General features: G+C 45.3%; 1 protein-coding gene and 1 non-coding gene across 4 annotated transcripts; both read left to right on the top strand.

Annotated features, from left to right (window-relative positions):
- The first annotated feature begins 46,459 nt into the window (after nucleotides 1-46,459).
- On the top strand, nucleotides 46,460-142,460 carry SCN5A (sodium voltage-gated channel alpha subunit 5). Of its 3 annotated transcripts, XM_053600844.1 has the most exons (28): nucleotides 46,460-46,629; nucleotides 63,356-63,680; nucleotides 66,065-66,183; nucleotides 73,279-73,368; nucleotides 74,707-74,835; nucleotides 81,691-81,782; nucleotides 85,414-85,644; nucleotides 87,166-87,229; nucleotides 88,386-88,527; nucleotides 89,018-89,215; nucleotides 90,453-90,632; nucleotides 91,271-91,642; nucleotides 95,361-95,493; nucleotides 96,422-96,660; nucleotides 105,102-105,275; nucleotides 106,537-106,893; nucleotides 111,055-111,495; nucleotides 112,888-113,049; nucleotides 115,716-115,836; nucleotides 116,602-116,756; nucleotides 124,122-124,295; nucleotides 128,061-128,183; nucleotides 128,423-128,704; nucleotides 131,307-131,360; nucleotides 131,983-132,124; nucleotides 132,758-132,858; nucleotides 134,037-134,307; nucleotides 138,938-142,460. In XM_053600844.1, exons 2-28 carry the CDS (start codon nucleotides 63,408-63,410, stop codon nucleotides 140,176-140,178), a joined length of 6,060 nt encoding a protein of 2,019 aa, XP_053456819.1. In that variant the 5' UTR covers nucleotides 46,460-46,629; nucleotides 63,356-63,407; the 3' UTR covers nucleotides 140,179-142,460. The 3 variants fall into 3 exon arrangements, with proteins under 3 accessions (XP_053456819.1, XP_053456817.1, XP_053456818.1); XM_053600842.1 differs by lacking the exons at nucleotides 46,460-46,629; nucleotides 63,356-63,680; nucleotides 66,065-66,183; nucleotides 81,691-81,782 and adding an exon at nucleotides 81,459-81,550 and having other exon boundaries at nucleotides 73,284-73,368; XM_053600843.1 differs by lacking the exons at nucleotides 46,460-46,629; nucleotides 63,356-63,680; nucleotides 66,065-66,183; nucleotides 74,707-74,835; nucleotides 81,691-81,782 and adding an exon at nucleotides 81,459-81,550 and having other exon boundaries at nucleotides 73,301-73,368; nucleotides 131,983-132,120; nucleotides 132,754-132,858.
- LOC128592881 (U6 spliceosomal RNA) lies at nucleotides 130,876-130,982 on the top strand. Its single transcript, XR_008382093.1, has one exon. It is a non-coding gene; the product is annotated as a U6 spliceosomal RNA (small nuclear RNA).
- Nucleotides 142,461-144,179: the final 1,719 nt, after the last annotated feature.

Here is a 144,179-nt window from a genome sequence, read left to right as displayed (position 1 = left end):
TGGATCAAAGAATGACCCAGATGAAGAATCTATTCATTTTAACCAAGCAACCTGTTCATTAATCCCCTGCAACCGAGTCTCTGTAATACCCATCATATTTATCTTTATATAATAAGGATGCATAGTAAGGTGCAAAATTTTCCCTGTTCATCCAGTGGGTAATCTAGAGCAATTCCATTATCTAGTACAACTTTAGCAAGAGAATTTAAACTAGTCAGTTCTACAACCATAGTGTTTACACTACAATCTGCTATGGAGCCTATTACAAGAGATAAATTTCGGATCACTCCCTCATTTATATTTGTTCCAAACCATAGAAAAAGGGACCTAACAAATGATGCCCATCCAGAAGGATGAAGGCTTCCTGGCAATGATCTCTTTACCCTATGATGTAGGTTAATAGGAGCACACCATTGTTCTATTTCTGACTGATTTTGGAGCAACAAATGTACCCTTAAAATTCCTAGCACACTTTAGCCTTTTATATTCCATCCATCAAGGCATAAGTTTGCCCATGTAGAAGGTTGTGTATAAAATCCTCTAACAATAAAGTAATACCACATGGGCTCACACAAGGCCCCTTTTCTAGTTGTATTGTTCATAAAGGCATAAACTTAGAAAAATTAAGAAAGGAAAAAAATTCATGATGACACAGATTTCTTGATCTGTGATCTTAGGAAAACTGTACAGATCTAAGATGCTATCTGCTTCACGGGAAAAATTTCTCTGGTTAGATTTACCTTAACGTCTCCAAAGGGTTGACATTTCCAAGAGTATAGAGGGGCCCTATTGAGTTGTGAGATTATAAGACTAAAGGTTCAAGATCCTAAGGTTTTGTTATAGTGTGGGTGACAAAAGTAGTCTTTCTCTGATGTTGTTTCCAGAAGACCAAATATCTGGGTTTTAGATTGTGAAAGGTTTGATTGACCTTGTGCTGGATCATGAAAACCTTCCTTTACTTGATGAAAATACACTTTGCCATGATTCATTAAAGCCTTAAAGCATTTACTCATATAAAAATGTAGGAGAACAGGTGATTAATGAGGTTCTCCATAAGTGTTCAAATCTCCTATCAGTTAGGAAAACTGTACTTGAAGTTTTCATTGTATTCCCAGAATTGTGAACTTCTGGCAGTTTATAACAGTCACCCTGCCAGTCAAATTTAATATAATTTGTATCATTTTATCTCTTCAATAATGAGTTACAGAATGCAAAGCTTTTAATAATGGAAAGTTAAAGGACTCAGGAATGAGCATGGTTAGCTTGGTTAGACATCCAAGCTAACCATGAGTCTGCATTTAACATTGGAATTATAATCTTAAATATCAAATTTGTTCCTCAAGTTTAGGTACATAATGCTGTATATTAAATGGGTTGTCATAGATAATTTGAGTTGAACCATGGAGTTAATTCAAATAGCTTATCTCCACAATTTCAGAAAGGTGGAGCAAGATGGCGGCTGAGTAACAGCTTCCCTGCAACAGGGCATGGTAAGTCTGGGGAGATAAGACTCCAGGCATCTCTGGCTGGTGGGATCTGCCTATAATCATCCCTTTCAGGATACAGGGAGTCAGCAAGGGACTTCTGGACCCCAAGAGGAGGACAAAAACAGTGGAAAACTGGCAAGGGGTTGCGTGTGTTCGATATACCTAATCCCACTGGCAGCTGTAAGTATAAGCAACAGTGAGACTGCAAACCAGAAAGGCACTGTGAACTGTTTTGGTGTTTTTGGACTTGGCACTCAGTTGAACTGCCGTGGGGAGAGCTTGAGCAGGAGTGCAGAGAACTTTGGGCATTGTCTAGGGCCCCAGACTGAGCCGCTGAGCCGGAAGGAGCCAATAGTGTTCAGCTGTGGGTCACAGGGAGCCATTGTGAAAGAACTGCCCTGGCAAGCTCCACCCTCAGGGTCATAGAGCAAGGATTGGGTGGGAGCTAGTAACCTAGTGACTGAGCAGCCTAAAGGTGAGAACTGAGCTGCATTACAGCCTTAACCCTCAGGGCAGAGTGAGACGGTTTTGGCACACTGGAGCCCTGGGTAGAGTGCTGTGACATCACAGCTCATAGCAACCTCAAACTCCTGGGCGTGGCACCACTCAGAACTCCATAAGAGCTGCGCCATGACCGCCTACCCACGACTTGCGCCTGCCGTGCCTCTGCATGCCCTGACCAGAAACTGCAGGAGTCATGCAACCCTGCATCCTCTCTCCTGTACCCTCCCGGCCTCCACACCAGCCCGCTCATCTGGCCAGGGACTCTGGTAGCCTCATGCCCCCCGGAGCCCTGCCTGCCTCTGCACAGAGACCTCTTCTCCTGACCAGAGACTGCTGGAGCCTTGGGCACTCTGTGCCAAAGTCACTGGGTGCCAGACCCTCCCAGAACCATGTGCACAACCTCCCACTCTATTGCTGGATCCAGGTGTGTCACACTCCGGAGCTGCTTCCACAACCAGAACTCCCTGGCTGGGTCAGCCCCAGAGAAACTACACAGGCTCATTCCCTACAAAGATCCAACAAAAATGGAGTGATCCCGCTGGGTTCTAATCTTGGAGAGACACCTCTCCAACTCTGAGGACAGACAGAGGCAACGATGAAAAACAATCATGAGGCAAAATCAACAGAAAAACTCTGGCAATATGAATTATCAGAGTAGATCAACTCCCCCAAGGATCAATGGAGCAGACACAGCACAAGATCTTATGCACAAACAAATAGCTGAGATGTCAAAATAGAATTCAGAATCTGGATAGCAAATAAGATTGAATTAGAATTCCAAGCAGTAACCCAAAAGATATCTCAAGAATTCAACAAATTCAAAGATGAAATGACCAAAGATTTTGACATATTGAGACAAGAAGTTGCACGCCTCAAAGATCTGAGAAACACAGTAGAATCCCTCAGTAACAGAATGGAGCAAGCAGAAGAAAGGATTTCTGACATTGAAGACAAAGCTTTTAAATGCTCTCAAACTCTCAAAGAGGAAGAGAAATGGAGGGCAAAAACAGATCACTCTCTCAGAGAGCACTGGGATAATTCAAAGAAAATCAATATTCATCTTATAGGGATCCCCGAAAGCAACAAAGTAGCTTTACAAGGCACAGAGTCTCTTCTCCATGAGATTATGAAGGAGAACTTTCCAGACATACCAAGAGATTCTGAAATTCAGATAACAGACAATTTCAGAACTCCAGCACGACTCAACCCAAATAAGACATCACCCAGACACATCATAATCAATTTCACTAAAGTTAATATGAAGGACAAAATTCTGAAAGCAGCCAGATGAAAGAAAACCATCACCTATAAGGGCAAGAATATTAGAATAACTACAGATCTCTCTGTTGAAACCTTTCAAGCTAGAAGAGGATGGTCATCGACTTTTAATCCTAAAACAAAATAACTTTCAACCCAGGATCTTCTTCCCAGCTAAACTGAGATTCATTTATGACGAAGAAATTAAATACTTCAATGATATTCACATGTTGAAGAAATTTTCTGTAACTTAACAAGATCTCCGGGATATTCTCAGACCTATCCTCCATAAAGACCAGCATAATCCTCCACCACAAAAGTAAACCCACCCAGAAATTTTTGATAAATTCCAACTTCTACAGTCGCAAAAGGATTAAAAATGTTCACCAGACTCTGGAAAGGCTTAACAATACTCTCAATTAATGTGAATGGTTTAAATTGTCCTCTAAAGAGGCATAGGTTGGTGGACTGGATACAAAAACTCAAGCCAGATATCTGCTGCATACAAGAATCACATCTTACATTAAAAGACAAATTTAGACTCAAGGTGAAGGGATGGTCATCTATACTCCAGGCAAATGGAAAGCAAAAAAAAAAGCAGGCGTTGCAATCCTATTCACAGACGCAATAGGCTTTAAACCAACGGAAATAAGGAAGGATAAGGATGGACACTACATATTTGTTAAAGGTAATACTCAATATGATGAGATTTCAATTATTAATATTTATGCACCCAACGAGAATGCACCTCAGTTTATAACAGAAACTCTAACAGACATGAGCAACTTGATTTCCTCCAGTTTGATAGTAGTTGGAGATTTTTTTTTAATTTTTTTTTATTGTTGCAGTTTGGCTGGGGTTGGGTTTGAACTCACCACCCTCAGTATATGGGGCCAGCACCCTACTCACTGAGCCACAGGCACCACCTAGTAGTTGGAGAGTTTAACACCCCTTTAGCAGTCCTGGATAGATCCTCCAAAAAGAAGCTAAGCAAAGAAATTATAGATTTAAACTTAACCATTCAACATCTGGACGTAACAGACATCTACAGAACATTTCATCCCAACAAAATTGAATACGCATTCTTTTCATCAGCCCATGGAACATACTCCAAAATCGACCACATCCAAGGCACGAATCTAACCTCAGAATATTTTAAAAAATAGAAATTATTCTTTGCATCTTCTCAGACCATCATGGAATAAAAGTTGAACTCAATAACAACAGGAACCTGCATACCCCTTACAAAAGCATGGAAGCTAAACAACCTTATGCTGAAGGATAGATGGGTTATAGATGAGATTGATAAGGAAATCACCAAATTTTTAGAACAAAGCAACAATCAACACACAAATTACCAGAACCTCTGGGATACTGCAAAGGCAATCCTAAGAGGGAAATTTATACCACTGCAAGCCTTCCTCAAGAAAACAGAAAGAGAGGAAGTGAATAACTTAATGGGACATCTCAAGCAACTAAAGAAGGAAGAACACTCCAACCCCAAACTCAGCAGAAGAAATGAAATAACCAAAATCAAAGCAGAATTAAATGAAATTGAAAACAAAAGAATTATACAACAGATCAATAAATCCAAAAGTTGGTTTTTTGAAAAGATAAATAAAATAGATAAACCTTTGGTCAATCTAACCAGGAAAAAAAGAGTAAAATCTCTAATTTCATAAGTCAGAAATGGTAATGATGAAATAAAAACATACCCCTCAGAAATTCAAAAAATCCTTAATGAATACTACAAGAAACTCTACTCTCAGAAATATGAAAATCTGAAAGAAATTGACCAATACCTGGAAGTACACCACCTACCAAGACTTAGCCAGAATGAAGTGGAAATGTTGAACAAGCCTATATTGAGTTCTGAAATAGCATCAACTATACAAAATCTCCCTAAAAAGAAAAGCCCAGGACCAGATGGCTTTACATCAGAATTCTACCAAACCTTTAAAGAAGAGCTAGTACCTATATTACTAAACCTCTTCCAAAATATAGAAAAAGAAGGAATATTACCCAACACATTCTATGAAGCAAACATCACCTTCATCCCCAAACCAGGGAAAGACCCAACAAGAAAAGAAAATTATACACCAATATCACTAATGAATATTGATGCAAAAATACTCAAGAAGATCCTAACAAACAGAATCCAACAACACATCAAAAAAATTATACACCACAACCAACTGGAATTTATCCCAGGGTCTCAAGCTGGTTCAATATACATAAATCTATAAATGTAATTCAGCACATAAACAAACTAAAAAATAAAGACTATATGATTCTTTCAATTGATGCAGAAAAAGCTTTTGATAATATCCAGCATCCCTTCATGATCAGAACACTTTAAAAAATTGGTATAGAAGGGACATTTCTTAAACTAATAGAGTCCATCTACAGCAAACCCACAGCCAATATCATATTGAATGGAGTTAAATTGAAATTATTTCCACTTAGGTCAGAAATCAGGCAAGGTTGTCCATTGTCTCCATTGCTTTTTAACATTGTAATAGAAGTTTTAGCCATTGTAATTAGGGAAGAAAAGGCAATCAGGTGTATCCACATAGGGTCAGAAGAGATCAAACTTTCCCTCTTGACAGATGATATGATTGTATATCTGGAAAACCCTAGGGATTCTACTGCAAAACTTTTATAAGCGATCAAGGAATACAGCAATGTCTCAGGCTACAAAATCAACACCCATATATCTGTAGTTTATATATACCAACAATAACCAAGCCAAAAAAACAGTCAAGGACTCTATTCTTTTCACAGTAATGCCAAAGTAGATGAAATATTTGGGAGTATACCTAACAAAGGACGTGAAAGATCTCTACAAAGAGAACTATGAAACTTCAAGAAAAGAAATAGCTGAAGATGTTAACAAATGGAAAAACATACCATGCTCATGCCTGGGAAGAATCAACATTGTTAAAATGTCTATACTACCCAAAGCAATATATAATTTTAATGCAATTCCTATTAAAGCTCCATTGTCATATTTTAAAGATCTTGAAAAACTAATACTTCATTTTATATGGAATCAGAAAAAACTTCGAATAGCAAAAACATTACTCAGCAATAAAAACACAGCAGGAGGAATCACTCTACCAAACCTGAGACTGTACTATAAATCAGTAGTGATCAAAACAGCATAGTATTGGCACAAAAACAGACAAGTAGATGTCTGGAACAGAATAGAGAACCAAGAGATGAATCCAGCTACTTACCATTATTTGATCTTTGACAAGCCAATTAAAAACATTCAGTGGGGAAAAGATTCCCTATTTAACAAATGGTGCTGGGTGAACTGGCTGGCAAGCTGTAGAAGACTGAAACTGGACCCATACCTTTCACCATTAACTAAGATAGACTCTCACTGGATTAAAGATTTAAAAGTAAGACATGAAACTATAAAAATACTAGAAGAAAGTGCAGGGAAAACTCTTGAAGGAATTGGCCTGGGTGAATATTTTATGAGGAGGACTCCCCAGGCAATTGAAGCAGTATCAAACATACACTACTGGGACCTGATCAAACTAAAAAGTTTCTGCACAGCCAAGAACATAGTAAGTAAAGCAAGCAGACAGCCCTCAGAATGGCAGAAAATATTTGCAGGTTATACCTCTGATATAGGTCTAATAATAAGAATCCACAGAGAACTCAAACATATTAGCAAGAAAATAACACGTGACCTCATCTCAGGGTGGGCAAGGGACTTGAAGAGAAACTTCTCTAAAGAAGACAGACACATGATCTACAAACACATGAAAAAAAGCTCATCATCCTTAATCATCAGAGAAATGCAAATCAGAACTACTTTGAGATATCACCTAACCCCAGTAAGAGCAGCCCACATAACAAAATCCCAAAACCAGACATGTTGGCGTGGATGTGGAGAAAAGGGCACACTCACTTCTACACTGCTGGTGGGAATGCACACTAATACATTCCTTCTGGAAGGATGTTTGGAGAATACTTAAAGACCTAAAAATAGACCTGCCATTCGATCCTATAATTCCTTTACTAGGTTTCTACCCAGAAGACCAAAAATCACAATATAACAAAGACATCTGTACCAGAATGTTTATTGCAGCCCAATTCATAATTGCTAAGTCATGGAAGAAGCCCAAGTGCCCATCGACCCACAAATGGACTAGCAAATTGTGGTATATGTATACCATGGAATATTATGCAGCCTTAAAGAAAGATGGAGACTTTACCTCTTTCATGTTTACATGGATGGAGCTGGAACATATTCTTCTTAGCAAAGTATCTCAGGAACGGAAGAAAAAGTATCCAATGTACTCAGCCCCACTATGAAACTAAATTATAGCTTTCACATGAAGGCTATAACCCAACTATAGCACAAGACTATGAGGAAAGAGCCAAGGAAGGGCAAAGGAGAGGGGAGGGGAGGGGGGAGGGAGGGTAATGGGTGGGGCCACATCTATGGTGCATCTTAGAATGGGTACAGGTGAAATTTACTAAATGCAGAAAACAAATGTCTACATACAATAACTAAGAAAGGCTACATTGAACAGTTTGATGAGAATAATTTCAGATTGTATATGAAACCAGCACACTGTACCCCTTGATTGCACTAATGTACACAGCTATGATTTAACAATAAAAAAGAAAGAAAGAAAGAAAGAAAACAATTTCAATACTGGCTGATTTAACATTAAAATCTGACAAAGTTAACAAATGGAAAATAGATTCTTCTCATGGCTGGGAAGAATCAACATTGTTAAAACGTCCACACTACCCAAAGCAATATATAATTTTAATGCAATCCCTATTAAAGCTCCACTCTCATACTTTAAAAATCTTGAAAAAATAATACTTTGTTTTATATGGAATCAGAAAAAACCTCGAGTAGCCAAGACATTACTCAGAAATAAAAACAAAGCAGGATGAATCAGTCTACCAGACCTGAGACTGTACTATAAAAAAACAGTGATCAAAACAGCATGGTATTGGAACAAAAACAGACAAGTAGATGTATGGAACAGAATAAAGAACCAAGAGATGAATCCAGCTACTTACCGTTATTTGATCTTTGACAAGCCAATTAAAAACATTCAATGGGGAAAAGGTTCCCTATTTAACAAATGGTGCTGGGTGAACTGGCTGGCAACCTGTAGAAGACTGAAACTGGACCCATACCTTTCACCATTAACTAAGATAGACTCTCACTGGATTAAAGATTTAAAAGTAAGACATGAAACTATAAAAATACTAGAAGAGAGTGCAGGGAAAACCCTTGAAGAAATCAGTCTGGGTGAGTATTTTATGAGGAGGACCCCCGGGGCAATTGAAGCAGCTTCAAAAGTATACTACTGGAACCTGATCAAACTAAAAAGCTACTGCACAGCCAAGAACACAGTAAGTAAAGCAAGAAGACAGCCCTCAGAATGGGAGAAGATATTTGCAGGTTATGTCTCCCACAAAGGTTTAATAACCGGAATCCACAGAGAACTCAAACGTATAAGCAAGAAAGGAACAAGTGATCCCATCGCAGGCTGGGCAAGAGACTTGAAGAGAAAATTCTCTGAAGAAGACAGGCACACGGCCTACAGACATATGAAAAATGCTCATCATTTTTAATCATCAGAGAAATGCAAATCAGAACTACTTTGAGATATCATTTAACTCCAGTAAGATTAGCCCATATCACAAAATTCCAAGACCAGAGATGTTGGTGTGGATGTGGAGAAAAAGGAACACTTCTACACTGCTGGTGGGAATGCAAATTAATACATTCCTTTTGGAAAGATCTTTGGAGAACACTTAGAGATCTAAAAATAGATCTGCCATTTGATCCTATAATTCCTCTACTAGGCATATACCCAGAAGACCAAAAATCACATCATAACAAAGATATTTGTACCAGAATGTTTATTGCAGCCCTATTCATAATTGCTAAGTCATGGAAAAAGCCCAAGTGCCCATCGATCCACAAATGGATTAATAAATTGTGGTATATGTACACCAAGGAATATTATGCAGCCTTAAAGAAAGATGGAGACTTTACCTCTTTCGTCTTTACATGGATGGAGCTGCAACATATTCTTCTTAGTAAAGTATCTCAAGAATGGAAGAAAAAGTATCCAATGTACTGAGCCCTACTATGAAACTAATTTATGGCTTTCACATGAAGGCTATAACCCAGTTATAACCTAAGAATAGGGGGAAAGGGGAGAGGGAGTGGAGGGAGAGGGAAGTATGGGAGGAGGGAGGGTGATTGGTGGGACTACACCTGTGGTGCATCTTACAAGGGTATATGTGAAACTTAGTAAATGTAGAATATAAATGTCTTAACACAATAACAAAGAAAATACCAGGAAGGCTACGTTAACCAGTGTGATGAAAATGTGTCAAACAGTCTATAAAACCAGTGTATGGTGCCCCATGATTGCACTAATGTACACAGCTATGATTTAACAATAAAAATAAATAAAAATAAAAATAAAATCTGACAAAGTATTTCCTTGGCATTCTGTTAATTTTTTTTCCAGCTTGAGTTACTAGCTTTATAAATCAGTTAGTCATTAGAATTCTAGAAATTCTATCCAGTCCAATTGATACAATTCTAAAGTTATCAGAAACCTATATTCAAGAGTGCTTCTCAGGGTTTTTTCTATCCTTTCAATGAATCTTCTTGAATACACCAATTTTAGAATTACAATTGCTTGCAAAGAGAATTCAGAGAAAGCAATTAACAATGGAAACAAATGGTCATGATTAAAAACAAAATTGACAAGAATATTTAGTTATTTTTTGACAGTAATTTAGTATAAGAACCACAATTATGACTTATAACATATATAAAGACATTAGAATTTTAGGAACATCATACAATTTGGAATATATGTTAATAATATATCTATAAAAATATAACTTGAAGAAGGTTAAATGCTGTTTCTTATTTAACAGTGCTTCCCATATAATTTAAAATATCAAATATACTCATTTATTATCTCTCTTTTAAATGTGCAGGGGCACTTTGGAACATCCCAAAGTTAGGTTTTGGTCAAAAAGACAATTTTAGAATTTGAAATTTGATTTGGGTAAGCCTATCAAATACATCAAAAGTTTAAAACAATCAAAATAGGATCACAGGTCACTAAAAGAATAGTTATTTGTTTAGCCAAAGTGATAACTAAAATGTTTTAAAAAGCAAAAACCACCACCTCCGGCATACAGGGCTGGCACCTTACTCCTTTGAGCCACAGGCACCGCCCTCAAATTTTACTTTTGTATTAATGTATTATCAATACTAAAGCTAAATTTAATAAACCTCAAAAACAAATCCATCCCATTTTAGTCAGTTTTCAAGCACATGAGATTTCTGAAAACCTTTTATAAGTTCTTACAAATTTTTTTCTTTTTTTTTTTATTAAATCATAGCTGTGTACATTTTTATGATCATAGGGCATCATTCACTAGCTTCACAGACCGTTTGACACACTTTCGTCACACTGGTTAACATAGCCTTCCTGGCATTCATTCTCTCAGTTACTGTGCCAAGAACAAATTTTTTTCTATCTTCTCCCTTCCCCAACTTTTTATATCCATTTAGTTTTATTTATATCATTTTCCCCCTTCATTTTGAAACAAACTTTAAATAACTAAACAAATCACTTTTTCTTAAATAAAAACCACATCATCGTGTCTCTTTTTACAATTTTCATCACCAAAACACACCTTACTTTCTTTATACGCTTTGTACATAATATTGTTTCCCTTATATCTAATAATTTTTATTAAATATATTAACCACTCTGTATATAATACTATTTCTCCTATATCTAATAGTTTTAATTATACTTATTAACTACAATTTTAATTCCTAGTAACCTTAGCTTCTGGTGAAAAACATAGGAAGTGAGTAGATTTGCACTGTTTTTTGGTCAGTATTTATAGATTCATAAACATTTCATAATCTTTTAGAAACATGTTTTAATTTTTTATTAATTAACAAATATAAATATGTTTAACTTTTCTATACCATGTAAAAATAAGATTCCAAACTATATGAACTTAAACATATGTTTGATAATTAATTTTTAGTACTTCAACTTACTTAGAAATGACTCAGACCTTATACGATTATCTATCACTTAATTTAACATAACATGACTTTAATATTTTAGATTACTGAAAAGAATTTTGAAACTAAGATGCTAATATCTTCACCAATCATCCTGGGTTCCTCGTACCCACATGACACCTAGGATGGCTACAAAGGGCGGAGCCTATCTGAATCCTAAATGTGCATAACCAGGTATAGAGCTCAGGACAGAAGACAGAGCTGAAGATTATACCTGGAAGACATGACCCTTCTTAGCATGCCCCCAGGAGGTACAGCTAGATCAGGAATAATGGGACCCTATTGGACTTGTCTCTGCTGATAGCTGAAGTTCTGAGGACATACATTTATCCCCAGGCTTCACCATGTCCACCTCCAGGCCCCAAAATCCAGAAGCTTAAAGCCAAAGAAAAGCTCATAGGAAAATATGTACAAGATTTGACAAAGCCCAGCAGACAGCCCTTACAGCTTTAGCTCACAGACAGCCCTCACAGTTTTAGCTCAAAATATTTTGGTGAATACCAAAAATATTATAGGAGCAGCAGTTTTACGCCCTTAGAACATGTAGCAAAGGTGGCATAAACCTGTCTGACCAGTAGACCCAGGCAAAAATGTCTGAATTGTATTTCATACTGACAAAATTCTAGACAATTCCCTATTTTATTATACCAACAATTTTAAAACTAGCTATATTTACCAAATATTGTCTAGATCACAAAGAAATATCAAATATACATAATACATGCAGACATATAGACACACAAACAGAAACATATCTTACAGTATTCATTGAGATTTTTCATTTGCCAGTTTGCAAATGGTTTTTCTTTTCCCTATTAAGGCTATCAGCCTTCTAACTACCTATTGCATTGCCTTAAGCAATTATTAGGTAGGCAACCCTAAATTTGCACTTCTAAGGGTCTGACTCTTAAGTAAAACAGGTAGAAAATCTCAAAAGCATAGAGATGAGACTTTAGTTGTTCAAACCAAAGGATGGTGTATGTAAAGGCCCAGTTAAGACAAGGTGACAAGGAAAAGTACCTTAAACAAAGATGAGACTTGTTATATAAATTTAAACCAATACTAAGAGTTTCTACGGACTCAGTCCTCCCTCTCTTCCTGGAGCACAGGCAGACATTCTAACAAATGCAGATTTTCTTCATAGATATAAATTTCTTTTACAAAAAGGTTTCATAACAGTCAGCTAAGTACCAGAGAATTGTATTCTACAGACTGATTTAGTCCAATAGGCAGTGTTGTTAACTTAGCTTCTGTTTCTTAGATAAAATTACTAAGTTCAAGGAGGAGCCCATTAAGGAATAAGTCTAAGAAAGCATTCTCAATGCCTGGACCCATCATGGATATCTCTGATGAAGAAGCAAGCCTACTTTACCTGAGGGTCTACCTTTTATGAACACTTTGTCCAGTTCTATTTTATCCTTTGGGGAAGAATAGTAACTAAAGACAAAAAAGATTTAATTCTTCTTATCCATTAGTTCCTAAAACTTTCTATTTGCCTTTTATAAAGAGTCTTCTTAAAGAGTCAATAATAATATTGAAAATTGCTTTTGAGACAGGATCTTGCTCTGTCACCCAGGCTATCAGAGTGTAGCAGAGCTATCATAGCTCAAGTAAACTTGAACCCTTGGGTTTAAGCAATCCTTCTGACTGAGCCTCTTAAGTAGCTGGGAATACATTCATATACCACCATGCCCACATAATTCTTTTTTCTTATTTTTTATAAAGTGGGATCTTGCTATGTTGCTCAGGCTGGTCTTTAACTCCTATCCTCAAGTGATCCTCCTACTTCAGCCTTCCAAGATGATGGGATTATACCACACCTGGCTGGAATATTTTTAGAAGCTCCTGCATATCAACAGGTGTCCCTGGATTAGCTTAATTTGGGAGACCTTCCTAATTTGGAAGATTCTTAAATATACTTCTTAGAGTACATTATTCTTCATTTGAAATGTTCCACCAGAATTTTATCTTTAGTGGAGGAAGATGTATTGAAAGATACATCAGAGGCATGCTGTCCCCACTTCTGCTCCTGATCTACCACTGTTCACTTTCGCCAAGGAATAAGCTGGTCAGGAAGCTACACCATAGTCATGGCTTTTAATACTGGAAAAATACCTATGAGGAGAGAGTCACCAAATCAGAATTACCCCCACCAGCCACAATATAATGTCCCTAGAGAAGGTGTACTGACTTATCAGAGGCCCAAAGGAAAAGAATCTCAAAGTGAAAGGACCAGTTCAGATACCTACCAAGACTTTAAGAATCATTATAAGAAAAACTCCTTGTGGTGAAGGTTCTAAGATTTAGAAATTCACAAGCAACTCATTAACTTGTACAGTCTTTCTGAGATTGTTAAGCATATTGCTTCCAATAGTATTGAGCCAGGTTATGGTTGAAGTCACCATTGTAGATACATAAGTCAACTTTTAATAAATTGATTACCAGTTGTTAAATAAATAAATAGTCTTTGGTAAGATTTTGCCATTTTTGTAAGCATTTGCTTCTTCTGCGGCCTAACACTTAACACATGTAGTAGGTGTAGCCAGAAGGTGGAGTACTCAGTTCTTCAGAAGTTAAGAAGTTAAGAAGAACTGAGTACTCCACCTTCTGGCTACACCTATGTAGGCATTTATGTTTAAATCTAGCTTTGGTTCTCAGATTCCCTTGATCATCTTAGCCTATGATTTTTTTTTCCTACCTAAATGTTACTGAAAGCTTGGTACTTGTCCCCAAGGCCAAATCAATGAGAATGAAGAATGAAGACAAGCTCGTCCTTGAGGGACAAGGAAAGAGAAATTTATTAATTTGCTGACAAATGAGGAGGGTGTCAGAATAGCATCTCAAAGACCATCCTCCTGCTTTCAAACAGAAAAACAGAGGTTTTCAAAGGGGAGGTTTTGGCAGTTCAGCTTGGGCCTCCGTGACCAGTGTCACATGTCGGGCTATCGTTGCTTAACCATGATCTGTGGTTTCAATCTTGAATTACTGAGACCTTGTTTCCAGAGACAATGATCTTGTGACCCTTGCTTAAACAATTCTGTTGGGCCATCATCTGTGGATTAAGATATTAGAATACAAACAGCAAAGAATATTTTTGTGCCCCTTTGATCATTGGGCTTGTAAAAGAATGCAAGTTTTTAATTCCCCAGAAGGTAAGGGTTTTAAAGAGACAAATCATGAAACATGTCAGGGACGTTTCTCAGACCTTTACCTCTATTTATAAGCACAGAAGAAAAAGAAACAAGCAGATAGAAGACAAAAATCCCTGTAAATTTCCAAAAGCCAGAGTTTGCACTCTCTATGGTATTGCCATTTACTGCCCATTTGTGCCTGACCCACATGCAAGGCCTCCAACTATATACAATCCAGTTTATTGTCAGATCCAATCTGATCCTGGACAATCCAGTTTCTATTGCAACTTCCAAACCGAGTTCGGATCAAAAATTCCCTTAAACAAACTCAAATAGCTAAAAACACAAATGGGTGCGCTTTGGAATCCAAGTGAGAACTCATCCACAATTCTCAGTCACTATGAGAGAATGATGAAGACAATAGGTCTGTTGGATACCTCTCTTAGTTACTAGGTGTTCCTGCTGGTCACTAGGATCACTTTGCATCCCACTTTGACACCATTTGCTAAAAGGAAAACTTAAGACATGTTAAACTGAATAAGATTAATTGAGCGAAGAACAATTCATGAATTGGACAGCCTCCAGAACCAAAATAGATGCAAAGCAAATCCTTGAATAATTTTATAAAAAACTTTTATTCTGAGATAATAATAGATTCACATGCAGTTGTAAAAATAATTCAGAGAAATCTCAAGTAAACTTTATCCAGTTGCCTTCAGTGGAAACCTATTTCCTAGTTATAGCATAATATCAAAGTTGGGCAATCACACTGAAAACAATCCACCGACCTTATTAAGAATCTACCAGTTCTTTCATGTACCCATTTATGTATATATGCCAGTGTGTATAATTTCTTCTGTGGAGTTTATCTCATGTAGAGTCACATTACTACTGCAGTAAAGATACAGAATGGTTCCATCACAAAGAGCCCTTATACTATCCTTCTATAGCAGTGGTTCTCAACCTTCCTGATGCTGTGACCCTTTAATACAGTTCCTCATGTTGTGGTGAGCTCCAATCATAAAATTGCAATGAAAATAATTTTATGGTTGGGGGTCATCACAACATGAGGAATTGTATTAAAGGGTCACAGCATTAGGAAGGCTGAGAACCACTGTTCTACAGACACAGTTACCTCCCTTCCTACTCCACTCCTAACCTCTAACGAACACTAACCTATTCTCCATTTCCATAATTTTGCTTTCTCAAAAATGTTATATAAATAGAATCATATAGTATGTAAGATTTGAGATTGGCTTTTTTTCACTCAGCATAATTTCTTTAGGATCCCTCTAAATTGTTGAAAGTATCAATAGTTCATTCTTTTTTTTTTATTTATTTTTTTATTGTTGGGGATTCATTGAGGGTACAATAAGCCAGGTTACACTGATTGCAATTGTTAGGCAAAGTCCCTCTTGCAATCATGTCTTGCCCCATAAAGTGTGACAAACACCAAGAGTTCATTCTTTTTTATTTGCTGAATGATATTCTTCAGTAGAGATGTATCATAGTTTGTTTAACCATTTAACCACTGAAGAACAATTGTGTTGTTTTGAGTCTTTATTTTTTATTTATTTTTTCTTCTTTATTAAATCATAAGTGTACATTTATGCATTTATGGGGTACAGTGTACTGATCTGATATACAATGTGAAATGCTTACATCAAACTGATTAACACATCCATACTTCACTTACTTATTTGTTGTGGTAAGACAATTATAGTATTTTCTTAATAGTTTTGAAATGTACCATTGCATTATGCACATTAGGTGAGGTCCCCCCAAATACCCTCCCTCCTCCTAATCTCCCCCCTCCCCTCTTCTCCCCCTCTCTTCCCTCCTGCTTTCTGGACTATAGTTATGTTTTGCCATTCGTATGCATGTATAGGTGATTATATATTGATTTCATAGTAGTATTGGGTAGATGGGATACATTTTTCCCCCATTCTGTAGATACTTTACTAAGAAGAATATGTTCCAGCTCCATCTAGGTAAACATAAAGGATGTGAAGTCTCTATCTTTTTATGACTGCATAGTATTCTATGTTATACATACACTATAATTTGTTAATCCATTCAAGGGTTGATGAGCATTTGGGCTGTTTCTGTGTCTTAGCAATTATGAATTGGGCTGCAGTAAACATTCTGGTGCAAAAGTCTTTATTGTAAAATAATTTTTGATCATCTGGGTATATACCTAGTAGAGGAATTGCAGTATCAATTGGTGGCTCTACTTTTAGTTCCTTAAGTGTTCTTCAAACTTCTTTCCAAAAAGGCCATATTAGCTTGCATTCCCACTAGCAGTGTAGAAGTGTTCCCTTCTCTCACATCCATGCCAGCATCTGTAGTTTTGGGATTTTGTTATGTGAGCTAATCTTACTGGAGTTAGATGATATCTCAAAGTGGTTTTGATTTGTATTTCTCTGATGATTAAAGATGATGAGCATTTTTTCATGTGTTTGTAGGCCATGCGCCTATCTATCTTCAGAGAAATTTGTGTTCAAATCTATTGCCCATATAGAAATGGGGTTATTTGTCTTATTGATTAGTTTGAGCTCTCTGTGGATTCTAGTTATCAGACCTTTGTTGGAAGCGTAACCTGCAAAATCTTCTGCCATTCTAAAGGTTGTCTGTTTGCTTTATTTACTGTGCTCTTTGCTGTGCAGAAGCTTTTTAGTTTGATCAGATCCCAGTAACATATTTTTGGTGTTGCTTCAATTGCCTGGGGGGGTCCTCCTCATAAAATATTCTCTCAGGCCAATGTCTTCAAGCATTTTCCCTTGAGGAAATAAAAAATACTAGGGGCGGCGCCTGTGGCTCAGTCGGTAGGGCGCCGGCCCCATATACCGAGGGTGGCGGGTTCAAATCCGACCCCAGCCAAACTGCAACCAAAAAATAGCCGGGCGTTGTGGCGGGCGCCTGTAGTCCCAGCTGCTCGAGAGGCTGAGGCAAGAGAATCGCTTAAGCCCAGGAGTTGGAGGTTGCTGTGAGCTGTGTGAGGCCACGGCACTCTACCAAAGGCCATAAAGTGAGACTCTGTCTCTACAAAAAAAATAAATAAATAAAATAAATAAATAAATAAAAATACTAGAAGCACTCTCTTCTAGTATTTTTTTCATTTTTTTATTTTTATTTTTTATTGTTAGGGATTCATTGAGGGTACAATAAACCAGATTACATTGATTGCATTTGTTAGGAAAAGTCCCTCTTGCAATCGTGTCTTGCCCCCCAAAGGTGTGGCACACACCAAGGCCCCACCCTCCTCCCTCCTTCCCTCTCTCTGCTCTTCCTTTCCCCACCCCTCCCTCCTTCTTTTTCTCTCTGCTTTCCCCTTCCCCACCCCCACCATGACTTTAATTGCTATTAATTGTCCTCATATCAAAATTGAGTACATAGGATTCATGCTTCTCCATTCTTCTGATGCTTTACTAAGAATAATGTCTTCCACTTCCATCCAAGTTAATACAAAGAATGTAAAGTCTCCATTTTTTAAATGGCTGAATAGTATTCCATGGTGTACATATACCACAGCTTGTTAATCCATTCCTGGGTTGGTGGGCATTTAGGCTGTTTCCACATTTTGGTAATTTTAAATTGAGCTTCAATAAACAGTCTAGGGCAAGTGTCCTTATGATAAAAGGATTTTTTTTCCCTTCTGGGTAGATGCCCAGTAATGGGATTGCAGGATCAAATGGGAGGTCTAGCTTGAGTGCTTTGAGGTTTCTCCAAACTTCCTTCCAAAAAAGGTTGTACTAGTTTGCAGTCCCACCAGCAGTGTAAAAGTGTTCCCTTCTCTCCACATCCATGCCAGCATCTGCAGTTTTGAGGTTTTGTGATGTGGGCCATTCTCGCTGGGGTTAGATGGTATCTCAGGGTAGTTTTGATTTGCATTTCTCTAATAGATAGGGATGAGGAGCATTTTTTCATATGTTTGTTAGCCATTCATCTGTCCTCTTTAGAGAAGGTTCTATTCATGTCTCTTGCCCATTGATATATGGGATTGTTATTATGTGTTCCATAAAATCATCTATTAGAATATTTATTGAAAATACATTGAATTCACAAACTATTAAAAAAGAACGAACATCTTTAAAATAGTCTGTCTTCCATTCAATATCAAGATGTCCCTACCCATTTACTCAGACCTTTTATGTCCATCAATAACATTTGGCAATAATCTTTATAAAGTAGTTGTACAATTTTTTGATATTTATTCTTAGCAAATATTTTGCTCCTATTACAAAAGATGTATTTTGCCTATTAACCTTTTGCTATTGTATAGGATCACTATTGATTTTCAAATATTGATTTTTGTATCTGGAACCCATTCTGAACTCACTTCACAGTTTATAGATTCTCTTAAATTTTCTTTGGAGATTAATCCTATCTTTTGGGAAAAATGTTTGTCTCTTTCTGTCAATTCTTAAATCTCTATTTCCTTCCTCCTCATAATGCATTGATGACCTCCTAAGCCAGCAGTTCTTAACCTGCGTGTCATGACCCCTTTGTGTGTCACGACCCCTTTGTAACAATGAAAATACATCCTGCATATCAGATATTTACATTATGATTCATAACAGTAGCAAAATTACAGTTATGAAGTAGCAACGAAAATAATTTTATGGTTGGGGGTCACCACAACATGGGGAACTGTATTAAAGGATCATGGCATTAGGAGGCATTAGGAAGGTTGAGAACCACTGTCTACCAGGGGGCTTCAAACTACGGCCTGCAGGCCACATGTGGCGATGTGATTGCATTTGTTCCTGTTTTTTTTTGTTTTACTTCAAAATAAGATATGTGCAGTGTGCATAGGAATTTGTTCATATTTTTTTTAAACTATAGTCCGGCCCTCCAACGGTCTGAAGGACAGTGAACTGCCCCCCAGTTTAAAAAGTTTGAGGACCCCTGCATGCTGAACAGCAGTGATAAGAGTGGGTATCTTAATCTTTTTTTGAATTTACCAGGTGAATCTAAGAATTCATTATGGTCTTTATTCATCTACCCAGCTTGCCACATAAATGAGACAGATAGGGCAACCACTCTGAACCATGAAATGTTAGAAATTGTAAGTTAGGATGGTAGATTAGAAAAACAGAATTGATGGGATCCTGATGATCATAGAGTCACCAAACTTGATCAAGATTGCCCATCTCCAGAATTAATTAATATGAGAAAGAAATAAATATTTTGTTTAATCCCCTGTTACGTTGAAGTGTTATTAAAAAGAATCTCATGTTAGCAGATGTGCAGGTTTGGGGACTTCTATGAGTAGTGTATTGAATAGCAGACTCTTCCCATAGCAGCAGCTAAATCTAGTTTGCATGGTTCCAACACTTGCAAAACCAATATTATCATAATTTTACTCCCAGAAACACTTTCACTAGACAGCCAGAATCCCCTCCTTAAAGTCTAGGTTTCAGCTCTTCAGAGCCCATTTTCCCAGCTTTTTACATTGTACTTCCTATAGTTGCTACCTCTGTGATAATGTTCTCTTTTTACCTTTTCAGTTACCTGGTTAACAGATTAATACCTAGGTAAGTTTTTTTGTTTGTTTGTTTTTTGTTTTTTTGAGACAGAGCCTCAAGCTGTCCCCTTGGGTAGAGTGCTGTGGCATCACAGCTCACAGCAACCTCCAACTCCTGGGCTCAAGCGAGTCTCCTGCCTCCGCCTCCCAAGTAGCTGGGACTACAGGCGCCTGCCACAATGCCAGGCTATTTTTTGGTTGCAGCCGTCATTGTTATTTGGTGGGCGCGGGCTGGATTTGAACCCGCCAGCTCAGATGTATATGGCTGGTGCCTTAGCCGCTTGAGCCACAGGCGCGGAGTCAAGTTAGCAACTCTTTAAACTAAATTATCGTTATTAAAATAAGTAGTGAGAACTTCCAGCTTCAGCTGGGAGATACAGAAAGCTGGGAAAAACATTGCTCCCATCCTAACAAGAAAAACAGCTTAAAATAATGACTTTTCCTAATCTATGAGAGACCTGAGATCATAACAAAAACAACTAACCCACTATATGGAGACAGACGGGCTCCTATAGGGAAAAGCAAAATTTGAGCATTTGCTTACCTGGAACAGATGCTAGTGAGTGCCATATAAGCCAATGAGAAGATTCAACTAGAAATTTTTAATGAATCGTGAAGGACAAGAGTGGAGTAGCATGAAGGTGTAAAGCTGTTGGGGTGGGGGGGTGTGGGAAGGCACATAAATAGGAGAGGTCATGTCCTCTTGCATCATTTTACTCCAGGAACCCCACCTGACTCTTACAGGGAAAATTGGAAGAATCTTGGTGAAGCTCCCTCCTCAGAGCTGCCTAGGGAAGGGGAATAGCAGCTATTATCAAAACTCCACCCAGACCCCTCCAAATCCCTACTCTACAAGGGTAGGGCAGCCAAATGATAGCTTGAAGCACTGGTGAAAACCCATGACAGCCAAGGAAGACCATAAAAATAAAACAAAAAACAAAACAACCTCCTTGCCCAAAACAGCCTCTATCCTCAGGGGAAAGGAACAGAAGTGTATGCAAGACCTAGTGTTCTACGCAGAGGCAGGAACACTTTTGGAGGCCACACTCCAAAAGCTTGTGTTCCCAGTACTTGCTTCCAACTAAGACTAAATCAATACATCAAAAACTATTTCCCTTCCCTGCCGCCTACCACCGTGCTAATAAGTGACATGTAAAAATAACAGTGGAACGCAACTGAGAGAGCTGAAAGAAATTAATTCCCTCTGAAGACCAGAACAAAGAGAAAACACAAAGCCAAGTCTATCCTAGCCTGATTACTGACTAGATTCACACAAAGACCCCCCCCCAAAAAAATTCATGCTCATCTCCAAGCATAAAAATATTTACCCCAGTGTCTTCTGATCTAGACAACATGTCCAGCTTTCAACAAGAATATTGTGAGATACACAAAATGGCAAGATAAAACTTGGTCTGAAGAGATAAAGCAATAATCAAAACTAAACTCATAGATCACAGAAATTGGGAATTTGAAGAGATAAAGCAATAATCAGAACTAAACTCACAGATCACATAAATTAGGAATTTGAATTAAATTTTATTTAAAATAAATATGAGTAATACATTAAAAGGCTTTAATGGAAAATGTAGACAACATGCAAGATCAGATCAATAATTTCAGCAGAACTAGAAATTACAAGAAAGAATCAAATGGAAATCCTAGAAATCAAAAACACAATAATAGCAATGAAGAATGCCTTCAACTGATGCGTCAGTAGATTTGAAACAGTTGAAGAATAAGTGAGTTTAACGGAAGTCACTCAACAGAAGCATTAAAAGTAACTTTAACAATTTATTTGAAACTTGGATTTAACAGCGACTTACATTTAATGAGGCTGAGATGCCAGAATTTCTCTAGCATGATACTGAGAAGTCTCACTAATGTGAATATCAGAATGGATTTATTACGTGTGATCTGCACATCAACCCTTTCCAATATATCCCTTCAGGTAGACAGAGTAAACTCCCTTCTCTAAGGAATTAATGAAGGTAGAACCAGCATCTTTGAAAGGCTCTGTAGTGGCTGTCCTCTCTAACTCAGGCATAATGATGGTATTTGCTGTCATTGACCTAGATTGTCCGATTTCCGTGGGGTGATGGAATTCCAGAATAACACGGGCCAAAAAAGTGTGTTTTGCTATCTTAATTAAAAGATAACAAGAGCACTTTTATGATAATGGGAGAGAGGGGAGAAGAGATAATCAAAATATTCTGAAAGATAGGGATCTTTGAGGATAGATGATTGCACTGCCTTAGGAATTAAATAGATGAGAAACCTATTCATGTGATTTTTTTAACAGGAAAAACTTCAGATCTAGTTCCAGAAACATAACTTGAGTCACTGCAATAAAGAGTCATAGCCTCTCACCAAGTTTCCAAACCTTAGCCAGTTCACAAACTGAGATCCCTTTTATTGAAGGGTAGAAAAGACTCCCCATCACAAAAGATCCTATAGAATTTCCATAAGTATATACTATAAATATTCCACTAGGCTTTTTTCAAAGTAACTTGCATTCATTAACTATAGTGGCCGTGCACTGGGAAAAAGGAAAAGCCACATTCTTCAGCAGTTAAAAATGACTGGCTCTGAATTGATACTACTAATTTCTGGGGACTCAAAATGAAGGGCTTTTGTAGGTCAGGTGATAAATGGAGCTATGACCCAAGTTCAGCTATAGTGAACCCAAGAGATCCATTGACATACTCCATGGTTACTGGATCTAGATATATGTAATCCAGTATAGTCACCACTAGCTGCCTGTGGTTTAAATTTAAACTTACATTATCACTGAAAGTTGTATAATATAACACTGGCCTAGACCAGGGGTTGGCAAACTATGGTCTGGCCTGTAGCCCTTTTATTTTTATACATCCTGTGATCTAATGATAGTTTTTGCCTATTTTAAAGGTTGTGGAAAAGGAGGAAAAAGAGGAGACAACAACAACGTGGACCACAAAACCTAAAATGTTATATTTATTACCTGGTCCTTTACAGAAAAAGTTTGCTAACCCTAACAGTTGGAATAGGCATATTTGGCAGCAAGCAAAATCCCCACTTCGGCTGGGGGGGAGATCCCAAGCAAAATCCCCACTTTGATGAGTGGTGTAAGAGCTTTTATTGCAGAAAAGGCAAGTAGAAGCTCCTTGAACTTGCTTTCTTTATCAAGAGCAATATCACAATCCTGGAAGGATTTCAAAGATTAGCCACAAACAAAGACTTGAAAATTGCAAAGATAGTTATATCTATAACACCGTTTAATTAATCCAAAGAAACATTCTATCTGACAGCACACTGATTCACATCATATTGTTTATAGGATCTGATGAAGAGAAAGTAGCAAGCTTTTTAGTTGCCTTCATAAGACGATGCGAACCAAATAATGGGAAATAAACTCCATGAAAATATAAGGGTACATAACTTGAGTGAAATTTCAGGAGTTCAGTATTCTGGCTATTGTGAGCTGGGCATTACAGGTGGCTCATGCCTATAAACCTAGCACTCTAGGAGGCAGAGGCAAGTGGGTTGTTTGAGCTCAGTTCATAGACTCCATCTCTACTAAAAGTAGGAAAACTAGCCAGCCACGTGGCAGGCTCCTATAGGCCTAGCTACTTGGGAGATTGAGGCAAGAGGATTTCCTGAGCTCAAGAGTTTGATATTGCTGTGAGCTATGATGCCATAGCACTCTAGCCTGGGCAATAAAGACAGACTCTGTCTCAAAAAATGTATAGCTATTGTTAATAGTGCTGCAATAAACTATGGCACTCAGATATTTCTTTGGTATACTGATTTCTTTCCTTTTGGATATATACCCAGTAATGGAATTGCTGCATCACACGGTAGTTCTATTTTAGTTCTGTTAGCCACTGTTCTCCATAGTGGCTGTACAAATTTACATTTTCACTAATAGTGTATGAGGGTTCCCCTTCCTACACATCCTCACCAGTATCTATTATTCCCAGTCTTTTTGATAAAATACATTTTAACTTAAGTGAGATGATAGCTTATTGTAGGTTTGATTTGCAATTCCCTGATGATTAGTGATGTTGAGCATTTTTCATACACAGGCCATTTATATGTCTTTGAGAAATGACTATTCAGATCTTTTGCCCATTTTTAATCAGATAATTGGGAGTTTTTTGCTATTGAGTTGTTTCAGTTCTTTTTTTTTTTTTTTTTTTAGACAAAGTCTCACTCTGTTGCCCTGGGTAGAGTGCCATGGCATCATAGCTCACAGCAACCTCAAACTCTTGGGTTCAGGCAATCCTCTTGCCTCAGCCTCCCAAGTAGCTGGGACTACAGGCACCTATCACAATACCCAGCTATTTTTTTTCAATACCCCTTTTTAGAAACAGGGGTATTGCTTTTGTGCAGGCTGTTCTTGAACTCCTGAGCTCAAGTAATCCACCCACTTCAGCCTCCCAGAGTGCTAGGACTGTAGGTGTGAGCTATCAGGCCCAGTCTGTTTTAGACAACGTTTATTATTAAGCCCTTCTCAGAAGGATAATTTGCAATATTTTCTCCCTTTTGGCAGGTTGTCACTTCATTTTATTGTTTCCATCACTGTGCAGAAGCTTTTTAGCTTGATGTAAACTCATTTGTCTATTTTGCTTTTGTTGCTTATGCTTTTGATGTCTTAAACAAACAAAAAAAAATCATTGCCCAGACCAATGTCCTGGAGCATTTCTCCAATATTTTCTTCTACTAGTTTCATAGGTTCAGGTCTTAAATATAAGTAAGTCTTTAATCCATTTTGATTTGATTTTTGTACAAGGTCCAAAATGGGGTTCTGGTAATATTCTTCTGCACATGGTTATTCTTCATTATGCAATTTTTCCAACATCATTTATTGAAGATATTGTCCTTTATATATTGTATATTCTTGGCACCTTGATCAAAACTGAGTTGGCTGTATACATAGGAGGCTGGGGCAGAAGGATTTCTTTTTTTTTTTTTTTTTGTAGAGACAGAGTCTCACTTTATGGCCCTCGGTAGAGTGCCGTGGCATCACACAGCTCACAGCAACCTCCAACTCCTGGGCTTAGACGATTCTCCTGCCTCAGCCTCCCGAGTAAGTAGGAGGATTTCTTAAGACCAGCCTGGGAAGTGTAGTGAGAGCCAAAATCTTTTTTAAAAATGAAAAAATAAAAACTAGCCAGGCATGGTAGCACATACCAGAGGGAGAGGCATGAGGAGCACTTGAGCCTAAAAGTGTAAGTCTGCGGTAAGCTATGATTATGCCACTGAAATCCAGGCTGGGTGACAGAGAAAGACCTTGGTTTAAAAAAAAATTTTTTTTAGGGCGGCACCTGTGGCTCAAAAGTGTAGGGCGCTGGCCCCATATGCTGGATGTGGTGGGTTCAAACCCAGCCCCAACCAGAAACTACAAAAAAAAAATTTTTTTTTTAAAGAGAATGAATTGTTTGTAAATGTATAGGTTTATATTTAGGTATTCCATTCTGTTCCACTGGTCTATGTATCTGTTTTTATGCCAGTACCATGCAGATTTGTTTACTATCACTTTGTAGTATATTGTGAAGTGAGGTAGTATGATGCCTCCAGGTTAATTCTTTTTGCTCAAGATTGCTTTGGCTATTTGAGGTCTTTTGTGGTTCTATATAAATTTTAGGATTTTTTTTCTATTTCTATGAAGAATGCTATTGGTATTTTGATAGGAATAGCATCAAATCTGTGAATTGCCTTGAGAAGTATTGTCATTTAAACAACATTAATTTTTCCAATCTATGAGCATGGAATATATAGTTTCAATTTTGTGTCCTCTTCAATATCTTTTATCAGTGTTTTTATAATTTTCCTCATATAAACCTTTCATATCTTTGGTTAAATTGATTCTTAGGTATTTCTTATTCTTTATAGCTATTGTAAATGGGATTGCTTTCTTGGTTTCTTTTCCAGATTTTTCAATGTTGGTATATATAAATGCTGCTGAATTTTTAACTTTTAATTTTGTATCCTGAAACTTTACTGAATTCATATATCAGCTCTAACAGTGTTTTTAATGAAATATCTGGGTTTTTTCTAAATATAAGATCATCAAATAGCCAAGACATTACTCAGAAATAAAAACAAAGCAGGAGGAATTACACTATCAAAACAGCATGGTACTGGCACAAAAACAGAGGTAGCTATATGGAACAGAATAGAGAACCAAGAAATGAACCCAGCTACTTACTTTTATTTGATATTTGACAAGCCAATTAAAAACATTCAATAGGGAAAAGATTCCCTATTTAACAAATGGTGCTGGGTGAACTGGCTGGCAACCTATAGAAGACTGAAACTAGGCGCACACCTTTCACCTTCAACTAAGATAGACTCTCACTGGATTAAAGATTTAAACTTAAGACATGAAACTATAAAAATACTAGAAGAAAGCACAGGGAAAACTCTTGAAGGAATCGGCCTGGGTGAATATTTTTTGAGGAGGACCCCCTGGGCAATTGAAGCTGCATCAAAAATACACTACTGGGACCTGATGAAACTAAAAAGCTACTGCACAGCCAAGAACACAGTAAGTAGAGCAAGCAGACAGCCCTCAGAATGGGAGAAGATATTTGCAGGATATGTCTCTGACAGAGGTTTAATAACCAGAATCCAGAGTGAACTCAAATCTATCAGCAAGAAAAGAACAAGTGATCCCATCTCAGGCTGGGCAAGAGACTTGAAGAGAAACTTCCCACAATTTATTAATCCATTCATGAGTTGATGGGCAACTCATGAATTGTGGTATTTGTACACCATGGAATATTATGCAGCCATAATGAAAGATGGAGACTATACCTCCATCATGTTTACATGGATGGAGCTGGAAAATATTCTTCTTAGCAAGGTATCCAAAGAAGAAAAAGTAAGAAGAAGAAAAAGTACCCAGTGTACTCAGCCCTAATATGAAACTAATTTATAGCTTTCATACGAAGGCTACAACCCAATCTCAGTACAAGAATATGGGGAAGGGGGCAAGGGAGGGAAAGGGAGGGGGAGGTAGGGTGGGTCCACACCTAGGGTGTATCTTGGAAGGGTGCAGGTGAAGTTTACTAACTGTAGAGTATAAGGGTTTGAACACAATAATTCAGAAAATGCCATGAAGGCTATGTTAACCAGTTAGGTGAAAATATTTCAGACTGTATATGGAACCAGCACATTGTACCTCATGATTACATTATTGTACACAGCTATGATTTAATAAAAAATAAATAAGTAAATAAAGAAATAAAAGATCATGTCTTCTCATACAAAGCTAATTTGACTTCTTCCTTTTCAATTTGTATGTACTTCATTTTTTTCTCTCACCTAATTTGTCTGACCAGGACTTCCAGTTTTACTTAAGTAAAAGTGGTTAAAGTGAGCTTCCTTGTCTTGCTCTAGATCTCAGAGAAAAGGTTTTCAATTTTTTCCCTTTCAATATGATGTTGGCTGTGGATTTGTCAAATACGGCCTTTATTATTTTGGGGTATGTTCCTTCTATACCCAGTTTCTTGAGGTTTTCTTATTAAAAATGTCAAATATATCAAATGCTTTCTCAGCATCTAATAAAATAATCAAATGATTTTTGTTCTTGGTTCTGTTAATGTGATGTATCACATTTATTGATTGGTGTATTGAACCTTACTTGCATCCTGGAGATGAACCCCACTTGATCATGGTGAATGATCTTTTTAATGTGCTAATTAATTTGGTTTGCTAGTACTTCATTGAGGATTTTTGCATCTGTTTCTTTTTCCTTTGTATCTTTATCTGGTCTTTGTGCCACCGTAATTCTGTCCTCATAGAATGAGTTTGGAAGTATTCTCTCCCCTTCAATTTTTGAAGAGTTTGAGTAGAATTGAAATAATTCTTTAAAAGTTTGGTAGAGTTCAGCATTGGTGAAGCCATTAGATCCTGGTCTTTTCTCTGATGGGATTTTTTTTATTATTGCTTTGATTTCATTACTTGGTAGTCAATTAGAGATTTATATATCTTCATGGTTCAATCTTGGTGGGTTGCATGTGTTCAGGAATTTATTTCTTCTAGGTTTTCCAACTTGTTGGTGTATAATTGTTCATAATAGTGCATAATGATTCTTTGTATTTCTATGGTCTTAAGATGTAATTTATCCTTTTTTGTTATTAATTTTATTTACTTGGGTCTTCTCTTTTTTAGTCCAGCTAAAAATTTATCAATTTTTTTAACCTTTTTTAAAAAATCAACTTTTCACTTTAGTGATAGTATGTATTTTTTTAGTCTAAATTTCATTTATTTCTGCTCTGATCTTTATGATTTTTTCTTCTACTAAGTTTGGGTTTGGTTTGCTCTTGTCTTTTTATTTTCTTTAGATGCATTATTATGTTTGTTTATTTGAAGTCTTTCACCTGTTTTATATAGGAGTTTATTGCTGTAAACTTTGTCCTTCGTACTATTTTTTATGTATCCATAGTTTTTTTTGTATGTTGTCCTTCCATTTACATTTGTTTTAATTTTTTAATATTCTTCTTAATTTTTTCACTAACTCATTGGTCATTCAAGAGCATATTGTTAAATTGCCACATGTTTGCATAGTCTCCAAAGTTTCTCTTGCTATTGATTTCTAGTTTTATTCCATTTCATTCAGAAAAGATACTTGATATGAGCCCACATTTTTTAATCTCTTGAGACTTGTTTTATGGCTGAAATATAATACATTCTGAAGAATATTCCATGTACTGATGAAATAAATGTGTATTCTGCAGTAGTTAGGTGAAATGTTCTGCAAATGTCGATTAGGCTTATTTGATCCAGTGTGTATTTTAGCTGTAAGATTTCCTTGTTTATTTTCTGTCTAAATGATCTTTCTATTACTGAGAGTGGAACATTTAAGTCCTCTACAATTATTGTATTGCAGTCTATCTTTCCCTTTAGATCTATTAATATTTGCTTTATAGTCTTGGGAACTCTGTTGTTAGGGAATACATATTTATAATTATTATATTCTCTTGTTTATGGACTCCTTTATTATGATACAGTGACCTTCTTTGTCTCTTTTACAGGCCTTGACTTGAAGTCTATTTTATTTGCTACTAAAATAGCTACTCTTGCTCTTTTTTGCTTTCCACTTGCATGGAATATGTTTTTACATTCCTCTGTTTTCCATCTGTGTGCGTTTTTGCAGGTAGGATGGTTTCTTCTAGGTAGCATATAGTTTGATTTTGTTTCTTTATCCATCCAGCCACTGAGTCTTTTAATTGGAGAATTGAGTCCCTTTACATTCAATTTTATAATTGGTTAGTAGGAATTTAATATGGCCATTTTGTTGTTTGTTTTCTAGCTGTTTTATAAGTCCTATCTTCCTTTCTGTCTTTATTTATTTTATCATTATCCTTTGTGGTTACGTGATTTTCTCTTATATTATGTTTTAATTCATTGCTTTTTATTTTCAGAGTATCTGTTATAGATTTTTGCCTTGTGGTTACTGGGAGGCTTACAAAGACAACTCATAACAAGTTATTTTAAAGAGTTCTATTTGCTTATTATATGTCTTCATGTAGTCTTATCTGGGTCAAATATTTTTGATGTTCTCTTACCTTCCTGTACCTGTATATTTATCTTTCTCAGGTTTGGGAAAGTTTTCAGTTAGTATTTCTTTGAATAAGCTTTCTGCCTGTTGGTCCTGCTCAGCTCCCTCTTGAACACCAATGATTCCTAGGTTCAGTCTTTTGAAGTAATTTACTATAACTTGATCTTTATTCCTTTTCATTATTTTTCTCTTATGACTGTGTAACTTTAAATAGATTATCTTCAAGCTCACTTATTCTTTCTTCTACTTGACCCATTCTGCTGTTGAGAGTCCCCTATGAATTTTTAAGTTTGGTAAATGTACTTCTCAGTTCCAAGGTTTCTGTTTTATTTTTGTTATCACTAATATCTCTTTGTTAAATTTATCTGATAAATTTCTGAGTTGCTTTTCTGTGTTATCTTGGAGATCACTGAGTTTTCTTAAAATTGCTATTTTTGAATGCTTGGTCAGAGAGTTCACATATCACTGTCTCATTGGAATTAATTATTGGTTCCTTGTTTTGTCCATTTGGGAAGGAAATGGTTTCCTGTTTGCTGTGGTTTCTGGTAGATATGCATTTATGTCTTTGCATTAAATTATTAGTTACTTATTCCAGTCTTCTCTGTTTGGATTGCTTTGGTTTTCATTGAGTATATTTGTTTAGAGATTCTTTACAATTTACCTGTTGAATTGCTTATTTTTTTCCCACTAAGTTATTGCCTTGTTTTCAGCACTAGATGGCACCTCAAGTCTAGACTGGCCTCAGCTGTATCAAAAAATCAGATCACTGTACAACCCAAATGAAGAAGGTCACAAAGGGGATATCCCATCATTTAGAAAGGTTGGCTGGGGGGAGCTGTGCCCAGGGGACCTGTAGGACATGCCTCGTACAGTATGGTGCAGCTGAACAGTCATTCTGATTTGGTGTCTCCTTTGTCTCTACCTGTCCTCAGAGATATGTCTCCCTTTAGGCATTTAATGCTTTCTATGGGCTAAGGCAGGGGCAAGTCTTCAACCAGGGAATGCAAGATGGTGGGGAAGCTAGTTGTCTACATCAATCTCACTTTTTTTCATTGTGGAAACCATAAGTTGGGAGAAACTTTCCATGTGCTTGGTTCCAGGCAGATCCAGGGAGCGGAGATGCAAGTATGGATATTCAATTCTCTTACCATCTGATCATATTTTTTTCACTTTCCTGTGGCCCTAGGAACTGACCCATCTTCATATTTGAGTTCCAGGATATTCCTGGTGATAATCTCAGTGCTGTATGTGTTTTATTTTTTTCTGCTGGTGGAGGGGAGTGAAGCCAGCTTGCATCTATGCCACCTCTTTGGAATCAAAAGTCTGAGACAATGTTAAGAAAATTAACAAGCCAAATACTAGAAGAAAATATTTTCAAAACACAAATATAATAAAGGAATTAGATCCAGAATATGTAAAGAACTCAGTAATAAACAACAATATAAAGAATGGGCAAAAGATTTAAGCAGACACTGCACCAAGAAATAGACATCATAATGGCAAGTAGGTACACAAAAAGGTGCTCAACATCAGTAGTCATTAGAGAAATGCAACTAAAACCACAAGATATATTATTAAACATCTAGCTAAAATTTCTAAGTGTTGGAAGGGATATGGAGGAAATGGTCTTTCCAATGCTGGTGGGAATGGTGCAACCACTTTGGAAAATAGTTTGACATACATTTCTTTAAAAGCTAGACATACATTTACCATACAATCAGAGCATTTCACTCCTTGATATTTACCCAAGAGAAAAGAAAGCCTATGTTTATATAAAGATTTGTACAAAATTTGTTATATCAACTTTACTTATAATAGGTAAAAGTTAGAAACAAATGGTCTATGGCAATACCACCCTGAACGGGCCTGATCTTGTCTGATCTCGGAAGCTAAGCAGGGTCGGGCCTGATTAGTACTTGGATGGGAGAAACAAATGTCCATCAACTGGTGATTGGATAAACAAACTGTGATATAACCATACAATGAAATACTACTCGGTAATAAAAAGGTATGCTATTAATACATAAAGCAACATGGGTAAATCTCAAAATAATTAAGCTTAACAGTGTCATATAAAAACTTATAAGTATAGGGAGAGAGATTAAAGATGGCGACCAAGTAACAGCTTCCCTGCAATTGGGAACAGCGAGTCTGGGGAGACAAGACTCCAGGCATCTCTGGCCGGTGGGATCTGCCTATAATCATCCCTTTGAGGATACAGGGAGCCAGCAAGGGACTTCTGGACCCCAAGAGGAGGACAAAAACAGTGGAAAACTGGCAAGTGGTTGCGTGTGTTCGATCAACCTAATCACGCCGGCAACCGTAAGTACAAGCAGCAGTGAGACTGCAAAGTGAAAAGGCCTTACCTGTGAACTGTTTCAGTGTTCTTGGACTTGGCACTCAGTTGAACTGCCTTGGAGAGAGCTTGAGCAGGAGTGTGGAGAACTTTGGGCATTGTCTGGGGCCCCAGACTGAGCCACTGAGCTGGGCGCAGGAAGCCATTGTGAAAGAACTGCCCTGGCAAGCTCCGCCCTCAGGGTCTCAGAGCAAGGATTGGGTGGGTCAAAGTAACCTACTGACTGAGCAGCATAAAGGCAGGGACTGAGCTGCCTTACAGCCTTAATCCTTAGGGGCAGAGTGAGACGCTTTTGGCACACTGGAGCCTTGGGCTGTTGCCCTGGGTAGAGTGCCATTACGTCACAGCTCATAGCAATCTCAAACTCCTGGGCTTGGTGCCGCCCAGACCTCCATAAGGGCTGTGCAGCGACCCCCGACTGGTGACCCACACCCACCGGGCCTCCACATTCCCTGACCAGGAACTGCAGGAGCCATGCAACCCTGCATCCTCTCTCCCGTGTCCTCCCAGCTTCCACACTAGCCCATTCATCTGGACAGGGACTCTGGTAGCTGTGTGCCCTTTGGAGCCCTCCCTGCCTCTGCACAGAGCTCTTCTCCTGGCGAGAGACTGCTGGAGCCTTGGGCTCTCTGTGCCAAAGTCACTGGGCGCCTGGCACTCTCAGAACTGTGTGCACCACCCCCAGCCCTGTTGCTGGATCCGGGTGTGTCACAAACCGGAGCTCTTCCAAACCAGAACTCCCTAGCTACAGCAACCCCAGAGGAACTACACAGGGTCACTCCCTACAAAGATCCAGCAACAATAGAGTGATCCCGCTGGGGTCTAATCTTAGAGAGACACCTCCCCAACTCTGAGGACAGACAGAGGCAACAGGGAAAAACAATCATGAGGTGAAATCAACAGAAAAACTCTGGCAATATGAATAATCAGAATAGATGAACTCCCCCAAGGATCAATGGGGCAGAAACAGCACAAGACCCCATGAACAAACAAATAGCTGAGATGTCAGAAATTGAATTCAGGATCTGGATAGCAAATAAGATCAAATTAGAATTCCAAAAGTTATCTCAAGAATTCAACGGATTCAAAGACCAAATGACCAAAGATTTCGACACATTAGACAAGAAGTTGCATCCCTCAAAGATCTGAGAAACACAGTAGAATCCCTCAGTAACAGAATGGAGCAAGCAGAAGAAAGGATTTCTGACATTGAAGACAAAGCTTTCGAATGCTCCCAAACCCTCAAAGAAGAAGAGAAATGGAGAGCAAAAACAAACCACTCTCTCAGAGAGCTCTCAGATAATTTGAAGAAAACCAATATTCATCTTATAGGGATCCCCAAAAGTGACTAAGTGGCTTCACAAGGCCCAGAGTCTCTTCTCCATGAGATTATGAAGGAGAACTTTCCAGACATGCCAAGAGATTCCGAAATTCAGATAGCAGACAGTTTCAGAACTCCAGCATGACTCAATCCAAATAAGACATCCCCCAAACACATCATAATCAATTTCACTAAAGTTAATATGAAGGAGAAAATTCTGAAAGCTTCCAGATGAAAGAAAACCATTACCTACAAGGGGAAGAATATCAGAATAACTGCAGATCTCTCTGCTGAAACCTTTCAAGCTAGAAGAGGATGGTCATCGACTTTTAATCTCCTAAAACAAAATAACTTTCAACACAGGATCCTGTACCCAGCTAAACTGAGCTTCATTTATGATGGAGAAATTAAATACTTCAACGACATTCACATGTTGAAGAAATTTGCCACAACTAAACCAGCTCTCCAGGACATTCTTAGACCTATCTTCCATAAAGACCAGTGTAATTCTCCACAACAAAAGTAAACCCACCCAAAAAAATTTTGATCAAATTCCAACTTCCACAGTCACAAAAGGATTAAAAATGTCCACCGGTCTCTCGAAAGGCTTATCAATACTCTCAATTAATGTGAATGGTTTAAATTGTCCTCTAAAGAGGCATAGGTTGGCGGATTGGATACAAAAACTCAAGCCAGATATCTGCTGCATCCAAGAATTGCATCTTACATTAAAAGACAGATATAGACTCAAGGTGAAGGGATGGTCATCTATATTCCAGGCAAATGGAAAGCAGAAAAAAGCAGGTGTTGCAATCCTGTTCGCAGATGCAATAAACCAACCAAAATAATTAAGAATAAGGATGGACACTTCATATTTGTTAAAGGTAATACTCAATATGATGTGATCTCAATTATTAATATTTATGCACCCAACCACAACGCACCTCAATTTATAACAGAAACTCTAACAGACATGAGCAACTCGATTTCCTCCACTTCCATAGTAGTTGGAGATTTTAACACCCCTTTAGCAGTCTTGGATAGATCCTCCAAAAAGAAGCTAAGCAAAGAAATTTTAGATTTAAACTCAACCATTCAACATCTGGACTTAACAGACATCTACAGAACATTTCATCCCAAAAAAACTGAACACACATTCTTCTCATAAGCCCATGAAACATACTCCAAAATTGACCATATCCTAGGCCACAAATCTTTTCAGCAAATTTTAAAAAATAGAAATTATTCCTTGCAGCTTCTCAGACCATCATGGAATAAAAGTTGAACTAAATACCAACAGGAACCTGCATACCCATACAAAAACATGGAAGCTGAACAACATTATGCTGAAGGATACATGGGTTATAGGTGAGATTAAGAAGGAAATCACCAGGGCGGCTCCTGTGGCTCAGCGGGTAGGGCGCCGGTCCCATATGCTGGAGGTGGCGGGTTCAAACCCAGCCCCAGCCAAAAAAAAAAAAAAAGAAGGAAATCACCATATTTGTGGAACAAAACAACAATCAAGACACGAATTACCGGAACCTCTGGGATACTGGTAAGGCAATTCTAAGAGGGAAATTTATAGCACTGCAAGCCTTCCTCAAGAAAATGGAAAGAGAGGAAGTCAACAACTTAATGGAACATCTCAAGTAACTGGAGAAAGAAGAACACTTCAACCCCAAATGCAGCAGAAGAAAAGAAATAACCAAAATCAGAGCAGAATTAAATGAAATTGAAAACAAAAGAATTATACAACAGATCAATAAATCCAAAAGTTGGTTTTTTGAAAAGCTCAATAAAATAGATAAACCTTTGGCCAACCTAACCAGGAAAAAAAGAGTAAAATCTCTAATTTCACCAATCAGAAATGGTAATGATGAAATAACAACAGACCCCTCAGAAATTCAAAAAATCCTTAACAAATACTACAAGAAACTCTACTCTCAGAAATATGAAAATCTGAAAGAAATAGACCAATACCTGGAAGCACGCCACCTACCAAGACTTAGCCAGAACGAAGTGGAAATGTTGAACAGGCCTATATCAAGTTCTGAAATAGCATCAACTATACAAAATCTCCCTAAAAAGAAAAGCCCAGGACCAGATGGCTTTACGTCAGAATTCTACCAAACATTTTAAGAAGAACTAGTACCTATACTACTAAACCTCTTCCAAAATATAGAAAAAGAAGGAATGTTACCCAGCACATTCTACAAAGCAAACATCACCTTGATCCCCAAACCAGGGAAAGACCCAACAAGAAAAGAAAATTATAGACCAATATCACTAATGAATATAGATGCTAAAATACTCAATAAGATCCTAACAAACAGAATCCTACAACACATCAAAAAAATTATACACCTTGACCAAGTCGGATTTATCCCAGGGTCTCAAGGCTGGTTCAATATATGTAAATCTATAAATGTAATTCAACACATAAACAAACTTAAAAATAAAGACCATATGATTCTTTCAATTGATGCAGAAAAAGCTTTTGATAATATCCAGCATCCCTTCATGATCAGAGCACTTAAGATAATTGGTATAGAAGGGACATTTCTTAAACTAATAGAGGCCATCTACAGCAAATCCACAGCCAATATCATATTGAATGGAGTTAAATTGAAATCATTTCCACTTAGATCAGGAACCAGGCAAGGTTGCCCATTGTCTCCATTGCTCTTTAACATTGTAATGGAAGTTTTAGCCATTGCAATTAGGGAAGAAAAGGCGATCCAAGGGTATCCACATAGGGTCAGAAGAGATCAAACTTTCACTCTTCGCAGATGATATGATCGTATATCTGGAAAACACTAGGGATTCTACTACAAAACTTTTAGAAGTGATCAAGGAATATAGCAATGTCTCAGGCTACAAAATCAACACCCAAAAATCTGTAGCCTTTATCTATACCAACAATAACCAAACCGAACAAACAGTCAAGGACTCTATTCCTTTCACAGTACTGCCAAAGAAGATGAAATATTTGGGAGTATACCTAACAAAGGACGTGAAAGGTCTCTACAAAGAGAACTATGAAACTCTAAGAAAAGAAATAGCCGAAGATGTTAACAGATGGAAAAACATACCATGCTCATGGTTGGGAAGAATCAACATTGTTAAAATGTCCATACTGCCCAAAGCAATATATAATTTTAATGCAATTCCTATTAAAGCTCCATTGTCATACTTTAAAGATCTTGAAAAAATAATACTTCATTTTATATGGAATCAGAAAAAACCTCGAACAGCCAAAACATTACTGAGCAATAAAAACAAAGCAGGAGGAATCACGCTACCAGACCTGAGACTATACTATAAATCCATAGTGATCAAAACAGCATGGTACTGGCACAAAAGCAGAGAAGTAGATGTTTGGAACAGAATAGAGAACCAAGAGATGGATCCAGCTACTTACCGTTATTTGATCTTTGACAAGCCAATTAAAAACATTCAGTGGGGAAAAGATTCCCTATTTAACAAATGGTGCTGGGTGAACTGGCTGGCAACCTGTAGAAGATTGAAACTGGACCCACACCTTTCACCATTAACTAAGATAGACTCTCACTGGATAAAAGATTTAAACTTAATGGGCGGCGCCTGCGGCTCAGTCAGTAGGGCGCCGGCCCCATATACCGAGGGTGGTGGGTTCAAACCCGGCCCCGGCCAAACTGCAACCAAAAAATAGCCGGGCACTGTGGCAGGCGCCTGTAGTCCCAGCTACTCGAGAGGCTGAGGCAAGAGAATCGCTTAAGCCCAGGAGTTGGAGGTTGCTGTGAGCTGTGTGATGCCACGGCACTCTACCGAGGGCCATAAAGTGAGACTCTGTCTCTACAAAAAAAAAAAAAAAAGATTTAAACTTAAGACATGAAACTATAAAAATACTAGAAGAGAGTGCAGGGAAAACCCTTGAAGCAATCGGCCTGGGTGAATATTTTATGAGGAGGACTCCCCAGGCAATTGAAGCAGTATCAAAAATACAATATGGGACCTGATCAAACTAAAAAGCTTCTACACAGCCAAGAACATAGTGAGTAAAGCAAGCAGACAGCCCTCAGAATGGGAGAAAATATTTGCAGGTTATACCTCTGATAAAGGTCTAATAACCAGAATCCACAGAGAACTCAAATTTATTAACAAGAAAAGAACAAGTTATCCCATCTCAGGGTGGGCAAGGGACTTGAAGAGAAACTTCTCTAAAGAAGACCAACGCACAATCTACAAACACATGAAAAAAAGCTCATCATCCTTAATCATCAGAGAAATGCAAATAAAAACTACTCTGAGATATCACCTACCCCAGTAAGAGTAGCCCACATAACAAAATCCCAAAACCAGAAATGTTGGCATGGATGTGGAGGAAAGGGCACACTTCTACACTGCTGGTGGGAATGCCCACTAATACGTTCCTTCCGGAAGGATGTTTGGAGAATACTTGGAGACCTAAAAATAGACCTGCCATTCGATCCTATAATTCCTTTACTAAGTTTCTACCCAGAAGACCAAAAGTCACAATATAACAAAGACATCTGTACCAGAATGTTTATTGCAGCCCAATTCATAATTGCTAAGTCATGGAAGAAGCCCAAGTGCCCATCGACCCACGAATGGACTAGCAAATTGTGGTACATGTATACCATGGAATACTATGCAGCCTTAAAGAAAGATGGAGACTTTACCTCTTTCATGTTTACATGGATGAAGCTGGAACATATTCTTCTTAGCAAAGTATCTCAGGAATGGAAGAAAAAGTATCCAATGTACTCAGCCCCACTATGAAGCTAAATTATAGCTTTCACATGAAGACTATAACCTAACTATAGCACAAGACTATGGGGAAAGGGCCAAGGAAGGGGAAGGGAGGGGGGAGGTTTTGGTGGAGGGAGGGTAATGGGTGGGGCCACATCTATGGTGCATCTTAGAATGGGTACAGGCGATTGCACTAATGTACACAGCTATGATTTAACAATAAAAAAAAGGAAAAAAATTATAAGTATAGTATGGTATTTATACAAAACTCCAGAGAAATCCAAACTAATCTGTATGATAGAAAGCAGCAGATCAGTGTTTGCCTGGTAATGGATGGGAGGAAGGGCATGAAGGAAGAGACAAGATGGAAGGACTGCAAAGGGGCACAATGAAACTTTTGGAGGCATGGATATGTTTATTAACTGATTCTGAGAGCAGTTTCTTGGATGTATACATATGTCAAAACTTACCAAATTGAAAGCTCTATGTAAATCATACATCAATCACTTAACAAAAGAAATCATCACAACAGCTTTAATCCAAGTACAAGTGTTTTCGTTGTCTATTGATATGTAGCAATATAATGATCTTAAACCATTAAGACCAAAACTTAGTGGTCTTCTATAAAACTACTTTTTAATTTGCTCATGAGTTTATCTGTTAGGAATCTGCACAGGGCTCAGCTGAGTAGTTTTTTGCTGCATGTGACATTGGCTAGAGTCATTCATTCAGCTACATTCAGCCGATGGTTGGGATGAGCTGGAAGACCAAAAATGGTTTTATTCATGTGTTGGCATCTAAGCGCTCCTTCACATGGATTGTATCTGTCCATGTGACAATCTTGAGCTTCCTCACAGCATCACGATCAGACTTTCTGCACAGTATTTGACTTACATGAAAGTGGTTCAAAAAATAAAGGGAGAAGCTGCAAAGCTCTTAAGGTATAGTCTCAGAAATTATACATCATCACTTTTGTGGCACAGAAGTGTGTTAAATCAGGTTACAGCAAAAGCCCAGATCTAAGAGGAAATAAAATATAGTCTAATTTGGTAAGGAATTATTAATCTAGCACAATCTAAAACTGCAACTGCTGCATATCGCATATTTATATTAATAAATATAATCACAAGTCACTGGAATGCTAGTGATGTTATAGAAAAGCCCAACATCCCCCTGACCATGCTTGCCAGGAGTAACAGCCACGGTGGTAGGAAGTTAGTTTCTGCTTTAAACCTGCTATTCAAATAATGCCAGTGCATCTAACTGGTGGAACCGAAATTCAATTCTAGAACTCTACCTGCAAAGCAGTCTGGAAAATCTGGCTAACCTAGGGGCTTGAGTACAGAAAAATGCACTAGAAAGATGCTGGAGTAGAAGCTGAGTGCTTCATTCACTCTGTTCATTGCAGCAGGGGTCGGGATGATGTTAGAAGCATCAAACAGCTCAATTTTGCTTCATAGTGTGATCCAACAAGTATGGGCCATGACATAAGCCAAGAGGCAGATGGAGGGTCACTCCCTGGTGCTCATACCCAGGCTTGGCTGCACCATAGGAGAAGGCATTCCTACTGAGTGTTCATCTGCCTGGGAGGGGCAAACCAGCTGGGGAGCTAGGGTTTATAAAAGCTAAGCCCTTGTTAACCCTGATCTTCCCTTGGTAAGGTCTATTGATAAAGGTGTGGCCCCAAGAGTGGTGGAAGCTGAAGCCACACTCCCTAGAAGTGTGGCTGATGTAGCCCCCAACAGTCCTTTCCCAGAATGGGAGCCACAGGGATCTATTGTCTGCAGTGTTCACAAACTATAAGGCTTTTTCCACTCAGCAGCTAAGTCCAGGGAAGCTCCATACTCCTACAGTGCACAATTAGGATGTGCACTGAGATCCCAGCAACAGCCATTGCCACAGACAGGCCCTGGCAGGTCACTGCCAGTGCCCAAAGCTGTCTCCCACCATCAGAGCAAGGAGGAAGGCTGGAGAGGTTGATGTCTCTGCACTGGCAGCTCAGATGCTCCACGCTGAGGAGAGTGGGAGGCAGCTCTTCTGTTCTCCTGTCAGCGTTCACTTGAGAAGCCTGCGCTCTAGCCCCTGCCTCTTATCTCTTTCAGAAGCTGATATACTTACAGACAAGAGGCAGCTTTTGTCAGCAGTTGCCAGTTCTGAGCATTTTCTGACCCAAAGCATTGACTTCCGGGGGGTGGGGGGGGAAGCAAATTCTTCTGCATTCTCTTGTCAGGTCTGGCAGGTGGGGTGGTGTAGGCAGGGAAAATAAGGAGTCCTGTCAGCACAGAGAGGGAGGTAGCCCCAGGCAGGGAAAAGGCAGTAGGAGAGACTCTTTCCTCATGTGTCCCCTTCATGCACTATCCCTGCATTCTTGCTGAATAGTTGAGGTGGAACAAGTGGAGGATTTCAGAATCCTCTTTTCTTCTTTCTCTTAGAGTTGGGGAAACTGAGGATGGGAGCAATCAGCCAGCTATTCTACATAGCATTGGGACTTAACTCAATGGCTCTGCTTGCCCCACACCCAGTCCTTTTACTGCATCTGTGGCATTTTTATTTTGAAGAAACTGTGGATGCTGGAGAGGGAATGGAGCCCAGGGGGAGAGCTCAGGAGAGTCCCATGTGTGAGACAGGTCCTCATTCACTAGCTCCCTCCCTCTCTTCCACCACTGAAGCATGGGGAGAAAATGTCTGATCAAAATAAAAGACATAACAGTCTTTTGTTTCAAAGTCCAGGCTCCTGTTTCTGGGCAACGAGAGTTCAGGCTCATGTACAAAGCAGCAGAGACTGAATAACTAAAATCCAGACACTGTTCCCACAGTGGCTCTGACCGCCATCTCTTTAACAACCGCAGACACCTCTTGTTTCTCTTCTACTTACACACCCACACACTCACAACCTTCCTGAAGAAAGCACCATTTCTGTTCAAAAAATGCCTTCTTTTTATTTTTTGAACTTTTACTTATTTATGATTTAATTTACACTCAGGCAAATTCATTCTTTTTGGTATGCAGTTCTGTGAGTTTTGACAAATGCAGAGCCATGGATTCATCACTTTGGTTAAGATACAGAACATCCACTGTCATAAAACACTCCCTCTCTTGTACCACCCCTGGGTAGTCAACCCCACACCCAGAGCTTCTGGAAGCTTGGCTAAGGCCCTTGATGCAACTGAGAGTTCAACTTCCTCTGCCCAGCCCTCTTCCCTTCCGTCCTTAAGGATTTTGTTCCCAAGTGTGCCTGTAGAGACAAGCTGCATGCAAATATTCACCTCAGAGTCTGTTTTTAAGGAAAACAATTGAAGGCAAAGGGTGAATTACCTTTAAATAATATGACTGTCAAATTCAATCTATAAATTATTTATTCCATTTTTAAAGCACTTTCTCATATGTTATTTCATTTTGTGCTCTTAACAACTCAATGAGGCAAGTCCCATTTTATACATGAGTAAGTAATGTCCAGAAAAGTATGTGTCTAATCTAAGTTCACATGAATTGTGAGTGATAAATCTGATCTAGGCTTCTGGCCCTGTAATCCTGCTTCCTGGTCATTACAATGGCCAGACTGATGGGTGCAGGACTGCATTTTATAAAGATGAGAAGGAATAGGTGGTGGCAGCAAACAGCTGCCCTGGACAGCTGTGATTTACACAGTTTGGGAGTACAATGCACATTCCCAGTTATTAGAGATTTATACTTATTTTCTCTGAACTTTCCAGCAGATGGCAGCCGAGTGTCTTGAGGAAGGGGCTGCTCTTTCTTACTCACAGGCTGGCACCAATTAGACTAGTGGGGACCTGGCAGAAGAGAGGGTGATTGGAATTGGATTCCCTGCCTGAGAATGGTCTCTCAAATAACAGCATTAACCTGTCCATCATCTAGGGAAAAAAGTGGGAGCAGGTCACCATCCCCTTTTAGCAGGAGGTCATGTCCTTGCCTTTGACCATAAAAACATTTCTATTTTTCTCTGTCCCTTCTAAGATAGAAGATCTCAACTGCTCAGCATAATACTCACAACATATAAAGGAAGCATCTGGTTACTATGTAAAATTATATGGTGTATAAACTCAAATTGAGGGCTTTCTTCAAAATATTGTGAATTAAAGACATCTCTTGAGACTTTACTAGTATGACAGTGAAATAACTTTAAAAGGCATAAACCCTATAAAGACAAAATGTATGGTAGAGGAGCCAACAGCAGTTGTGACAAAAACTTTTTGGAACTACCAAAGTAGTTACATACTTACAGCAACTACCTTAGTAGAGGGAGGAAGGCAGAATTCAAACTGCCAGCAGAAGGAACAGTGATAAAAGAAAAGAAGAGGTGTCTGCCCTCCTTGAAACCCTGGAAAGTTCCCCAGATTGGAGGCATTGGGTACCTTTGAAAGTGGGGAGAGAGGGTGAGTCTAAAAATAGGAGAGTTGGGAAATGGTCTGTATTAGGAACAACTAGGCTCCCGCATCCACCCAACAACAATCTGGTTGCAAATAGCAGAGAATCTGAACTTACGTGTTGAACAAAGAGTAAAAGAGAAGTACGAAGGTGTTTTCTGGGTCAGTATTTCTGCAAATCTCCAGGCCTTACCTTCATAGCTGAGAAAGTTTTCATTAGCTCCAAGATCATGTCCTCGTTCAAGGCAGGAAGAAGCCAACAAAGGGAAAACAGCAGATCCAGCTGCTCCAGCCCCTCTTAATTAGGAAAGCAAATGCTGTCCCAGAATCTGCTCTTCCCTAGCAGAGGTTTGCTTGTAATCCTTGGCCATCATTGAGTTAGGTGGCCACTTACAGGTACAGGGAAAACTGCAGAGGCAAACACTAAGCTTCACAGCCCTCACAGGAGAAGCAGGTAAGGAAAATGAGGGACAGGAATGAATGTGAAGCAGGCAGAGCTTCTTGACAGGTGAGCAGCGTAGATGGTGAAACAATGTCCAGTAACAAAGGTCTTTTCTCTTGAGCTGGTTGGTTTCTCGATGTGAAATTCCCCAACCCCCTGCCTAGTGAGAATGTGCACCTAAGAGCTAGAGTTCCTGCACCTGGCAGAATTATGGAACCATGGTTCTCACTAGGTAAGGCTCCTCATACCTGCTTCCTCATACCTGCTTCCAGTGTGCCAGATGACCCCCTCCCAGATGACTACATGAGGGAGGGATGACCTCTGGCTGCCTACACACACCAGAGAATTCAAAAGTAGAATGCTGAGGGAGAAAGATAAGAAAAAAAAAGAAATCTAGGAACAATACCCACTTATACAAATGAAAAGCATATACACACAATTGGCCAATAAACCATGAAAAAATGCTCAATTTCATTAGTCATCAAGTAAATGCCAATTAAAACCACAATGTGAAACCTCTGCACACCCACTCAAGTGGCTAAAATGAAATGACAAAAATACCAAGTGTTAGAGGATGCAGTCACTGCTGGTGGAGTATATATTGGTAGAACCACTTTGGAAAACTATCTGGCAGTGTCTGCTGTAAGTGAACATGGCAATTCTACCCACAGGTCTGTACCTGCCAGAAATGTGTACCTATGCTCACAAAAATTCACATACTAGAATGTTCATAAGTGTGCTAGTCATAGCAACCCCGAACTAGAAACCAACCAAACACCCACCAGCAGTAGAAAGGATAAACAAATATGGTATATTCACGCAATGGAATTCTATACAGCAACAAAAACAAATGAACTACAGTAAACAGCAATGTGGATGAATCTCAGGAGTGTCAGGCTGGTTAATAGAAGTCAGACATCAAAGAGTTTATGCTATATGACACCATTGTAAGTAAATATCAAAACTAGGCAAAATCAGCAGAAGGAATTCAATATGAGTGCAATAGTTGATGGGGGGGGATGGTGGTAGTGACAAAAGAAAGCACAAAGGGGACTTCTGGGGTGATGATAAATTTGGTTTCTATTTCTCCATGCTGGTTATACAGATATCTTCAACTAGGGAAAACTCCATTTGTGCCTTCTTCCAAATGTAGATTCAATAAAAGTAAAATATAAAAATAAAAGCCTGAGGCAGTCAAGAAAACTCAATAATACTACATAATTTACAAAGATGTGTACATATTTTAAGACCTACTTTATCTCTGTTAGAGAGGCCCATGTGTGAGGACGGAGGTGGTAGTAGAGGGAAAAAATAATACAAGACAGGATGCTTGCATGGATCCCCAGTGACAATGTACTTAACCCACCTCTGAACCTGGGGGACGGGATTTGGGGAAGGGCAGAGAAAGGAAATACTGGTTTTCAAAACCTTTGATTGTTCTCTGCTGTGTGTTCCTCTTACCGCTTTAATTAAATAGGGTCTGATGAAGAGAAGTAGTAACTAAGATCTTGGCAAAGGCTCCTTACTGGAGGTGCTTATCTCCAGACGTCTGTCATCCTTTCCTGCACTCTACGACTTCTCTCAGACCACCAGATGTGTTTTTATGTTTTAATCTCCACAGGGGTACAGCTCTGGCTCCTCCTTCCATGGGTCACTCTCCCCTTGTTTAAATCTGGTCCTCCTTCCATAGGCTGCTCTCCCCTTTTTAAATTTGGGTGCCTGCAGATTCAGTAGTCTTAATCTACCTTTCCTGCTGCCAACATCCCATACTGAGGAAGACTGGGAAAACCCTACCTCTGTTACCTGCTCTCACTCCCAGGAGCTTCTGTTCTAATCCTGTATGCTGCTTGGCCTAATAAGCCGGTGGTGGGAAATCTCAGAGAAGGCAAGACCTCCCGGCTACTGCGCCCTCCTCCCGCCTAGCATGTGTGTCTCAGGGAAGGCGGTCCCACACGCGGGGCTGAAACGATAATACTCCCTGCACTTCTCAATCTGGTCGCTAGTGGGAGCTGCTAGACAACCTGAGGCCAGCCAAGCGCTGGCTACAGGGAGCAGATAGGTGATCCGTCTATCTGTCCGCTAGGCAACGAACCCCCAACCTCCGTTGTGTCCTGAACTTTCCTGTAAACCGACTTTCGCACAGGCGAAAGCACAGGCAGCCCCTCTGTATATACGTAAGGGGTACCCAGGGACCTCTGGAGTCCCACACTAAGGTCCCAAACGGATGGTCCCTTTGTCTTCCCCGACCCCCATCCTGGCTCATCCTAACCTTTCTAAGAGCCTAGTAATAGAGCATCAACCCTCAGCCCCTGTGTTTACAAATCAGCATCTCAGTGCTAAGACCTCAGGACCCATTTTGCCTCCAAGATCAGCTTTTGCTTCTAGGACCTTTGAACGTGTGACAGGAAAATAAAATGCTACTGGTGAGGGGAAAGACAAAGGCTGTGTGCGTATGAGTTCGTGTGTGTACAGGTGTGTGTGTCCCTGTGATGGCTTTCGGCAGTGGCCACCATGCACTAAGAAGTGCACTGTCCCTTCCAATGATGTTACTGGCCTCTGCGCAAAAGTTGGTGGCCTGTTTCATTTAAACAAAAAGTGTGTTCCCAAAGGCTCTATGCAGGTTTCCCTGAAGGTCAGCCAGGGAGTGTGAATGGCTATAGGTCTCTGGGCCCACATGTGCACAGCTGTCTCTCAGGGTGTGTGCACGCCTGTGACAGTGTCTGTGTGAGAGACTGTGTACATGTGTCATTGTGTGTGTGTGAAGGTGTAGGTTGTATGTGGCTCAGTAGGGTGAATGTACCTGAGTATGTTTGTGTGTGCCTTGGTGTGGATGTCTGTGTTGGCCGCAAGCTTGCCTCTGTTTCTGTAAGCAGGTGGGTCTGTAGGTGTCTATCGTTTTGCAGATTCCCTGCCGTCACCAAGTGTGTCTACAGTAGAGTGTGGTTCTCAGTGAGTGTGTATCTGTGTCAGTGTGTCAGGGGATTGTCTCTGAGTCATGTGGATGTTGCACTGAGTTTGTCAGCATCTGCCTCAGTGTCAGTGTGTCCATGCGTCTTTCTGGGTCTTGGTGGCTGTCCGTTGTGTCCGTGTGCATCCATCTCAGTGAGTCTGTGTCAGTGTGGGTGTGCGAATGTCAGTGTCTGTCTCAGCATTGATGTATGTTTGTGCCCGCGTGCAAGTGTCAGTGTATGTCCGTGTCCACGTGGGTCTGGTGTAGTGTTCCCAAATCAGTGAGGATGGATGGATGTGTGTGTGTGTGCGCTCCCGCGTGTGCCTGTGTGTGCCAGCGTTTGTCGGTGTGTGCCAGTCCACGTCCGCGTGGGTGGCTATCTGCGGCGAAGCGTCCTCGAGTCGGGGTGTGTGTACCCCACTTGTGCGTGTGTCTGTCTGTCTGCCGGTGTCCTGAGTGGGCGGCTGTGTCGGGGCGCCCCGGGGTCAGTGTGGGGGCGTGCGCCCCAGAGAGTGCCGGTGTGTTCACCCTCCCAGCGGGCGGAGCGCCACGTGCGGAGCCCTGGCGCGTCGCTCTGGGGCGGAGTCAGCCCGGGGCCCCAAGCCCCAGGCCGAGCCCAGGCTGGGCCCGCCCGCGACCCCGCCCCCAGCCCGAGCCCGAGCCGCCCGCGGAGCCCAGGAGCAAGAGCGGAGCAGCAGAGCTGAGACGGCGGCGGCGCCTCTGGGATGTGGGGATCTCGCCCCCAGGGCTGCTGAGCGTGCGCCCAGTGCCCAGAGCCCGGCGCCGAGCAGAGTCCGTGCCGAGCAGCAGTCGCCCACCCCGGGGCTGGGCCGGGGAACCAGCAGGTGAGTTAGCGCCCCCGCCGGGCAGCCCCGGCCGGGCGGAAGCCCCCTCCGCCTGTCGACCCCCAACTTTCCTCTCTGAGGGCCTGAGTCTCCAACCCCTCCGCTCCCCTCCCCTGCCCTGAGCCCGCTGGGCCGCTCCCTCCCCCATTAGTGCCCCCGAGGTGGGAGAGGGAGCAATAGAGGGGTACAGAGCTGCCTGGCTGGAAGGGATCCCCTGGGCGGGCGTCTCTAATCGTCGCGCGTCCCCCTCCCCTTCCCTTTTCTTCCGGGTTTCCCGGTGCGCTGTCGAGGGCCGCGGGAGGGGGAGCTGCGGCCCCAGTTTTTCCGCCCATCCCTGGCGCAGGCTCCAGGAGGGTCCAGGATTAAGGACCTGGATTCCTAAGGCCGGAGACCCCCAAGGTCAGAGCGGCGACTAGACGCGCAGTGAATGTGATTCTAGAGAGAGGGAGCAGGGGGTAATGACCGAGCAGGGCTGGGAATAGGGGAGGAGGCCAAGCACCCCCTATTTCTGGGCCCTGGGGAACCGTCCGCTGGGGCTGCACTCCGTGGGAATGAGATACCTGCGCTTTCGGACCGGAGAGAGATCTCTGTGCGCCCCAATGGAGAGATGCGTGCCCTGAGTGCTTAGAACACCAAGAGATCGCAGTGCCCTCTGACACCCTAAAGGGGCACATCTCTGCTAACTGGTCTCTGTACACTCTGAAAGGGGAAAGATCTCTGTGCTCTGAGACTAGGAAGAGTTCTCTGCCCTTCTCGTTCTGACTTGGAGGGATCCACCTGACCTGAACAGATCCACACGCCCTGACGAGAGGCGAAGCGGCTCTCAACCTCTGTGTTTTTTGATTGTCTTTGGTGGGCGCCCTAGGAGCAAGTGGAGGTACCTAGCCTTATCCAAGGGTTCAAAGGCTGGTGGGCGCCAGAGGTGTGGGGAGTGCTATTTGAGATGATGGGGATGGGGTAGAATGTTAGGGACAAGGCCCTGGCAGAAGGCCTGCTTCGCAAACACCTGTTGGATGGCAACACATGGCCAAATAGGAAGCTATGGCTGAGATAGTGGCAGGACTCTCACTCTTCTCCTTTGTGCCTAGATCTGAGCCTCTTGAGGGATCAATCTCCTCTTGAGGTCCAGGGTTGGCATTCCATTCCACACCACAGGTGCTTCTCCCCATGAGCCTAGATAGCACCATCCAAAGTACCTTATCAGGGCACCTCAGCCCTCCCCCAGGTCCCTACTATTGTTTAGGACCTACAGGGACCCTGAATAGCAGAAACCTTGGTCACCAGGAGCCCAAGCCCTTGCTGCTACCTCGACTCCTTCTCCATGAACTTGCCTTTACCCAGTTAGAGTTGAGCAGGTGCACGTGAGTGGGTGCTAATGATGGAAGGGTGGAATGAGGATGGATCAGGCTGCTGTCCCAGAAGCATGGGGGGGGGGGGTCAGGGGACAGCCAGGGTGTGGAACACAGATTCTATGCTAGAATGCTCAGTTTTGTGCTGAAAATAGCCTCATTAAACCTTTAGTCTAACTGTCTCATCACCATAAATTGTACAGTGGGGAAACCAAGGCCCAGAAGGGATCAAGGACTTATTCAAGGTCACCAAAGAGCCGATGCATTGGGGGTACCACTCAGTGTGAAGATCCCTTGAGAGCTATTCCTGAGAGCCAAGTCAGCCTACAACTAACTCAGAAAAATCTGAGCAGAAGGAGATCTGGGGGGCCAGGAACCAGCATTCAACCCATTGTGGCATAGGCAGCTGCTGTGCTCTAGGGTGCTTGGCCTGTCCCTAGGTGGTGATCAAAGCTCCTCTGGACCTATTCCAGGATTGACTCACTCAGCATAAAGATCAAGCTGGAAGGAGTGGTAAGAAGTAAAAGTGATAGCTGGGGATGGGAGAAGAGAGAAAGCTAGTGCCCAGGCAATCCAAGGAAAAGGGAGTCCTGAGGGCAGCCTGGGACAATGGTAAATGGCAGTCTCTGTTCTGTTCATTAGAGGATGGTTCCTCCTGACCCTTGGAAGGTTACTGGAAGGGTATATAATGATGGAAGTGTGCCCCAGTGCCCACTCAAAGGAGAGATAACTACTTTTGTCCTGGAGAGTCAAGGGTATTTTCTAAGAAAAACAACCATCTACTGGGTTTTGAAAGGTGAATAGGAGTTTTTTCAGGTAAGGACAGTGCAGTCCAGACATAAAGACCAAAACCATACAAAAGCACAGAGATGTGAAAGAGCACGATTCTTTGTTGAGTGATTCGTTAAGTCCTATCGTATGAGAAAGAGAAGTGCTGAGTTAAAGCCAAGCTCATAGTCTTGGGGGCCCTTGTGAGCTCTGCTCAGGATTTGGGAATTTATCCTCAATAATGCTACTAAAAATAGCTAACATTCACTGAGTGCTTTCTGCAGACCAGGCTTTATAAGATTCATATCACTGAATCCTTGCATCAACTCTGGAGGTGGGGATCATAATAACCGCCATTTCGCAGACAGTGAAACTGGAGGCCCAGAAAGGTTAAATAGCTTGCTCACTGTTATTCATCCACTGAGCAGCAGAACTTGGGTTTGAGCCCAGGTGTCATTATCTGCCCTGTACTATACTACCTCCCCAGTGCTGTACCACCTCTCTAGCACAGACCATGGGTGCCATCAAAGTCTTTCAATTGAAAGAGAGGAGACTGGCAGGCTGCCACAGATAATAGAACGTGCGGCATTCCATTTTCCTTCTCCGTTCGCTGATATGCTGTTCTCCCATCCCTAACTTTGATGACTCACTAGGTGCGCTGCCCCTGTATCACTCTTATGAGAGGAGAAAGAGGCAAGTGAAGTTTGGTTGGAAATCTTGAGGGAGAACAAAGAAGTGATAGATGCTTCAAAGTTCTGATTTGAACTCGTAGCACTTCCAGGGAGAGATGCAACATCTAGTAGGTAGTTAGTGGGAAGTATCTGGGAAGAAAGCATGTTAAAGGAAGAGATCTGGACTAGAGGTAGAAACTTAGCAGAGCCTGGTCGTTGGAGACATGGCATTGAATTAGATTGCCCAGAGAGAGTGCAGACTTCTGGTTCTTCATCCTCGTGACATTAGCATCATTTGGGAAGCTTTAAATAGAAAACAGTATGATCATGTTCCACCCCCAGACACACTAATTCGTTTGGTTCTGGGATGGGGCCTGGGCATCAGCAGTTTTAAAAACACCCAGGTGATTCTGTGCCATAGAGGGTAAGAAGGAAGAGGGTTGATTTAGGAGTGTAGAGGTACTCTGGCAGTCCAGGCAGGAGAAGTCTGAAAAGAAGGCTGGGAAGGAGCAGCCAGAGAGGTAGGAGGAGAGCCAGGAGTGGGAGGTATCACAGAAGGCAAGGCAAGTGTATGTCCCAGGGAGGAGGAGAAGTCCCCTGTTTGTTTTTATTGAAAGACTTAAGGATATATATTCTGAGAAGTTCATAGATAGAAAAAGAATGAATAATTTAGAAAGAAGTGTCCATTAGATTGAGCCACAGTGAGGGTGCTGGTTATCTTGGCAAGCAAAACTCTGTTCTCAGCACCTACAGAATGTGGTGCCCAGCACAGATGAGTTCCTGTTGAATGAATGAATGAATGAATGACTTGGTGGGAATGGAAGCCAGGATGGAGTGGGTTGAGGAGTGAACAGGAGGTGACGACGTGGATACAGCATGTGTAGACAGCTCTTTCAAAGAGTTTGATGGTTGGAGAGGGAGGAGAGAGATAGAAGGGAGCTGGGGAGGGGCGCAGTCAAGGAGTTATTGGTAGAGCCTGAAGTGGACACTGCAGGCATGTGTGTCTGTACAGTGCACCCGTGTGTGGGCACTTACGGAGGACAGCCTTTCCCTCAGAGCAAGGAGCCAGAGATCTGTGAGTTAAGATCTTACCAGTGGGATATGCAGTTGTTACGCCTGGACCATGGGGCGGTCAGGGAGACCCAGAGTAAAGTGAGTCTTCCTGTGAATCTCTGAGAGGGAGATTTGGATGCCAGGAACTCTGATTTCTGATGAATAGGGGACAAGAAGGGGAAGGAATCCTTGCTCTGAAGAGAGAAGGGTGTTCTGGAAATCTGGGAACAAGATAAGGTTGTCTAGAGCAAGTATCCAGGGAGATAGAATTTGGAGTGGAGAGGCTAGAGTAAAAGTCCTGAGGCTAAATACACAAAGAAGCCAAGAGAAGAGAAGGCAAAGCTAGTGGGCAGCCTGTGGACAGAGGCTGGATATCACAGAAGCACATCCCTTACAAGGATGACAGAGGTGGCAGAGGGAGCCTGGGACTGTATATCCACTGCCTGCTGCCAGCCCAGGCTGAGCCCAGGGCAGAGGTCTGAGGCAGTGTTCAGCTTGGGATGATGGGGGAGAACTGAGTAGGACACTCAGTGCCTTTGTGCTATGAAAGGTTCTAGAAGGTGTATGAGACACCTGTAACAACTGCTGTCATGGGGTTTACTAGTGGGGTAAGAAAGACTAGGTAGTATTAAATAAATGCAGAAGATAATTTTAGATAGTGATCTGTGCTATAAAGGAATAAAGCAGGATGATGTGATAGTGACTCTAGACTGGCCATTAAGGAAGGCCTCTTTTGTTTTTGTTTTTTTTTTTTTAAGACAGAGTCTCAAGCTGTCACCTTGGGTAGAGTGCTGTGGCATCACAGCTCACAGTAACCTCCAACTCTTGGGCTTAAGCGATTCCCCTTCCTTAGCCTTCAAGTAGCTGGGACTACAGGTGCCCGCCACAACACCCAGCTATTTTGTTGTTGTTGTTGTTGCAGTTGTCATTGTTTTAGCTGGCCCTGGCCGGGCTCAAACCTGCCGGCTGCGGTATATGTGGCCGGCGCCCTACCCACTGAGCTACAGGCACCACCAGGAAAAGCCTCTTAAAGGAGGAGACAGAATTGAGACCTGAATAACAAGAAAGAACCAAACCTGAGGAGAGCTGGGGAAAGAATGTTGAAGAAGGAACTTCAGGTGCAAAGGCCCTGAGGCAGAGACAAGGTCCATGGGCTGGCCCCTGTGGCAGGAGCACAGGGAATGGATGCCTCCATTCATGATGCTCACCCTCTTAGTGGACTGCCCCTTCAGCCTGTCCCTTCGGTTATACACAGCGTACACCACTTGCCTTGGCTGGCAGCAGTTACTGGGGATGAGACTATTTTTAGATACAACTCTCCTCTCCCTGGGCCTAGAACATACCGTGTCTTTTTAAGATGATCAATATGGAATGATCCTATTTATAGAGAGCCCATGTCAGTTCCTGGAGCTTGGGACCCCCCAAAGTGGGGGAAATCCAAGGCTTTGTGGAGGTGTTCACCACAGCTAGTGCAACATTGGGGCCATCTGACTTAGAGATTCTTTGAAATTTGTGTCACTTCCCCTGCTGTGCCTGCCGTCACCCCTTCCCTGAAGAGTCATAGTCATGGGCTGGGGAGCCAGGTACCCAGAATCTCCCCGCTACAACTTCATTTCCCAGAGGAGTACCTGGTGTGTCTCAAACCCCAACAGAATATTTAGTTTGAATTTTGAAGCCAGAGTCTGATGGAACAGTTTGTCGATTTCTTTTGTCTATTCCTTGTTCTGTTTACTATCCTGGAGGAGCAGAAAAGGATAATGAGGACCCCCAAGGCCTCCCAAGTTCACCCTATGGCCAGAGAGAAATCTGCCCAGGACAGGGAGAATGCAAGTCTGGAGTTAGGGGTTCATTCTACCTGGTAGGAGATCAGTGTGGCCCAGAGCAGCCAGGGGAGGCTGCTTGGAAGAGGTGGGATTAAAACCCAACCATGGAGGATGCACAGAATTTGGAGAGGGAAAAGGGATCAGATTGTGTCTCTGGGTGTCCTGTTAGGAGAGAATGTTTATGCTCTGAGGCTTGAGTTCTTTCTCTCCTCTTTAAGTTTCTTCTCCTGCTTAAATCTCCCAGGGAGGTGGTGGAAAGTCATGTACCACTGGGATATTAGCAGAGTAGAGGGATGGAGCTGCTTTCACAGTGTTGGTGTGGGCCCAAGTCCCTCCCCCACTTGGAAATCCTTCTGTCATCATCACTAAGAGCTTTCACAGCCCTGGAAGGCCAAGGGGGCCAGAGCTAGCCACTCCTTAGGCTCAAGGTCACACAGGGATGTGATCAGAGTTCAGCCCAGGACTTCCCCATGCCCTCGCCCACGGAGTTCTCATGCTTTCTGGGAGATTTTGAACAGTAGAAAGGCTTCTCCTGGCATCAGGAGGACAGTAAATGCCTTTCTGGCAGCTATTGATTCCTCGAAGGCCTGTGTGAAGGAAGGACCTGGCTCACAAGGCAGTTTTCAAAGAGATGACAGAGCAGAGAGAGGTAATCTGGCTTTAGCCATCAAATCAGTTCTCAGGCTACATTAGCCATCCCCCCACACTCCTTAGATGATCTATGATAGGGGGAACATAAGACCGTGGGAGGGACCAGCCCAGCCCAATCAATGCTCCTTGCCTGACCATCAAAGCCCCAGCCTCATCAAAAGGGGAGAGAGCAGGAAAGTGCCCCACCAGCCTGGGGCTGCCCAGCTCTGCCACCTCTGGGTGTATTCCCTGGAAACACCCCAGGCCCTGAGTCCATTCTCACGGGGCCCAGGGCCCCACCCAAAGGACACTGACTGGAGTGGGGATGCAGGGAGGCTGAGGGCCAGAGGCCACCCACTACAGCCAGACTTGAGCAAAGTAAGACCCAGAAACCCAGCTGGCCATTTGCAGTGCCAGCCCTGCCACTGTGCTGGGTCAGATGCAGCACAGATTGCCAGTTAAATAAAGCGACAGCTAGTTGCCAACAAAACTGGAAACCCAGGGAAAGCCCCCACTTGCTTGCAGATTTTGGTGCCTATTAGATGTGTAATTGCTGAACTTCTGTTTCAGGAAATGTCTGAAGGATGAAGAGAGAAAACTCCTTAAGGATCCCTTGGGACCTATGGTCCCCAGACATAGCTGGACTTTCAGGTCCCTTCCAATCCTTAAGGACTTGTCCTCGATGGGTCACTTGTGTTCATAGTGCACTGCACAGGGAGCTTAGGTGGCCCTTGCTAACAAGGAAAATGTAAAAATTTCAAAAACTGCATTGAGCAAAAAAAGCCTGACACAACAGAGCCCATACATTGAGATTCCATACATGTGAAACAGGCAAAACTAATTGATGGTGATAGAAATCAATATTTGACTAAAAGGCACAGTGGAGAACATTCTAGGGTGAGGGGAATGCTTGCTATCTTAATTGGGGTGACAATTACACAGGTAACATGCCTTTATCAAAACTCATAAATGTATACCTAAATCTGTGCATTTTCCTATATGTCATGGACACTTTTGTGGCTTGGATTTAGGGTATTGGTGGATTGACTTGTCTCCCTCTGAGTACTGACAGACCCTAGCAGGTAGGTCTCCCAGGTTTCTCTGGGGGCATCTCTGTCTCCTTCAGTGCACACAGTAGGTGTATCATAAATGCCCAGTTGCCATGGCATCCATGCACAGTTCCCCTGTGAAGCCTTTTTTCAGCTCAGGTATTGAGAAAAATAAGTTGGAAGGAACTGGGCTAGAGAGATACTGAAGATGCTGATTGCTGTCGTTTGAGCACTCTTGTGCCATGAAGGTGTTTCTGGGCCACAAGTGGGCACCCTACTGGCATGGTTATGTTTTGTAGGGGTGGGTGTAGCAGAGACGGTCCCGAGTCGGGGGAGAAGCACCCCTGGGTGACTGAGCTGGCTCTGTAACTCTATGGTCTATTAGATTATTCAGGTCCCTACCCTGGAGACCCAGGGTCTGGGTCAGTGCCAGGCTTTGGTTGACAGTTCAGTGCCACTCAGCACATTATGGATTCCCCTGTGCATGTGTACGAGAGCTGACAAGGGAGACCTGGGCCTAGGGAAAGGAGTGCCCTGTGGAGCGGTGCCCTAAATGACCAAGGAGTTTTAGTTGCCCTGGCCTGGCACCCAGGCATTACTCACTAGTCAATAGCTTAGATCAGCTGCCACCAAGCCCCTGCCCTCTCATGCTTACCATGGGGAAGAGGTGCTAAGGAAAAAGCACCTTTAGGGGAAGTCAGCTAAATGCAGGGTTCAGGCCAAAGAACCAGCTCCCCTCAGCTTCCACCACTAGAGGGGAACTCATTGCAGGGACATACCCCCCTCCCACACTCCTGTTTCATCCCTGCCTGGGGAATCACTTTGGCAAAGCAGCAGAGCTAAAGTGGGTGGGGTTTTCCTGTCAGCTGAATTAGCCTCAGCTTCAGCCTCGGTGTTGGAATAAATGAGATGCAAATGTATGTAAATTAGGGCATCCCTGGCTTCTGGGGTGGGTGTGTTCATCTCTGCCTTCAGGAGAGATGGGGGTGATTCTGCAGGACTTCCCAAGATTGCAGGAGGTAGAGACTAGGACAAGAGAAAGATAGGCCCCCCCAGACTCTCCCACCTCTCCCAGAACTAGGGTGTGGATTGGACAGGGTTAATACCATTGCAGCCTCAAAGGAGTGGAGCCTACAGGGAGCTGGTTAGCTAAGAACCGGTGCCTTTGATCTGGGAGCCTGGACCTGAAAGCACAGGCCACCAGCACCAGCTGGCACTCCTGCCAAGCTTTTGTCCACGCTGTTAGCCCGGGAGAGCCGAGACTGTGCACATAATTGCCTGGGCGGAGGGATGATCTGAAACATGCTATCGACCTTCCTTTTCCACACCCCACCATCCCAACCTTTAGCTTGGACTTCCACTGCCACCCACAGCCACTGCTAGAAAACAGGGAGTCTTCTACCCGTCCCCCACCCTTCTTGCACCTCCCCAGCCCCACCCCTAGAGGCCAGCCTGAGGTCAAGCCCCAGAGCAGGTAGAATACTGTTAAGGGCTTTGGGCCTGGTGGCTAGACCTCCGTAGCAGTGCCATCCGGTAGAAATATAATGTGAATTACAAATGCAAGTTACATATACAATTTTAAATTTTCTAGCAGCCACATTTAAAAAAAAATTTTTTTAAAAACAGTGAAATTAATTTTAACACATTTTATTTAATCTACTATAATACGATGTTAAATATTGTGTTTAATTTAGTCGATATTAAAGATTATTAATGAAATAGTTGGTATTCCTTATCACATTAAGCCCATACCTATCAATCCACACTAGCCACATTCCAAGCATGGCCACCATATGCAGAGAGCAAGTGGCTGCCCGAGTGGACACTGCCTGAGCTGAAGAGGGAAACTGCTGGGGAATTGGTTCTGTCAGGGAAACTGCTGACTCTTTGGGCATGGGCAGAAATTGGCCAGGTCTCCCTTGGAGCATCTGCCCACACTTGAGCACTGGGGCTGTGTAGAGGAAGGCCCAGCCTCAGATGAGGCAACAGGGTCGACTCAGCCTTGGAGTAAGGGTCATAGACTCAGTCCAAGGATGTGAGACACAGGTAAGCCACAAACCTTCTCCCAGCTCTCTGTGCCCTCAGAAGTGGGAAGCAATGTAGTGCAATGGCTTCAGACAGACATGGGCTCACTTCATCTCTCTTAGAGTCAGATTGCCCATCTGTAAAATGAGGATAATAACCCCCGCTTCCTAGGCTTGTTGCAAGGATGAAGTAAAGTGATCCACAAACAGCCCATAATGCAGTGCCAGGCACATGATAAGCATCTGATCACACTGCTGGGTTGGCCCTTAGTGCAGTGCCCACTCATGTCTCAGAGTCAGGAAAACTGAGGTCCAGGACAGGGGTAGGGAGGACTTAGTCACAATGTGAGTTTGTGCCTGGGCAATAGTGCTAATCTAGCACTTATCATTTTTTCATTCCTTGACCAGACCTTGATCTCTGGGAGATCAAGACAAAAGCCAAGGGGAAAGGCAGATGTGGAAGTAAACTGCTGTGCCCTGGATGAGGCAGGTAGCAAGGGGGATGCAAGTGAGCCAGGAACACAGAGAAAAGAAGAGCAAACCAGGCAGAGAGGGCTAGTGTGGGCGATAAGGAGGGCCCTCTGGCCCTCTGAGCTGGATCTCTTATAAGGATAATAATAACAGCAACAATAACCACAGTGACAATTGGCAATCATTAAATACTCTGTGTGCCAAGCATGTACAACTAACAGTATTTTTATGCCTCACAGTAGCCCTGTGAAATAGATACTATTATTAATCCCATTTTATAGACGGGGAAACTAAGGTAGAGTAACATTAATTAATTTTTCCATAGACAGAAAGTGAATAAGTGTCCAGGCCCCAGATTCACGCAGGCAAAATGGCTTCCAAACATAGCCCTAATCACCTCCACTTCCCTATCTCACATAGAAACAGGAAATCTTTAAGAGGGGCTGGGAGGAGGCAGAGTAGATACTTGATATGGAGCCAGACTATTTCTTATTGCTAATCTCTGCAAATCTGGGTGAATTTCTTTGCCAGCCATAAGAGAGTCTCGTTGCTGATGACTTTTCTTCATTTCTATATAATCACCTGTTGATTTGGGATCCATCACCTTGGGAAGAAAAGCATTCTATGAAGTCCTTCATAGGACCATGTACGCAGTGGGTGCTGACTAAATGTTTACTGAATCATCAATTAATAAAATGAACCTGAGTTGAGATGTTGATTAATTGATATGTTCTCTTCAAAGAAGAAAGGCAATTAATTGCTTTACGAGGAGGGCTGGAAGTCCTAATGGAAGATTTCAGACAATGAGGCCCAGAGCGAGAGAGGTCTTAGTATTTGAGGTTTTGCTGGTGGCTGTCATAAAGTTCTTCCTTGCTGGGTTTCCCTGATCCCTTTCTCTTGTCCCTGGTTTTGTCAGTCTGAGAACATCCAGACTTGTCTTCTCAGTGTGTCCCTGCAGCCCCATTGGGCAACAGGGTCCCTGTGCTCACCTATGGAGTGTGACAATGGTGTGATCAGGTCACTGCCATCACCTTGCGCTTCACCTTGGGGGAGTGACCCCCGATTCAGGGCATCTCCTCTTTGGCGCTGAGGAGCAAGCAGAAGGGGAGTGCAGCAGAGCCAGGCAGAGGTGGACTGAGTACCTGTGGCCCCTGGAATGGCAAGCCTGGGGAGGGGCTTGGGGTGGTGCTCCAGACCAAGGATTTGGGGGCAGGAGAGAGGAGCACAGAGGGAGGAAGCCAACAGATTTTCTAGGAAGCCTGGGAACCACTTCCACAGAGTGGTTTGCATAAATTTACATGGCAAAGAATATCCTTTGCATGCTGTGTTCCAGAGGCTCTGATTCCAAGGTGACCAAAATGCCAGACGTGACTCAGGACCTGAAGAGTGCCTGCCTTTGGGATCAGGGACAGCAGTAGACAGGAAAGGAGAGAGTTGCTTCATTCCTGCCTCACCTCTAGAGTGACCAGTTGTCCTCCTTTGTCCTGGGCTGAGGGGGATCCGTAGATACGGGAAGTTTAGTGCTAAAACTAGAAAAATACCAGTGAAAACCAGAATGAGTTGGTCACCCCGTATGTCCCCAGCCCAGACAGTCCTCATGGCTGCACGAGCTGTGTACCCTTTACATTTAGGAAATCCTCCTTCAGGAAGGCTGACAGGACAGTATGGAGATTCCAGATTCTAGTGTGAAGAGTCAAGAATCCCCCCACCCCCCGTAAACAGCATCTCTGCCTTGATGTGACTATCCATCCTGATGTGACTATCCTTGATGTGACAGTCCAGTGAGCCAGAGGAGGGGGGTCCTGTCCCTGCCCTAAGAAGAGGCTCCCAGGCTGTTTGGGAGGACCTGACTCATCCCAGGCGGTGACCAGCAGAAGCCACCTTCCTCACTTTCCAGAGCTGGGTGTGGGGGTGCAGAGAAGGGAGGTCTGTGCAGGTAGGCAGTCAGAGAAGGCATCTTAGAGGAAGTGGTAGGGGAACCAGGAGGTGACTTAGCCGTCGCACAGGGCAGGGACAGTGTGTGGAAGTATCTAAGTCCTGGAGTGGGAGGCTGCACAAGTGAGATGGTAGTAAAGAGGGAAGCCCTGCCATGGTCCACGCAGGGGCCAGGAGGCTTCTCCCAGGGCAGTGGCATTGAGAGGGAGATGATCTTGGGGGGGAGTTGGGAGTTGCAGCCAGTGCTAGAAAAAAGGATGTGAGGAGGAACCAGTTTGAAAAGGAGGATACACAGCTTGCTCCCATTAACTCTCGGGAGCCAGCAGGACCTAGAAAGAGATGTACTTAGTAACCTGAGGCTGATGATCTTGGGATAAGATGGAGTGGGGATCAGCAAGAATAAAGCAGAAAGGACAGGGGAAACCAGCCCAGAAAGAGTGGTCAGCTGGAAGCAGCTACCCTGGCTCCCAAGAGGTCCTATAGGGCTGGTGCAGAGGAAGAAGCTGATATAGATGGAGCAGTTGTCTGGGCACAGGAGAATCATGAGATGCTGATATCTAAGGGGAGAGTGCCTGTGGTCTTGGAATCAAAAGGTCCAGCATCCCCTGTGTGCTGGAGCTGTGCAAGACACATTCCTCTTATGTGTTTGCCCCTTTAGCCTTCTGTAGCTGGGAGTGGGTCCTTCCCCCAAAAGCTGGGGGCTCACTTCTTAAGCTTTAGGGGTGGGCTAAGCCTGAGCCCAGAGCATCCTCAGACCACCCCTGAGTATTCCTCAACCTGGAGCACCGGAAACCCTGCAGCCAGGGCTCAGCCAGGCTTGGCCACAGCAGGGCGTGGGCCTGAGCTGCTGAAGGAAGGGCAGGGCCAGAGCCAGGTGCAGGCCACAAGAGAACAAGGGAGAAATGGATCCTGCCCACCCACTGTGAGCTGCCTACAGGGCCCAAAGACAAAAGACAGTGGGTTTACTTTGGAACCTGAGGCTGCCTGGCCACAATGCAGGAAACTTCACCTGGAATCTTTTTTCAGCAGCTCCCTTGGGTGGCCCATCTGTCCCAGGCCAGGGCCCCCAGAGTGCTCTGCTGGAGGCCAGCTGGGTAAGACCCTTCTTAGGACCCAGGCCTCATCACCAGGGCTGGACTGGCAGGACTGCAGAGTATGGCAGGACTTGGACACATGAACCTAGACATCTGTCTCCTAGGCCTCTGTCTGTCTTCAAGGACTTGGGGCCTGTCTCCTTGAGGTTGTTCTGCCTCTCCCACAGGGCCACAGCAGGACTCATGATGGGACTTCCCAGGCCCAAGATTAGGGAAGACTGGGGTCCAAAGGCCAGCCTTTCTCCTGGGAGAACCTTTCTTACTATTCTCCATTCCTACCCAGAAATGACAAGAGTCCAGGTGAATCACAGCCAGTGGCCAGGGAAAAGGCTGGAGCCTGCTGTGTAGGGAACATAATGAGAGCACCAAAGAATCCCAGAAAGTACAGGGAGGGTCACCTCATCTACCTTGCTCATGTTCCAGATGAGGGAACTGAGGTGTAGAGGAGGAGACCCCAGAGTCAGCAAATGGGCAGGGACCAAGCTGAGGTCTTAACCTTTCTCAATCATCTGTGTGAAGCCCATCTCAGAACTGCATATTTTAAGACAAAATAAAATACATAGGACTAAAAAGGAAACCAATTGTATTGAAATGCAGCTCTCAGAACACTTAAAAACCAATTTTTGATAGAGTAATGTATGCGCTTCTTTATTGATGCTTTAAATAATAGAATCTAGCGGTGGGTCTAAGTACTATAATTTTGAAATCTCAATGAGCATTAGTGATATTGAAGATACCAGCAGCAACTGTAATGGGACAGAGAAATATCTGCAGTTTCTTTTCGTTATAGAAGCATGCCACTACTAATGCTTCTGTTCCATTGCCTACATTCGTGATTGTCAGAAATGCTAAATTTAAGTTAGAGGTTAATGAAAAGGAGATGTGATTTCTCCCCTGAATCCTTTCCCCACCCTTCCAAGGGGTCTGTTAAGAGCCGTTAAACTACATAGAGAGGCTAAACTAACCTATGTCGTTAGCTGTCAGCTGAGTCGTTCCCTGGTGAAGAAGGGGAATTAGTGATTGGAAGAACCAAAGTCTGAGAGACCAGGCGCCATCTCTGTCTGGGTGCTGGTTACCAGGTGCTTTCACTCATGGAAATTCATCCACCTGTACACTTCCATAGGCCTATCTACATGAGTTGTTTATTTCAGTACAAATTAAAAGCATCTTCACTAGAACAGACATGTGTGCAGGTGCAAGCTTGTGTGCGCATTCACACACAAGGTGTGCTAGTGAGTCTCTGCAGGTCCGTGGACGTACACGTGTCTCTAAAGCCCTTGCAGGTGTATGGATATAGATGGGTATAGTGAGACAGAGAGCCCTATTTTTAGGAAATCATGCCAAGCAAAAGGGGTAGCTTCCCAATTTACTGAACTAGTGAGTGATTGCTCACAGTGGAGGGAGTTGTCCTGCAAGAAACTGCTAGGTTTCTAGGCTGGGTTTCTTAAAAAATAAAACGACTAATGATTTTATTGTTTTTGTAAAAATAATGCAAGCTCGTCATAAAGAATTCAGGCAATGAAGACAAGTACAAAGAAAAAGTTTAAAGTTACCCAAAGATTTCCATCAGCACATACAGAAAAACCCCATTCACATTTGGTGATGAGTATTGTGTTACAGATGTCTCTCTGTTCACTCAAAAATGGAAGGTAGACAGGGAAATGCTTTTATAAAATGGGAACCTACTCCTGCATCTGCTATTTTTAACAGAGATGTTTCTTTAACTTGATTGAATGAAATGAGAAAAAGCTGCAGAGGATGGAGTGGCTCTTAAAGTGCAGGTCCTAGGACTGCTTTTCTGCTTCCCTACCTGCATTGCATGCCACGCTTCCCTGGAGACCAGAGGTGCCCTTTTGAGGCCTGGCTGTGTTATGTTTGCTCACTGTTTACCGGTCCCTTGGCCAGGTGCCTGCTTATTGTGCTCTGGGCTGAGGCAGGCTGTTTGCCAGCCATGTGCAGGGGTCGGTAGGGCAGCAGTTCATTGGAGCCATTGGTGACATGTTTTGCTGCAGGAGTAAGATCAAGATAAAACTGGCCCTTGGTTTGACAGAAAGGGATTCTGATGTAGCAGAGATCTCCAACAGGTGTCTCCTTTGCCCTGGTTTGATGTGGTAATTAGCAGAAGCAGCCTCCGACTTGGTGTCACATTCAGGAGCCATTCTGACCACATCCTGTTTTGGTGGGGCAGTCGGGAGTGCATTCTTCTCCCTTAGTGTCATGGGCAGAGCATGTTCACACTGGGTTCTGGATTGTTTGAGGCCACCAGGGGCCACATTCTCCCGGGGTGGTGTCACATGCATGTGCCGGCTGGATATCCCAGTTGATGAGTGGTCACTGTTTTCTGGTTCTGCTGTCACTTGGGATCAGACTTCACTTGTTCACATTTGGGAGGAGGGGAGCAAGGAGCTTTAAGAAGCCAGAGGTGCTCCATCAGCATTTCTTCTCTCTTTTTTGTTTCTTTTTTTGCATTATACTCCAATTTATTGCCAGAATTTTATTTGGTTGGTACGAAATTTTTAACAGTATATATGATTTAGCTGGGCGCAGTGGCTCACACTTGTAATCCTGGCACTCTGGGAGGCTAAGGCAGTTGGATTGCTTGAGCTCAGGAGTTCAAGACCAGCCTGAGGAAGAGCAAGACCCCCATCTCTAAAAATAGCCAGACGTTGTGGCAGGCATCTGTAGTCCCAGCTACTTAGAAGCTGAGGCAAGGGAATCACTTCAGCCCAAGAGTTAGGTTGCTGTGAACTATGACACCACAGCACTCTACTAAGGGCATCAATGTGAGACTCTGTCTCAAAGAAAAAAAAAGTGTGTGTGTGTGTATACATTTAAAAGCAGGGGTGGGGGGTGGGGGGTGAAAGGCAGCCAGATCTTCAAGCTACCTAAAGTGCCAGCTAATTTTATACTGTATTTTAACCTTTCCAAGGAAATGAAATAGCTAAGATTGGGCAAGGGAAACATTTCCCACCTTTTAAACAAGATTGGTTCAGAGGATGCCACACTCTGGGGTTTCTTTGAGGCCCTCTCAGCAGGGGCTCTACCAAGCTATGTACAAAAGGTGCCAGCATATGGATGACGACCCCAAAATTGTTATCCAGCTATTTCCAAAACCCACCAGATTTTCCTGAGTCTCCTGCATTAAACACAGGTGTCTCATCAATTGACACCTCCTGTGCCCCAAGTGAAGTCTGGGCACCCTCCCCTGTACAGGCATGTGGTGCTTTGGGGAGACCAGACAGTGTCCCCTACCATTAGCTCCCACCATCAGGCTAAGAGTCTGCCTTCCTCACAGCTCCAGGGTTTCCTTTAGAAGGGAAGAATTGAGAGGAGGAGCAAGACTTGGTACCTTCTAATGCCCTGACTCCTCACCTACATTTCTTCATCATTCATTCAGTCATCCATTTGTTAAGGAATAGCTCTGCTAGGGATCTGGGATAAAAAGATGACAGCCCCATCCCTGCCCCATGGGGTTTCCTTCCTCTGCCCAGGATGGATTGGCACCAGCTGTGGAAATGTCTCAAGTGAAGACAGTTAAGAAACCCAAAGTTGCGAGCATTTCCTTCTGTGCTGATTGGGGCAGAACGAAGATGCTTGGATGACAGTTGCTCTTGCCTGCTTATATTCAGACATGCTTGTCAGGATTGGAAAGGACGGTAACCTCCCTGTCAGTCCCCATGCATGCCCACCGCCTAGAGAACTCTGGGTTTACCCAGGCCAGTGTGGGCCTGGTGCACCTATTGAGGCGGTGGCAACCTGGGGTTGGGATTAACTTTGTAGAGGCGTCTTTCCCTGCCCCAGCTCAGCCACCTGTCCTGGCCCTGGGCGCAGCATCAGTTCCATTGTCTGTGTCTTCCAGCTTCTCCACAGGCACCGTGAGCAGAGCCTGTGCCCAGAAGCAGGATGAGAAGATGGCAAACTTCCTGTTACCTCGGGGCACGAGCAGCTTCCGAAGATTCACACGGGAGTCTCTGGCAGCCATCGAGAAGCGTATGGTGGAGAAGCAAGCCCGTGGCTCAGCCACCTCACAGGAGAGCCGTGATGGGCTGCCTGAGGAGGAGGCTCCCCGGCCTCAGCTGGACCTGCAGGCCTCCAAAAAGCTGCCAGATCTCTATGGCAACCCACCCCGGGAGCTCATTGGGGAGCCCCTGGAGGACCTGGACCCCTTCTATAGCACCCAAAAGGTGACTACCACCCACTCCCACCCCTCCTACCCTTCTAAAATGTTTGCAGCTCCCCCAGCAATGGAGCAGATAGGAGAGGGGCTCTGCTTAGGATGGGCTGTGCTGGGCTTTGGAGGGTTGAATCACTGGTGATCTATGTTCCAGTCACCTTAATTTTGGACTTCTGAAATAAAAGAAGAATTAAGCAATCTGAGATGCTAGTTTGGTGCTATGAAGAAAAGCGAGGGCAGCCTCAGTTGATCCTGCCTCCTGTGGAATGCTTTCTTTAGGAATTTTCTGTGGTTAGATTTTCTCTTCCAGAGGACTTCTCCCACTCCCATACTATGTATGTGAATTAGAGTCAAACCCTGAGTCTCTGAGATTGGGCCTCCGAGCATAGCATGTAGCCCTCCCCACAGCCTGTACCCCCTACACCCTGCCCTCTGGCAGCATGAGAGCTTGCTGAATGTTGTGTGTGCCCTGCCTCAGAATGGGGCCATAGCAGCACCTCCCTGGGCCTTGTGGGCTGGTAATGGGACCAGTAAGTCCAGGAGGCAGGAGACAGTGACTACTGGGGTCAGGGGTTCTACCATTGTCCATCCTGAGTGGGAGGAGAGGAAGTGCTTTTGCCAATAAGGGCAGAGTATCTCAGGCTTTCTTCTAGCATGGTTCCCACCCAGAAGATAACTGCCCTATCTGAGCTCCCGGCCCTGGCCCCTGTCTCTAGTCCACATGCCTGAGGCCCTACATTCAGCCAGGCCATGGTTATACAGAGCTCCTGTGGAGGCTCGATCTTCCTGCCTGCTGCCTACACTTGTAGGCCTCACTGCAGGAGGGAGGAGGATTTGAACGTGGGGGGAGGCCTTTCCCCCAGAAGACTGTGCACTAAGGAGAAGTGGCTGCTCACCTTGCTGCACTCTCACACACTCAGTGTGAGTGTGAGCGTGAATATGAGTTCATGGTGAGTGTGAGAGTATGTGGCTGTGGCTTGAGACTGTATTTAAGACCAAAAGCCTAAGGGTAGCACAAGGCATATCTTTGCCTGGATGTGTGCACATGTCATGTGTGAGTGGGTGCAAGTGAAAGGGAAAGCCCATCCAGTCTATCCCAGTCTATATAGGCATCGGGGAGAGGAGGCCTTGAGCCAGGTTCTGCTCCCAGGCTCCCAGCTGAATCACCCCCTGGTTTAAATGATTCAGGTCTAGTCAAGGTCATGGGTTAAGACTACAGTTGGGGTCAGAGTTAGGCTCAGAGGTGGGATTAATTAGGATGGACTAGCTTAGGTCATGGTTGGTCAATAAGAATTGAGTTGGGTTAAGCCACTGCTGGTAATTAATCCAGATAATGGTGAGAGGATGGGTGGCAATTAGGCCAAACCCTGCGGGTAGACCTGAATGAGGTTGGGGTCAGGGCTACGCCTGGCTTTGGGGGCAGGTGGCAATTGAATTTGGGAAGAGCCAGGGATACTTTCTCTTCTGTCCTGTGTCTGAGAATCCTTGCACAGTAGCTGTAGGCATGATTCTGACTTCTAACCATCTGTCTTCCCTTGCTAACCCTTGGCCTCGCTGCCTGCAGTCCTATGTGGTGACAGGCAGAGCTCTTGGTCCTAATCTATCTGGTCAACTTGTCTCCCAGGCCCAAATTAAGTAAAACCTTGTCCTACCAGCTTAGCCCTTGGAGAAGTGAGATCCCAGAGCTGGGTCAACTACACACCTGGGCAGTTAGGGATGGGCTGCTGTCCCCAGGGGGCTGCTTGTGACCCAGACTTGTGCCTCCTGTGCACATGGCTCAGCCTCCAGCACTTATCCACTTCTGTGCACCTTGTACCTTCTGGAAGCTCAGGGAGGGGGCACCTTGGGCTTCTCATGATCCTCCTTAAGAGGGAAACACTAGATTTTCCTCTGGGGTGGGGTGAGGCTGAGGTTTGCTCTGGATGCCTGGAGACAGGGCCCTGGGGAAAGTTCTCCCCAGGGCTGGTTCTGCACTTTCCTCTTTCCTTCTAATCACCCGTACGTTTCCCTCCTGGGCCAGCCCTCCAGCCATAGGCTCGCTCCCTCATCCCAGGGAGCTAGTGGAGAAGCTATGCAGGAGGGGCAGGGGCCAGCTGAGGGAGGAAGCATCACTGTCTTCTGGGCCTCTGCTATGATGGCAGCCAGGCAAGGGCCATGAAAGGCCCCATCTTTGGGGACTGTAATTGTGGAACTTAACTAAATCTCAACCAACCTGACATTCCATTAAACTGGGTCTCCCCCAACCCAGCCTGGGGCCAGGAAGTGAGGGTCCATTGAACTGCTGAATGTGCCACTGCTGCCTCTTTCTTGCTTCCCTTCCACTGCACCCCTCAACCATAGTCACCAGGCTCTGATCCTCTTTCCAAAAGAACTTAACACCACTCTTTTCCACAGACCTTCATCGTACTGAATAAAGGCAAAACCATCTTCCGCTTCAGTGCCACCAACGCCTTGTATGTCCTGAGTCCCTTTCACCCCATCCGGAGAGCAGCTGTGAAGATTCTGGTTCATTCATATCCTTTGCAGTTAATCCCTGCTGGGTGAACCCTGGGGGCCTGCACTGGGGTTGTGCAAAGGGAGCTGCCCCCCACCCCTATCCTAGTTTAGGGCTGAGGATGGTGCTGAGTCCCCCTGCTGGTCCTCAGACAGGCAGTTTGGTCATTGCCTGGGGGCAGGCAGCAAATGTAGAACCTTGGACTCTACTCTAAACCCACCAAGGGTTTTAATAAGCTCCCCAGGGTATTCTTTTTTTTTTTTTGTGATTTCTGGCAGGGGCTGGGTTTGAACCCACCACCTCTGGCATATGGGACCGGCGCCCTACTCCTTGAGCCACAGGCGCCACCCTCCCCATGGTATTCTTACACACATGAAAGTTTGAGAAAACCTTCTCTGATTCTTTTCTTTCTTTCTTTTTTTTTTTTTTTTTTTTTTTTTGTAGAGACAGAGTCTCACTGTACCGCCCTCAGGTAGAGTGCCGTGGCGTCACACGGCTCACAGCAACCTCTAACTCTTGGGCTTATGCGATTCTCTTGCCTCAGCCTCCCGAGCAGCTAGGACTACAGGCGCCCGCCACAACGCCCGGCTATTTTTTTGTTGCAGTTTGGCCGGGGCTGGGTTTGAACCCGCCACCTTCGGCATATGGGGCCGGTGCCCTACTCACTGAGCCACAGGCGCCACCCCCTTCTCTGATTCTTCAGGAGAAACACATTCTAAAGCTAAGCTACTGAGGATCCCAGAAGAAAGGAGACTGACTCTGATCTTAGTTCCAAATATTTCCTCCCACCGCACACCCTGGGCCTTTCCTCTCCCCGCCCATTTGTAGGGACCTTCAAGCAGGTCACTAGGGCTCAGCCAGGAAAAAACCATTTCCCAGTAAAGAGGCCTCCAGCTTATGCACATGTGGGACACTTTAGAGGGAGGCAACAGTTGCCTTTTGATTAGGTGTTGACAAAATGTTTGCAGTTTCAGAGTATCTCAAAGAACTCTGGTTAGCATTAAATCATATAAACCACAGCCTAAAAAAGCTCTGGCCTGTAGAGGAGAGCTATCAGGCTGATACAGCATAACGGGGGATCCAGAGAGGGGCCTTTATCAGGCAGCACACAGCATGGGATGCCAGTACCTAATCACACCTGCTCTCTGGACTTCAGATGCAACCTTTCAGGGAGGGCAGTGCCAGCTCCAGGCACGAAGGCGTCAGTATTGTATGGTGCCACCCTGGACAGTCCTTCCTTTGGCCAGTGCATGCAGTCAGTTCTGCTGTTAATCTAAGCAGTGCTGCTGGGCTCTGCAGTATGACTGATCATGAGTCTGGTCAAGGCATGAGGCTTTAGGAACACAGCTGCCTAGTGAGGGACTAGTAAATAGGACTAAGACTAACACATTAGGGGCTTTTCCTGTCCAGACAGGGCTGGGGATAGTCTTTCTTGGTTCCACTTTCTTCCCACTTGTGCCCCCGTGTCTGACCCTAACCCCAGGGGTTAATTGGAGAGGCTAGTGGCACTGTGTTGTCTGCATGTAGACACACAGTAAGACGTGTCCCCTAGCCGTGGGTCTGCTCTCTCCTCCAGCTCACCCCTGCCCTTCTGTGGGTCCTGAGACACATGCAAGTCTAGGAAAAATTCCTCATGCACACTGTAGCCATGGCATCAGGAGGGTGGTCTCTACAGTGGCAGGTGCTGTGGAGAGGGGCTGTATTGAGGGGCAGGGCGCCAGTGCCCACTACATCGTACTTTGTGGGGCTGGAGTGGTTCTGGGTTTCCTTTGAGGCCATCCTGTGACAGAACCTGTACTCCCTGTGGTGTCAGGCACTTAGCTTGGCATCCTGAGGTTATCTGGCTGAGTATGACCCAGTCCTGGCTCCTTGGGAATTTTACAGTCCCCTAAGACTAAAAAGGCAGCTACACAAATAGCTGTCACAGCCTGGTAAGAAGGACAGAGCAGCAGGAGGAAAAAAGGTAAACTGCTTTCTTGCTCTCAGCCTCTGTGGCCTCACTTCAAGGGTGTGGCCTCTCTGAAGGCATCCTCCAGCTCTCACCTGGGGCTTCTCCTCCAGGTATCTAACCAACCCAGCACTGTTTGGCAGCCACAGAAGCCTCCAGGGAGGCAATAGCAGCTCCAGGGCTCCAGCAAGGGACTGGGCTGAGAGTGGGGCAAATGGGTGGGTGAGGGAGGAAATGGGGGTGTTCAAGCGACCAGCCTGGGCAGAGGGTCCATTGAGCAGTGGCTGTGAGGCTGAGAGGTGCTGGTTCTACCTGCTCCTAGGGCTCTGAGCCAGCCTGTGTCCCCCAGGGCAGCTGCCCCAGGGAAGTGCTGAGCGTCAGTGAGGCCCTATACTGAGCTCCTGGTGGCTGCCTTGACACTCCACTGCCTGGGGATGGGAGCACATTCCTGGCCCTTGACAGCGCCACTTAGTGGGCTGTGCAGGCACTGAGGGGAGAAGAGGCCTGGGTTTGTGGGGGTTGGGAGCAGCCCTTTTGCACCCTGTGGCTTGACATCCCAAGTGTGGTGCAAGGACCAACAGCACCAGGATCTTGTAGGAATTGCCAAGTCCTGGGCCCCACCCTAGAACCTGTGCTTTAGTGATGTCCCTGTGTGCACACTGCCATAGGACAGTGGTTTCCAAATGTCAATCTGTGAGGGCCACCTCAGTCTCACCTGGGAAGTTTATTAAAATGAAGATTCCTAACCCTTTCTAGATCAGAATCAGCAATATAAGGCCTAGGAATCTACAAGCCCTCCCTGTATCTTTTTTTAATTGAAATATACTTCGTATACCATAAAATTTACCATTTTAAAGAGCACAATTCAGTGGTTTTTAGTATATCCATAAGGTTATATAGACATCTACTTCCAGAATGTTTTCATCACTCAAAAGAAACTGTACCCATCATCAGTCAGTATGCATTTCTATTGAACTGTCATAATCCATGTTTTGAATTCTGAGCTTTTGTTCTGCCAAAATTTTTATATCCATTCGAACATCTACTAAATCCTACATGTACAGAGTGCTATGCAAGTCTCTTGGGGAAGAAGAAGTAAGGCAAATACAAACTTAAAAAGGGCCAGGAGGCCAGGGGCAATACCTCATGTCTGTAGTCCCAGCAACACTGAAGGCTGAGGCAAGAGATCACTTCAGACGGGAAAATCAAGTAACATAGTGAGACTCCATCTCTAAAATGTTTCTTTTTTAAATTAGGTGGACATGGTGGTACATGCCTATAGTTCCAGCTACTCAAGGATCCCTTGAGCCCAGGGTGCTGTGAGCTATGATTGTGACACTGCACTCTACCAAGGGTGACAGAGCAAGACCCTGTCTCTAACAATCCAAAAACTCACAGACTGTGGTGAGAGCACATGATATTTCAGTTTGGCCCTACTGTTTGCTCCATGCTTGCAGTGCAGCCCTGGGAAGTTGCTGAAAAAGTAAATATGGGAATGTAGAATCATTTTTGTCCTATGTATTTTTGTCATCATACTGAAGGGATTAAATAAAAGAAACCAACTGAACTCTAAATTCCACCACTGTCACTTTCAGAGAGGCCTCATATTCACACTGAGATGCATTTGCTTTCCTAGGTGCACAGGATCTGTTCACAAAATCCTCCCACGTTTCTCTGCCAGATTCAAATGGACAATCAGACCGCATGTTTGTGTGTGTGTGTTCATTTAATAGCATAAATCCATGAAGACACCCACACACACGCTAATTCCCTTCTGGGAATTTGGGAGTTTTTTGGGAGTTTTTTTACTTCCTGGGTTCTGAAGACTTAGGAAGCCCAAGTGTCAGGCATCCCTCATAACCCATGTGAGCAGTCCTTACTGGCATTTTAATCGTGAGGCTGGAAGAGGATGTTTGGGGACAATGACATGACAAGATTGAAAATGTTCAGCTAAGCTCATTCCTGGAGAGCTGGCCTTTGCCTCTGCCCACACAAGGGACCAGCATGATCATCAGCCTGAAATTATAAGGCATTTCAAACAGGTATGCCCTGGCCAGAGTTCAATTGACTCATCTCTCCAATGTTAGCTGCATACTGTGCTCCATGAGGGAACAGCAACACATGAACCAGGGGCTCAGTCTAGAGAGGAAGAGATCTCATACACATGCATACATGCGAACACACAGAGGAATGATGAGGAATTGTGTAAGTGCCATCCTCAAGGCCAAGGGAGCCAACAAGGATTGTAAGCAGTCATGTGGCAGAGAGATGAGAAGCTACTGCACCTCACCCTCAGCCACTGCTGTGTCTGGAAAAGATAAAACCCCTACAGACAGCTCCCGTCACTGCCCACCAGGGGACCCAGGCCCTGGCTGGCGGGGTTCAGAAGGCTCTGTGCCCTGTCTTTTCTCTGAGTCTTGGGGTTCTAGCTCTCCCTGGCCTCTGTCTGGTCTGCCTGTCCACACTGCTGCTCCCAGCAGAGGATACTGCTCTCCACTCTAAGGAGGGTTGTGAGTGGTCCCATAGACCTGGGAGGGGCATGGCTCCTCAGAGAGTTGTCACTCAGTCCACCCTGCCTCACCACGCCCAGCTGGGCTGACTGATTACCGGAAGACCTGGCCAGCCTTGGGTGCTTGTCTAAACACATCCTCCAGGAAGCTTCCTGCCCAGCCCAGCAGGAGGTGTGTCTGGTTTCTCATAATATCCATGGCAGAACATTTTGGGGACATGACTCCGATGTCTCCCTGGCTGCTACCCAGGGCCAGGCACACATGCCCAGGTAGGGTTTGCTCTTATAAATGACAAATAATTTCACCCTTCCCCCTGAGTGGTAGTCTCCTCAATTTAATGGAGCCCTTTACCTTGTTTGGTTTTCACACTATGGATGGCAGAGGCCAGGCGTAGAGCAGGCTCCTCCAGTTTAGAGGTAGGAGAATGGTCCTTCAGTGTCACCAGGCAGAGATGGTACAGCAGGGGACTTGGAGTAAGGTCCAGATCAGGACGGTGGGGCTCAGCGTTGCCCTGCCATTGATCAGCCTTGCATGGCTAGTAGTTTCCTGTGGCTGCTATAATACATTATCACACACTTCGTTTAAACAAGACAAATGTGTCATCTTACAGTTTTGTAGTTCAGATGTCCAAAATGGTTCTTTCTCCCTAAGCTAAAATGGGATTTTGACCTTTGGGATTTATTCTGCCTACCACAGTAACCTTCAGCTTAACCTCTTGATGCCTCAATCTTATCGTCTCCCAAGATGGAGACAGTCCCCACTTCATAGGATTATTGGGAGAATCGAATTAGTTAATGGACACAGCAGAGCCCGGCACCTAGGACAGGCTCAATAAATATTCACTCTTAGCATCATTATTTGTGTATTTCAGGAATCGTCTGGGATTCTTAGTAGACAGTTTATCAGGGATCCACAGAGATGAATAAAGATTGGCTGAGGGGCTTGTTAATGTCTGCCCAGTGAGGAAAGCTTTGGCAGGTAGCCCAGGTGTGAGCCGTGTGTGTGTATGTGTGTGTGGCGGGGGATGCTGGGGAGAGAGGGACTGAGATGAGCATCTGATCCTGCCTTGGAAGCTGGAGTGAGATGTAAGCCTGGCCTTAGAGACCCTCATACAGGCAGAGAGCTGGATAGTCCCCAGAGAGGGGGACCCCAAGGCCTGGAGTAATGCCCTTGGCCAGGGAGAAATCAAGGCTTCCTAGAGCCTTAGCATCGGAGCTGAACAGTCCTGTTGGCCCAGCCCTTATTTGACTAAGGAGGGATTCCCAAAGCCTTGTCCCCTGTCATCTCAGAGGGGAAATTGGAGAATTAATTATAAGCTGGAGGCCGGGTTTGGAATGCTGATTTCCTGATTGCCTGGATTCCTTAGAAGGAGGTCCAGAGGTGTAGAGGGCATCTACCTGGTTAGGTTCCTTGAGAGTCTATACACACACACACACACCCTGTCCCCAGCTCAGCCTGGTCTGTGGTCTGACTCCATTGGTCTCCCCAGCAGGTCAGATGGAGCTGTGCTGAGGAGGAAAGAGGCAGTCCCTGGAGCTCAATTACTGTGGCTCCTAGGTGACCTGTGGGAATCACAGGCTTGGCAGCTGTGTGTATGGAGCTGAGGCTGGGGCAGTGTTGTGCACCTGGGTGCAGCCACAGGGAGTGGGAGGCCCAGCCTGTTCAGAGACTAGGGAGGCACTTATGAGGGCAGCACTGTGCCTATACCAGACCAGGCCCCCAGGGGTTCCCCAGCCCATAAAAACACCAGCATCTGTCCTTTGCTCCTCTGAAGGTCTTGCAGAAGTGAGGCAGAGGTGAGGAGGTCCTTCTACATGGAGCCAGGGTCACACAGAGTCTGAGGTAGTTCAGCTCAACACCATGGGCCTGGAAGGGTGGCCAGGACACAGTCCGAGCATTCAGAGAGCTCCCCTTTTGCCAGGAGACAGATAGGCATTGCCATTCAGTGAGCATGCACAACTAAAATGAGGTTGATGCCCTGGGGGTTACAGAGGGCCGGGGTGGGAGTGTGTCCTACTGAGGGGCTTGTGAAGGTGAGCAAGGGTTCACTAGGTGGAGCAATGGGCAAGAGTGAAGGGAAACAGCCAGAGAAGCGGTCCTCTGTCTTCTCAGGGCCCACAAACCTGACCAGGTCTATAGACATTTGGTAGCAGAGTTCTGCAGAGAAGTCCCAAGGCATAATCTTATCCAGAGATGCTCCCCTAGAAGCGGAAGAAGGAGCTTGATCCCTGCCATCCTGGCCTTCCCCTCTCTGAGGAGCCTTTTATAAATGCTCATCTCCCTCTGATGTAACTGAGGATAGGGCCCTCCCTGACTGTAGGTAAACACCTGGGAGGTCTGGATATCCACCTCCCTCCCTCCCCTTCACTCAACACCCTACAGGGAACCCTGACAGAGGGATGGTTTCAGGTGTCTGGTGCCTCTGAGGGGCTATAGAGCAGGGCAAGCTTCAGCTGCAAGTGTCGGGGAGGAACAGAAACGAGCCTGGATGGAGAGGGGTTGGCATGGATTGGTCACAGCCCCACCGTGTCTCCTCAGAGCCTCTCTCCTATAGATCTGGCAGCACAGGCCTGGCAGTGACCAGCCCAGGGGCAGGACACCCTGGTAACAGTGGCAGGCCGTGCCCTGTGCTTAGCTTTCCTTGACCCCTGTGCACACTCTTCAGCATGCTCATCATGTGCACCATCCTGACCAACTGCGTGTTCATGGCCCAGCATGACCCTCCACCCTGGACCAAGTATGTCGAGTGAGTATCTTCAGAACCTTTCTGCTCCACCTGGCCCTCTCCCTTCCTTTTCCATTCCATGCCATTGCCTCTGAAGTCACCCCCGAAGAGGGCTGTGTCCAGGTCCAGAAACTCACCCCCCTGAGGTGGGGGGTCCTTGCTTGGCCTCTACCCTCTTTTGCCTCTCCTAGTCCAGCAAGTGCTGGCTTTAAGTTGTGTCCTCAGGGGAGGAAGCTGTCCAGGTTGGCACAGTAAAGGGTCTCTCCCTGTTCCTCCTAAGAGGACTGATGACATTAGAGAAGGCTCTGAAACCATAATAGTTACTTACTGAGCGTTCAGTGCATGCCAGGTACTATCACAGAATGGTGAGCTTCATCTCCTTTACCCTCAAGGCACCCCAATAGGGTGGGTACTGCCACTGTCTCCATTAGACAGATGAAGAGCCTAAGACCTAGAGAACTAACCGACCAGGAAAAGACCTGGGACTATCCCCTCTTCAGTAATACAGTGGGCCACCTTTTGTTCCAAGTCTTGCCTCCTATAACCATGGGCACGGTTTTAGAAAACTACTTCTGGTCTTCTCTTCCCAAACAAAAGTCCCTTACTTGCAGGTTGTAAGCACACTCGGTAGGCTTTTACTGCATTTGGCTTCTGTATATATAAGACCAACATAATGTCCGGGCAGCCTTTCTTATGAAAGCATCTTGCCTGGTTGCTCTGCATACTCACACAGGACCAGCTTCTCTGAGACCTGGGTGATGCCCTCCCCATTCCAGTTCTGTGGGCCACAGTCCCAGCATCCAGGCATTTTGTATTCCCAGGCTGCCTCCGGCAGAGAGATCAGCCCTCTACCCTCCCCCATGCATTAGAACATCAATGCCCCTTCAAGCCCAGGGTAGGCAGCTGGACCTACATATCCTACAGGCAGTGAGGATGGACCATGCTCCCTTTGCAAGCCACCAAGGACCCACAAACATGGGTAAGGGGCAATGACTCCACCCATCCATACTGTCCTATAGTGCAGACCCAATGGCCACCCAGAGCTAGGGCAAGGAAATAGATTGGGGGGAGGGGTCTTCTTGTAACAAGACAACCAAGAGAAGGAATATAGAGTTAAGATGGGCACATGGCAGTCACTTTGTAATACAGAATAAACACCTGGGAAGATGGATTATTTAGTCAGATGTTTAGAGCAAGCCGCATCCCCAGCTCTGACAGAGGAGTGCTACACAGAGCCTGACCTGACCACCTCTGGTGAAAGAAACTAACTGCACAGGGCTCCTACCATGTAGAAAACCTGAAGAACCAGGCCTGTGGTTATTGGTCCCCCTGAGAAACCCACTGGCCTGTCCTCCCCAGGTACACGTTCACCGCCATTTATACCTTTGAGTCTCTGGTCAAGATTCTGGCTCGAGGTTTCTGCTTGCATGCATTTACCTTCCTTCGGGACCCATGGAACTGGCTGGACTTCAGTGTGATTGTCATGGCGTAAGTATCTCCCTTGCTGTGTTGTGCTGTGCCATGCCAGGCCATGCTGAGCTGGGGGTATGCACCCACTCCCCAAGCCCTGAACCACTCTGGTCTTCTTGGCTTCCCCCACTGCAGGCTGAGTGCAGCTTGCACCCAGGCTGGAAAAAGGCAAAATGGAAACCCTCACTTCATTCTAGTGGACAGAGGTGGGTCCACAGTAGCTCAGGCAGGCCTTGGTGTCAGGCCCACTGGCTCATCTGTGCCTCCATGGTAGCCCTGGGCTCAAGGGAAATCATTAAGATTCCAGATGAACATTCTCTGCCCTTTCCACCAAGAGAAACCAATATTTCAGCAGTGACCTGGATTCCAAAGTGATTCAGAATGAAATCACAGTAAAGCGGAGGAGCCTGGAGAAGTGACCAGGCATCCCCGGGAACTCACACCAGCTGCACCAACATGTCTTCTCTCTCCATTCAGAGCCTCTGCATTTGGCACGTATTAAAGTGCCTGGTCATTGACACACCAACCAGAGAAGTAGGTTGGATGAGGGTACTTAGCTCATTTTACAGAAGAGAAGACTGATGTAACCAGTACACAAGAAGCCTGCCAGAAAGTGAACATGACCCCAGGTCTGCTGCAGCCCAGGCTGAGGCCCAGCCTCCTTGCCTAGGAGGAGACCCTTGCTGAGGGTTGAGTGTAGAGGTGATGCTCCTCCCTGGAAGGATAAGGCAACAGATACCAGGTTCTGATGAGATGATTGAGCAGGGCAGGCTACCATGTAGAAGTTGAGATCAAGGGGTCAGGCATCAAACCCTTTCAGAAGCTGAGGACACAGTGTTTGCAGGGCTGCATTACCGTATCTTGGCAAGGGATAGAGCTGGTGAGAGTTATACTCTCTGCCCTTATAGATCTGCAGTTTCCCCACGTATGAAAGGACAGTGTTGAGCGTGGTGATATCAGAAGCTCACAGTTGAGCTCAGCTTCCACTTTTAGTATTCTTGGATTTACGGAATCAACGTATTCATGACAAAGTCTTTATTTAACCTGGACATGAGCATCCCTGAGCTCAGCCGTGCTGTGGGGGAGAAAGACAAAGAGGGAAGCTGGACCTTGCTGATGGGGCATTTTCAAGGTAGATGGAGAACCTGGTAATTAGAAGGTGCACCAGCACCTCTGTTTCTAGGTGCACTGTTTGTGATCTGACTCCAGCCCTTCATCTTATAGGAGGAAGAAGGCAGCTCCGAGAGATAAAACCCCTTGCCCCAAGTCCAGTGTAGATGTAGACCTGGATGGAGCTGTATGAGAAGCAAGAGTGGTGGGAGGTGAATTTTCAGACTGGTGGGACAGATCTCACTGTCCTTCTAGGTCATGGTCAGAGCCAGCCACTGGAAGCCAGGGGAGAGAATAGTGACCAGAACCAGGATCCAAGTGGAGAAGGCGAGAGCTGCTCAGATTCTAGATCTGTTTTTCAGGGAGGACCAACAGGAGATTTGAGCAGGTGCTGGGTGGCTGGCATTACCATTTGTAGAAATGGAGAATTGGAGGGAGGTGCTGGCTGAGGGAGGAGGGGATCAGAAGTCTCGTTTGCAAAGCATCTTGGAAGCATCTAGGGTGAGAGATTGAGTAGGCCACTGGATATACCAAGTCTGGAGTTCAAGAAGAGGTCCAGGGTAGAGATATAAATTTAGAAGTCCTCAGGATACAGATGTCATTTAAAGCCAGGAATCCAGATGCAATCAGGAGAGTGTAGCCTGTGGCCTGAGTATACTATGGGGCATTCCAGCATTTCTAGGTCAGGAGAGAAGACTGGACTGAGGGAACTGGCCAGTAAGGGTGGAGGAAAACCAGGAGAGAGTAGTTTCCAGTACCCCCTTCCCTGAGGAATGTGATTCCACTGGAAATACAGCATGAGGGGTTTGAGGAAAGTGAGAATTAAGGATGGACTATTGGAGTTGACAGGAGAAGGTCACAGTGCCCTTGACAAGAGGGGTTCCAGTGGAAGGGAGAACACGCACATGGTTAAAAAGGGTTCAAGAGAGAAGGGGAGGAGCTGTGGAGGGGAAAGATACGTGTTTGCTATAAATTAGGACAAAAAATGGCATAGTGGTCAGAAGGCATTATGAGTCCAGGGAGGACTTTTCAATAACAGCGGTATCTTTGTCAGCTGGTGGAAATGATCCAGTGGAGAGGGAACGCTTGATGATGTAGGTGAGGGGGAATTGCAGGAGCAAAGCCCTTGAGCTGGCCCAAGAGGGTGGGGATCCGTGCCAAGGCAGAGCATTTACCTGAAGAGCAAGGAAGGCATTTTTGGGTAGAGATGAAGGTAGATTGATAGCGTTGAGGATGAGAGAAGAAGGACTTTCTGTTCTGATTGCTTCTATTTTCTCAGTGAAATAAGAACCATGATCATCAGCTGAGAACGGAGTAGAGAAGCACATCTGAGGTTAGGGAAGGAGGGAGAACTCTTCATGTCAGAACTGGGGAGGTTATACTGACAGGGACAGTGGGATTGTCAGGCCAGGCCTAGGCTATATACAGGGTTCCCCTATGGGATGGAGGACAGTAATCCATAGGACCCTCAGGGCTGAGTATCCCAGAAAGGAAGGGGACTTCAGGCAGGGAAGGACACAGCATCTGCCTCCCCATCCTGGAGCCCTAGCAAGACAGTGGCACCACAGAGACAGTCCCAGACCCCAGAGAAGGTGATCACCCTGGGCCAGGCTTTGGCCTGTTCTAAGCCCATGTCTCTGGGACATGTTCTGTATGACCTTACACCCTTAGCAATTCTTCCTCTTCCATCTCATGGGAGAATCCCAGTCCCATTCCCCCAAGGGATTCCATGGGGAAACCACTCCAGCTCAGAATCACAAGCAGGTAATAGAGGCAGCACCACACATGTGTGTCTCCCTCACCAAGGCCTGCTTGCTTTCTTGCTGTACCAGAATCAGGGTGACAAAGCAGAACAGGGCCTCAGAAGCTCAGACAGCCTCCAGTTTCCAAGCATCTCACAGAAATGGCATGTTCATTCCTATAGAGCCACATGGACCCCATGATCATTAGAACATGATCAACCTTAGGGTCTTGGCTGGACTGACCCAGCATCTTTGATTGATAGTGACTCTACTATATGACATGATGGTCTCTGAAGTGAATGTCAATGAAGTGGTTCAAAGTCACAAGGATCCTATCCTAGAATTATCAGTGAATCTTGGAAGTGGTAGAAAAGTTCAATTAAATAAAATTCCTTATCCATCCTCTATTACCCAGATGGGGAAACTGAGGCTCAGAGAGAACCTACCACTTGCCCAAAAACCTAGCCAGCTTTCAACCTACTACTTTTACCCCACCTGCTTTAGAGTTTGTGAGAGGGTCCAGGGTAGGTGTCCTGGAAAGCCTGCTGGGCTCAGCTTGTAGCCCTCAGCCAGAGCTCTTCCATGGCCTCCCTCACAGCTGGGCAGTACCTGCTAGTTAGCACAGCCTCCCACCTTCTAGGGTTGTTATGGAAACCAAACCAGGAGGCAGGGAGAGCAGAGAGGAGGGGTGCCAATCCCCACAGGAAGTTAGCAGTGTGGGTTTCACCATCTCAAGATAAGGGTGGGGCAGAAAAGAGACCAGGATCTGCCTCCCTCATGGTTCTCATCCTCCAAAAAGTCTCCCTCTGTGCTGGGACTGGTGATAGAGTAGCATTCTTACCCACTTCCCCCTGCTCTTCCACAACAGGGCCGAAAGTTCCACCACAATTGTCTGTTCCTGGCCAACAGCTTGGTTATAGCAGTAGACTGACGTGGAAGAGAGGGGCACTACCGGAGAGGGGCAAAGCTCTATCCTCCCCCACCCCCACGCACTACCCCAGCCTCACCACCTCTGGAATTGGCCCTGTGCCATACAAAAGGTTCCTTCTGCCCTGCCACACTCAGAAGCCCCTAGAGTGAACTCAGTGAGGATCTGGGATCCCAATATGGGAAGCAGTTAGATACCAAGTTCTAGGCAGAGTAATAGAGGCTCCACCACACATGTGGTCCTCAATGCTCCATGCCCTCATGCAGCTCTGCTCCTCCTTTAAGACTTTCTATGATTCACAGTTGCTTTTCTGTACAGATACCCTAGCCCCACTCCTGTTCCCAGCCACTCACCCATCTTTGCAAGACTGCCAGGAGCATAGATACAGTCCTCTCCTATTCTGTCACCAGGCCATTCTTGTCACCTTAGGATTCTAGCTTCTCTGTGCTTGGCACGAGCTGCTGGGAGGCAGATGATGAATGGAGGGCATGCATTGCCTGTGCTGGGGGCACTGAGAGTGGGGCAGACTTTATACTGGAATAGGCAGGGACAGGCAGAATCCAAGCTAGGACAGGCAGGGTCTTCACTGGAGATACCAGGGGACAGACTAGTTCTATAAGGGATGGAAAAGAAGCAAGGACAGTCAGTTGTCTCTGACCCGCACAGTGTGCCGTTCACTCCCTGTGACTAGAAAGACAGCCTTGAAACCAGCGTCCTGAGCAAGGGAGGCTGTCATTCCAGTAATGCTTGGCCGACCAGCAGCAGCAAATGGAACCCAGAGCCTCTAGCAGGCTGGAACCACAGCTTCCATGGGACGGCAATATTGGCATGATTCCAGACCCAGCCTGACAGTCTTGTGGCAGCACTGTGTCTGGATGGAGACTCAGAGAAGAATATCTCAGCCTAAGAGAAGACTCGCATAGAAACCTGAGGGTCTGAGCCTTCATGGAGAATGTAATAGCTATCAAAAGTTGAGAGGGAGCTTAGACCAAATTAACAGGAATATTTGGGCCAGAAGAAGGGAGGTGACTTCCACTTTCCAGTGGATGATGGGGCTTCCTCTGACTGCTGCACTGGAGAAAGATTTACAAGATGAAGTGTCTGGGAGATGGAGTGGAACCACATCAGAAAAAGGGTCTAATATAGACAGAGAAAGGAAAGCTCTGGTATATATCTGCTGACTTCCCATTTCTGTAGGGAGCAGGCATGGCCCACAGGATCCCAGGAAAATGGAAGAGCCTGCCACAACAAATAAGTCACCAAGGAGACGGTTATGTTAATCAGTTAGATATAATAAGCATTTAGCATTGTATATCAAATCAGCACATTGTACCCCATAAATGCATTAATGTATACAATTATGATTTAATAAGGAATTTTTTAAAAAAAAAAAGAAGAAAGGAAAATGGAAGAGCCTCTGAAGTGGACATAGACAAAGCTGACGTCAGCCCAGTGTCAGTTAAAGCCAGACCACACTGGTCCTGCTGAATCCAGGACATTTGAGTCCCTGAACATAGCCTGCTGAGTCCTTTCCTATAGCCAGCCACCTGTTGCTTGAAAGGAATGCAAAAGCTCTGAACAGAATGGAAGAACCTGGAGGTATAGACTGCCCAGCAGAGTGAGTCCAGCTGCAAGGTCAGACCACCCTCACACTGACCTGGCACTACAGTGCTGACATCACTGACGCCTGCACCAGAAACACTTGGTTAAACATTGGATATCCTGAGTTCAGTCCAGTGTCCTTTGTTAAACATCAGACACTTTCTGTTAAATGTCAGATGCCTTGGCTGTGAAACCTTTGGTTAAATATCACAAGTCACTTGCCACTGTCCCAGTGGCCTTGGTCACATACTATCCATCCACCTCTTGGTCCTGCAGCCTATCCACAGCATGTCCTCATGCTCTGCTTGGGCAGGTCCCTGCCCCCCAGAGACCAGCTCCTTCCTCCTGTGCCTGTGGGGGCCAGATATGGACAGCTGTCTGAATTCTAGCTGGGGACCCCACAGCCACTCAGCCCTGCTGAACATCACTTGGACCTGAGCAGAGCAGAGCCCAGGAGAGCTGCTCATCTCCCAATGCCATGCCTGGAGGGCACCGAGAGTCGGGGTGAGACTGGAGGTGGGCTTGTTGGGGAGGGGCCAACACCACCCTGAGGCCTTTCATCCTACTTTCTTCTCTTCTTGGGTTACCCCTGGCCTGCCTGTAGCTGAAGAACAGATATTCGGAAAGCTCTTTTCCCATCTTCTGGAGCCTCTGTCTTGGGAACTCTGTTTCTTCCAACAAGTACTCAGACCACTTCCACTTCATGACTGCAGGGACTCTTGAGCTATACCTTACACAGAGAGATTTATGGTTAGAAGCAAGCAGCCCTCAGAGGCCCAGCCACCCCCTCTAGGGTGGTCTCAGCCAGAGCTTCAGGGTCCCAAGGATCAGAGACCCTGGGCATGAGCTGATCACAGACCACAAAAAATGCAAACCAAAACTAGGAGCAGAAACTCACTTGTTTCCTAGATTGTCTGACCTGAGCCTCCTGGAAACAGGGCTTCCCTCTTCCCTCTGATGTGACCCCAGCCTCAGACCCCACATATGGTTTCGTGCATGGTCCCCAGTAGGATGGAGAATGTGGCAGAGTGGCTGCCTCCTGGTACCAGTTATTCATGGCACCATCCCCAAGAGAGCCTTCGGGGAGCTTGCTGTGTGGACATCCCTAAGGCACCAGCTGAAGTTGAATGTCAATGGGTTGAAATCAGGAAGAAAGATTGAGGGAGGCCCGCGGGACAGGGAGAGGGAGAGGGCTGGTTGGGGAGGGCAGGCTGAGGTTCTGCTTTGTAATTCCCAATAACTGTGGTTTGATTCTGCAGGTATGTATCAGAAAATATAAAAGTAGGCAATTTGTCGGCTCTTCGAACTTTCAGAGTCCTGAGAGCTCTAAAAACTATTTCAGTTATCCCAGGTAAGATGCCCAGGTTTGCCTCTCAGATCTCACCTACAAGTGACTCTCTCTCTCTGTATCCCCATCCCTGTCCTCCTCTGACCGTGTGTCTTCTATTGGCGTGTTGTCATTGTCTCGTGTGTGAATTTCCCTTGTTACAGATACACAACTGAATTTGTGGACCTGGGCAATGTCTCAGCCTTACGCACCTTCCGAGTCCTCCGGGCCCTGAAAACTATATCAGTCATTTCAGGTGAAAATCAGGTTAAACGCCAAGACTGGAGGGATGTGCCTGGGCCTTTCTAGCCACGTGGGAGCCAAGGCGACCCTCTAGGAGGCTCCTTCAAATGTGCCTGTCACCAGACTACCTCTCTCAGAGCTCAGGTGTGGGGGCTGTTGTCTCCCCAGAGGTGTCCCCCTCAGGTACCTGTCCCCCCAGAGCCTCAAAATGGGCTTCAGCTACCTACCCTGGCAAAGCCCACTCTCAAAGATACTAAGGGGCATGCACAGAGCACCCCACTTGCTGTGTGGGCATCTTTACACTAAACCTACATTCTTCCGAAGATAGTGGATTTCTTTTCCAAACTGATCTCAGCTATTTGAATACCTAAAATCTTGTACATGAACAGCCTCAGCCTGAGGTGTCATCCTCTGATCAGGAAATAAAAAGAACTGTTTAAGGGAACTATGTACACCCCCAGAATACAAAAGGAAAGCTCCGGCATGGTTTTTCATGACTGACTGCCCAGTCTCTGCCCTATGCTCCCTCTGGCGATATATGCACAGCTGGAGTCACAGCCTTAGTTTGTAAAACAGAGTAATCTGTGGACAGGCATCATTAGGCCTTGGCGTCTAACAGCCCTCGCTGCATGGTGCGGTAGAGGTTTAGCAAACCGTGCATGGTAGCCTCAGGAAGAAATTCTCCTTGACAGATGTTGGCAATTGTACCCAGAAAATCTTCTAAGCCCGTAGAAATCATTCTACCCATCCATCCAGGAAAACTCTCAAAAGACTTGTAATTTCTGAGCCTGGTTGTGTGATACACTGGTACTGATGTTGAATTTTACCCAGCAGAGTGTCCTGTCCTAAGTCTTTATTCCCTCTCCCCAGATTCGAGGGAATCTAAACTCTCAAGTCCTCCTATTTGGAAGAACTCACCCTGGAAGGGTAATGCCCAGAGGCTTATTCCAGAAGCCTTTTCTGAATACAGCCACATTCAGAACTGAGGAAGGCTCTTCTTCTAAGAAGGTGGCTGGAGACAGGTTGCATGCCACCATTATGGGGAGGTGTCAGAGCTGAAGGAAGCATTAGTTGCCCTGGATGGTTGGTTGCATCCACTCCTGATTTGGAATGCTCATGGTTCCCAGCCCTGTGGCCTACGTGTGGCTATTGATACCCCCAGGGAGTTGGAGCTTTGCCCTGAACATCCTCCATAAGGAATTCAGACTCTTCCTGGTAGGGCTAATTATCTTATAAGAGAAGCCCCAGTTACGCTGTGTTAAATTTGAGCTTTCAGGCCTATGACCCACCATGGTATGTGTACAGGGGCCATTTCTCCCCCAGGTCCTCCACAAGAAGCCCAGACCCCTGCCAAGGGCCAGTAGCAAGGGGCTAGTGTGCCTCCAGCCAATTCCCTTGAGCCTTCTCCATTGAGACAGGCATCACGGACTTTGACACACATGCACATATGCTCAGAAGCTTCATAGTCTGTCTTTGAGGGCCCCAGGGACAGCTTCATAGGCATACACCCCTCCAGAGTAGATAAACACATTGACCACAGGAGTTAAGAAAAGGAATATTCAAGCCCATTTTTTAAGAAAAATTCACAAAGGGAAATATTTCTTAGTTCTGAGGAAAAGGAATAAGCCCACCAACCTCAGGGCAACCCCATGAGGTCTCTTCAGAGCTGCAGGAACCCAGTGAGGATAGTAGACCCCCAAAAGTGGTCATTAGAAAAATGCCACAGTTGGGTGGTGCCTGTGACTCAAAGGGGTAGGGCACCAGCCCCATATGCCGTAGGTGGTGGGTTCAAACCTAGCCCTGGCCAAAAACTGCAAAAAAAAAAAGAAAAATGCCACAGTCAACATTATGGAAGCTCTGGGCTGGCAGCATCTTTTAAGCTGAGTCTTAAATGGCCTTTGTCTTCTCTGGACCTCAGCCTGCTTTTCCAAAAATGGGAATGAAATCAAAATAGTTTCCAAGGGCTCTTCTGCTCATCCTCTTAGGACTTCAGTGGCTGGAGGATTTCCCTGCTGGTCCCCCAAGAACTATTGCTACCTGAGTCTTTTTAGAATCCTGCAACTTCATTGGGACTATTCTTGCAGGAGCAATTCGCATCACTGTGAAAATGTTCCAAGGGGCAGGTTGCCCTCGGCCACAGTCTACAGACTAGGTCAGGGTGCCTTGCTGGCCATGAATGGGCTATGTTAGGCACAAGAGACTTTAGCCTGTCAGCAGAGGCAGAACCCAGCCTAGGTAGTGAGCTGCTACCCACCACCTAAGCTTAGTTCCCATAGAGATATGAGTAGGGTCTCTAGACCCATTGGGCAGAACCCACCCATACACTGCCCACCAAAGGGGACTAGAAGCTCTGTCTCAGGTAAGTTGTGGACTGTGAAATGGTTATGAATCCCACCCCACTAGCAGCAGCACCACTCTGTGCCCAGATCCCTGTGAGGTCTGCCCACTGCCCAGGCAGTTGCCAACATCTGCCAGGATGATTTCCATAGAGAGTGCTGAGTGCCTCAGAGCCCCTGGTGGGTGATGGCGTTGGCAGCACCATGGGGAAGCCGCCCTCTTTCCCTGCTGTGTTCGCTTCCCACTGCCTCCCTGCCTCTGGAGGCTCGGCAGCAGAAGGCACAGCCACGAGTGCGCCTAACACATTAACCAGCTGGACAATGGATGGATGAGTTTAATCTGAGATCTGGCCACTTGGGGGTGAGGGTGCAGGAGGGGCAGGCCCTGCACTGGCAGAGGTGCCCCCTTGTTCCCCCTGCTCTGCTCGCACTTGTCCTAGGACAGTTGCTAAGGGTCAGATTGGTCGCGTCTACTTGTGCTTTTCTGTCTTTCTGCTGTGTGATGCTGGCTTCTGCTGGGAGCTGGGCTGTGCAACTAACAGGTCACAGCCTCTCAGCTCTGAGGAATGGGATGGATGGGGAGGATCCCAAAGGGACAGAGCAGCAGGAAGATGCAATGTAGGTCAACCTATGCCCCACCCTGAACCTTCTCCAAAGGGGGCCTAAACCAGAATAGGACCCTTAGGACATTACTCACCATGGCTCTACCAGACCTTCCCTCTACACCCCTGGCATACATATATATCCAGCTGAACCCTAGACCCCAGGTCTCCTAGTTTCCTTCAAACAATCAAAATCTTATTTCATCACAGAGAGCTGGCCCCAGCAGCAGAGCAGGAGGACCCCTTACCAAAAATGCTGTGTTTCTCCCCATCTCAGGATCAATGTTAAGACCTCTCCTTTACCATGGAATGCACTCGGACCTCAGTCTCCTTTGCTATGGAATACATGAAAGGGGTGGGCCTGGCATACCTTGGACAAGTCCCAGAGGGACATGCTCTGAGTGTGTTTCTTCAAGAAAACAACACTTTGTACAAAGAGGACCAGGCACCCTCTGAAACTGGACTCCTGCCCATGGAAATCAGGACAGAATATCTGCAGCTAAGAAAAGGGGAGCTTGGGGCTCAAACATTCAAGAGAAGCCTCCCTCTGTCCACACTTCAAAGTTGTCCACTCTGGCCCCCCTTCACTTCAACTCAGCACCCCAGGGACACCCAGTTCCCCCCACTTATGCTTGCCCCCCAACAGTGGAATATAGAGCACAGTGCCCAAGGGTGACCCCAAGTTTGTTCTCACCCTACCCTGAAGGCCTGAAGACCATTGTGGGTGCCCTGATCCAGTCTGTGAAGAAGCTGGCTGATGTGATGGTCCTCACAGTCTTCTGCCTCAGTGTCTTTGCCCTCATTGGCCTGCAGCTCTTTATGGGCAACCTAAGGCACAAGTGTGTGCGCAACTTCACGGCGCTCAACGGCACCAATGGCTCTGTGGAGGCCGATGGCCTGGTCTGGGAGTCGCTGGATGACTACCTCAACAATCCAGGTATGGGCTCACTCTGTGACTAGTGGGGGCTCTGTGAGACCATCTGAGTGGGGCATCTCCCACTCAGGTCTCACCAGAAGGCAGGCCTCCAGGTCTGGGCGACACCTACATAGTCCCTGGAGATAGAGCCTAGAGGGTAGCAGGCTGAGGCCTGCCTCCTGAGTTCCAGGGCTAGATGGGGAAGTGATGCCTGAAGAATGGGAAGGATGGAGTTAGATGGAAAAAGAGATAGGGGAATAGCACCTGCAGCATTTGGAGATGAGACTAAACCTAGAGTGGTGGGAGGAATGGTGAGGAAGCCGGCCTACCTGCAGAGAAGTGTCAGCTTAGGGAAGGGGTAGACATGGAGCTGGGGTAGTCACTGAGGCTTCACAGTGAACCCACCTGTTTGTCATGGGGGTTTCCCAGTCAACGTCTGTGTTCTTTGGCAGGACTCTTAATTCCGTCCATGCACACCTCAAAGTCATGTGAGAAGGTTGAACAAGCTCACTGATTGTGTTGTCATGGGAGCTTGGCTTATGGTTTCACTGCCCATGTTTTAAACTTCCATTCTTGTGGGAGAGCAGCTATCACCACTCTTTACTAGCAAAATTGGTCTGTTTTAAAGGTGGACACCGGTGCAAGGCCAGATTCTGGGCCACAAGGACCCCAAGAGCCATTCTGAAGTCAGGGCCTCTTCATACACTAGTAATCCACTTTGGAAAAAGAAATGTGGAAACTCAATGAGTAGATTTTCTTATGGTTCAGCTGTGTCCCTATAGCCCTGGTTCTAAAACACCCATGTGCACTAGAGTCACCTGGAGGGTTCCAGAAAACACAGACTGTTGGGCCCCACCCCTGGAGTTTCTGAGTCACTATGTCTAGGTGGCACTTGGGAAGTTGCATTTCTAATCAGTTCACGGAGGATGCTAATAATGCTGGTTCGAGGACCACGCTTTGAGAATTGCTGCCTAAGATGAAGGCATGTAATGGTTAGTGATGGGGACTGATGATGGCCAGAGAAGAGAGGATAAAGCTGGGTGTCCTGTGTCTCACCTGGTGCAGCTCCACTCCCTTGTGAACAGACCATGGTGTTGCCATGGAAACTGCAGCAGGCATCACTTCCACCATTTTATAGAAGTGATCCAGAGCTGGGTAATGGTCTGTCACAGCTACACAGTGACTCAGCGGCCAAGCTGGAACTCTGCCCAGATCCTCACCTAGTGGTCAGAGCCTCATTTGGCCCTGGTTGGCCCCCTGAATGGTCTGGTGCAGGGTGCAGAACCTCCCTGTGGGGACAGCTGAGGCCCTGCCCAGAATTTCCTGTGTCTTTGGAATGTGTGGAAGAGCAGGAGGAAGGTAGGAGGAACCCTCAAGTTGCCTCAGGCCTGGCCAGGCAGAGAGCAGAGATCAAAGCAGGGGCAGAGAATGGGAAGGAAGACCGTCAGTGATGTCTCTACTTCCCCAAGTCCTGGATGCAAGGCAGGAATCCCAGGAGTCTGGGCCACACATGGCCCTCACCATCTGATGTTTCTCTTATAGAAAATTACCTGCTCAAGAATGGCACCTCTGACGTGTTGCTGTGTGGGAACAGCTCGGATGCTGGGTATGTGGTGCTACCACCCAGGATCCCCTTCCCCAGCCAGGGAAGGCTCCTGGTGCTTTCTCTGCTAACTGTGCTTTCTTTTTATGTCCCTGACCCCAATTAGGCCTTCCCTTGTCTCTTTTATCTGCCAGGAACCTAGCAGCTTCCCTACTGACCCCAGCACAGAGGATATAGCTGGTAAAGAAAGGTCAGAGGCAGATCTGCAGGAATGGCTAATAGCTTCAAAGATGGACTAAGACTGGGCCCTACATGGCCCCTACCAGCCCAATCTTGGTTCCATTCCCTTCTGGAAGCTGCCCAGGCCTGCTCCCTCCCACTCTAGTTTTCACTTCCTCTTATCTGTCCCTCAAGTGTGAATGTGTCTTCTGGAGCAGCTTCCAGGCCCTGGCACACAGGGCAGGGGCAGGGAGTGGGAGGGGCACACAGGCTGACCTTTTAGGGGACTGCTCTATGGAGTTATAGTCTCACACCTGAGTGAGAAGGTCCAGAGTCCAAGTTTGCTGCCCTATTCCTGTTGCTAAAGAGTGTCTGGAGGGCCTTTGGGCATTGGCAAGGTACATTCCTTTGGCTGCATCTTTACACTTACCAAGTCTCTCTCTCTGTGACAGACACACTCAGAACTCAACACACACATGAATCCAGCCCGGCACCCTCTCTTTGGGTGAGAGGCTCCACTTCCAGCTTTATGAACTGTGGATCTGCCTCACTGAGCTAGGGCCCTGTGTACAAATGAGCTAATGGCCAAGTTTGCTTTGCTCCTGTTCAGCTCAAACAAGCCTCACTTCTCCCCCTGCCTCTGTGTGCCTGTGTTGTACTCAGCTCCCCATAGGGTAGACAGGAAGAGCCATGAGCCACTTCCTGTCTGTGGGGAGAGGCAACTCATACAGTGGCTGGGAATGGTGTATCATGTGGGTGGAAGGAAGCTTGATTTCAGCCCAGTGGAATGCAGATAGGTAGGGAAAGAAGGAAGATGGTGTTCTGGGTGGGAGGCATGGCAAGAACAAAGTCATGGAGGCAGGTGTGGCACTAGGTTTATGAGGCTCAGAATCACAGAGCCCGGAGGCATATGATGGGTAGCACAGGAAGATAAGTCAGACCCAATGAGAGGCCAAGAGGCACCCTTACAGCATGGAATAGTCTGTGTGTCTGGCCGCAGGGCATGTCCTGAGGGCTACCGGTGCCTAAAGGCAGGCGAGAACCCTGACCATGGCTATACCAGCTTTGATTCCTTTGCCTGGGCCTTCCTCGCACTCTTCCGCCTGATGACACAGGACTGCTGGGAGCGCCTCTACCAGCAGGTGTGTGGGTTCCCAAGACAGCAGAGGGATGCCAGGTATGGGCTCAGGGTCCAAGCTGTACAAATGACTAGCCAGAAGTGGCCCCAGCAGCCTCTTCCCTGGCAAAAGTTGTGGACGGGATAGGGGACAAGGACTCTTGCATCTGAAGGAGAAGTCTAATAAGCAAAGAAATTTTCTTTTTGCTGGTGACCAATCCTTTTATATAGGACACTCTCTACTATGTGAACTCTTCCATCCTATAGGATGGAATATTCTCTCTCTGTGGGTACAGCATTTCCCCCAGTTGGGTGAGACATTCTGCCTCCTTCCATGGGTGAGGTACTGCATGCCTGTGTGTAGGTCACTTTCCTCTGGAAGTGGGTTGTGCTCTGCCCCCCTCCTAAGGCTATGACTGTTTGAACCCCTGGAACAGCCAGACTGGGTGACTTGGAAATGCCATAATCCAGAAGGGGCCCCAGTGGGGATGACTTCTTCCTCCTTGCTCCCTCAGACCCTAAGGTCCGCAGGGAAGATCTACATGATCTTCTTTATGCTCGTCATCTTCCTGGGATCCTTCTACCTGGTGAACTTGATCCTGGCTGTTGTCGCCATGGCCTATGAGGAGCAAAACCAAGCCACTATTGCTGAGACTGAGGAGAAGGAAAAGCGCTTCCAGGAAGCCATGGAGATGCTCAAGAAAGAACATGAGGTGAGTACGCAGTACCATCAAGGACCTTCTAGACCAAACCCTCACCTGATTTTGGGTACCTGTAGGCATGATGCATACTGAGTAAAGCTGGTGCCTTTAGGTGCAGTGCACGCTGTAGGTATGGTGCATGCTGGTTAAAGCCGGTACCTGTAGGCACAGTGCATGCTGGGTAAAGCTGGCACCTATAGACACAGTGCCTGCTGGGTAAAGCTAGTGCCTGTAGGTGCAGTGCATGCTAGTTAAAGCTGGTACCTGTAGGCACAGTGCATGCTGGTTAAAGCTGATACATGTAGACATAGTCCATGCTGGGTAGAACTGGTGCCTGTAGGCACAGTGCATGCTGGGTAGAAATGTTTCCTATGAATGTGGTGTGTGCTTGGTAAAAATTTGGAACCTATTGGGTAAAGAAAGTGCCTGTTAGTGAGGTGTCTGCTAGGTCAAAGTGGTGCCTGCTGGGTAAGGTGGGCCCTGTGAGTATGGTGTTATGTGGAGAAACTTGTTCTCTATGGTTACCATGTCTTCCAGGTGAAGGTGGTGCTAGCTGGGTAAAAATGGAGCATGCTGGGTAAAGGTGGTCCCTGTGAAATGGTTCATACTAGATAAAAAGAATCTCGTGAATTTCTGGACATAGCTTATTCTGCTCAAGAGAGGTCATCTGGTGAGGTAGGGAGAAAGGGCCAAGGTCAGAAAATAAGCACCGGTGATGCCGCACTGGCTACCCACAGGATCACCTTGCAGGGAAGTGTCTGTGGAGTTATATTTCCACATCTCTTGAGTGTGAAGGCATCCACAGTCCCCCATACGGTGGATGCTGCAAGCTGATTACAGAAAAAGCTATTAGAAGTCAGACTGTGGGCATCAAATTGTTCTTCTCACTATCCCATGCCACCTCCTTCAATATCCTTTTAGCCAGCTGAACCTTCTGGAAGATCCGTTGTCCTCTAGTTCTGCCACATTCCCTACTCATCCTCCCCCTTCTCTCACCTGTCCCACACATTTCCCTCTTCCAAGGGCTGTCCACTTTGGCTACTTCTCTTTTCTTTCCTGGATCTTGATCTTTCTCAAAACATTCAGGGTCCGTGTGAGGTAATCTCCATGATGCCCTCGTTTTTGCATAAGTGTGCAAGTCCACTTATTGATGGGGAAGACAAAGTCACTGAGAGTTACCTGTCTGCATAAGCCTGAGGCTGCACAAAGTCTCAGTGATCAAGACGTTCCTTCCTCTACCCTTTTTCAGGCCCTCATTATCAGGAGTGTGGATACCATGTCACGTAGCTCCTTGGAGATGTCCCCTTTGGCGCCAGTAACCGGCCATGAGAGAAGAAGCAAGAGGAGAAAACGAATGTCTTCTGGGACAGAAGAGTGTGGGGAGGACAGGTTCCCAAAATTGGACTCAGAAGATGGTCCCAGAGCTTCGGTAATTCCCAGTCATGGTTCTGGGCCTTCTGGGGTAGATCTGGCACCAGAAGCCCATTGTGCTAAGTTACATGGTTTCTCCCCAAGGAGAACAGCCTTGGGCCCTCTCCCAGCCCTTCCTGTTTCCCATGGCTGTTCTTGGAATGGAGAAGCCCTGGGCAGAAGGGCAGGATGGTGTTAGGTGTTAGGATATCCCCATTCTGGGGCTAGTCACCCAGAATTGGGGCTGGAGCTAGAGAACTCTTGTGTATCAATTGGTTGGAGCCCAAGGGCATGCCCGTAAGAGTGAGGGGCATGGCTGAATGCCTCAGGTCTTGCTTGGGCCAGGCTTGTTTGCAACACCAGGAGCCTTCTTGCCTCCCTCTCCCCTGCCTTAACCCTACCCTCAGGCCCAGATAAGCTTCAGGCTGAAAGCACCGAAGGCATAGACTTGAGGTGAGTAGAGATCCTGGAAGATGCAGGATTATGTCTAACCCTACATTCCCCTTCTAAATAACCGAGGCTCGGCCCACCTGGTTCCTATGTTGGCTACCATAAAGTCTCAATGCTCCAAGAAGTTGTGGGGCCAGTGCCACAGGAGATAAGCTGGGAGCATGTGAGGCGTTATCATGGTCATGTCCCCTCTCCCTATGCCCTCAGAATCGCCTCAGCCTCACCCATGGGCTCAGCAGGACTTCTGTGAAGCCACGATCCAGCCGAGGGAGCATTTTCACCTTTCGCCGGCAAGACCTGGGTTCTGAGACAGACTTTGCAGATGATGAAAACAGTACCGCAGGGGAGAGTGAGAGCCACCGCACCTCACTACTGGTGCCCTGGCCTCTGCGCCAGCCCAGTGCCCAGGGACAGCCCAGTCCTGGGACCTCAACTCCCGGCCATGCCCTCAATGGCAAAAGGAACAGCACTGTGGACTGCAATGGGGTGGTCTCCTTGCTGGGGGCAGGTGACCCTGAGACCATATCCCCAGGGAGCCTCCGCCTCCACCCTATGATGCTGGAGCACCCCCCAGACACGGTGAGCCAGCCCCATGATGCAGGCACAAGGGCAGATCTAGTCTCCCAAACTGGTCGCCAAAGCTAGGTCCACAACCACTCATCAGTTATTTATAGAGCACCTATTGTGTACTGGCCTATGGGGTAAATAAACCTACAAAAAAATCTCTGCCCTCAATGAGCTCCGGTGCTAAATGGTCATAGACCAATAGAAATCAAAAAAGAAAAATGTGTTTATGTATATGTATGCATGGTATGTGATGGCAATAATGAAGGATAGTTAAATACTTCATAACTAGTAAAGTACAGGCACTGAGAAGCCATGGTAGCACAGGACCATTGTCACAGAGGCCCTGTGCTGTGCCAGGTAAAATCCCTTTAGAGTTGCTGGATAATGGGTACACAGTCCAAGGGGTCCTGAGAGAAGGGCCACAGTAGTGAGGAGGTTCTGAAGTTGTTCTGGGCAATAATTATACACCAAGTTTGAAACATTCAGAACTTTCCAAACTAGTAACTCAGTATCAGCCCAAGTAACAGGGGCTGAGATGTGGGGAAGAGGAGCAGGAACCCTATTCACTCTTTAGAGGCATTTAAAGAAAAAGCAGAAGGAAGCAAAGATAGGAGCCAAGCACCCAGACTCCAGAGACATGCTGGGTTTGAATCCCAGCTCAGAGCTTACTAGCTGAATGACTGTGGGCAGGTTACTTTATTTCTCTGTGCTTCAGATCTTTCATCTCTAAGACGGGTTAAAAAACCCATCTCAGGATTATTGCAAGTATCACATGGGCTAAGACAGGGAAAGCACTCAAGACATACATAAGCAGTGTTCATGTTGTTACAGCATCATAACATGTCATCTTTATTGTCAGTTGGGGAAGCATGGAGAACAACACTGCAAAGGCCCTGGGACCAAGTATGCCTAGCCTGTTGGAGGAAATATCATGAGGTTAATGTGGCTAGAACAGAGGGAATGAAAGAGTGAGGGCTGGAGTTATCTGGGAAAGGACTCGCCGAATCATGAAAGGCCAGTCAGAGGTTTGATGATTCAGTCAATCCATTGACAGACTGATGATGACTCAATCAGCATTCGTGTGTCCTTGCTGACCCCTCCCCCAAACAGAGTGCCCAGAGCAGCCCATCCAGGAAGAAGCAAAGATGCCTACAGGGAGATGGAAAAGGGCAGATTTTTGAGGAAGACAGGACTAACAGAGACTTGACTAGGAAGGTGAAGGGCCCCTGAGAGGGAGGGCCTTTTTTCTGCCTGCTCAGATTCTTGCTTAAGCTGTAGGACATTGTACAGGTTAATTACTCTTTTTGTCTCAGTTTCCTCATCTGTAAATGAAATTAATACTCATGTCAGGTTCAGTGCCTGTGGCTCAAGCAGCTAAGGCGCCAGCCAAATACACCTGAGCTGGCGGTTCGAATCCAGCCCAGGCTTGCCAAACAATAATGATGGCTGCAACCAAAAAATAGCCGGGCATTGTAGCAGGCACCTGTGGTCCCAGCTACTTGGGAGGTGGAGGCAGGAAAATCACTTGAGCCCAGGAGTTGGAGGTTGCTGTGAGCTGTGATGCCACAGCACTCTACCCAGGATGACAGCTTGAGGCTCCGTCTCAAAAAAAAAAAACTCATGTCAGCAGGTTACAGTGAGGACTAAAGGAGTTACAACAGGTCAGGTGCCTATACCAGTATTTGCCTTTTATGTTTAAGTCATTTTTATGATTTATTATGATTCATTATTTATTTGCCTTTTATGTTCAAGTCGTTTTTATGATTTATTATTAGTTTAGTGAGTAGGAAGGAGTAAACACTCCTGTGTACACATAGGATGTCTAAGGCCTTGACTGTCCTCTGGAGCAGGGTGCAAAGAGGAAGGACCTGGGTACCCATGGAGGGCAGACTACAGCTTCTGGGTGGAGCTGGGGAGGCCCCAGTCTACTACCAAAAGGGTAGCGTGTCTGGCTTCCAGGAACCCAGAACCAGGCAGGTCCGCCTCAGCCTTATGGAATCAGGTCAGCAGCCAGGGCGCTAATAGAATTTCCTAATCTCATTAGGGAGAAAATCATCTCATTGTATTGCACATGTCAGGAGGAATCCAAGTTCAAACACTTCATTACCAGGAACTCTGACTTCACCCATTCTCACTTCTGTGGGACCCATTTGTAACCTTAAAGGGATTAACAGGCCAAGACAGGATCATTTGCAAAGTTAAAGGGATTAGTGAACCACGTTGGAGACATCTGAAAAGTCAAAGAGATTAGCAGGCTGCAGCCCCCTGGGAATGCCTTCTCTGCTAGGTCCCCAATGAGACATTTCTGCCCCATTCTAGTCGGAAAATAAAGCACAGTCAGGCACATAGTGGGTGTCAAACCAACATGGGAGAGGGAAAAAAGGATCAGGCTAATGGCAGCTCACATTTAGTTTATCCAGATAGTGAGGTGGCAGGGTGCAGTTGAAAATTTACTTTGTCACTTGCCTATATAAGAGTGCCTGGTCCTCTTTTGGATCAGTCCCACCAATGCCCAGATTTATTTAGTGCCCACCCATGTTCTGGTTTTGTCACCCTGGGTAGCCCATCTTCCCTTTGCCCTATAGAGATAACAGGGCCTTGCTATTGCATGCTGAACAGCCAGATTTCTTCAGCAGCCCCAGCTCAGCACATGGGCTGTGGTCATTGTGCAGGTCCCTGCTAACATGAAGGCTCTGTGGGCCCTCTTTAGTCCTACAGGGACCTCTGAGTAAGCCTGGAGAATGCTACCTGCCACCTCCCTTTGTTACAGCACCCTACAACTCTGTTTTTAGGTCTGGTTCTTTATAAAAATGGCACATACGCATTGAAAACAAATCCAGCAGTACAGAAGTACACACAGTGAAAAGGGACTTCTCCCTCTCTTTTCCCACTCTACAATCCCAGCTCCTAAATAATGATTTGCAGTGTCTTACAGGTCTTTTTCTAGGTTTTTCATTTAACTGCTTATCGTCAAGAGCATACACAGAATCACCTCCTTCTCTTTATTGTCTATATCGGAGTCCAGAGTTGGAGTGTATCTATAATTGATTTTAATATTCTATTGACTTTTTGTTTTGTACTTATGGTATTAGGAATAGTGCAGCAATGAACACTATTTATGTGTATTCTTGGTACATGTGTATAGTTACATATGAAGTAGGTACTTATAATCTTATGAAGTTAGATTATGTGTACTAGACAAGGAATTGCAGGACCAATTTAAAATTTTCTTGGTAGATCCAGCCAAACTGCGTCCTTAGAAGACATGGGCTCCCACCAGCCACATCTAAGCGTTGTGCTTCATGCTTCTATTATTGTCATCTCAGAGCATGTTCTTGGGTTTTTTGGGGTTTTTTTTCAGCTTCTTTATGCTCATGACTCTGGGGAGCTTGTGGTCAATTAAGACTCCCAGATTATTTTTGCATGTACTAATAATGTATGTGACAGCATCTGGCTCAGGAAGGACTACATCTAGTTTCCTGACTACACTCAGGAATCACTGCTGAGGAGAGGTTGTAGAAAAAGAAAAGAGAATGAAGGAGATATGGTTGGCAGGAGCAGTGGGGGGACTCGTTCACTGGGGAGGGGAGGGTTGGTAACAGAGAAGCCCAGTATCCAGTGTCTCATCCAGACCTTCATCCTGTTCCCCTGTGACCTCCCCAGCCTGAGTCAGAGGCTGGGGGTAGGTCCCCCATGCCCAGGCTGACACATATCTCCTGGTTGCACCCAGACCACACCGTCAGAGGAGCCAGGTGGGCCCCAGATGCTGACCCCCCAGGTTCCATGTATGGACGGCTTCGAGGAACCAGGAGCACGGCAGCGGGCCCTCAGCGCAGTCAGTGTACTCACCAGCGCACTAGAAGGTCAGCACCCCTGGGTCATCCAAACACTCCCTATTCCTGCTCTAGGCACCCTCACCTTTGTCCCAGCCTGAACCAGACATTCCCTATCTGTCTTGGCCTGCCTTGGACAACTCCACATCTGTCCTAGATCTTTCTGTTCTTTGTAGCTTTATGTGAGCCCTGTCTGTTCTTTGTCTTTTCATCTGTTTTAGTTTATTCTTTCCTGTGTTTCTTCCATACACTTGCACATCTGTCTTGGTCTGTCCCAGGCTCTTATCAGTCTTATTCTGTCCTTTCCCAAGCATAGGCATGTCTGTCTAGGACTATTTTGTCCTAAGCATACCAATACGTGTTCCAGCCAATTCTCAGCCATTCCTCTATCTACCTCAGACTACTTCAGGCATCCCACATCTGTCCTAGCTGGTCCTACCCTACACAACCTCACATGTCTTCAAGTCTGAACTTGGCACCTATCTTATTCCTTCCCATCTCAGATGTATCCTCATCTTTTCTGGTCTGTCCCAGGCATCACCCCATCTGTCCTGACATGTTCCAGATGTCCACATCTGTTCCTACTTGCTCTTTCCTGGGTGTCCTTATATCTGAACTTACCTGTCCTAATTATTGTCTCGCCATTTTCAGCCTGTCCTCCCCCTGACTGCCTTCACATCCACATGAGACTGTTGTTACAAGTGAGCATACATTTATCTTGTCTATTCCCAGTTTTCTCTACATCTTTATCTCCTGTCCTTTGTGGCTCTATTTTTTCATATGTACACTGATCCAGGACACAGGCTATACAATCCCTTGGCCTCCCCGGCCTTATTCAGTCCTACTGTAATGTAGCAGCCCTGTCATCTTCAAGTAAGTCATAAATATTTCCTGGAATACTACCTTATATATATGACTCAGTCAATAAAAAAAACTTAGTCATGGGCTGTCCCCCCAGAACTGGAGGAGTCTCACCGCAAGTGTCCACCATGCTGGAACCACTTTGCCCAGCGCTACCTGATCTGGGAGTGCTGTCCACTGTGGCTGTCCATCAAGCAGAGAGTGAAGTTCCTGGTCACAGACCCATTTGCTGACCTCACCATCACCATGTGCATCGTGCTCAACACGCTCTTCATGGCACTGGAACACTACAACATGACAGCTGAATTCGAGTCGATGTTGCAGGTCGGAAACTTGGTAAGGGCCATCTGCAGCTGTACCCAGCTGGCCTAGCCTTCATGGGTAAGGGAGAGGAGATCCTGGATGTAAAAGGATCTTTCGAGGGTGGGGATCATCGTTGAGGACATCTCGGAGGAGGGAAGGAATCTCAGGGTGACCTAAGGAGCTGAGAGATGTAGGTTTGGAGTTGGAGATTGGGGTTAAAGGTTTGTGAAAATATCCAGAGGCTAGAAAACAAAAGTGAGTTGGGGGTAAACTCACTTTAGTGTATGGAGAAGTGTATTTTGCAACTAGTAGATGGAGGAGGAGAATGGAAGAGGAGAGTGGCCAAAGCTTGCAACAATGAGCATCAGTGCTGTTGGAAGGGTAAGGGGGAAAGGATGGGTGAATGGTTGGATAGAAGGAGGGAGGATGGCAGGGAAGGATACAGAGATGGGTATAGTGAACAAATCAGGCAGAGCTACATCCAAATTCTGACTCAGCTCTTACTATGTGACCTCAAGCAAATTAGTTAGTCTCGGGAATTAGCACAATAAGTATTTGTTGAATTTAATAAATGCAAAATTAGTATGACAATATCAACCTCATAGGAAGCTAATGAGGATTGAATAAGATAATGTGTATAATGTGCTTGGCTCAGAGTTTGATAAACAATAAGCACTCAAAATAAATGATAGCTGTGCTATTATTGTTGTGTTATTAAAGAGACTGTTCCTGGAAGTCAGAATGGCTGGATTTTAATTCTGATCTTTTTTTCTTGACACCAAATCAAGTCCTGCCTCTTGACTATACAGAATGGGGAAACTGAGGCCCATAGGCAGAAGGGGTCACAAGAGGGGCAGACCTGGGCTTGTAGTCACTGTCTTCTGATTTCTAGGGACAGAGCCAATATGGCTCTGTCCAGATAAACACGGAGTCAGTCCTTCTCTAGGGGATCCTAGGGCAGAGATGGCAAGAACCCACTGGCCTAAGAAAGGAGCTCCTGGATCATCATGGAGGTTGGGTGGAGGAGGAGAACCTCTGGGCACTCATTCTAAGCTCTGTTATTGCAGACCCAACCCTGTCTCAGGCCAACTGTGGCTTTGGGCACAAGGGGCCTCCACAGGCAGGAAGGTCTCCCATACTGTGGGATGTGAGGATTTTTTCTCTTGTTTCTTTCCAGACCCAGGACTCTAGAATGTTCTCTGCAATGTCTATTCGAATTTTTCCACTAATTTGATTCCGTTTATTGTAATTTTACTCTTTTTTTCTTATTCTATATGCAAACAAAAGGAGAAGCTATATCTCAGCCTGTAGGTGTCTCCTGGTACTGTTGGATATGTTGAGTGGTCTTCACGTGGTGTTTCAGTTGATTATGGTTTACTGGATTGTGAATATTGGGTTGGACTAAACAGCAAGCTAGGCATGGTGAAGAGTACTGATGGCTTCACCAGATCCTTCAGGTGTTGAATTGCAGCTTTGTTAAACTCGTGGTTTAATTATTAACATAGGCAATGTAGCTGGGTTACAGCTATGTTTTGCTATTTGGATAGTTTTATTGCTAGCACGTAAGTTTTGATTTTCTTGCATTTAACATTTTCTATGTGGCTTAAGTATAATTAAGCAAAATCACAAAAGTAATCATGGGCAAATAATCTTGGTATGGAAATGTCTCTAAAGCATGACTTTAAAGACAAATTTCATTAAGAGATTGATGGATTTGACATTTTAGCCCATCACAAACAAAGGTATAAGGCAAGTGAAACTTTTGTTTCTAGAAACAGTATGGACAAGAAAACCAGAAAAGTCTATTCTGAAACCATCACAAATATAGCAAACATTCTTTTGAAATGCCTAAGCTCATGAGAAAGTACAATAGTCCCCCTTCTCTGCAGTTTTACTTTCTATAGTTTCAGTTACCTACAATTAGTCATGTTCCAAAAATATTAAATGGAAAATTCTAAGAGTAAACAATTCGGAAGTTTTAAGTAGCAGGCCATTCCAAGTATCATGATGAAATCTCATATCATCCTGCGCCATCCCACCCAGGGACGTGAATTATCCTTTTGTCAGCATATATAAACTGTACATGCCACCCACCCATTAGTCGCTTACTACCCACCTCTGTTACCAGATTGACTATCGTGGTATTACAGTGTTTATGGACACAAAGGGCCCCAAAATGTAAGAGCAGGGATGCTGGAAATTCAGATATGCCAAAGAGAAGCTATAAACATAGCAAAGAGAAGTTGTTAATCTCTATCATGCCTAATTTATAAATCAAACTTTATTATAGGTATGTCTGTAAGGAGAAAAGTATGATATATATAGAGTTTGGTGCTCTCCATGGTTTCAGACATCCACTGAAGGTCTTGGAAAGTATTCCCCATGGATAAGGGAGAACTACTGTAACAGAATGCCCAAGTGCCAGAAACAAAGAGGGGCTTAAAAACACCTCAGCAGTAAACATGTAAAATGGTTCTGTAGTTGCCCTGGGTGAGGGGGTGGGGGGAGCTACTGATTTGTATAATCTGGAGGCTTGGGTTTTCTGAGCACATAGAGACAAGATACTCAGTCTTGGGACAGTGTGAGTGAGGGCTGGCATTGAGTAGTCCCGTAAGACTATGACCATACATCTAGTAAGAAGGCATACCACAAAAAACTTACACATTGATACTTGGAAATGATAAAGAAGCCTTGTCTTAGCCAGGGCTGGAAAGAAAACAAAAGTAACTCCTGGAAGTTTGCAACTGTGGATTTGGCCTTATACAGACTTGGGATTCAGGTTTATATCTAAGTGGTAATGGAGCCTATATCTAAAAAGGAAAACTGTACAGTGGTTCTGGAATAATATCTTGGAGCCCCTAAAAGAGGTAAACATAAAACCTCTCTAGAAGGGCATACCTTTAACCCAGGCCATGCTGAATTTTCCAAATTACAAAACAAACAAGGAAATATTTCACCATGAGCAAGAGTCGGAACACACACACGCGCGTGCACATATAATCAGACTTACCCCTTAAAATGTCACATAGTAGAAATATTAGATAGAGATAATAAAGTAAAAACATGGTAACAAGAGACAAGAAAATAAGCTGGGCAGGGTGGCTCATGCCTTGTAAACCTAGTACTTTGGGAGGCCAAGGCAGGAGGATCACTTAAAGCCAGGAGTTCAAGATTAAAAAATAAAAAATAAATAAAAATAAGGCAATATTGAAAAAGAGCCAAATAAAATCTGTAGAAATGAAAAATATAACCATCGAGAGTAAAATATCAATTTATAAATCAAATAACACATTAATACAGCTGGAGAGATGTATAAATTTCATGTGAAAAATTATGAAACTACTGAAAAACATAAAAAAGACTTAAGTGCACCTGTGGCTCAGCGGGTAGGGCGCCGGTCCCATATGCTGAAGGTGGCGGGTTCAAACCCAGCCCCGGCCAAATTAAGAAAAAAAAAAGACTTAAGTGGAGAGATATGCCATTTTCATGACTAAAAGTCTGAATATCATAGAGATAACAATTCTTCCCAAATTAACCTATAAATTAGGTGTAATTCCAGTGAAATTTTTCAATGCTTTTTTTTTTTATGGAACTTGACAAAGTAATCCTAAAATTCATATGGAAAAGTAAAGACTATCAAGATAAATTAAGGAATAAGGTAGAGAATTTACTAAAATATATTGAGATATAAAGCTGAAAACAGTGTAGTATTGGTTTTAAGATAGAAAAATGGATCAGTACTACAGAATTGAAACCCCAGAAATAGAACAATCTATGTATTTGGAGATCTGATAAATAACAGACATGGCGTTATAAATCAGTAGGAAATGGATTTATTATTCAATACATGATGCTAGGGAAAATGGTCATTATATGAAAGTATTAAATTCAAATACCTACCTCACATCATAGTCATAAATTAGATGCAAGGGAATTGGGTTTAACACCTAAGTGTGATAAAGCAAAACTTAAAAGCTTATAGAATAAAAATAGGAGAAAAAGCTTTAAGATCTTGCAGTTGGGAATGCCTTGAACAATCCAAAAAGTTTATACTATGAAAGAAAAGATTGCTAAGTTCACCTATGTTAAAATTTATGGTATTTATACAACTCAGGATATTATAAACTAAATGAAATCACTACCACAAACTAGAAACTGATATTATGAAAACTGCTTAATAGAAAGATGTGAAATCTAGACAGAATTAACACCTACATATCTATAAGAAAAAGAGGCGCAAGCCAGTGGTAAAAACATAACCACAACAAAGGACAAAGAAAATGGCAAGCAGATCACAGAAAAGGAGATCTGGATGGTTATAAACAAATGCAGAGAAACACAAAGGAAGGAAATTAAAGCACAATTGAAATACCGTTTCTCACCCATAAGAGAATCAAAAATAAACTTGTATGTAGTCAAGGATACACAACAGTAGGAACTCACAGTTTGTAAGAGTGTGGGTTTGGTACTCCACTTTGGAGGAGTACTGTACCATATCTGGTAAATCACAGTTGTGCATACCCTTCAGCTCAACAATTTCAGATATACATATTATTTAGAAAGCCTCACACATCTGTATAAGGAAACATGTAAAAGAGAGTTCTTTACAGCATCATTAGTCACAGGGAATATTGGAATCAACATAAACATCTAAACATCTTTTTAAAATATGGATACATAAATTATGGTATATTCATAAAATTAAATACTGTACACAAATATAATGAATATGTATAAATAATGTCAATATGGAAAATTTCATAAACATGGTGTTAAGAATAAAAGGAACTTGAAAGAAAATGCCTAAAACATAGCCCATTTGTATAAAGCTTAAAATAATTAAAAAATACTGTGTGTTGTTATTACACACATATATATTAAAAATGGGTAGGAGGATCAACATTAAATCTGGGGTAGTGATTACCTTGGAATCGATGGGTATAATGGATGGCTTCAGTTTTGTCTGTGATGATGGAAGCCATCATTTGGGCCAGTGGCTTAACTTCTCTATGTCTCAGTTTTCCCATCTATAAAATGGAGATAATAAACATTATATATTTCATAGGGATATTGTGAAGATTAAATGATTTAATGTATGTAAAACACTAGAACAGTGCCTGGCATATAGCAAATGCTATCTAAGTCTTTCCTATTATTTTTTTTGTTAGGCAAAATAAAACAGGATTTGAAATAAATATTGCAAAATGTTAATATTCATCAGAGTTTGGTGGTATGTAGAAAAGTACTCATTATAGCGCCCTATCTATACTTAAAAGTATATACTCTTTTTAGAAATGTTTTTATTAAATCATAGCTGTACACATTAATGCATTTATGGGGTACAATGTGCTGATTTTATATACAATTTGGAATGCTTACATCAAACTGGTTAACATAGGCTTCACTTCACTTTCTTAATTACTGTGTTAAGACATTTATCCTCTGCACTTAATAGATTTGACATGTAATGTCAAAAGTATATACTCTTAAATCATTTTTAATTTTAAAAATGCAATAAAGGTAAGTGGCAAAGCAGGAAAATCATGGTAATACATATAGTAGACAAAGGGGTAAAAACTCTTAATATATAAAGTATATTTATAAATGATGCCAAAAAAGAAAACACTCTAATAGAATAAGCAAAGGGTATGACAGGCAATTTCACCAAAGAAGAAATATAAAAATCGAAGAAACATGATAAATCAATAAAACAGCAATACCCTGTAGATTAGAAAAGGTGGGAAACTGTCCAGTATTAGCATAGCTGAAGGGAAGCAGTTATTCACATACAGCTAATGGAACTGGTTAAAACCTGTCTCTGAGGATCATTTAGCAGTATGTGTCAGGAGCTCTAAAAATCTCCATTGGCAAGACAATTTCATTTCCACAAATCCATTCTCAAAAAAGAATTAGGCAAGTTGTTTTAAAACATAAATGTAAAAAGAAATTTATTGTGGCAATGTTTTTAATAGGGTAAAAAAAAAAAGCCTATCACAGGGAAATTGTTAAATTAGTTTTGGCACATCTGTACAGCGGAATATGCCACAAATGTTAGAAAAGAAAGAAAAGAGAAAAAAAATGGTGCTGTAGATTGTGTTTAATTGGCATTGAAGGATGTTTACCAGGTATTATGTTTTAAATGTAGGTTGGTTCGGCACCTGTAGCTCAATCGGCTAAGATACCACCCACATGCACCAAGGCTGGCGGGTTCCAATCCAGCCTGGGCCTGCCAAACAACAATGACAACTACAACCAAAAAATAGCCAGGTGTTGTGGCGGGTGCCTGTAGTCCCAGCTACTTGGGAGGCTGAGGCAAGAGAATAGCTTAAGCCCAGGAGTTAGAGGTTGCTGTGAGCTGTGATGCCATGACACTCTACCAAGGGCGACAGCTTGAGGTTCTGTCTCAAAAAAAAACAAAAGAAGGTTGACATGTGTAGACTATGATCCCATTAGAACGTGTGCCAAGGTCAAGGAGAGTTTGGAGTTCCCCCGAAGTCTTGCCACTACCTGGAAAGCTACCATTAGCACTGATGTCTCCTGGTAGGAAGAGTCATGGGAAGTGGGTCACCATCCTGAAGTCTCCATCTGTCAGATCTCAGCAAGCCTGTAAAGCGTACAGGGTTGTTTATATCTGAAGGCACCCTCTGCCTGGGTTTGGAGCTCTTGGCCATTGTCAGCAGTCATAATAAATATTGCTGACAATAACAATAATTGCCCTCTCCTACAGAACATCCACTTTGAATCCACTAGCTCTAACTCTTAGAAGCCTCCTATGAAGTTACTGTTAATCTCCATGTTATGGATAAGGACACTCAAGGCTCAAATAGATGAAGAATCTGGCCCAGGATCACACAGCAGCAGACCCTGCTTTGGACCCCAGGTTCTGACTGCCATTCTCTATACATCTTAAACCATTGAACTTTGATCTATATGGCCTTCAAAAGCCTGGGGTGAGGCTTTGGAAGGAAAATATCTAGTCCCAAAATTTACATACTTCACAAGCTTAGCTGTACATTAGAATTACCCGGGAAGTTTTTTTTAATCTCCAAAGCTGGGCTGCACTCTAGTCTAATTTAACCAGAATCTCTCCAATGGGGCTCAGGCATTGGTATTTGGAAAGCTCCCTAGATGATTCCAGAGTGCACCAGATTTGAGAACTCATGCTCAAAAATGACATTTCTCAAACTTCACTAGTCAAAATGCAGATTCTGATTAAGCAGATCTGGGGTCTTCCAAGGTTCTGCATTTCTAAAGGGTTTCCAGATAATTCTGCTATTCCCAAAGAAACTTCTATTTATCACTTCCCCAAAGGCCTTCCTCAAGAGTCTTTTCTTTTTTTTTCACTGACACCTAGCTTTACCTGATCCCTGCTATCTTGCCACCAAAATAGCTGGGAACCTGGACAAAGTGAGGTGCAGAGCCTTTCCTGAGCTCCACTGTCCAGAAATGAGTAGCAGCGCTGTGGGTGTCCCAAATAGCTCTGAAGAGCACACCTACCCTCGTGTGCTTCTCTCACAGAAGTGGGCACACTGAAGGACAGCTGGCTGTGGTCACAGCTGCCTGGCCCACCACACTGTGGGCTCCTTGACCACAGGTCTCTGTTGGCTGAGGCTGGGCGGCTCATGAGTCATTGATCCAGAGGAAGCTCAGCCATTGGACACTCAGGAATGTTTCCAGAAGGGAGAGGAGGTTGCCCTAAGTCTTAAAGCAGCGGTTCTCAACCTGTGGGTCGCGACCCACAGGAACGGTATTAAAGGGCCACAGCATTAGGAAGGTTGAGAACCACTGTCTTAAAGGACAGCACTGAGTTCATCTCATTCTCAAACTCACTAGCTACTTGACCCCAGACATGTTACTTAACCTCTCAGTGTCACAGACAGTGCTACTTTCCTCATAGAGTTTTGGACAGATCTAAAGAAACAACCTATGCAAATCATTCTAGCCCAGGATTTGGCATATTGTCAGCCCTTGAGAAATGGTGGTGGATTATTGTTACAATAGAAAGACTGAAACATGCGGACAAGGAGAGAGGGCATTCCAAGAAGTAGAAGTAGCATGCGCTGAGCCTTGAGTCAGGAAAGCCACGAGTGTTTGTGGGGAAGTGGTGATTTGGCACGTGTAGGATGAAGACACTTCCTATGGAGACACGGACTGGAAGTCTGGCGCTGAGTCATGTGACCATTCATCTCCACCTCCCCATGTCAGGCGTCTCCTAGAGCCATTAATCTAGGAGTCCACAATGGGCCCAGGCTGTTAAAGCCAGGGAGGTGGTGTGCTTGGTGAGCAGCCGAGAGGGCTGGAGAAGTGTTTCTCAGGGCCTGGGCCATGGCCGAGCAAGTCCCCACTAAGAGCCTGGGTGCAGTCAGCACTGGCAACCTAGTGGGGAGACACTATGGAGCAGGAGGCGCCCCTGCTGGCCAGAGGGTCTTTCCAAACCAGATGTCAGGAAGCCCTAATTCCTGCTCCTTCCTCAGGTCTTCACAGGAATTTTCACAGCAGAGATGACCTTCAAGATTATTGCCCTCGACCCCTACTACTACTTCCAACAGGGCTGGAACATCTTCGACAGCATCATCGTCATCCTTAGCCTCATGGAGCTGGGACTGTCCCGCATGAATAACTTGTCAGTGCTGCGCTCCTTCCGCCTGGTACCTGGCTGGACCCACTGTGGGGGGGGAGAGGGTGCAGAACAGGGCTGGAAACCCCCCCATAAGGTCAGCAGCCACCCCTACTTAGATCTGCCATGCCTTCACCCAACAGCCACTTACTAGGTGCCCCTGGGTGCCCAGCCCAGTACTGGAGGTGGTGGGAGTACAGAGATAGACTAAACAGGAAGGAGACATCCCTCCACAGGGGGAGGGTTCACAAAGCCACAATGATCCCTTTAGTCCTTAAAGGATTCAGGAGTGGAGCTAATATTACCCACATCTCCATTTCACAGATGAGGAGACTAAGAAAGGTGAAATAAATTTCCCAAAGCCGTACGGCAGGTTTGCTCACTGCTCATCCAAGGTTCTGCCTGCTGGTTTCTGAATCAGCATTTTTAAAACTTTAATGTGCACATGAATCACCTAGGGATTTTCTTAAAATAACAGGTGCTAGTTCAACAGGTCTGAGGTGATGTCAAAGCTCCTGGTCTGTGGACCACACTTGGAACTCAAAATGCCTGAGACTTCCAAACATAGGGCTGGAGGTGTGGCCAGGGAAGACTTTTTGGCGTAGATCCTAAGCACTGTGTTTTGCCCCCCTGGGAGTGGGTGTAGAAGGGCCGGATGGTGAGAGCAGTAGAGAAAGTCAAGGCTGTGGGTTCTAATCCTGACTCCACTGCTGTAAGCCAAAGGACTTAGACAAATTACTCCACCTTTAAGTGTTGACTTCATCTATCAAATGAGGTATTAGTGCCAACATCATGCAGTTATTGAGAGTCTTTTAATGACTTCATCCATCCTAAGCACAAGGCCTAGCACATAGTAGGCATTCAGTAAGTGGTAAGCACCTGTCCCCTTTCAGTGATAAATGAGAACAGAGAAAAATGGAGGCAATTGGATAAGTCAAAGCTGTTGAAGCTGGGGCTGAAGGATAGGTCAAAAACAAGAAGGGCATTTGATGCTGGAAGAATCTAACTGGGAGTTCTTGTGAGACCAAGGCAAGTAGGAGGCCGGTATGAAGACAGAGAAGGGCTGAGTTGGGGAGATCAAGCTAGAGGTGTTGACCTTACTCCCACAGCAGTGCCCAGGGAAGCTGGCCTCAGGCTGCAGAGAAGAACAGTAGTGCCTGCTCTTGGAGAAATGGGGAAAACAGGTGTCAGTGACCTCCAAGAGCTTTTAGGCAGGAGCTGGGGAAGGTAGGGGTATCCATGGGTGTCAGAAACAAGACCCCTCACAGGGACACTTTCTTTTCCTCCTCCAGCTGCGGGTCTTCAAGCTGGCCAAATCATGGCCCACCCTGAACACGCTTATTAAGATCATTGGGAACTCAGTGGGGGCACTGGGGAACCTAACGCTGGTGCTAGCCATCATCGTGTTCATCTTTGCCGTGGTGGGCATGCAGCTCTTTGGCAAGAACTACTCAGAGCAGAGGCACCGCATCAGCGACTCAGGCATGCTGCCTCGCTGGCACATGATGGACTTCTTCCATGCCTTTCTCATCATTTTCCGAATCCTCTGTGGCGAGTGGATTGAGACCATGTGGGACTGCATGGAGGTGTCTGGGCAGTCATTGTGTCTGCTAGTCTTCTTGCTTGTCATGGTCATTGGCAACCTTGTGGTGAGTCAGCCAAGGGGCTCACATCCATACATTCACCCACCCATCCATTCCTCCACCCAGCTACCCACCCACCCACCCAATCACACACTCACTCACCCTTCCTTCCATCTACTCCTTCACAGCAATCTATCCAACAAATCTTCCATCCACTCATCAATCTCTCATCCATCCATCTGTTCTGGACCTACCCATCACAGTTCTGTTTACTCGTTTACTTATCCTTCCATCTGTCCATTCATTCATCCACCCACCTATATATTATCTATCTAACTATGCACTTATCAACAATCTATCTATTTATTTACCCATTATTTCATCTGTATGCTTATTCATATTTATCTAACCATCAAGCCACTCTTAAATTACCCAGCCACCAACCAATCCCCCTTTTCATCAATCTGAAGGACTGGTTGTTACCAATCCTCCCATCCATTTATCCACTTATATTTTAAAATAAGCTCATTCAAGAATGCATGGCCCAAACTCCACCAGCCTTCATAATTAGAGGCCAATCTTAAACTATATTGAAGTTTAAAGTCCAGACCAAATTTCCATACTCAGGAGAGTAAAAACGAAAAGAGAGAAAACAGTTTTATTTCATGCCCAAGCTCTCTAGTCAACCATGTATCAACCCCCATCTCCTCATTCACTCATCTATCCATCCATTTATTCATCAACCATCTATTTTACCTGTCCATCAACCACCCATTCATCAACCCCTATTCATTCATGGACATATAGACATATATCCACCTATCCATCCCTATGCTTATTTTTCACTCATCTGCCCACTCACACATTCATTCATACCCCTCCACTCATTCTTTCACCCTCCCATCTATCAACCCACCCATCCATTTATTCATTACCAATTCCACCCATCTCCTCTCTATCTATCCAGTTATACATTAACTCACTGCTCCATCCATCATTCTTCATTGAAGTTTATTCTTTTATTCATTCATCCACTAATTTACCTATTTATTCATTATTTACTTGTTTTTATTCATTTGTGTATTTTATTTACTCTTCTACCCATTATTTTATTGTCATTTACTATCAGTGAATTTTCACATGGTTTTTCAGTTCAGCTTAATCAGCATTTGATGAACCCCTGTTGCATGCAAAACATTGTGCCTCATGCTGTTGGGCACAGACAAGTAAATGTGGCCCAGCACCAGCCCTGACTCTGCTCACCCTCTTGAGAGACTGGGAATGTGGGGAGATCAAACAGCCCAGAAATAACAACTCTCAGACTGATCAGAGTGATATGGACCCATGGGTGCTATTCCTCTTCAGCTAGGAACATCAAGGAAGGCTTTCTAGAGAAGGGTTTGGAGCTGATTTGATGACAGGTAATTCTAAGGAGGGAAGGAACAGGGTGAGCAAAGCACAGGTACAGACAGATAGTGGTCCAGATGAGGTGGGAACCTGTAGGAGCTTTACATGTTGCCCTGAGCAGCTGTGGTTGGAGTCCTTTCTGTCCCTTCATGCGGGGCTCACGCCTTTGTTCCTGTGGCTGCCTGTGATTTCTGCCAGGCCACCCCTTTCAGGTAGGTGCATCTTGCGTTGTATCTTTCCACTGTGGGGAATTCTGGAGTTGAAAGATAGTAAAGTCTAAATGCCAGAGAAGGAGCTTTAGGAAGTGGCAAGGTAGGAGCGACTCAGTGGTTCAAGCAGAAGTCAGTGTCCACTGTGGACATGAAGCCACCTTCCTGGCTATACAGGTGGCCCACACATGCTCAGCCATCATACCTGCATTGTCTGGCTCCTGCTATAGCTATATGTCCCTGTCATGGGCAGCTCAAGTGTTGCATCAGCTCATAATAAGGCTGCTGTGGGGCAAGTGCTATGGGCTGTAGACTTCAGAGCCTTTCCTCAGCCCTGCCTGCTTTCTCCTCCCATATACTTTACCCAGCTAGGACAGCACAGGCCACTTTGGGGTCAGTTCTCCATTGGCTTCAAATGTAGATCCCAGAGCCCAAAGAGAAACTAGGGCATCAGTGCGCAGTGTTAGTAGAAGTGCACAGCGCACAGTGCTAGTAGAAGCCAGTTCTTTGGCTGTTCCCACACCCCCCCCCCTTGTATCCTTTCAAAGTGGCTGCCTCTTGAAGTGGAGCCTCATTCAGTTCTTGGTTCAACCCCAGTGCCAGACTCTGTCTGTCCTAAGGAGAATGAAAGTTGTCGAGCTTTCAGCCCACAGCCCGGCTGAGCCGCCCCTCACACTCACAGCCCTACGATTTCCCAGCGGATCTGCCTAGGGACAAGAAGATTAGAGGCTGCTGGAGGAGGGAAGCTAACGCCAGCCCACGCAGCCCCCTCCCTGGCCGCCTAAGGAATTGGGCTGCTGCCTGGCGTGGGTGGAAACAAGATTGCCATTGAAATGGGAAGTGATGATCAGGCAGGGGTGGAGAGCGACAGCAGCATGACTGCCGGGGAAGCACCAGAAGTTGGACTTTTGAAGCTGAGATACATGTGGGTGGATGGAACTGCCCAGGTGCCCCCCACCCTATCCTGTCCCCAGCCTGGGCCCAAGACTCCTGTATATCAGGGAATACAGGGCCAGGTGTGGCTGAAGGCTGAGGGGGATCCAGAGCAGGCCACCAGGGACAGAGGCGGGCCATGCCTGCTCTGTTGTGGACAAAGGCTAGGGGCCAGATCAGAGGTCAGTGTAGACAGCAGCTCTGAATTACATCACATACTACACCCTGGCCCCCTGTCATTTTTAAGTGGCTTAAAAAATGGCTACTTAAAAATGGCTACCGGGTGTCAAAAGTGGTAATCCATAGAGACAGGATAGGACTGCCTACTCTTTTAACTTTTTATACTGTCCACATGAATATGTGTTACTTTTAAAGCAAAGGCATGTTACTGAGGCTGCTTTCATCAGCATTCTCATTCCTCATTCAGCATTCCATTCCTGACTGGTATGGAGTCCCCGGGGGGGCTCAGAGTGGATTTCCAAGGAGAACTGTGCACCCACCGTCACATGTGACCCTGCCATCAGGCCCTTGGGAGGAGACACTGAGCGCGTAGCAGGCCTGGTGATGTTCCTGTGCCATCTGACCCCTGTGTGGGAACCAGTCCACTGCCATCTTAATTAACCCACCATGAAACTGGGAAATGGCCCCATGCCCAGCCCCTTGCCACACAGCAAAAGCTCCCTTTTTAAACAAAAACTAAAGCTTCACACTTGCAGGATCTCTTTACAGCAAGCAGTTGTCCAGAACTACCAAAGACTGAGGGATTATGTACATCTCTCAAGGGATCTATATCTGTAAGCCCTAAAAACTGACCTCAGTTAAGTGTGTGCCATGTTGAACTCCTAAGCCCTCAGCCCCTCTGACTCGCCAAAGCATGTCAGGCCTTCTCCCTCACATAGTACTCCCCAGGTATCCCTCACCACCACACACAGCCACTTCTCCATAGCTTGACCCTATAGTTAGCCCAAGTGCCTGAGGGCTGCTTGTACCCTCCTGGCCTCTCTTCCTGCTATTGCCCCTTCTCTGCCCAGGTCTCTGTGTTCCTCACCTAGAAAGCTGGGACACAAGTAGAGCATGTGTCACAGCAGCAGCCCCAGATCTGTGAGCACTGAGCTGGCCTCTGCAGGGAGCTCAGAGACAGGTCACTGCCTCTCCTTCACTAACAGACACATGTGCTCCTTCCCAGGAAAGCTGCAAGAGCTCCAAGGTGCTTCTGGGAGGAAGTCTGTCTTGTCCCTGCCAGGACTCACACTTCCCAGGGAGGTGCCCTGTGCCCACCATGACCCCATAGGCCCCGTTACCCCAAGGCAGCAGGAAGAGGTGAAGGGAAGGAAACCTGTGTGCATAAGCAACTGGCACCAGAGCAAGGCTCTGGCCACCCACTCTCTGTATTACTCTGGTTCTCTCACTGAACCTGAGCCAGGACACAGAGACCTGGTTCTGAACATCCTCCATTCACATTGTGTCTGAGCCCTTAGAAAGAGGGATTCAATTTTTCTTTGATAGCCAAACCCTCCATATTCAAGAGAATGAGGGGTTAGGATAAGGACCCTAGGTTTGGGCCTCAGAGATGTCTGTCATAGCAATCCTTAAGGTCTCTATGCCTCAGTTACCCCCAAATGAACCTGAGACAGCATGTCCATGGCATGGCACAGCACCCGATCCACTGCCTCCACAGGTCCTGAACCTCTTCCTGGCCTTGCTGCTCAGCTCCTTCAGTGCAGACAACCTCACAGCCCCTGATGAAGACGGTGAGATGAACAACCTCCAGCTGGCCTTGGCCCGCATCCATCGGGGCCTGTGCTTTGTCAAGCGGACCACCTGGGACTTCTGCTGTGGGCTCCTGCGGCGGCGGCCCCGGAAGTCTGCAGCCCTTGCCTCCCGCAGCCAGCTGCCCAGCTGCATTGGCACCCCTGGCTCCCCACCACCTCCAGAGATGGAGAAGGCGCCTCCGGCCCGCAAGGAAACACGGTTTGAAGAAGGCAAACGGCCAGGCCAGGGCACCCCTGGGGATCCAGAGCCTGTGTGTGTGCCCATTGCTGTGGCTGAGTCAGACACAGATGACCAAGAGGAGGATGAAGAGAACAGCCTGGGCACCGAGGAAGAGTCCAGCAAGCAGGTGAGCACCCATGCCCACGTGTGTGCAGTACCTGCTGGTATAGGCCCCTGTGCTCTGCTGTTCAGGGGACCCAGCCTTGTTCAAAGCAGCTGCTCCAGCCAGACTGCCTCAGTGTGAGGTGGGCTGGGGCTAGAAGACAGGCCTGCCCTCTGACAGCTGGCTTCTCTGAATGATGCGTAGCCCAGCTTTCAGCCCTCTCTCTCTAACCCATGGGGGAACTGGGGAGGTACTGTTGTACTCTGCCTGGTTCTGGGGACCTGGTTGTACAGACAGGCACATTGAGGCATGGCAAGAGAGAAGGACTTGCCAGGAGTTCCTCATGAGTCTATGACAGAGCCCCTGACCCCCAATTACCCCCATTGACCATTGTCCCCCTCTAGGACCAGCAAGGTGGAATGTCTCAGTGAGGGAGGAGTGTGGCGCTCTGACCTCCAGACTGCCCCCTCGTCCCTCACCCAGGGCTAACTCTGAGATTTAAAAATAAGCATCCCTAAGACGGAGTGTCAGGGACACCACTATCTTATCTTCCAACCTGTTATTTTTAACACTTGGGACCAGAGTCTGAGCAAGGCAGACAGGCCGTCCCCCCCCTCTCAGTTTTCCTTTGGCCTGAGCCAGGCTCCAATGTCTTTTCCTTGGGTCTTTAGGACAAGCAATAAAAGGTGGCTCTCTGTCGAGTCTGGCTGCTTCCTTTGGCTTGCACTTGGTTGGCCTGGGTATGGAGAGCAGCCACTCCCCACGTATGGAACTTGATATGAGGCTCTGGGGTTGGTTTCACATTCTCCTGCCTCCCTATTGTCCCAGAGGCCCACCTTGTCCTTTTGAGTCAGGTTGTGGGGTGGCAGCTTTGTCTGTTGGGAAGGGGGCGGTGGCATTACCAGGACCACGGCTTCCAATTATCTTTAGCACAGGAGTGGAATTCTGGCTGCCCCTCCTTTTCTTTCTCCTCTCCTTCTTTGAGCCTGTTGACTCTGGCTCCCTAGTGTGTGTGTGTGTGTGTGTGTGTGTGTGTGTGCGCGCGCGTGTGTGCGCATGAGCAATCTAGGGTACCATGGAACTCACAGGGGACGTCAGCGTCCTTCCTAAGTGGAGTTGCCAGCATTTGTGTGGGGGGCATTGTAGCCCAGCTGTACCTTCCAGGAAGTCAGGAAAGGGAGTTATGCCAGGCTGACCAGTGGTTTGTCTGGCTATCGCCCCTTTGCCAGGACCTACCAGGAGGCTCCCACCTGCCCATGTGGTGCCCCTGAGGAAAGATGTCTTCAGTCAGACCATGAGGAGAGCAGGAGGCAGTACCCTAATTGCATGGGAAGGGCCTGAGGGCTGCAGGGCCAGGGCCCTGGAGACCCACTGCCTGGGTGCATGGGCACAGCTCATGGGCTGGGGTCTCTTCAGCAGGAATCCCAGCCTGTATCCAGTGGCCCTGAGGCCCCCCCAGAGCTCAGGACCTGGAGCCAGGTGTCAGAGACCGCCTCCTCCGAGGCCGAGGCCAGTGAGTCTCAGGCAGACTGTCAGCAGCAGCGGAAAGCAGAGCCCCAGGCCTCAGGGTGCAGTGAGGTAATAACACACCTTTGTCCCTGAAGCCAGCTGGGCACTGCTGCCTGGGCTGAATCCAAGCTATACAAGGTTCCAGGATAAGCCTGCATTTGCTATTGGGAGCTACAGCTATTGCCACAGGCAGCATGGGAGGCCAGTCTGCAGAAAGGAGGGTGGTACCCCTGTCCTGACAGAGGAGAGATGGTGTAGGGCCCTGAAAACATCCAGCCTGAGACTCTGATACAGGACTAACCCACCACCTCCGGGAGTTCACCCTCTCCTCACACTCTGTCTCTGTGTTTTGGTCCTGTTTAGCAAATGTTTGTCCTGTGAATCTCCTTATCCAGAGAGGACTTCAAAGGGGTTCTGAGACACATTCTTGGCATAGTTACCACCTACCAGCTGCTTCTTACCTGCAGCAAAGCAGAGGCCATGAACAGGAGTCCCATCCAGCCTGCCACTGTGTTTTGTTCTGCCCACAAAATGGTTTTACTTTGAATTAGCTACCATCATTTAAAACTTGGTAGCTTTTATATAAAAATCTTTATTTCTAGCTTCTCTTGAAAAACTGGAAAAGGTGCTACCCTGCCAGAGACAACTGGTAGCCACCTCCTTGACCCTAGCTGGGGCCCTCTGTTTTGAAGCTACCTACCTGACTGCATTTCCTTACCTGTTGGCTCCAGAGCTAAGGGCTGGTGGCATTGCTGACTATGCCTCCCAGCCTTATTTACATGTGGACGTCACATGTTCAGAGACTGCACGTGGTGGCTGTTGTCCTGCTCCTCATTCTAGCACTTGTGATTTCTTCCTTTTGTGAGATGGGCTCATGGGCCATCATGGCTTTGCGACATGGCCAGTTTTGGAGCCCTTGTGCTCCAATCATGTATGTCATGGTTCTCTTCCTGAATGTTCAGATACTAGAAGGCATGTGGGAATAGGAAGACACGAGAGAGGCAGGTCACAGGAGAGGACCCTAGCAGATTGTTCTTACAAGAATGTTGGCCTTTGAGCAAGGTTTATAATTTCTTCCTTTCTTCAAATAAGCTCCTATAAAAGAGAAAAAGATGGGCTGGAATTTTCCTGGAAAAAGGACTTCCTTATCTCATTTGCAGTAGGATCCCGAGAACTTGTCTTCCCACATGACAGCCCCATGTGCTGGAGAGAAATACAGCATGATGATCTCTGGTCTGGCAGTCACAGCCCTGCTCCTGCTGACCCAGCTGAGCTGGAAGGTGGGAGGGAAAGGGACCTTCAGAGCCATGAGGGACCATGAAGGGCAGAGCCTCTCCCCTCTGGCCACAGATCTACCTTGCACCAAGCAACAGGCTGTACTCCAGAATCTAGCCTTTGCCTGATGCAAATCTCAAAATTGAAAAGAAGACATTGAGACCAAAGAAGAGTAATTTGTCCAAGAAAGAGAAGAAAAGGCAGTGTAGGATTACAGGCGTACCCACAGATTCAGACAACTTGTCTCTAAGTGGAGCTTTGGCCTGAGCTGATCTGAGGCAAGGGGTTTGGACTTGTCCTAAAGCAAATGAAGGATTTCCTTCACGGACACCCCTTCCTTGCTGCACCTGTCTTTGGATCATCATGTTCCCCAGAAGGAGAGCCAGAGATAGGGACTCCTGTGCAAGTGACTTGTTGAGAGATTGATTTCAGGAGAAACCATTAAGAATATAAGAGAAGCAGGATGAGGCAGAGGAAGAAGCTATAAAATGACTTCTCAGCTGGAGTCTGCCTCAGCTTGGTCCCCTGGGGAGCTCTGGAGCATGAACCATACCACAGTGTTGTCTTAACTCAAGGCAAGGTCAGGCTGGCCTTTTGGATTCCTGTATCAGTCCATCACTGGTGCCAGGCACCCCTCAAGGATGGCAGCTCTCTGGCTGAAGACTATTGGGGGAGGCAGCTAAGCGGTCAGCAATCACTGGGGCTGGGAGTGGGTGCACGGGGCTAACAGCAGGGAATGGGGCAGTGACCACTGCAACACCCTTATCCACTTGCACCCACGGGTGACACACAGACATTCACAAAGTCACATCCACATGCACATGCTTCTCTGTAGCCTGTCTATAATCAGCTTATCAAGATCAGGGGTCAGACCCCTACATGGCGAGGAAGGAAAGATACCAGCACCTTCTTGGTCTTACTCCAAGCTCTCTGCCCAGGACTACCATCAGCCATAGGAATTGAGTAAAAAGTATGGGCTGGGCTGCTGGCCAGTTCTCTTCATGTCTGACCTTGCTGCCTGTATGTGCCTGTACGATCCTGGTTCTGACTCTGTTCTGGATGTGGCATGCCTGTTCCCACTTCATGTGCCAAGCCACCACTATGTGTCTATGTCCTAGTGTGTGTACATGTTGCCACCCCACGTCTGTTTTGTTCCCAGCATTTCCCATCCCCCATGTTTTCTCAGAACCCCTCCACAGCCCTTAGACTCCAGGAGACCAGAATTGCAGACCCAGGAGCCCCAAGGTCCAGCTTTGGCTCAGCCCTGACTGGCCCAAGGTGGCTCTCTAGCAGGTTCTTTCCACACCATCTGGACCACAGATTCTAGGACAGTCTGGCTACCTCCCCTCTGGGAACCCTAATCCCCCACCCCAGACTCTGGGTTCAGGGCTCAAGGCTGAAGTTGCTGCTCAGCTGATGCTCACACTTTCCCTCACCCTACCCCACACCCTGCCCACAAGACCCAGGAGGACAGCTACTCCGAAGGTAGCACAGCGGATATGACCAACACCGCTGACCTCCTGGAGCAGATCCCTGACCTCGGCGAGGACGTAAAGGATCCAGAGGACTGCTTCACTGAAGGTACTGGCCTTTTACCACAGCCTCAGCCCCACCCATGGGCCAAGTGCCATGGGGTACCCTCACTCTGACCTGGATATCTGCCCACCTCCTCCATTCCTCTGACCTTGGGGCTTCCTGCCTTGGCCTGGCAAGTCAGCCATAAGAAAGACTGGTGATGCTGCATTTGTGGTATGGTAGCACCACTGTATGCCTGCACAGGCAACAGGCCTGGCTCTAATTTATCCCTGTACTACCAGGCCCTCTGTAAATATTTGAGGCAGGTGTGGCATGTGGCCATATTGATGATTGGTATCTGTAGCATTTATGAATGGGTGGTAAATTTGGAGGATCTCTAGGGATAAAATGAAGGTCTGTAGTGAGGGTTATCTCTGTTGGTGGGTGGGGGGGTCTGCCTTTTCCAAGGCTCAGGCACTGTAAACAGGGAGAATCCTCAGGGACAGAGTACCCTGGCATCTCCCCAGGGGGTGTGCTCATCTCCCCAGATGAGCAGAGGATAAGCTGGAACCCACCCCAATCCCAGCCTTGCCTGTGCCCAGAGCTACCAGGCTATAGATCCACTCCCCAGGTGCTTAGTACATCAAGCCCTTCATGGAGTGCCTGCTGAGTGTGTGGCACCAGGGCAGTGCCCAGAACCTTCTCTCAACCATGTTGCCCTGTCCCCATCATTGTAACCTCTTCTCTCAGCCATTTACTCATCCACCCAAACTTTTTGCCATGGACATTCATAGGTCCTGAACAGGGCCTGCCTTTCACCCTCTTCCATAGGCTGTGTCCAGCGTTGTCCCTGCTGTGTGGTGGACACTACGCAGGCCCCAGGGAAGGTCTGGTGGCGGCTACGCAAGACCTGCTATCGCATTGTGGAGCACAGCTGGTTCGAGACATTCATCATCTTCATGATCCTGCTCAGCAGTGGAGCACTGGTACCCTTCTGGGGAGGCAGGGAGGTTAAGGAAAGGAAATCTCCAGCTGGAAAGCCACACCAGAAACTGGGGCAGAGCCTCTGCTGAGCCCATAGAGCAGGAATCAGCTCAGACACTCTCAGTACCCACAGCACATATGAAGGGCAGAGCAAGAAGGTCTCAAAGAAGTTGTATGTCCAGCCCCCCCCCCATTTGTTCCACAAAAGGAAATAATTTGATCTAGATCCCCAGCCTCCCACACCAGAGCTCTGGTGACACACCCACTTGTACACAGCATCGGTGTCCTGTCAGGCTGTCTTAGTCATTTTCAGTGCTATAAAGGAAAATCTGAGACTGGACAATTCATATAGAAAAGAAGTTTATTTGCCTCATGGTTTTGTAGGCTGTAAAAGAAGCATGATACCAGCATCTTCTGATGAGGGCCTCAAGAAGCTTCCACTCATGGCAGAAGGTGAAGGGGACCAAGCATCACATGGCAAGAGAAGATGAGAGAGAGGTGCCAAACTTGTTAGCAGTCAGTTCTCCTGGGAACTGAGAACTCACTCATTATCATGAGTAGCACCAAATTGTTCATGAGGGATCTGCCCCCATGACTCAGACACCTCTCACTAGGTCTCACCTTCAACATTGGGGATCTAATTTCAACATGAAATTTAACACAAAACACTAGCACAGGTATTACCATGTAGTTAACAATGCCAGCTGATAGTACAGCTCCACTTAGTCCACATCTTCTACACACTAGAGTCGATACCATATAATTCCCATGTCATTACATTCAATCCACACAACCACAACACTTTATGGAAACTTAACTTGCCTGAGGCCTGACCACTCAGAAATGGTACATGAGGCATTTGAACCCAGGAATTCCGATTCCAGAGTCCTTTGCCTTGACCTTGCACCTGTTCAGTAGGTCTTTTCTGAGCTCTCCTGAATCTAGCCCTGTGTATCTAGCAATGGGGGAGCAACAGGAGGAGGATACCCCAGTTCTGGCCTCAGAGGTTCCCAGTCTACTTGGAGGAACCAGATTCAGCAGATACAAGATAGTGAAAGATCAGCACAAGAAAGAATGGAGCAAGAACAGAATGGCAGACTTATGCTGGGAGGTGGGGGCAGTGGGAAAACTCCCTGGAGGAAGAGAATGGACCTGGACTGAGGGGGACAGGGAGTCATTGAGGCTGGGAAGAACAATGGGCAGTGGGTTCTCAACTTTCCTAATGCCACAGCCCTTTAATACAGTTCCTCATGTTGTGGTGACCCCCAACCATAAAATTATTTTCATTGCTACTTCATAACTGTAATTTTGCTACAGTTATGAATCGTAGTGTAAATATCTGATATGCAGGATGTATTTAGGTGACCCCTGTGAAAGGGTCGTTAGACTACCAAAGGGGTCATACCCCACAGGTTGAGAACCGCTGCTCCAGGGGCTCCCCCATCTGGCTCACAAGCAGCCTGCTCTGATCTCTCAGAGCCCTTTCTGGAAGACATAGGACAGTACTGGAGAGTTCTGGAAGGTGCTGATAAGGAGGGAGAGGGTGATTAAAAAGGCAGAAGACATGGAAACTTTCCTGGCCCAGAAAGAGGAAGTACCTATATTGTCGGGGAGGTGAGAACCCTGTGGATACGTAACTAACAGGGAATGCTTTGGACCACAGAATGGGAGAAAGGATACTTTGATTCAAGGCGATGTGCCTTCACTCCATGCTGCTTCTCCTCCTGTCAGGGCAGACCATGGGGAAGCACTGTAGCTGTCACATCTAAACCTCTGGGCCTCCCACCCTATCCCGTGCTGCCCCTCCCCTGTTCCACTGTGGGCCTGGAGCCAAGGCTTGCAGCCTCCCTGCTGTTTTACCATTGGCAGCTAGAGCCAAATCTCCATAGGCTTCAGGGAAGGATGATTTGACAATATGTTAACGAGTTTTGTTTTTAAACAGCCGCAAACAAGGGCAGCCAGAGCCATTTAGTCTGGGCTGTGGAAGAAAAGCTCAGCCTGGCATAAGTGAGGAGGAGTTTTGGCAACCATCTGGTGAATCTAATCAGGGTAGACAGCCAAGCACTGTTGTTAAAAAAACCATGTAAATTATGTATTGAGAAAAAGGAGTCCGAGTGTGTTATTTAAAGTTATAAACTTGTTTAACAGAAAGCAAACTGTATCTCTTCCAAATTGCTGAGGAAAAAAATTTGTAAAGAAAACAGAGATCTTATAGCAAAAGGTAGAAGAAAAAAGAAGCAACAAGGAAACATAAAATCAGAAAACAGAAAATAATATGGGAGAGGCGAGATCAAACATACATTTAATAATAAATGTAACTGGATAAAATTCATCTTTTAAAAGAAAAGGGCTCTGAATAAACTTTTCAAAAACTTAAGCTATGTGTTCTCAAATGACAAACCTAAAACAATGTGAATCAGAAATATTACAAGTGAAATAATAAGGTAGTTTAGGCAAATGCAAATAATGACAACAAAATCAGGGTGCTTTTTGTTTGATGAAGCCATGGTTAAAAGCTTGAGATAAGACACAGAAGGTCCAACTTGTAGTAAAAATATAACTATTAAGAATATATTTGCTTCGGATTACACAGGACTTAAATATATAAAACAAAATTCACTGGGGGAAAAGTGACAATAGTATTATAGTACTGGGGGATTTTACCATATTTCTGTTAATTCAAATATAAAGAACGAGACAAAGATCTAAAATACATACATAGTAAATCTGACATAACATAATAAAAATAATAGCTAACACATAAATAGTACTATGTGCCAGATACTGTTTCAAGCACTTTACAAATATTAATTTTATTGTCACAATAACTTTTATGAGATAGGTAATATTATTAAGCCTATTTTACAGTCAAGGAAAGTACTAGAAATAAAAATTAGGATTAAAACCAAAGACCTAAAACGTAAAAGTCATTCTCTCTCTTTCTCCATTTTTTTTCTGTGAGGGCCATCACTTGAGATATAAAAGTCATTTTTTAACCCTGGATCAAACAGAAAGTAGTTTGGTGGTATGTTCATAGATGTTCATTTAATTAATTAATGAATGAATGAAGACCATTCATGGACCAGAGATGATAGTATGCTATAAATCAGAAGTTATGATTTCACCAATTTTGTCTAGCTGTGATCTACAAAAATAAGAAAAGAAAATAGAGGTAGAGAAAAAACTGAAAAATAACAATATTGAGAATACTGCACGTGGAATGTAGCCAAAACTATAATAAAAGGAAAATTCATTTACTTAAATACTCATTATTAAATAGAGTATAAATTATTTAACTCAAAAAATTATAAATATAATTAAAAAATAAACTTAGGGAAACCAAAGAAAGTAATTAATAAAATAAAAACCTATATTAATAAACCACAAAATAAATAGTAAAACTGATACACAAAATTCAAAAGCTAATTCCTTGAAAAATTAAAATAATCAGACACCTACTAACTAATGTAATCTTTCATATTTCCAAAGGCAGATTCTTTTACATTCTTTTTTGTTTGTTTGTTTTTTAGAGACAGAGTCTCACTTTCTTGCCCTCGGTAGAGTGCTGTAGCGTCACAGTTCACAGCAAGCTCCAGCTCTTGGGCTTAGGCAATTCTCTTACCTCAGCCTCCTGAGTAGCTGGGACTACAGGCACCCGCCACAATGCCCGGCTATTTTTGTTGTTGTTGTTGCAGTTTGGCGGGGGCCAGGTTTGAACCCACCACCCTCGGTATATGGGGCCCGCGCCCTAATCACTGAGCCACAGGTGCCACCACACTTTTATGTTCTTAAAGAATATTATAGCGTGTGAAAAAAAGATGGAAATTCCATAAGTTATTTTTATGAAAGCTAAATACTGATTTTTAAAACCTCAAGTGCCAAAGGGATAATCTAGACCAGTTTTCATACTTCATACTCCATATTTATGAATAATGATGCAAAATTTTTAAACAAAATACATACAAATAGGAATCTATTTAAAATTTTTAAACAAAATACATAGAAATAGCAATCTACTTAAAAGATTAGTGATGTCGATGATAAATATGTCATATCCTAAAATGTCAGGATGGTATTATAGTAGAGAATCTATTTATATGAAAAGGGAAAAGAGGGAAAGCCATGTGATTATCTCAATGAGTGCCTGATTTCTTAAACTCTGGTAAGAATGGAAATGAAATATATTTTCTTTTTTTTTTTTTTTTGGAGAGACAGAGTCTCACTGTACCGCCCTGGGGTAGAGTGCTGTGGTGTCACACAGCTCTCAGCAACCTCCAACTCCTGGGCTTACGCGATTCTCTTGCCTCAGCCTCCTGAGTAGCTGGGACTACAGGCACCCGCCACAATGCCCGGCTATTTTTTTGTTGCAGTTTGGCCGGGGCTGGGTTTGAACCCGCCACCCTCGGTATATGGGGCCGGCGCCCTACTCACTGAGCCACAGGCACCGCCCGAAATATATTTTCTTAATTTAGCAAAAAACTTAACTCTCAAATTAATTTCTATCATCATCATCAGTAGTAAAAGCACTTGAAACATTTCCATTAAAATCAGGAATAAGAAAAGGATAATTTAACTACTTTTCAGCTGTTGTTTATTATTTAATAATAGTTTTGAAGTACTAGCCAGTGCAATTAATCAAGAAAATTAAACACATGATATAAAAATTGAAAAATAAAAGAACCAAAGTCAATCCAATTAGTCAAGTATAAAAACACAAGTTAAAAATCATAGAAATATATCATTATTTATAGATAATATGATTGCCTAGAAAAATTTTAAAACCTATTAACATTATATGGCCAGCTATAAAATAAATAATACAAAGAATTGTTTCTGTTTTATACAAAGGGAAACCATATAGTCATAAGTGACATTTCTCAACTATTCCGTACATGCCAAGCACTGTAATCATAAAATAACTAGGAATAAATATAACAAGAACTGCATAAGCAATGCTAAGAAGTATAAAAGAAAACAGATAAACTTACTCTGGTCTTGGGTAGGGAGACTCTATGGAGTCAGTACAATAACAGTAAATTTTCAAATTTTTGAGATAATTTGATGAAATATTGCTAATGTTTATCTTAAAAATTATTTCAAATGTCCCAGGAAACTCATGTGATACTAATTCAGGAATAGGCAGCAGTAGAACTGCGTAAAGAGGTGTGAAATCAGTGTGAGTAAATATAGAAATGTAGTATAATCATAAAGTTGACTCCTAATCAGTGGATTAGGAATGGATTATTTAATAAAGTGTTAGGAGAGTTGACAAGTTGATCTGAAAGTTATTAAAATGGCTATTTGCTCCTTACCAAAATATGTTTGGTTTTTAAAATTGTAATATAAAACATTGAAACCACAAAGTTGAAAAAAAGAGAAAAGAAAGGTCATTTTTTTCCAGCAAGAGCTGGAATAGGCAAGAGCTTTCTTAACACCAAAAATTTTACTAAATGAAAATTATAATAAATGATATAATCATATTAAATAATATAATAATAAATTAAAATGAAGTATAGAACCCCAGAGAGTAAACCAGTTTTAAACACACTGAACAAACTAGGATAGTATTATAAGATAAAGAGTTAATGTCCCCCATAAACCAGACACTTTAGTAAAAAAATTGGCAAAGGATATAAACAAGTAATTCACAAAAGGAACACTGCAAACATCCAAGGGAGAGAGAGATTTTGACAGCACTAGTAATAAATTAAAATGAAATACCAATTTCATTCGTTAGGCTGAGAAGAGTGACAAAGGAGAAATAGCACCAGTGTCAGTGAAGTGGTGGGATAAGCCACTCATGCACTGTAGATGAAGTATATATTTGTGTCCCCAACCCATTCTCAACCTGCATGAAAAGCACACCTTTGGCCTGACACCCCAATTAATCCTCAACAGAAACAGAGTGTTCCCTGCAGTGTTGTTTCTACTAGGGATAAATCAGCAGCAACTGAAATGTTCATTCTAAATAATAGTAGTATATGCAAATAATAAAATATCATGCAGCCTTTTGAAAGAAGAATAAAAATTGCTGTCTGTATTCTTATTATTGAGTGGATAAATGTTCATGACATATTGTTTAGTTGAAAAAGTAATTTCAAAGCAAGTATTTAGTATACCTGATAAAACTGTGGTGTACATAAGAGTGCATATATGAATGTGTGTGCTCACGTATACACACATACTGACAAAAAGAACATTTACCTAAATGTTAGCATTAGTTACTCTGGTGTTATAAAATTGAGGCTGCATTTTACTTTCTTTTTTAGAATTTCTACATCATTCAATTTTTTATAAGAAGCATACTCAGAAAAAAATACACCTTTTCTTTATCTTAAACAGTTCTAAAAGTCCATATGGGGACTTGAATGATCCTGTTGTGCTTGTCTACACTGACCCAGTTAGCCATATATATGCCTTAGCAGTGCATATTTGAGCACTGCTGACAGCACAGGCCCCTGGATCACTGTATCTCACAGAGGCCCCAAAGTGAAGATAGAAAGGCCCAGGAGTGACAGGTGGAGGCAGCTCCCCAGGGCCCTAGTGACGTGTTCCGTTGCTTAGATGGGGAGCCTCAGAGCACTCTGGATGGAGAGAAGTAACTCGAGAGGAACACACAAAAATATAAATCAGAAAGCTGGAGGTGGAAGAAGGCAGCTGGGAGCCAAGGGAGTTCCCATGCTGGCTCAGGAATTTGAGTGGAGGCAGAAATGAGGAGGTAGAGAAAGACTTAGAGCTCCTAGCAGTTTTGAAACTTTGACCCCTCAATTCAGAGGATTGTGGCAGATTTGACTGTGTCTACTCCTGTGCCTCCTAAACTTCCTGTCTACAAGCCCCTTTTACTATCATTTATTTGCTTTCAATCAACTCTCACTGGTTTTAGTTTATTTAAATAAATTTATTATAAAGTGTAAATCATTTTTGTTAATTGGGAACCAGTATTATTTCCTATGAAAAGAAGATAACTGTATAAAGTAAATAGAGCAAAAACAAAATGGAGGAAAAGCAAGGTTTTATGTTGTTTCCAACAGAAAGCTGTGAGCTGAGCTTCCACACCCTCGCTCCTTATTAAAATGGCAGTTTGGCATGTTTTAGAAAGATCTTAAAGCCCCAAACTGAGACTTGCTCTTGAATGTCAAAGGAGAGGAATCCTGTCTTACTGTCCACCTACCACATAAGACCATGTCATAACCTACTTTGGAGGGTACGCTGGCCAGTTCTAATCCTGACCAGGAGGAATCCCCTCCATTGCATTTCTTACATCCCTGCTTCATGGGCAGCAGTTATTGTTAGAAATATTGGCCTAGTGCAGGTGGACTTGGCAGTGGTCAAGATGTTGTATCCCCTTTATCTGGTCCTATCTGCAGGCCTTTGAGGACATTTACCTGGAGGATCGGAAGACCATCAAGGTTCTGCTTGAGTATGCCGACAAGATGTTCACCTATGTCTTTGTGCTAGAGATGCTACTCAAGTGGGTAGCCTATGGCTTCAAGAAGTACTTCACCAATGCCTGGTGTTGGCTCGACTTCCTCATTGTGGATGTGAGTGTGGGCACTGAGGGGAGTGGAGGGGGGAGACCCATTGCCAGTGTAGGAGGAGTTAAGACAGAGAGGCGGGAGATGGGGCCAGATAGGAGTCAGCAGACTGAAGTGGACTGTGCAGCTGTGCTGTGGAGCAGGCAGAGGGGAAGAGGTTCATCCAGGGAGGAAGAAGAGAAAAAGAGTCTTGCCATCAGAACCCCCAATTTGGGGTCAGAGCAGGGAAGACCTAGGCCCTGTTTCTGGGGGAGATAGTCCAAGAGTATTCCAGGAAGGGGCATGAGCCAGGGTGGGGGTAGGGCTCACCCACCCAGGCACCAGAGAGGGACGTGTACAGACAAGCCTGTACTGTGGCATTCACCGTGGCACATTGTGCAATGTCTATGAGGTCCACAGATGGCTGCTCAGGGGTTCCGTGCTGCTGCCCTGGAGACTAGACAGCCGTGAGGACTTGCTAGCCCAGGGTGCATCCAAGGAATGCCTGAGGCAGGAAGTTGGCAAGTCTTCTGAGCACCTGTGGGCAGAGGGAATGGGAAGCTCCTGCCTCACAGCTAAGGCCCCAGGACACTGCTAGGTGCCAAGCAAGATCTGACAGAGGTCCTGAGCACTGTCAAATAGGAGAGTAACCAGTGAGGAAAAAGCAAGGCTCAGGGTGTGGGACAGCCCTGTGTCTCTCTCCTTGAGGATAGAGGGAGCCATGGTGGCGAAGGGCTCAGGTGATTGTATTTCAGTGGTGGATCCCCCAGAATAGGACAGGGGCCAAGACCTGCAGACTGAGAAGGCTTTCCAGAGGGCACCAGGTTTGTCAGTGGCTCTGAGCTTGGCATCAAGTTCTGCACACCAGCAGGGACCTTCCTTCCTGAGCTCAATCTCTATACCTCACTGAGAGGCCAAAGAGAGGGGCTCAGTCCCCAATAAGCCTGGCCAGGGTCCAGACCTGGGCCATCAAGCATGTAAGCGACTATGGTGGGAGAGGATCATTGGGCTAGAATGTATGCACAGAGACGCAGACCTAGGTATGTGGACCTCCAATGTGGGCCTTTTTCTGTCACCCTATGGCTGAGAGGTACTAACACTAGGGTGAGGAGTATGGAGTACAGAGGGAGAGGAAAGGAGGGAGGGAGAATACCTGGCAGCCCAGCTCAGCCCTCAGAGCCTCCCTGAGATGAAGGAGACGATCTCTTTCCCTGTTGAGGGGCCACAGGAAGGCCTGAGGCACCGTGACCCAACCATTCCTGCAGCTTCTTGCAAAGTAGGGCCTGCCTGGGGACTCTCCAAGGCAGGTCAGAGGGCATCTGCAAAGACTTCTGGGGAAGTCCACCTCTCAAACCACCTGCCACACACCACTTTGGGGAACTCAGAGCTGAGGCCAGGGAAAGGGAACTGTCAGTGCTTCCCTATTCGGGCTCAAGATAGGAGAATGAGCCTGTGGAGAAGACAGCTGAGGCTAGCCATGAGCAGAAGGGAGTAGGTGCAGGCATGCAGCTTTCTTGACAGCAGCCACGCTCTCATACACACCCCACCCCTAGCCTATTCCCCCAGATTCATGGGAAAGTTGATCTCAGCCTCAGAGTCTATAGAAGATGCTTCATGCATTTTTTTTTTCAATAAATACTATTGACCATTTCTTATGTACAGGTACTATTTATTGTAGGTACTGGAGATCTCAGGGGACAGATATACAAAACCTCCTGCCCACATGGAGAAAGGTGGCTGCAAGCAATAAACATAATAAATAAGCCAATTTTATGTAATGTTAGAAAGTGGTATCTACCATGGAGTGAAAGGGAGTAGGAAAGGGAAGGAGATGAGGAGTGCCAGAACTTAGAAGGTAGGCTGGAGGGGAAGGTGCACGTTACAGCCTTAAATAGGATGGCCAGAGTGGGCCCACCTAGGTGACATTTGAGCAGACTAGACGCTGGGTTTAGGCAGACAAACATCCAGCAGAACACTCTGAGCAGAGGTTAGAACAGCAGCACAGAAGCCATGTGGTGGGATCGGGCCTGTTGTACTTGAGAGACTGCAAGGAGGCCAGAGTGCCTGGGCAGAGGGAAGGGCAGGAGATGAGAGGCCAGGCTGCATGGGAGAGGCAGTGTGCAGCTGAAAACAAGGGCTTTTCTTTAGAATGAAATGGGGAGGCAGAGGATGGCTTTGAACAGAGTTCTGAAAGGCTCTCTCTGCCTTGGAGGAGAGGGGAGAGGGGAACCAATGGAAGCAAAAAAGTTAGGAGGCTCTGGCAGTAATCACGGGCAGATAGAACCCCAGCCTGGCCAGGCTGGTGGCAGTAAAAGTGGTGAGAAATATTTGTGCTTCTGATGTATTTTGAAGGCAGAGCCAACAGGAAATCCTGAAGAGTTGGACACAGGGTATCCGAGACAGAAGAGGCAGGGATGATGCCAAGGATTGTGGCCTGTGTAGTTGGAGGGACATCACCTAAGACAGGGAGACCATGGTGGAACAGATGGGACAAGCTTTGGAAAGAAGAGAGACTAGAGGGTGGCCTGCTAGAAACTGGGCAGGTGGACTGGCCAGGGTTGGTGCCCTGGAGGCCCTGCCCTCAGGAAAAGGTACCCCCCATTTCTCCAGGAATGCATAGCCTGGCATCATTGAGGGGTGAGTTGGAATAATACAGAAGCTGATCCTGGGAAGTCTTCCTCCCCGAAGCCTCTGCTCAGCCCCTCTCCCACCTGGTGCTACCAAGCCTGGAAGGTGGCTGTCGGACTTAGGGCCCTGCCTTCAGCCCCTCCCCGCCCCAGGCCAACTGAGTGCCAGGGCGGTGTTAATGGTGATTGCAGGGGAGGTCAGGCAGGAGGTCATGTTCAGCCTGTGATCACAGGCCAGTAGGGAAGTAAGCAGGGAGTAGCTGCCCACAGAGCTTTAGAAGGATAAAATCCATGGAGTAGAATGTCCCCGTGGGGTGGGGCAGAGGCTCCCATTGCCACCAAGTCCTTCCCTGTGTTTTCCTCATTTGAAGATGCTGGAATGCTGCCAGGTCTGGCTGTGGAGAAGTGCCCCAGGATTGCCTGTTTGCTCATACTCAACCCAGGACTGCCCTTCCATCTCCAAAAGAGGCTTCTCTGAGGGAAGAATTAGACTTTAAAAAAAAAAAAAATATATATATATATATATATATATGACCCGCTCGGCGCCTGTGGCTCAAGCGGCTAAGGCTGGCGGGTTTGAATCCAGCCCAGGCCCGCCAAACAACAATGATGGCTGCAACCACAAAATAGCCAGGCGCTGTGGCAGGTGCCTGTAGTCCCCACTACTTGGGAGGTGGAGGCAGGAGAATCGCTTGAGCCCAGGAATTGGAGGTTTCTGTGAGCTGTGATGGCATGGTACTCTACCCAGGGTGACAGCTTGAGGCTCTGTCTCAAAAAAAAAAAATATGGGACCAAAAGCCCAGGCTTTGTGTCCTTGCTTTCAGATACCAAAATAGTGGGTTTGGAGCTTACTTTTCTCATTCGTAGAACAGGGATAATGCAACCAAATGTCGTAGGGTTAGTAGAGCTGTTATAGAGCATGTGTGTTAAGTGCACATAGCAGGTTCTCAGCAAAGGTCTAAAACCCAGGATATTCTTTGGCTTCAAGAAGCCTGGCCCAGCGGCATAGCAGGCCTGTGAAGATAGTTCAGCCCAGGAATAAAAAAGATTTAACATGGGAGGCCTGCTGACTCTCATGAACCCAGTCTCTGTCTTAAGTGGGCTAGGAGCCCCACCTGTCTCTGGAGCTATACCCATCCTCCTACCTCCACTTTGCCTCCTATAGGTCTCGCTGATCAGCCTAGTGGCCAACACCTTGGGCTTTGCTGAGATGGGCCCCATCAAGTCACTGAGGACACTGCGTGCACTCCGCCCCCTGAGAGCCCTGTCACGATTTGAGGGCATGAGGGTAAGAGAGGCTGCTGCCTTCCCACCAGGAAGGAAGAGGCATATGTTCTGAAGTTGTATCAGGGTATTTCCCTTACCTCCCACCAGGACATCCAGCCTTAGAGTTGGCCTTTCATCCATCATGACCACAAGATCCACACCCCCACCCCACAGCCAAGGAGTTCAGTCAGTGTTTGGTCTTGATAAGGGCATGGGCTCTGGGGACCCCCAGAAACTAAGCCTCCTCTCTGTCTACTTGAGGTGGTGGTCAATGCGCTGGTGGGTGCTATCCCGTCCATCATGAACGTCCTTCTTGTCTGCCTCATCTTCTGGCTCATCTTCAGCATCATGGGCGTGAACCTCTTTGCGGGGAGGTTTGGGAGGTGCATCAACCAGACTGAGGGAGACCTGCCTTTGAACTACACCATCGTGAACAACAAGAGCGAGTGTGAATCCTTCAATGTAACTGGTGAATTGTACTGGACCAAGGTGAAGGTCAACTTTGACAACGTGGGGGCCGGGTACCTGGCCCTTCTGCAAGTGGTAAGTCCCAGAGAGAAGGGACTTCATTCTCGCATTGGCTCTCTAGCAGAACTGCCTTCTCCCACGAAGGGGGTCACATTGGATTTTTACAATGAGATCACAGCGCCCACTGAAGGTTAAGGATTCTCCAGGGATTTGGCTCCTTGGGAAGTCTCCAGACTTTCAATTCTAAAGCAGATGTCACATTCTCCAAAGTGCATGGCATAGGCCAGGTCAGCACTGCAGCAGAGCCATCCCTGAAACTGGTGGTCAAGTTGACCTCTTCAGGCTTTTGGTTAGGCACAGGTTAAAAAGGAAAGACCACAGATTACACAGGGCCTGAACTATTAGCACAATTGTGACTCTGGCCACTCTCTGTTATAAAAGGGAGTGATAACTCTTACGTTGTTTAAAAGAATATGTGTATTTCTGTCTTTGAATTGCAGGAAGTGTGATATTTAAAAACACACAGTCCTTCCAGAGTTCCTGTACATTTTATAAGTATGGTGGCTTCAGTGATTATAACACATGACATAAAATTAAACTACCATTAACCTCGACGACAGAAATACAGTCAGAGGCATAATTCACAAACATGCAACTTCCTTCTCTTGCTACCCCAATCTTAAGGTCAGACACTTGTCTTTAGTCCTAAAAGCAGAGGAAAACTGCAGACCTCCACCCATCCCTTAAGTCTCAGCTGTAGTCTCACAAAGACTTCTCTGCAGTGCTTAGTGCATGGGGGGATTAGAGCCAAACCCAAAGAGTTATCTATCCCCATGACTGTCCCTGTGAGTGTCAGAACTTTGGAAGGAAAGTCCCTCTTTATAGACAAAGAACTACTCACCTTTCCAGACAGAACTAATCAGTTGCTGGAAAGAATTGGTCACAAACATCTCATAACCTTGGGTGCTCCCCAGCAGTTTCCAAAGCATTTCCAGGCCTCTCTTTATAGGTGACGGCCTCCTGGCACAGGGAGCTGAAGTTGTTTGGCATCTACAGGTGGCCTCAGTTTCCCCATCTGCCCCACATGCCTTATAAGAACTCTTACACACAAAAAGTTTGTGTGGCTGAGATGGTGCCTTAAAGGGGGCTTGGAACAGGATTGGATTTTGCCAAACACACAGTGAGACTCCACTGGGCAGCCAGTTTCACTACCAACCATGGCTGTTGGGCTTTCCTGAATCTTCATAGCAGCCCAGACGGGGGGCAGACAGTGGAGCCAGCACCAGGACTCTGTCTCGTTTAGCCTCCCTCTTTAGTCCCTTGCTGTGGTGTGCTAGACCAGCTTATGCCAGCTCCTAAGAGCTAAGAGTTACATTTTCAGTAATTTTACAAGCTGGTTGGTAAACATAGTCATTATAAAAAATTAAATTTTATAAACATATAATTAACTAAATGATATTAAAACAAATGTAAGAAATACTGAAAACTCATCATCGCTTTTTATTATCATCTATGCTGCTCTTGAGGTTGTATATGGACAGTGGAAATACTATAATGCCATGTTCCTATGCATCGTGTTGGGAACTTAAAATTGACCATGGTGAGAATATTTACATCATAAAAATTGGTAAACAACAATCAGGGCTTTCTTTTTTTTTTTTTTTTTCTAGAAAGCCAGTTGTTAGCCAGTTACCGACACTCCACTGGCAAAAGCATCCCCTTAAGTACAAGGAACTTCCTGTGTTAGTCTGTGGAGCAGAAGCCAAGTGGTTCTCTAAGGTGCATGGCAAAGGGAACCTGGTCAGCACTGCAGGTGACCTCAAGCCAGAACAGAGTCCAAGCCCCACTTGGCACCCACTGCCCGTGGCATCCACTGTCAGGATGCTCTGCTATTTTTGTTTTTTTTTTTTTTAATTTTAATTTTAATTATTATTATTATTATTTTTTTTTTTTTGAGACAGAGCCTCAAGCTGTCACCCTGGGTAGAGTGCTGTGGCATCAGAGCTCACAGCAACCTCCAACTCCTGGTCTCAAGTGATTCTCCTGCCTTCGCCTCCCAAAGTACCTGGGATTACAGGCGCCTGCCAGAACACCCAGCTATTTTTTGGTTGCAGCCATCATTGTTGTTTGGTGAGCCTGGGCTGGATTCGAACCCGCCAGCTCAGGTGTATGTGGCTGGTGCCTGAGCCGCTTGAGCCACAGGTGCCAAGCTGCTGTGCTATTTTAGGATCTGAAGTGAATGTAAAGTGCTTGCTTCGGCAGCACATACACTAAAATTGGAACGATACAGGGAAGATTAGCATGGCCCCTGTGCAAGGATGACACGCAAATTCGTGGAGCATTCCATATTAAAAAAAAAAAAATGAGGTGAATGAAAGGTTGAAGGGCAGACCTCCTTCAAGCCTTGTCACTCTTGGGCTAATCAAGAAGCTTATTCCACACTGTGTGGCCTTCTTGGGGTATCTGCTCAGCTGTTTCTCTACCTCCAGCTCCAAACAAGGCCTTTCTCTGAATGCCCAGTCATGTGGACATTGCTAAAGGGGTGGGATGGGGCTGCTTGCTTCTTCCTTCTTATAGGAGGCTCTTTCCTGGCCTCATTTGTCAATAGAAGAACTCTAAGTAGCTCAAGCAAGATGCAGACTTAAATGAGTGTCTTAATCTTGTCTTTTCCTACCAGGCAACATTTAAAGGCTGGATGGACATTATGTATGCAGCTGTGGACTCCAGAGGGGTAGGTTTACCACCAAATCAGACACCTGAGGCTCCTGGCTCCTTGACCACTAGGGAATTAGTGTCTGTATCAGAAAGACCAGCAAGGGCAATATCTCATGTGTCAACCTGGGGTTCAGCCTTCCTGGAATGCCCAGGCCTTCCCCTGGGACAAGGTTGCAAGGTCTCCCAAGAAGTTCCAAAATTCGCAAATGTCTTTCAAATTAAACTCACTGTAGTTTATTGAATCTTACCCGTGAAGGAAGGGGTGGAAGTAATGGAGATGTAAATCAAGTTTCTTCTTTGTCCTATGTCCCACCCAATCACACTGACAATTCAGTGAAGACTGAGAGACGTCCCCAATCCTCCAGCCTTCTAGTGGCCCAGGGGCTGAAGCCACACATTGACACTGTGCCAGCCCTGAGCCCAGCATTTCAACTGTCCTCACCTGGTACCATCTACTCCTCCTACTTCTATCCCCACTGACCTCTGGCCTGGTTCTGGGCTGGTGACCTTCCTCTGGCTACACTCTGTCTCCCACAAAATGGACACCCCCAGCCTGCCTTCTGCCTCCACCTGCTCCCTCCTACCTGATCCCCAAGCCCCCAGCCTGTCTGACCCCACTGTCTGATTTCTCCCCTCAGTACGAAGAACAGCCCCAGTGGGAGTACAACCTCTACATGTACATCTATTTTGTCATTTTCATCATCTTCGGGTCTTTCTTCACCCTGAACCTTTTCATCGGCGTCATCATTGACAACTTCAACCAACAGAAGAAAAAGATATGTAGAGCACAGGCTCCCCTCTGGGTGGGACAGGGCAGGGCTGGGTGCCATTCTGGCTCCAGGCTTTATCTTACCTGCCCTCTTTCTTGCCCCTGATGGAATGGGGTGGTGAGAAGAGTGTGTCCACAGATGTAACACACCTAAGCCTATGAGAATATAAGAAGGCGGGAGGCCCCATGCCTGCCTTTTTCTGCCTGAGTGATGAGGCTGCTGAGAGAAGCTGCGGTGAGGGTTTTGGATCTGTTCACCTGGTCCAAGATCAGAGGTCATGGGTGGGGCCTGTACAGAGGCCCAGAGTCTTCCTGGAGCCCCATCAGATGGGCTATGATTGGGTTACAGGCAGATCAAGTGGGTAGAGAGAATCCCTGGGATGGCTGAGCTGGACAGGAGGTAGGGGGTGGGCACTGAATTTGCATGTCACAAAGCCAGAGAGATTTCAAGGTGAATGGGGACAGGGACCTTGGTTTGGGAAGAAAGGTTTGGGGAAGAATCTCTAGTGCAGGATGGGGACATACTTTCCTCATCCAGAAAGGAAGCCTGGCATCTTCATCAAGGAGACAAGATCCCTGTACCCTCCATGCCAGGGCCTCCGAGAACCCCAAAATAAGTCTGGTACCTGTCTCTCTGCACTTAGGGGGCCAAGACATCTTCATGACAGAGGAGCAGAAGAAGTACTACAATGCCATGAAGAAGCTGGGCTCCAAGAAGCCCCAGAAGCCCATCCCTAGGCCCCTGGTGAGTTAGGCTCCAGATTCGGCAGGAATAGGGAGGATCTTCTGTGGAGCCCTGGGATACTCCCATACCACACAGCCTTGCAGCCAGCAGGTCCTCTGTAGTTTTTCAACCCATCCTAGGGGTACTCTCAAATGTCTAACCATAGAGAGAGGTCCTAGCCTCAAACAAACAGTGAGGAAGGCATATGAAGGCTATAATGAGCAATGCTCCCACTAACAGGAAGTGCCCTGCCTCTAAGTCAGCCCCCTCTTTCCCTTCAAGTGTGCAGGCTTTCCCCACGGAAAACAAGGAAGTGTTCACACGTCCTACTCCTACCCTTCGAGTCCCCTGAACAGTCAGGGAGCTATAATCCTGTGTCCCTGGGTCAAGGGAGCCAGTTCTGCAAAGCTGGAGCCTCTGGTAGGCTGACTCCCATGGCCCCATCAAGCCATTCTCCCCAAAAGTGTGTGTGTTTGTGTGTGTGTGTTGGGGCACAGGGGTGAATGAGTTCTCAGAGAAATTAGATGCTATAACCTAAATCACTAGCTAGTAAATAATAGCCCCAGTTTTTTAATCTAATTCATCAATTTCATCTGATTCTTTCCTGTTTACTACGCTCAGTTCTAGAATAGTACATTGTAAGTTTGTGGGTATATGCATGTGTGTATGTATATATGTGTGTTTACTTATTTATAATCTCATCTCTTTGCCAAAGTAATCTAGGTTGATTTAAATTATAGACATATATAAATATAGCTAGTAGAATAAATAGAATCAATTCCATAAAAAGAGTGGAGAAAATGTATTAATCTGAGGGCTAACACAAATCCTGGAATTGAAGTTTAAATTTGACCTTGAGCCTTCAATCTGGGGGAACAAAAAAAAAAGGAGCACAATGAACATTGTGTTAAGGAAACTCAGTGTGAGAGAAATCTCTCCCTATCACTACATCAGGGAAGGCCTCTCTGAAGGAGAGCACCTCAGAGCTGGGCCTTGAAGTCCAGAGAGGTTTTCTGCAGGACAGCCAGGTGTTTCAGCCTCTGTGACATCTTCCTCTGCACTCACCTTGGCAGTAGAGGTTGGCTTTGGGCTTACCAGCAGGGAAGTAGACAGGGGGGTGGTCAGACTAAGAGACAGCAGGCAGCTTGCTAGCTGACCTGAGGGCCCTGCTAGCCCATCCTGTGTGTTTCTCCTTTCAGAATAAGTACCAAGGCTTCCTGTTTGACATTGTGACCAAGCAGGCCTTCGATGTCACCATCATGTTTCTCATCTGCTTGAATATGGTGACCATGATGGTGGAAACAGATGACCAAAGCCCTGAGAAGGTCAGCATCTTATCCAAGATCAACCTGCTCTTTGTGGCCATTTTCACGGGCGAGTGTATCATCAAGATGACTGCCTTGCGCCACTACTACTTCACCAACAGCTGGAACATCTTCGACTTCGTGGTTGTCATCCTCTCCATCATGGGTGAGTATGCAAGTCAGCTGGACAGAGGAAGCCCTCCCCAGGCTAAGCCTCCCCTCCAGCCCTGCGGTTCCACTTCAGTCCAAAGATAACACTAAACTCCTTCATTCTTTTCTCTCTTCATTTCTTACTCCTCCCCTCATACACACATACCCTTCCAGAGACAACCTGTCTGGAAAGGCCCACTCGGGCCAAAAGGGCCAAGCTGGCAGAGAACCCAGCACCCTCTCCTGGCCCTACCCTCCAGAGGACCCAAGAACCCAGTTCTTTGGCTACTTGGAGAGCTTCAAGGATGAGTCTGGCAAAGGGGGTGGGCACTGTGAGGCTTTTGGGGCCTCCCAAAGGAAAGCATACACCCTAGAGGCTCCCTTAAAAGATGAGTCCCCAAGTATGGGAGGTAGGTAGCCCTCTAGGGTATAAGCTATCCATGGAGATGGAAAATTTGGGGGTCTAACCAACATGTGTACCAGGCTCCTTGAGATATTACCTACCTCATGCAATTCAGCTTATAAAGTCAGCATCCACAGGAGATCATACAACTAAGGAACTGTAGAGATAAGATCCTCACCGTGTCCATTTGACCTCAGAGCCAAGATTCCTTTTTTATTTTTTTCACTTTCTGCCACAGAACTTTATTTTCAAACTAATTGTAAGTACACAAAGATTAACGTTCAAAAAAGAAAACCAAAAAGAGAACCTAAACAGGCACAGTAGTCCATTTGCTGCTTTTCTAATAGTCAAAGAGGTATTCTCATAAGTGTCAAACAAAGGACTAGAAGACAAGTTCAAGGGTCTTGTTTGCATCATGGTGATGTGCTTGTTAGTTTTCTTAGAGGAATAAATCTGTGATTTTCCCATATAATGGGCCTCTGGACTTAACTATCAAAGTATCCCTTTTCCTATAGGAAAAGACTTGCAATACATACTTACAGTGTATTATATAGTATCTATTATTATCATCCCAGAAAATCTTATTAAATATAAAAGTGAACTATTTATTAGAATAGTGCCTGTGACTCAATAATGATTTACTGAATGATAAAAACCTTAAACTTCATCTCTACTTGTTATTCTCCTGTTTCAGAAAATTATGACTTTGGTTAAACCCCACTGGTTACTAGTTTGGTGAGTAATTCAGATAGGGATAGCAGGAAATCTAACTCAGAAAGCTTTTGACACAAACACTCAGGCATCCTAAAGCCTCCTCTGGGCCAAGGTATGTTATCTAGCTACCTACACAAACTCTGTTCCATGGCCTAGCTCTGGAAAATCTGAAATATCAGGGGAAAAAAAGAGTTTAGCACCCATAACACACCTCATGCCACCTCTTTTGCATCTATTCCTAGCCAGCATTCAGGAAAGACTTCACTTTTTAGCTTGTTTCACTTTTCCTTGATCCTCTACTTTCTTGGCTGCTTGGATGGCCTCTTGGTCCCCCAGGAACTGGTGAGGCCCAACAACATGCAGGTTTTCATCCAGTTCCAGAAGGATGGGGACTCCAGGAGAAAGAGTAATATTGATAATGTCTTCATCTAAAATTCCTTCCAGTTGTTTCAGAAATGCTCTACTGCTATTTCCATGAGCAGATATCAGAACAGTTTACCACTTAAAACTTCAGGAACAATCTTTTCATTCCAATAGGGAAGGAGTTTTTCCAGAACATCCTTTAAGCTTTCATATTGCGGCAGCTGACCCAGGGGTACATCACACACTTTATACCTCTGGTCACTGTAGATTTCATGGTAGTAAGGATGAGACTCCTCTGTGGGAGGCAGGGTCACATTGTAGCTTCTTCTCCAGAGCCTCACTTGTTCTTCACCATGATTTAAAGCCATTTGCTCCATGTTAAGACCAATCAAGGCCCTGTAGTGGCATTCATTTAAATGCCAGGAGCTTTCCACAGGAACCCATTCCTGCCCCAGCTCTTCCAGGATCAGCCAGTCCGTGTGGATGGACCGATTAAGGACAGATGTGAATACACAATCAAACTCAAAGTTTAGTGCTTTGAGTTGCTTTCCACAGTTCGAAGCTTCCTCCATTCCATCACTGTTAAGTTTCTGATCCACCCAGCCACAGAAATGATTCTCCTTTTTCCAAGCACCCTCTCTATGTCTTAACATAATAAGTTTGTACTTGAATATACTGATGTCTGAGCTTCATTGGTGTTTTCAAATGGGCTAACGTTCAAGGACAGTAATACATCTGCAAAGGGCCACCAGCAGCCAACCGTCAGGGCTGCCCAGCAGGCACCTCCAACCAGTCAAGATTCCTTTTTTTAATATAACAGCTTTATTGAGATATAATCCTTGTATCATAAAATTTGCAGAAAATCAATATAAAATTCAATCTGAGGTATGCAATTCAGTGGTATTTAGTGTATTCACAGAACTGAATTCACAGTACAATCATCACCACTATCTAATTTTTATTCACCCCCCCCAAAAGAAACTCTACCCATTTAGTATTCACTCCCCATCTCCCCTCTCCTTCACCCGCTGAAAATCACTCATTCAGAATTTTGAAGGACTGTCAAACTGTTTTCCAAAGTGGCTACACCTTTGTATATTTCCACCATCAATGAGGATTCCAATTATTCCACATCCTTACCAACACTTGTTATTGTCTGTATTTTTTATGGTATCCATTCTAGAGGATATGAAGCAATATCTCCTAGAGGTTTGGGTTATATTTGTCTGATGTAATGATGCTGAACATCTTTGCTTGTGCTGTTTGGTCATTTGTATATCTTCCTTGGAGAAATCCCTATTCAAATCCTTACATCATTTTTAACTGGCTTATTTATCTTTTTTTGTTGAGTTCTCAGAGTGCTTTATATACTTAGAATACTAGTCCCTTATCAGATATGACTTGCCAATATTTTCTCCTAGTATGTGTGTTTTTCATTTCTAGGTGGTGTCTGCTGCAGCACAAAAGATTTAATTTTAATGAAGTCCATTTCATTTATATTTTTTCTTTCATTGCTTATACTCAGAACCCAAATTATTGACCCTAGTCCCATGGGGCTCTAGCCCCATTGGGGTGACTCTGACTTTTGTCTTTCTATCATGTGTGGCCTGTACCTTTGGTGAACACCAAAGTAATACAGGGGCTAGGCCAGGCACTTCCATCACTGTAGTGATGGGCATATGGGCAGAAGCATGAAGCAGGGTCAGGAATGCTCTGGGGGGCCCAGTCGTGGGTGAGGGTAAGATTGTGCCTTCTCTGTCTGGAGAGAAGCTTTAGAGAATGCAGAAATGCCGGCAGCAGGAATGGAACCACTGAGGGACAGTCTCAGAGGCTTTGGGAGGTGCTGGATCTACTTAGCACCTGCTGGTCCCATGCATGGGCTGTATAAGTGAAGCATGGTTAAGAGGTCAGCTTGCAGCCAGCATGTTTGAGTCAAACCTCAGCTTCTTTCTCACTAGGTGGCAACTTGGGTAAGTTACCTCACCTCTCAGTTTCCTCTTCTGGAAAATGAGGATGATGGTACAGCTCCCTTCCTATGGTGATGGGAAGGACAATATAAAATAATGGCTATAAAGTGTTTGGCCCAGTGCTCTCTTGACTACAAACAGTGGCTACCTGTAAGCCAATGACATTATTATAAGGAGTCTGGAAAGGGCACTTGGGCCAATGTGAGACAAGTTTATTTCATTCTTTCTCCTATAATTTATATCCGTGCCTCTTAAAGCTCTAAACCCGTGTAGTCACTAGAGACTCAGGGATGAAGAAGCTCTGGGAGGAAGCATAATTGGGAAGGGATAGAAACCATCACTGAGAGGCTAAGAGAAAGCCCTGAGGCATGTTGTGGTGTCAGGGAAGCACTGATTTCTGGGCCAGTGTTTCTTGCTCTTCAGTGTGCACATAAATCATCTGGGCTAGTTAAAACACAATGGGCTGGTGGGCGGCACCTGTGGCTCAGTGAGTAGGGCGCCAGCCCCATATGCCAAGGGTGGCGGGTTCAAACCCAGCCCCGGCCAAACTGCAACCAAAAAATAGCCGGGCGTTGTGGCGGGCGCCTGTAGTCCCAGCTGCTCGGGAGGCTGAGGCAAGAGAATCGCGTAAGCCCAAGAGTTAAGAGGTTGCTGTGAGCCGTGTGACGCCACGGCACTCTACCCGAGGGCAGTACAGTGAGACTCTGTCTCTACAAAAAAAAAAAAAAAAACACAATGGGCTGGGGATGGAGCTGAGATTCTGCCTTGCTAATAAACTCCCAGGAGATCCCAAGGCTGCTGGTCCTAGGACACTTTGAGTAGCAATGAGCAAAAAGGCCTGAGTTTTGGTCCAAACTGGTTGTCAAGGTGCCAAGCAGGTGCCCTCTGGTCTCAGAACCATGATTGGATGATGGGCCCAGTACAGCTCTGTTGTGCACATATACCCTGAAGATTAAGGAACAATGGGGCTGAGAAGGCACTTAGCAAAGGATGTGGGCCTCATTTTCTGCATCATAGATGCAGGATTGGATACTCAGAGAGGCAGGAGGTGGCAGTCCAGCATGCTCAGTTAACTCAGTCCTAGAAGGGCCTCCTGTCTCTGGCCCCTTATTATACAAAGACCTGTTCCCCCCAGTGCTTCTGGCTGGAGGGAGGACAGAGGTACCCTCAGTGGCCATGGTCTCTGTTGTTTCCCACAGGCACTGTGCTCTCAGATATCATCCAGAAGTACTTCTTCTCCCCAACACTCTTCCGGGTCATCCGCCTGGCCCGAATTGGCCGCATCCTCAGACTGATCCGAGGGGCCAAGGGGATCCGCACACTGCTCTTTGCCCTCATGATGTCCCTGCCTGCCCTCTTCAACATCGGGCTGCTGCTCTTCCTCGTCATGTTCATCTACTCCATCTTTGGCATGGCCAACTTCGCTTATGTTAAGTGGGAGGCTGGCATAGATGACATGTTCAACTTCCAGACCTTTGCCAACAGCATGCTGTGCCTCTTCCAGATCACCACATCGGCTGGCTGGGACGGACTCCTCAGCCCCATCCTCAACACAGGCCCCCCCTACTGTGATCCCAATCTGCCCAACAACAATGGCTCCCGAGGGAACTGTGGGAGCCCAGCTGTGGGCATCCTCTTCTTTACTACCTATATCATCATCTCCTTTCTCATCGTGGTCAACATGTACATTGCCATCATCCTGGAGAACTTCAGTGTGGCCACAGAGGAGAGCACCGAGCCTCTTAGTGAGGACGACTTTGACATGTTCTATGAGATCTGGGAGAAGTTTGATCCAGAGGCCACCCAGTTCATTGAGTATTCGGCTCTGTCCGACTTTGCTGATGCCCTGTCTGAGCCACTTCGGATTGCCAAGCCCAATCAGATAAACCTCATCAACATGGACCTGCCCATGGTGAGTGGGGACCGTATCCATTGCATGGACATCCTCTTTGCTTTCACCAAGAGGGTCCTGGGGGAGTCTGGAGAGATGGATGCCCTGAAGATCCAAATGGAGGAAAAGTTCATGGCAGCCAACCCATCCAAGATCTCCTACGAACCCATCACCACCACACTCCGGCGCAAGCATGAGGAAGTGTCAGCCACAGTCATCCAGCGGGCCTTCCGCAGGCACCTGCTGCAGCGCTCCATGAAGCATGCCTCCTTCCTCTTCCGCCAGCAGGTCGGCAGCAGCGGCCTCTCTGAAGAGGATGCCCCTGAGCGAGAGGGCCTCATCGCCTACATGATGAATGAGAATTTCTCCCGGCCTCTTAGCCCACCCTCCAGTTCCTCCATCTCCTCCACATCCTTTCCACCCTCCTATGACAGTGTCACTAGAGCCACCAGTGATAACCTCCAGGTGCGGGTGTCTGACTATAGCCGCAGCGAAGATCTCGCTGACTTCCCGCCATCCCCAGACAGGGACCGGGAGTCTATCGTGTGAGCCTCACCTCTGCTGGCCAGGGCACACTGAGAGGAAGCCTGTTGCCTTATGGCAAACCCGAATTCAGTCACAAACCTGCCTGGGCCTTCCTGGCTTTGAACTTTCGGGATGAGAGACGAGCCTTAGCCCCAAGGATAACAAGGCAGAGTTCTGTGGTACCACGTGGACAGCTGGAATAGCTAGAAGAGCTGAACTTTCAGGGGGGCCTATCCCTGGAGGCCCCACACATACCTGTGGCCTGGTCTGCTCAGGCAATGCCTTGGGGTTCTGAAAAGCAACTCCATCCCAGCTACTGAGGCAAATATAAAACAGAGACTGTATATGTTGGGAATGGGCTTTCATAAATTTATTATATTTGATATTTTTTTACTTGAGCAAAGAACTGAAGTTTTTTCCATGGATGTTGGAAGCATTTCACACTGCCTCTTCTGAACCTGAACAATAGCATCTGTGGAGTAGCCCGAACTCTATTCTCGAAGCAAAAGTGGAATGTGGTGTGGCTCCCACCGGCCTTCACTGCCTAGCAGGGACATGGGGTCCCCTGCAGCTTAGGCTGAAGTGCCGGGAGGGCTGACTCCCCTCACTCACATACATGTACACACTCCTCCCACAGACAGGGGCCAGGCTCCCCTCAGGCAGTGTCAGGCAACCATCTCTGTCTCCAGCCTAGGGAGATGGGCCTCTGCCCTGGCCCACAGATGGTGTCCTCACTGTGGCCTTCCATTGTCTCTAAGGTCCCGTATTTCCCACTGTTTTTCTGCAGGCCATATTGGAATCAGTCCTACAAAAATAAAAAGCTTCAGAGGAGAGTGGCCTGGGTCCCAAGGCTGGTCCTAGGCACTCATATTGCCTTTTCTTTCCCTCCTGTAGAGTATTAACCTTCACACAAAGAGGTGCAAGGGAACCAGCCCCACTCATGGCATTGCATACTGCCTGTCCTCACTGTGGAACCTGGCAGGCCCTGCCTGACAGGCTGAGAGAAGAGAATGAGCCTTGTGGGTTTGGGCCTGAGAAGTTCAGGAGTGTGCAGCTGTGGTGGCCCCTCAGCCAATCTCAAGAAAGGAGCCCATTGCCATCTCCCAGGGCTCTCTGTCCATGGGGAGATTTTTTATGTGGTCCCTAGCTTCTCTCCAGATGCAGTGGCCTGAGAGTGGGGAAAGTACCTTGGCCCTGTGCAGGGAGGGGCCAGATGGTGAAGCCAGTTCTTGTGCTCTGGGAGGAGGTGATGAACCACAGGCCTCTTTGGGAGATGGAGCAGTGTGGCCTGGACCAGCCCATCTGGCTCAGCCTGGAGTCCTGGTGGTTCCCACATTCAGGACCTCTCAGGGCAGGGTCCAGGTTGTCCTTTAGGTCTTGTGAGAAGGCTTTTTCAGGGAAAAATGCTTTTACTAGTCCAATTACCCCCAGGACCTCTTCAGCTGCTGACAATCCTATTTAGCATATGCAAATCTATCAATGTAGAGAAAAGCTGGCAGAGTGGAACAGGCAGGGGCTCGGCTGCCCAATTCCAGCTCTCCAGCAGAGCCACCCCACTGGGTGTCGGCCTCACAGGCCACCTCAGTCTCACTTGCCCTCTTTGGGCTGGCTGCTCCTAACCTACCTCGCCGAGTTGTCAGAGGGCTGGACGTTTGCAACACTCATGGCAGTGCTGAAGGGGGGGGGGGTGGGCATTGCCAGCACCTAAAGTATTATTTTTCTTCTTGTCACCCCAATTCCCTTGGTGGCAACCCCAGCCCCCAACCCACCTGACCTCCAGAGATTTTTCTTCTCTCGTGTTCCTTTTGAGTCCAGTGTGGGACTCAGTTTTAACTGTCCCAGTGACACTTCTCTGAGTGGAAATCTTATTTTTGTAGATCTCTGTGCTTTGCTCTCAAGGCTTAGAGAGGCATGTCCCCTCCCGGGTACTCCCCGTCCGCTGCACAGGCGGGAATGTGGTTGGGAGGCAGGTTGGGCTGCCAGCCCAGCTGGCCGGAAGGAGACTGTGGTTTTGTGTGTGTGGACAGCCCGGGAGCCTAGGGACAGGTGCCCAGGGCTGGCTGTAGACAGTGTGGCTAAGGGCAGGGACAAGCTGGACCTGACCCCTTAGCTTTTAGCATGGCTAATTTTTTTTTTTTTCCAGAACTGCACAGCGACCAACAGGAGGGGGAAAAGGGGGTGGAAAAAAGGATGGGGAGAATAAGCATCAGTGCCAGATGTCGTCTGAACTAATCGAGCACTTCTCACTGAACTTCGTGTATAAATAAAATACATATTTTTAAAACAAACCAATAAATGGCTTACATGACCTGGGTCTGGGCTCTGTTCTTACACTGAGATTTGACAAGGGTGGGTGGTGGCAGAGCCCACCTCATGGACTTATCCTGACCAAGCCTGGGGAACAAAGGTGGGGAGGAGATTTCCCAGAACCAGGAAGGACTTCAGTTGTTTTCCCAGGAAGTAACTGGGAATGTGAGCTGGTTTAGGATGACCAGGGTGTGGGAATAGCAGTCTGTCCTCCGTGAGAGGATGGTCAGTCCCTGCCTTCCAGGATTCCCAGTCTGGAACCCTGAGGTGGGACAGACGGCACCCAAGCCAGGGGCGGCTTCCAGGACGGAAGCCATGGCTACCTTGGGCCTGTGACATCTGACACTGGCTTCCTCATTCTCACCTGTTTCCTTGATGGTTCACTGCACCTTGCTGCTTCTCTGCTTTGGCCACCCCCATCACATGCCAAAAATGCTCTGCCAACGTGCAGGACCTCCTCGTGGCTGGAACCAGCAGCACCTTGTTCATCCATGTTGTAGCATACTGTGTGTCCCTCCATAGCATTCAGCTCAGTTATAGCAGCCCCTTCTGAAAGGCCTTCCTACCCTGATTTCTGTGGCACCACCCTCTCCTGCCTCCCTTTTTTTCCTTCAATTTTTTTTAGTCATGGTAAAATACACATAAAGTTTACCATCTTAACCATTTTTAACTTTACAGTTCAGTAGTGTTAAATAAATCCACATTTTTGTGCAAACATCACCATAATCCATCTCAAGAACACTCTTCATCTTATAAAAATGAAATCTGTACCTGTTAAATTTTAACTCCCCATTCTCCTTCCCCTGAGCCCTTGGAAGCTTCCATTCTTTCTGTCTCTATGAATGTGACTACTCTAAGTGCCTCATATAAGTAGGATCATATAATATTTGTCCTTTTGTGACTTGCTTATTTCACTCAGCATAATGTCCTCAAAATTCATCCATTTTGTAGCATATTTCCTTCCTTTTTAGAAATAGTTTTCAGAATTTTTTTAGAATTTTTTTCAGAACTTTTCAGAATTTCTTTTCTTAAGGCTGAATAATATTCCATTGTATGTATTTTGCTCGTCCATTTACCCATGAATGGACCTTTTAGCTATTTTGAATAATGCTGCTATGAACATGAATACACAAATACCTTTGAGATCTTGCCTTCAATTAATTTGGGTATATACCTAGAAATGGAATTGCTGCGTCATATATGGTAATTGTATTTTTAATTTTTTTTTTTTTTTTTTTTTGAGACAGAGCCTCAAGCTGTCTCGCCCTAGGTAGAGTGCAGTGGCATCACAGCTCATAGCTACCTCCAACTCCTGGGCTCAAGAGATTCTGCTGCCTCCGCCTCCCAAGTAGCTGGGACTACAGGCGCCTGCCACAATGCCCGGCTATATTTTGGTTGCAGCTGTCACTGTTGTTTGGCAGGCCCGGGCTGGATTCAAACCTGCCAGCTCAGGTATATGTGGCTGGCACCTTAGCCACTTGAGCCACAGGCGCCAAGCCTATTTTTAATTTTTTGAGGAAATATCATACTGTTTTTCACAATGGCTGTCCTGTTTTATATTCCCACTAACAATGCACAAGCTTTCCATTCTCCATCCTCATCATTTTTTTTTTTAAATAGTAGCCATCCTAAGGGATTTGAGGCGGGCAGGGAGAGGTATCTCATTATAGTTTTGATCTGCATTTCCCTAATGATTGGTGAGGTTAAGCATCTTTTTA

Source organism: Nycticebus coucang, chromosome 8 (assembly GCF_027406575.1).
Source record: "Nycticebus coucang isolate mNycCou1 chromosome 8, mNycCou1.pri, whole genome shotgun sequence".
Taxonomy (NCBI): domain Eukaryota; kingdom Metazoa; phylum Chordata; class Mammalia; order Primates; family Lorisidae; genus Nycticebus; species Nycticebus coucang.
This window is presented reverse-complemented; position numbering and strand designations above follow the sequence as displayed.

Bases quoted from the DNA above. Each gene is read 5' to 3' on its own strand.
- SCN5A (XM_053600844.1), top strand. From the start codon at position 63,408: ATGGCAAACTTCCTGTTACCTCGGGGCACGAGCAGCTTCCGAAGATTC. The intron at 74,836-81,690 runs GTAAGTATCTCC...CCCTTGTTACAG, and splicing joins TTCAGTGTGATTGTCATGGC to ATACACAACTGAATTTGTGG. The intron at 87,230-88,385 runs GTATGTGGTGCT...GTCTGGCCGCAG, and splicing joins GGGAACAGCTCGGATGCTGG to GGCATGTCCTGAGGGCTACC.